General features: G+C 28.8%; 6 protein-coding genes and 1 non-coding gene across 7 annotated transcripts in view; 5 read left to right on the forward strand and 2 right to left on the reverse strand.

The window, feature by feature from the left end:
- Positions 1-13433: 13433 nt before the first annotated feature.
- Positions 13434-38367, reverse strand: LOC123298816 (cilia- and flagella-associated protein 53-like). The gene is made up of 9 exons (XM_044880913.1): positions 38197-38367; positions 25436-25668; positions 16480-16656; positions 16044-16206; positions 15514-15694; positions 14931-15109; positions 14692-14868; positions 14019-14231; positions 13434-13607 (listed from the first exon to the last, which is right to left on the reverse strand). The coding sequence occupies exons 1-9, from the start codon at positions 38308-38310 to the stop codon at positions 13434-13436; spliced, it is 1611 nt and encodes a 536-aa protein (XP_044736848.1). The 5' UTR covers positions 38311-38367.
- Positions 30685-36841, forward strand: LOC123298186 (fatty acyl-CoA reductase 1-like). The gene is made up of 10 exons (XM_044880116.1): positions 30685-30815; positions 30888-31198; positions 31976-32224; positions 32653-32804; positions 32973-33082; positions 33825-34035; positions 34658-34888; positions 35797-35935; positions 36000-36127; positions 36745-36841. Exons 2-10 carry the CDS (start codon positions 30962-30964, stop codon positions 36833-36835), a joined length of 1548 nt encoding a protein of 515 aa, XP_044736051.1. The 5' UTR covers positions 30685-30815; positions 30888-30961; the 3' UTR covers positions 36836-36841.
- A 1660-nt stretch (positions 38368-40027) lies between the features above and the next one.
- LOC123298817 (zinc transporter ZIP3-like) lies at positions 40028-41137 on the forward strand. Its single transcript, XM_044880914.1, has one exon. The coding sequence runs from the start codon at positions 40028-40030 to the stop codon at positions 41135-41137; it is 1110 nt and encodes a 369-aa protein (XP_044736849.1).
- Positions 41138-43894: 2757 nt separating this feature from the next.
- Positions 43895-44668, forward strand: LOC123299198. The gene is made up of 3 exons (XM_044881494.1): positions 43895-43919; positions 44007-44114; positions 44413-44668. The coding sequence occupies exons 1-3, from the start codon at positions 43914-43916 to the stop codon at positions 44587-44589; spliced, it is 291 nt and encodes a 96-aa protein (XP_044737429.1). The 5' UTR covers positions 43895-43913; the 3' UTR covers positions 44590-44668.
- Positions 44669-49958: 5290 nt separating this feature from the next.
- Positions 49959-55195, forward strand: LOC123299196 (peptidyl-alpha-hydroxyglycine alpha-amidating lyase 2-like). Its single transcript, XM_044881491.1, has 7 exons — positions 49959-50267; positions 50342-50496; positions 50753-50951; positions 51754-51955; positions 52333-52542; positions 52615-52727; positions 54356-55195. Exons 1-7 carry the CDS (start codon positions 50112-50114, stop codon positions 54458-54460), a joined length of 1140 nt encoding a protein of 379 aa, XP_044737426.1. The 5' UTR covers positions 49959-50111; the 3' UTR covers positions 54461-55195.
- Positions 50532-50604, reverse strand: Trnak-cuu. The gene has a single exon. It is a non-coding gene; the product is annotated as a tRNA-Lys (tRNA).
- Positions 55196-144019: 88824 nt separating the features above from the next.
- The window catches only part of LOC123299197 (growth arrest-specific protein 1-like), a 6838-nt gene continuing 6678 nt past the window's right edge, over positions 144020-144179 (forward strand). The window contains exon 1 of the mRNA XM_044881493.1: positions 144020-144042. The gene's annotated coding sequence lies outside the window, so the exon portion shown is untranslated. The remainder of the gene's footprint in view (positions 144043-144179) is intronic.

Below are 144179 nucleotides of genomic sequence, written 5' to 3' on the forward strand. Positions count from 1 at the left end.
GATAGACTATCTGCCCCGAAAAATGTGATCCTAATTTCTTGATGATTTAATCGAATTCGAACATTTTAGGGAATATTTTTTATTGCAAATTTTAAAAATAATGTTTCTTTTACGTAAAAACAAACAACTTTAGTGTGAATTGTATTTTCACAATCTTAATATATAGGGTCTCTTTTTTTTTTTAAATTGAATTATGCTTGAAAAATAAGTTTAATCGATGAAAATGTTAACGATAAATACGGGTATTGAATTCAATCTAAGTTTTCTGGTTAAATTAAAACCCTCTAATTCATAACTTTTAGACATTAGACGAACACTTTTTGCAAACATTTTTTGTAAACCGAATAGTTTAGACAGTAATTAATAGCAAAAATACCCTATAAGACCCTATAAGAAACTATACATATCATAGCTTTTTGTGCGATTCTTCATTCAATTTGAACATTTGGTTTGTAGAAATACGCCAGTAACTCTAACTAAAATTTCAAAAGTGTAAAGCTGCTTTTTTCGTTTGTTAATTACAATATAAAAAAAATTTAATTACAAATACAATTTAGTAATTACAATGCTAAACTAATGTGATTCTTTAAAACATTGGGAAAACTAAAATCATCTGATATAAGTAAGCATAAACCATATGATACAAATATTTTGTCGCCAAACAGCTATTGTTTTAATAGTCTCATACTGATTTTCATATGAAAAATTTAATTATTTGTTTAAATAAACAATAATAATAAAATTAACAAATCATTTTCTATCACTTTCAACAAAAAACCAGTTTAAACTTGTATCTAGTATTTTTCTTATTTTAATTAAAACGTAAACAGCTTTGCTTTTTATATTCAGCATTTTTCAGAAGACTCCCAAATACTTTAATGTGTTTGTAAATAAAACTTTTTACGAAAATATTGAACCTATTATAAAACAAAATAAACTAAAAATCCTGGAATTAACTGCGGATGAGTTTATTACAATGATGGAGGAGGTTGATTTCAAAAATAATATGTTTCTGGTGTTGGTGCAGGAAAATTATTAATGTTTATATAATGGACAAGCTGAACAAAGTAAACCGTCCTTTATAACACTTTTTAATTTTATACATAGAATCAAGAAATTATTTAAAGCCCTAAAATTGGGACCAACATCAATGAAAATTTTATGATATACTTCTTTATATCTACGACCATGGACAAAAATTTCAATATTTTAATGATAATATAAGTAATAAAAGTTAACTCCGCTAAAACATATCCCTGAAAAAATTTGAAAATAATAAAAATACTTGCAAGTTACTTTAGAAATGACAATATTTATTAATACAAAAATATTCAATCCACACTTTTAAACAAAAATTAAACTATCGATAAATGTAGCAAAAGTGTCAAATAGTTAAATAAATATTGTGCCTTAAAGGTCAAATGGCAAAATTTTAGCCTGTTTAAGATAATAATAACTTTGTTTTAGACGATAATATATAACACTGAAATTACTTTTTGGAAGTAGATATTATACAGAGAATCATTAAAACATTTCCACGGAAATTGATAATTTTTTCTAGACTTAGCATACTTTAAAAACTTATGAAACTCAACTTTTTATCAGGAAAAGTATGCTAAGGTCAAAGCTTGGAACAAGTTTATTTTGGAATTGGAAACATTTTCTAATAAGATTATGATTTTGATTAATTTGTGTGTTAAATTGATAGTTGTTAAGAATTCAGTTATATTAAAGAAACGAATATCTATTTTTATACATGTAGGGAAAGATAAAGTACTTAGATTACAATGCATGCAAAACTATTCTCTAGTTGCTCGGTAGATGTTGCTTTTTCCTACATCTAATTATAAATAAATTCGATATATCCGAAAAACTAATGGCCATTACAAAATTTTATGTTATATTTATAAACCTGCATGCTTTGAGATATTTATTAGAAAAGTTTAGAAATTCAAAGTGGCTTATAAAAATGTGCATATAAAAAATAAAATAAATTACACGCTTTTGAAAAGCGGATTTTTATCGATCAAAATAAAGTAGTAAAAAACCAAAGATGCACTTATTTTTACGGAAAATAAAATAAAATCTTTTTTGAAGTCGATTAATAAAATGATTAACATTATCAATAATTAAATATTATTTTAATATTTAAGTGGAATTTCTAAAATAATTCAAGAATACACAAGAGATTCCTCTTATCAGCAGATGTGTTTTTACAAGCACGAACATATCAAATTGATATCACACGTATTTTGACTAGATTAAGTTATTCAAGTGTTTGATGATTTTTCTACTTTTGTTATATTATAAATCAAAAAGGAAGATGTTTTGTAATTTCCAAAATTAAACAAATATTTTTTATAAATAATGCAATGAAATTATAATTAACGGATGTACGTTTTCTTTTGCAAGCCAAGGATCACCTTATTTGACCGTTTATTAGAAAAAAAGCTGCCAAAATTTTTTTATCTAGATTTTCTTAACGGTATTGTCTTATAAAAACTATTTTCTCTTTATAGTTATTCTAAAATTATACGTATCTATTTGATTTTACAAACAGTAATTGTAAGTGTAAATTTCCATACTTGGCTGTGTTTAATCCATAGATTGATTAGATAGTTATCGATTAAAAATATAACTTTTTTTTTCGAAAAATTTTTCCGAAAACCGTACAGTTTAGATAAAAACGGTCTGAACAGTTTTACCTAAAATTGTTTTTCGTCTGGATCTAAGCACTCTTTGAAAAATTATTTTATAAAGTTTGGTTTTCTATTATGACTATTTTAGTTCAAATTGAATAAAGAAACACGCAAAAAGCTAAGATATGTAGTTTCTTATAGAGTCTTATTGGCAATTTTTGCTATCAATTACTATTTAAACTATTTGGTTTACAAAAAAATTTTTCAATCAAAAATTGTTTACCTTTTTATAAAGAACGACTTTCAAATTTAAAGTGTTCGGCTAATGTTTGCCAGTTGTTAATTAGAGTGAAGTTTTAACCGAAATGGAAAACTTTTGGATTGAATTCGATACCCGTATAAAATGTGTACCCTGTTGTCATTGAAATATTCTAAAGGTTGCCTGTTCACCATATTTTTCCACATTATATATTTCAAAACGTAAAACTCTTTGAAAACTAAAAAATGAGTTAAGACGATAAATTTGTTAAGAATGAGAATGTAAAGAAATTCTGCACTGCATGTCTACAGTAGGTATAATCAAAGGAAAAGTAATCATTAAAATCTCAATGAACAAGACAAGACCTTGTTGTTCATTAGATACATGGATCAGTCAATGAGTCAGTAAGTCAGTGAATGAAGTAGAAGTTTGCTTTTATTTACAGAATGAAGCAGAGAAATTGAATCATAAAACAATCATAAGGACTTTCATATAAATATTATAAGTTCCTAAAACAGTCGAAGCTCCAATAAAGAAAGCGCATCTTAGTCTACGTAGTTGGATTTAACACTTATTGTATTGTTTAGATAATCACTGCAGTTGAAAAGGCAATACAATAACAATTAATTAAAAAAAAAAGGAATTGTTACTATTTGAATTGAATACTGTTTCAATAAAAAAACATAATTTATAAAAGTTTTGATCGTGGCTGGGTTTCGATTTGACGTCCTTAAGTAGACTCTGATTAAAACAATTATTTTCGTGGCTGGGTTTCGATTTGACGACCTTCGGACTTTGATGTGCTAATCTTCAAGCACATTGGACGATTAGAAGTATTATAATATAGGTTTAAATGTTACTTGACAAAAATGACGGATTTGCATACAAACTTGCATCCCATATTTCATCCTGTTAGGGGATAAATTGCGAAAAATCCTTTCTTAAATGACACCTACAGTATAAAAAAAAATATCATCTCAAAATTTTAAACTACTACCAGTACACTAGTGGTTTAGGATGGGCGTTATTATGTCAGTCATGTTATAATAAAAAAACCAAGAGTTAACTGTCAGTTAAATTTTCAAGTATTTTCGAGCATTGCTAACCTTATGACATAAAAACACTCGAATTGCTATGGATCTAAATTTTTACCGCGTGATAACTTAAGATATAACTTGAACTATTCGGAAATTTTTTAAGAATACACTTCATAGCTTTAGTATTTGCCTCCTGACTCATCCTGTACAGAGATTAAAGTTCTAATAAACTAATATTATTATTATTCAATATTGTTTGAATAATTGTGATTATTAATTTCCCGTTAGTAACAAAATTAAGTAACATTTGAACTTATTTTTTAAATAATAGATAATTATGTCAGTTAATTTATAATTATTTTTTATGTAAATTTATTTATTTTTAATATATTTGGGATTCATTTTTAAGTTAAACTGTAGAATATTTGTATATCAAGATTTTTCAAAACAAACTGATAAATTTATTAATCATCTCTTTTAAACACACTTAGTTAAGGCAATGGCATTAATCAAACTAATAAATAACTAACATTCACGTTATAGCATTCAATTTCCTTACATTCATTTAACCTCCGTTTTGGTCCCTATTTAATGGATTTTTTTAACTTTTAGTGTGGAACCCTACTTTAAAAATAAAATAGGTACAGGCCTTGTTACTTGCTGATAATGTTGCATTCTATAGCTGAAAGAATTTTTAAAATCGGCTACGCAATGAACTCGGTTTGTATATTTATATTCGTACAAACTTTCATCTCTTACTTCACCTTTTTAGGGGATGAATTTCAAAATATCCTTTCTTAAATGACGCCTACAGTAAAAAATCAATATCTTCTCGAGATTTCAAACTTTTATCATTAGCGATTTTGCTGAGCGTTGATTTATCAGTCGGGATGCGGCCTTTTTCCTGCGACTAGAAAGGCAAATTTCAGTGTTTTTTTATTTTTTTTATTTGAGATTAGTTTGCTATAATTACATTTGCCCAACAGTCAAATTTAAGTGTGTTTAAAAGTGAAATAAAAATATGAGTAAGTACATGTTAGTTTAGTTTGGGATTATTTTGCAATTTATGATACAAATTTTGATGATTTTTTGTCAAACATTCGCTTTTTATGCGTCCTATCACGTCCTATCACTAATCCAGATCAAATCCCAGGTCATTTTTCAGATGACTATTCCGTTCGGTCATGGTCAATATAAAGTGAAAAGTACATACTTTTCCTAAATGGTCCTAATTGTATTCATTTCAACTTTCATTTATACACTCAATAATAGAGTAGCCATAAGAATTGGTAATTAATGTAGAAAAAACCCCAATATACCGAGAAGCTACTGTATATTGAATAAATAATATCTGAGTACTATATTTGTAGAAATTATTTATATTTCACTTTAAGATTTAAATGACCCACTTTATTTCACTCTTTTCTTCCAATCAAAATGCTCCATTACACATATGCCAAGCACATTTCATTTTGACACACTTGTGCCAGACGCTTGCTTAGATCACGATTCTTGTAAATATATCGTACCGCCACCCGTTCAATGTTTAGGGGCACATATTATCTATTGCATTTTAAGACTATTCTATGAATTAGACGTAAGCGTCGTGTGTACGTAATCATTTTTTACCATTACTATATTTATTTTTATTTAAATTCAAATTTCTCCTGCATATATTTAAAATTAGAACATCGAATCATTTTATTTCTGAAATCATAAATTTAAAAAAAAGTATGCAATGTTTAAATCATATATCTTCTGGCGTATAATCTGTTGCACACAAATTTAGTTGCAGGTGGGTTAATGATTTAATATTTAAACAAAAATTGACTATTTTAAAAATTTATAAAAATTTATGGCTTAAATAAAAGTATTTTATTGAATTGAATAAATTTCATTAAAAATTCCATAAAAATTATAATTTTAAAGTTATTGCACCTAAAGACAATGGTTTAAGGAGATGCACGTGTTTTTGATACAAAAATGTGTAAAATTATGTTAATTTATTTTTCTTGAATATAGTGAGTAGCTGATTTAATTTATGAAATATTTGAATATTTTCATTCAATCTATAAACTATTAATTTTGGAGATCACCTGTGGTTGATTACGTTATGAATGAAGAGAATCATTGGATAAATCGTGCCAATTTTGTAATTATGCAATTCACTTTTTGAATCTTTAAGCAAAATTTTATTTTTGTTTTGATTTTTTTTTCATTTTTATTTTTTATATGTAAAATTTTTATTTGTATATAGAATAAAAAAACTTTGAAAATCAGCTATGTATTGAAAATGACCTTTACAAGCAAGACCAAGAACTTTTATTCAGTAAACTATTTTATTCACTAGTTTGAAGCTAGTTAACATTTTGGAGCCATCTCCCTAAATTTTCAGAATTGATTTAGACTTAGTCCAACTTCAAATAAGTATTAAGCTTTTTATTTAAAATTGCCTTGGTGCTCGTACATCCTTCAGGAGAAAGCAAACTGCAGTGATTATGATAAATATTTTCTTCAAATCGGTCATATAACAATTGAAAAATTCTAAATTTTCTATTTCTTCTCACCTTTAATTACAGCTAATCATCAGCAATCTCGGAAACGGCTCCAACGATTTTCATGAAAATTAATATGCAGGAAGTTTTTGGGGCGAAAAATCGATCTAGCTAGGTTAAATTTTGTATTTTATCCGTGTTTTCAGAAAAAACTGAAACAAACTGCAAAATATGACTCTTTCTGACATCTATTGGTGTTTATTGTAGTTAACGAAATAATGCAGATTAGCGGGACATTCAAATTGGTATTTGTGTGCAGACTTTTTAAGCGGTTCTTATATTAGTGATAAAATTTGTGTCTTTTTAACTCAAAAAAATACAAAGCTCGGTCATCCGGGTACTGTTTGAAACAACAACTTATTTCCATATTCAGAGTGAAAACAAATACTTTCTAACAGAAATCAGATCATCTGTGGCTGTGATTACCTCGTGAATGAAGATCAATTTTATTAATCGTGCCAATTTTGCAATTTACTATTTAGATCATTGAGGCAAAATTTTGTTTTTGTTTTGATTTCTTTTTTGATTCAAGAAGTTTGTTTTGATATGCAAAATTGCTTATAATCAAAAGCCATTATAATCAACCTTTAAGCCATTTTAAGTTTGTTATTGTTTTGGTTTTTTGAATCAATCAAACATCGAGTTATGTTTTTGTTTTGTTATGTAAATTTTGTTATGTAAACGTTTGCATGTTAAACAAACTATCAGTTGCCAATAGACTAAAAAGAAATCATTTTCTGATGTGGTTAATATGAAACTAAATATCATAATATCTCTAGAAACTTTAAAATAAATTCAGAAAAGTAGTATATTTTTTACTAGCTGTTACCTATCTGCTTCCAAAATTTTATATAATGAATGAATATACAACAATTTAGACTAAAACAAATTTTATCTAAAAAAAAATTTAAATGGCACCCTTAAAATGAATAATATAAAATCTCGAAAATCAAGATTCAACAAAAACACGGGTTCATCGGATTATTGGGATTGTATTGAAAACAACATTTGCATACATGTATGTAATTTTTATGTGATTGTACTCTCACAAGCGCATGGAGCGATATGAAAAGGGCGAATGAAAAGTGTACAGTAACTTAACGTTTCGGACTATCGAGTGCTCGAACTAGATAATTGAGACTCTAACAGATTAGCGTATAGGACGACTCTTCAATTTTATTAATTTCATGTATAATTCAATTATTGTTTCAAACTAGAATTCATCAAAATGTTGAAATTATGGGACCTTATGAACTTTTCGCAAACGCTTTCGCTTTTAATTTTTCTGGCATTTTTAACTCAACTTTTAAAGTTGCTGTATTTGACACCAAACATGATTAAGTACATAATTTTTTAGAATCTTAACATTTGAATTGGTTCGAATTTTTAATGGTAAATTGATCAGTTCACAAACCAATTAAAAATTATACAAAATTTATAACATTGAAAATAAAATGTATGAAATGGTGAAAAACATACACTTGAAACTAACTGCTAACTTTGTATTTAGAAAATCCAATTAAAATGGGAGATAACAAAAACTAAATATCGTAAAACAAATATTTATTTAAAAAAAAAAAAAAAAAAAAAACCTAATTCTTATCATTTCAAAGTTCATTTATCGTTCTACCCAGCCGCAAAAATAAAATTATAATAACGCCGTTAAACAGTTTTAATATGATAAAATATGATTAATTATTTATTACTCAGTTGCATTAAAATATATTTTTAAATACAGAAAATGATAAGAACATTTTGTATTTGTGGATTTGAACTTAATAGGCATATAAATCAGTCCAACCAGCTAGGGTCACGTTTCCATGCAAGCTTTTTAAAATTGCTAGAATTTTCTATATATTTTTGTACTAGATATAGTAAAAGATACAGCTTATGCGCTTATGAAAAGTTTATGTTAATATCAGTTCCAGTAGCGGACTAGACATACGGGAATTTGGGAGAATTTCCGATGGACTCAGAAATGAAAAATGGACCGGTGGACCAAAAAATGAAAAAAAGATTTTCTCTAATCCAATTAATCTAAGTATTTATTTGATTACAATCACTCTTAGTTGTTTTATCTACCAACTGTTCACTATATATTTCAAGCAACCGCCGCATGTCTATCTTATACACTTATATTCTGCTACGAAATACAAGCATGAGAATGATATTTAAAACTTTTTATTAGCGCGCAATTTGTAAATTTAGCGAATTTTAATAACAAGCTTAAATTCTTCATACAAACAGGCTGCTGGTGTATTAAAAATTGCTGTACTTAAAAAGCAAAAAAATGCTCTAATCAAATAGACTTTGTCTTGAAACATTACTTAATATAATTAAGTATAATCAATCAAATTTTATCGTATATCATACCGCTTAACGGCGTTAAAAATAAATTTATTTATTTTTTAATTTGGTGGAGGCGACATTAAATTATTATTTTAAACGATAAGAATTTTATTTAAATTTCTTTTTGTAAATAAGAAATTTATTTTATCTATAATTTTTAATTATGTATTTATTACTAAGCAAATAGATCGAAGTGTATTTTTTTAACTTTATACATTTGTAATATTAATATCAAATTTTATCATAATAAAACTGCTTAACGTCGTTAAAAATAATTTTGTTTTTGCGACTTGGTGGAAGCAACGATAAATGAACTTTGAAATGATATGAAACACGTGTTTTTATAAATATTTGCAGTTACGAAATTTTAATCTATCATTTGAAATTATTATTACTAAACATTCAATTATAAGTGAGTGAACTTTTTTTTAATCTTCCATATCATTCCAATATACATCTTGCCTGTTAGAAACGTTCGCGAGTGTGACAAAAATAACTCTAAAAATTTAATTTTTACGAATTGAATTTTTTGAGATAATAATTATGAATTTGAAATTTTGAAAAAATGCCATATCAACAATTTTCAAGTACTTTTTATGCTTGTTTTGTGAAATTATGTTATTACAAAATTTCAAAAGTTAGCGAAAAATGCTTAAGACTTTTTTATTTGCTTTAACCTAAAAAATATAAGGGTGGAAAATTATTATATATTTTATCACATTTCTGAATGCGAAAACATTGGTTTCATGTACAGAAGTACATTTCCAACGGAATGACATCAAAAACCAAATATTTTTTGGCTTACCTACTCATCTACTTCAAGTACTTTTTCTAAAGTAAGAGGTATTTAAAAAAAGAAAAACCAATAAAAATCGAAATTCTAGTTGAGACAGATTGAAATCCATCGAAATCATGTTAATAAATTGTCTTTTTACGGCTACAATTGATATACTTAATTTTAATTAAATTTTCTTCTACAGTAAAGAAAATATAATCTTACAATGTTGCAAGTAAGAAAATATTTACTTGTTAGACTTCAATTTTGAAGTAGTCAAATATACTTAAATAGTTAAATAATATATTCTTAAATTAAGTATGAAGATCGTTGACGCAAGAAATATTTACTTGTTATAAAAACAACGCCGCTTACTTCAACTCAATATATTTATTATTTGTATATAAAGAGGCAAATAAAATAATGCGGAAATTATGCAATACCAATTTTCAGAATGCATCATCATCCTAGTCCTTTATGAGAGTATTTAAAAGTCACGAACATTCGTGTCTTGTTTGTGGTTGAAAGCTTAACATTACAAATTACATAGGAATTTTAGAAATCTATAAATGTTTGATTTGTTATTGGTGGCATACCGTTTAAAAAATGATGAGAGTCTGGTTTAAAAATGTATAAACATTTATGAAATATTTTGTTTTATTGACAGCAGCATACCTTTAGAATAATTTGCATAAAAATTGTGAAGAATTTGAATGGAACAAATTTTTTTTCCTTAATTTATTGAATGAAATATTTTTGAATTATTTATAAACTTCAATTACCTCCACGAATTCTTTTGTGCATTATTATTCTTTAAGAATTTTTGAATTTTTGTTCAATATCATATGTAAGACCTCAGGTATTCATAATTATTTATTTATTATTTATATTACAATTAGTAAGAAACTGTTGTAATCAAATTAGAAAAAAACGTTAAATCTGAGGTTGTGCATTACAGAAGATGAAATCTGTCCGTCCAGACACAGTAGTGACCAATATCAAGAAGAATTTTTTTATTATTCAAAGGTGTCGGTTGAATAAAACAAAATTTTCTGTAGGAAATAAAGAACGAGGAGTTCTTACTAGACATTTCCATATGAAAAAAACTAACTAAGCATAATAATAAGTCACACAAAAATTTTTGTGTGGATATCTCCAAAAAATTTACTTTTTCAAATCCCAATTTTGGCATCAAAAATTAAAAAATTTCACTTGATGCTAAAATACCATGGTAGAAAAAGTCTAGACGAAGACATTTGCCTTGGAAAAATCGTCCTACCATAATCCCTCGAACAAGAGAAAAGTTTTTACGAAAGGTGTTCGAAAAAATGCGATATTTTGAAATATTTTCAAAATTTTTTGCTAAAAAAACTGAAGGTTTGTGAGCCTATGACTCACAGCTTCACCAAATATCAACTTTAAAATCGAAAAAGAAAAAAATTTATCAACGAATTTCAAAAGGACTACTTTTGCTCATTTTTTCAAGGTTTCTCGTCAATCAGATAAATACTTACCAGACGTCAATCGATAAATTTTTTTGAGATCTATAACTTTCTCATTTAATTTTTTTGCATTGGACGTCAATTTTTTTATAAGTTTTTTTTTTTTTACTTTTGCGAATTTTTTTGGTTTACCTAGCCATTGATTAACAACACATCATAGTAACATCATCCGTAACACGCTTATGGTCACAGACACAACAAGTGCAGTAGAAAAAAACTTTCTGCCTCTCAATGCCTACAGACTTGGACTTGAAGGAAACGAGCGGGGACCAGTCATAAACTATTGTGTAAGTATGTGGCAGCGTTTTTTTTTTCACAAATTCATTCAAACTATTTAAAAATATTGATGAATGAAAACAAAATAGAAGTTTAAATAAGGTATAATCAAAAAATACCAAAGTAATATATGATTTGCAGGCACGAGTACAAACCGTGTTGTGCATACCACATTCTAATTATAAAATATATCTTGACTGAATTTGATAAAAATCTTGAACGCATAGCCAATAGGTGAAGTATTTATTGGCATGCTACAAAAACTATCAAAATAAATGTAAAGAAGCATCGAATTTTTACACAATTATATAATATAATTTTTGAGGAATTTATCAGGCCAAGTTAGTGTGCAAAATGCATATTTCAAGTGAATTTGCATGCATATAAAATTCAGAAATATCAAAACAAGCGAATATCATTAAAAAATATCAAAGTAAAATTTCGGTAAATATCGTATTTTGACCATTTTTTCAAAAAATAACAATTTTGCATACAAATTTTTATAAAACAAATGTTTATTTACTGTGTTACCGCAAATCATAAATAGTCGTAGTGCAAATTTTCGTTACATCAAACCACAATGAAATTAGTTTACAATTTAACGAAAATATGACAAGGATTTATTACCAAAAGGTAAAAATTATCAGGAAATTGCACCCCATTTGCATTAAGTATTCTATTGTTACCTTTCTTAACGACCGAATTTTATAAAGATCATTATGGGTAAAATTTATAACTAAAGTTATTAAAAAATTATATTATGTATCCAAGTATTAAAACCTTCACATATTTCTATGATTTATTCGGAAAATGAGAAAACAAATTTAAATTTGGAAAAGGATTTCTAAAAGAAAATTTTCTTCTGGACAAACTTGCTCTCTTATGATTTTTTTTAAATGTAGTTTTTTTACATTTGCAGTTATGCGGGTAAAAAAGCAAGAAGTTTTAAAACATGAAGATGATATATTCCTATATATATATCCTCATAAGTACATCCAGCTCTTGGTTCGAAGGCGGAGGGGTGGTGGTAAAACAGGAATTGTCGGTCTAGAAAAATTCGGCCAATAGAAAAATTTTTTGCCAAAAATTTTAAGAATTTTAAACATGGCATTTTGTTTATATTTTGCCATAAAAACATACTTAGCCAACTAAACCAATGGAAAATCCACTTCCAGAGGAAGGGTCCTGCTCTGACCTGCTTTTCCTTAGTATACTCATGTATATTTTTATAAAAGAAATGCGAATCTTACCAAAAATATATAAGAATGTTTGATTTTTCGAACCAAGTATGTATTTTAAATTGAACCATTTCCAATCAAATGTTTATAAATCATCACAATCAAATAGTATTAAAAAAATACTACGCCAAAAAAATATAGTTCTCACATTTATGGTTGATAGTACACGCAAAAGCATACTCTAAAATGTAATACAAATTGCCTACAGTACCTAACATGGTAGACATTGTATAAATATATTCTTAACCAATTTAATATTTTTATTTTCCTGAAACTTCTAAACTGCTTATACTTGCTTTGATAGGGTGGTCTAATTAAATCTAGAATTTGTTTTAATTTAGTGATACACACACACACAAAATGGCACAAAATAATATAGTAACCATATTAGTTTTTGCGTTCTTATATTTAATAAACTTTTTTATTGTGATTAGATCTAATTACAATACGATAAAACTATAAAACATTGAGATAAATCAAATTTAAGTTTGTTTCAATTTTAATTATATTCACTTTAAATTCAGTGAATTATTGTATATTAATAATTGCTTCGTTGTTTCTAATTTTAGAGCTTGATAAAGAATTAAAAAGAAAAAACGTCGCTTACAATGATTTTGTAGAGTTTTATTAATTTAGCTCATTAATTCAATTAATAGTTTTGTTTTGTTTTTTTTGTTTTTTTTGCTTTAAGACAAAACAGAAACATTAGAAAACTTTTTAAATGGAATTTATTATGAAATCAATAATTGAGTAAATATAAAAAAAAGTAAAATATTTTATTTTTCTTGAATAAATGATTTTTCTTAATTAGAAGTCTTTGGACATACACACTCTTTATTTATAAATGGCACAAAAGGATGGCTACTTTTTGTCATTGGTATATTCCCAGAACGTATTTGATCTATTATACGATCAATTTCCTTTTCGGTTTCAATAGCAGATTGTTGTACTTTACGTTCTTCTTGTCTCTTACGCTCCTTAAAAACAAAAACAAATAAATTTTTGAATTTAGTCTGCTTAATATATTTTAAATCTCGTATAAGCCCACCGCTAGTAGCAAAGTTGGGCCTGTAGCAAATTCTATCAATGGGTGTGTTTTTGTTGTTGTTGTTTTTTTTTCCAGCAAACCAGCCAATGAGAGTTCTTTGGCAAAGCTGTTAGAACATATGTGTCTTTTGTTTCAATTTGAGATTATATAATTGTTACTAATAATATTAATTGGCTTTGTTAAGCAGTAAGTTTGCAAAACACCTCAACAAGTATTCCTACCAGCCAATAATGTGAGCTGATCACCACGGGAAAAAAATTTGCCATTTCATTTGATAATTTGTTTCGTAGAATCTGCGAATCGTATTCTGGAGTTAATTTGACGGACTAAAGCAAAATACCTCATTTAAAAGTTGATATTCGTGTTGTTTTTGTAAATCATTGTAATACTGTTTTTGTTCTTCAAATAATCTTGCTTTCTCTTCTTTCTCCATTGCTAGATCTATTTCATTCATTTTACGTATAGTTTCATCATACAAACGTGAATCTTCCTTTTCTTTTTCGGCTCTCTCTTGACGATCTTTTGATATTTGTTGTCGATCTGAATGCAATTGCTATAAATGAAAGTTCAAAATTGTTTCAAAATTCTATAATAATTGTTATCAAAGTTATAAAAGTTAAAAGTAAAAAAATTCAGATCATCAATGTGCATTCATTATACATTACCCATTATTGAAATGAAGAGTTCTCACTTCGAGAATAGAAAATTGAAGTTGGTTTTTAAAAATCTTGGCTAGTATGCAAGATATGAACGTTTAAAATTCTTAATTAAGCAAAGACAAGATACCCACTAGTGACGTCATACATGGTTATCGCCATAAAGATTACATATAAAACTTTGATTTGCTAAAAGGAGATGGGTAACCTTTGATTGCTTATAACTTCTTCGTTTTTTAATAAATTTTAATTTGACTTTCAAATTTTTAATATGACCGATTTGATTATACCCTATTGTCCAAAAACTACACTTTAACGGACAAAATCCAACAGATCTACCAAAATACTACAATATACCTTAGCCAGTTCTCGACGATATTCGCATAATTTTCGTTGCTGCTCTATTTTAATTTGATCTAATGCTTTGCGATCTTCTGAAACAAGCCTCTCAAATGCTTCAGCATCTCTTCTTTGTGCATCTTTAATTTGTGAATCGTAATTTTTGAACATGCCCCACTCAAATCTTAATTCCTCCTATTAATTTAAAAAAATTTTTTGTAATTAGGATTAATTAATCGTTGGGCTGAAATACTCACTTTTCTATTTGTAACTGCAGCTTTCTCAGCAGCTAAGGTCTCTTCAAGTAATTTTTGATATGCTTCATCAATTATTCGTTCTTGTTCAGCCTGTTGCTTATGAAGGGCTTTTCTTTCATTGATTTGCTCCTCAAGAAACCTACGCATTTCAGCTGCTTGTTGTTGTTTCATTCTTTTAGCTAAAATTATGGTATATTATGGTGTATTTTTAGAAGAAAAAAAATTTTAGAAGTCAATATTAAGTCCGTTAAATTATATACGGATGTATAATAATGTAGCCCATTTAATCTCAATTAAAGATATGGCCCTATCTGCAAAATTTGCGAGATCTCGTAACCGCAATTAGGTAGGTTACATAAATTCTTCAAAATTTGAGTAACTCCGGTGAAGTTTTTCTGATTTGACTATACATTGCGAAATATAAGCAGATAGGTATAGCGATGGATTTACCGGAAACTTGCACGAAATTTCGTCCAGCTAATTTCAATCAAATATGAAGTATTGTCAATCAAATATGTAACCAACTCTACGGATTTTTACCACAAGCACATCTCCTGAACTAAATAATATAATCAGTTTTTACCATTTTCTAAATCTTCCTGTAGTTGTTTTACAGCTTTTTCCGTTTCGATTCGTTCAATATATCTCGATCGATTTAATTCGTCAATAAGTACTTTACGCCCTTCAATTTGTTTGTTACGTATTTCAATATCTTCTAACTCTTTTAATTTTCGCACAGTTGCTTCATGAATTTCTTTTTGCTCCTAGAAAACACATATTTTAGTTTTTAAATTGCATTCTTTTATTTGCATGCATTTTTTTCAGATATTTTTAGCTGAGTATAACATTGTAAACAAAATTCAAGTTTCATTTTTAAACCTCTTAATTATCACATTGATTTGAAATTTCTCTAAAAATCTACATATTATAAGGTAACGAAAATCGAAAATTCGACACGGGATAGAGGTGTAAAATTTGGAGGAGGTGGTAGAAAGAACCAAGTAATTTTATATTGTATCTTAATTTTGCTAATGGTTTTGGTTTAAAAAAGCGCTTTCTCAGTTTTTTTTTTTTTTTCAAATAAAAAATTTTCAACCCAATGCTTATTCTTACCATTTCTTTAATCGTTTTCATTTTTAAATCATGCCACATATTTTCCATCTGTTGTTCACATTCTTTTCGCCTCTTATTTTCCTCTATTTGCTGTAACTGACAACGTTTGGAATCTTCCAAATTTTGATTAGCCAAAAAGCTTCGGAATGCATCAGTCTTGTCACTGTTTATGAAAAATAAAAATTTTAAGATTCCAAAGTTTTATTGAATAATACCACTTTCAACCCGTCAGTATAAACCGTTTAGTAATCTTTAGTCGCGTAATGAGAGATTTGCTTACACATTCTTATATTCAAGTAACGAAAGTACACGACCAGGCCGGAAAATTTCCGAAGTTAATATTTTTTGCTTACACCTTTACTCGCTCGGGATGAGAGAAATTTCTGGAGGACTTAAATATAAAATAAATTAACGTATAATATTGTAATTTACGTACAACATTTGTAAAAGTCTCTTTTGTTTAACAAATTCTTCAGTTTCTTTATTCCTTCTTTCTCGAACTTCAGCAACTTTTTGGCGCAAATTTTCTAACGCATTTTTATTCACTTTTTGTGCCTGTGCTATTGTTTCCAGAAAATGTTGTTTTTTTTCTTCGATGAATAACTTTTTCAACCTGTAAAAATTTGAATTGCAAATAACAAGTCATGCAAAATAGGATGGTTTGTAATGAAAATTTGTCATCAATTCCAAAAGGTTATTTGATTTGAAAAGTTTTTTATACGTTTTCCCCCAAAAAGTATGCGACTGTAACAGTGTCTCGTTTTTAGGCGCATGATCATATGAACTTTTTGTAATGTATTCATATTTTTAAAAAAATTACTAATTATATTACCCCTATTACGGCTTTATTAGGATACAAAAAAAAAAAAAAAAAAAAAAAAAGTTTAGTTTTTAGTTTATTGCTAACATAATGATAAGAATCATAATTAAATGTACAAAATCAATAAGAACCTATTCAATCATACTGGAAAAAATTCGGCCAATTTTAGGGCAACGTCTTTTCAGAAATGGCTTAAAATTAGCAAAACAAATACAACATGTATCACTACAAATAAATATAGAGGGTCAACTTCAATCCGCACTGGTGATATACACTTCGCTTAAAAGGCCCATTTTTATTTATTATAAGTTTTTGTTTATACGTATGTTTGGGGTTAATTTTTGCAACTAAATTTTAAAGAAATCATCCTCAAACGATTGAGCTGAAATTTTGCGCACACGTTTAATTTGGACGACAACTCGTGGTTAACTAAGGTACGATATGGGTATCAAATGGAAGGATTTACTAAGAAGAATACGAACTAAATATGCAAATCAGATTACAATGCATTTTTATAGTAAGCATGACCTGATTTTCCCATCGCTTCCACCATGTTTGATATACATACTTTTTTTTAGTTTTTAATAAAAAATTTTAATAAAAATTAACTGTTAAAGCACAAGTTTTTTTGTACTAAAAAGTAGAAAGTAATTATTTCTCTGAGTCACTCATACATGACTATTTATAAAAACTTGACGCACTCCGAATCATCCTTGATAGTGACTCATTGAAATAATTATTTGCTACCTTTTAGTATAATAAAAGCTTATTAATTTCTTAATTAAAGTTAAGTAACACTGTATATTAAAATACGCATTATCTTTCCTTTTGAAATAAGAAATTAAAGTTAACTGCCTGCAGACATCTACACTTATGATGGAAAAAATTGATTATGCCACCAAACTTGCCCTGATATTACGTTTTCGAGTGACTTTAAGTTACTGTACCCTAAAATTATCATGGTTAAATGATCAATAATATTGATAAACAAAATTATACGTTTTATAAAAAAAAACTTTTAATTTTAACTATTTTTCTTTGAATTGATGATATTTTTAATAATTAAGTTTAAATTATTAAATAGAGTAGACAATAAAATAAAACCTAATCACAAAGCTTAATTTTCAAAAGTAATGCTTACCTACATTCGGAAAATTGTTGTAAATTATTTGCTAATAAATAATAAAAATAATGCTAAAAAATTTATTATGATTTTTTGTAACCGATACGTTGAATCAATACCGTTTATAAAGTAATTGGAGAAAAACTCAATTTTTAATTGTTTTAGATTCTTCAATACGAGGTCAACTAGTAAAGCTTAACGAGCAACTTTATTGTAAAACTTAGGGCTAGCTTTTCATTCATAAAATTGAGGGGTAAACAAACTTCTATGTCCCTTTGTTGGGACACTTCAAAAAAGAAAATAAAAGTTATAATTAACCTTAATCCTAATTTAATTATTGTAAAGGATATTTTCCCCAATTTCTATTCTTTATTAATTATTTATAGTAATAAATTGATATCAAACACTTAATTAAGAATGTGAGAACCAAAATTCAACAAAAATGTGGCATTCATTTTAACAAGACTATTATGGTCTTATTAATTCGTGAAGAATAAAAATTTTCATGTTTTATTTACTATTTTACTATTACTATCAGGATATCAAACCTTTGTAATAGAATTCAAAAAAATTGTATCTCACTCTCACCCAAAAGACCCGACAAAGAAAGTCCGACATTTATGCTTCGGTATCAAAGCATACGCACGTAATTTTGTCCGATAACAAAGAAAAATAGTATACATCACACAGGCAGAAAGTTTGAGATCCCTGAACTGCGCGCAATGATGCCCGGGGGCGAACATGCAGTGTAGGAATCTCAAACTTTCTGCCCTTGAATTGTAATATACTATTCACATATCAGCTGGATAGGTATTTAAAAATAAAAATAGTACTCAAGTGTTTATAAAAAATGGATGCTTTGACTAACCGTTGCTTCCAGACGATTAGGGATCACATTATCCCAGAATTATACACCCCCCTCTATCTCAAAAATGGTCGATCTGCCAAATATATGATATATGAGAGGAAATGCTCCACATCGACTCTGGAGTTTATTTACTACGTAGCAGAAAGTTAGGATACATGGATTTTTTACGTCCTATATCCCAGAATATATGGGTATTTTGTGTATGATGACTGAAAGCTAGGCTAGTCTACGATTTATCGCTTGCATCGAAAATGATCTCGACACATCCATACAACATAAGAAATACCTCAAGAATGAAATTCGATAATTTTAAGGAATGAAGAGACTGCCTCTACGAATATCACACATTAGAAATTACTTTATAGCCGGCAGTGTAAGTAAGAAATTCATTTAGACGTGTAAATACGATAAGAAATCATTGTGTAGTACTCATTCAAACTCTTTTTTTTAAAGTAAATAAATAATATAATAAATTTTTGAAGGTCATATTTAGGTCACGCATATATGTATAATTAAGTATAGGTATACTAATTCGTAATACTAACATTTATAGCTACTATAAAATAAAATCAATATGGATTCAGAATTTGTCATATATTGTGTATATTATTTATATTAAGAAGTTATTACTTAATATTGCGTAATTTTAAAATTGTAAATATCAATAAGAAATATATTGGATTTGAGATTTTTACTAAGGGAAGATATATATTTGAATGTTAGCTCAGATTATAAATATTTCTACTATTTAGTTAGTGCTAAAGAAAAAACGCGAGTAAGATACCCATTGAAAACAAAAGAAACCCGCTGTGCCCGGCTAATTAAGATGTATGAACAGAGTAGTGGGGGCACAAATTAAAAAAATATATATTTCAATTTTCAATTTTGAAGGCTCATTATATTATAACTGAACAATATAAGACGAATAATTTCAACCCTAAACCTAAAATTACCTTGGCGCTCGTACTATACCTCACTATCGGTCGGAAATCTGAATTTGTATAACTATGATTTTTAACAAAATATTTTAAAAAGTTTCTGAAAGAATGTATGAAAGTTAGTCTCTCAATGGACACCAACCTTACCAATAGGGAATCAGATTAAATTTTTTTATCACTTCAGATAAGGAATTCTCACTTCATGAATAGAAAAGTTAAGTTGATTATTAAAAACTTTACTAGTATGCAAAATATGAACGTTTAATTCCTAATTAAAAAAGAAAAAGATACCTTTAGTGACGTCATATGTGCGTATCGTCATAGAGATTACACATAAAACTTTGTTTGGCTAAAAGAAGATTTCACTATCAAATTTTGTCATGGTATCAAGTCTAGTTTTACATTTTTATGGATAATATGCCCAATTTGACATCAGGATTATCCCCTATTCTGGCTGGATACTGATAATAAATAAAACCTAAGATTTATTGTGTATTATTCCTATAAAAATTTTTTGATACCATGACAATGAATAATTGTATATTTGAATTTTGATTGCTCTTCGATTTTATAATTATTCATTACGTACATAAGCACCTTCAAACTTTTCCTATATAATTAAATAATATTTAATATTAATAATAACACTTTGTATTTTTGAAGTTTTTTTTTGCGGAACAAACAAAATAATAGTTATAGATTTTATAATCAAATAAAACATTATTATTATACCTACGAAAAAAAACATTATCAGTAGTAAATAGCTGTGTGAAGCTGAAACCCCAAACGTTAATTTTGTTATAAATGTAGTTCTACAAACCAAGAAATTTTCGGCGTCTTTACGAAGTGCCAATTTTTCAAAAAGTTTATTTTAGGCTGTTTGTGTGTGTTCACTGAAGCACAGTGAAATGACTAAAATAATGGGAAAGAAATTTGCTCCACAATTAATTTATAATCTGGATTAACTTAAGAAATACTCTATTTCTTCCGGGACTCAATTCTGAAGTCGATGCAGATAGCCATTCTCAGCTTCTAACCGATTGATTTCTTTTAAATGGTCATAAACCTAAAACTTTAAAATAGTTTGACTGTTCCACCTGAACAAAGGCTAAAAGAAGTTGTATTTTTGATAATAGACTGAATTTCGCAACTGGAATATACAAAAAATTTCGAGTCGAAATCAGATTCATTTCAATTATTCCTCCCTTCGTTTGTAGAACAATCAATAATAATAATTTCTAATTCGTTTTAGTTTGAATGCCCTTCGTATTGACCAAAAATTATTTATGAGGTCGTTTTTCCAGTAAATTTTTGTCAATCAATAAATTTTTCACTAAGTTTTGCGCAAAAATTTATTTTTCTTCTAAATTTTCCGTCGATAAAACCTTAATGAAATAATATTTAGGGTTTATAATTATAAAAATCATACTAAATAATAGATGCCGGAAAAATTTACTATCAAGGACAATAGGAGTGCAAAGTTAACATATTTATTAATATTATTGTTACTATAATTTTATTTTAATTTTTACAATGTATTTCCATTGCGTAATCACTGCTTAGAAACAAAAACATCAATTTATTTTTTGCATAAATAATATTCAGAGTACATTCGTCTGACCCAAAAATTAAACCTACAATTAAAATTAAAAATCCATCCTAATACATATTATAAATGCGAAAGTAACTCTGTCTGTCTGTCTGTCTGTGTGTTACTCTTTCACGCCTATACGGCTGAACGGATTTTGATGAAATTTGGTATGGTGATAGATGATAACCTAGAAATGGTCATAGGCTATAAATAATCACGCCATCGTTCTTAGGGGGTAGGCAGTAGGCAGATAACTAAATTGAGTTAGTGATTTTTAGTCGTTTTTGTTGGGACTTTTGCTCTTTCACGTCTAAACGGCTGAACAGATTTTGATGAAATTTAGTAAGGTAATATATGGTTACCTAAAAACGGATATAAGATCAAAATAATCACGTCATCGTACTTAGGGGGTAGGAAGTAGGAAGAAACCTGAATTGAGTTAGTGATTTTTTTATGGTTTTTGCTGGGAGTTTTGCTCTATCATGCCTAAACGGCTGAACGGATTTTGATGAAATTTTGTAAAGGATATGGAATATGGGGGGAGGGGTGAAAGTGGGAATGTTGCCCAGCAAAGCGGGTAGTTCACAGCTAGTAACTTTATAAAATCGATTAAAGATGTTTTCTGATTTTACGATAGATAATAGACAGACGCTTTATAACAGACATCACCCTTCTCATTAAATTACTTCAGCCTTATATAACTTTATTTACATAACCAAGACTTCTTGAAATGGATGAACTCAAATGAATAAATCAATTCTAAAAATTAATTGGTTGAACTGCTGCAGCCAACTTTTGAGATAATCTTTGCTAATATTCATTTAGAGCTTGAAAAAAGTTGCCACAAAAAATATCCACAAAATCTTGCAAAACCAAATTTTTTGGTGCTAAAGCTTGCATAAGCTACTCTAGAGTTTTAGTTTAATGTCTTAAAATTAATTAATAATACAAAATTCTGTAAATAAGACATTTGTATCTACGAATTTAATATATTCTCATTTTATTTTGTCACTCAAGTAATTTTGCAAACGGAAGTTTCCTACGATCTGAAGAAAAGTTTCTATCGATTCAATATGAATTTGAAAATATTGCATAATCATTATACTGCAATATTCAAGGTTAACTAAATCATAAACGAATCAAACACAAATAAATCACCTTTATCTTTGATAGAAAATCCATCCACCAAACTTCACAATAAATATTTCAATCATATAAATTGATTTCAAAAATTTTTGTGATATTATAAAATGCTTTTTAACGTCCATGTATAAACCATAAGAACGTACGAGAACCCTAGAAATCCAAAACCTTTGTTGAATTTTTCATCTATTCAAGTTAATTTTCATTGACACACATTTTCCAATTTTGATTCTCTATATATCAATATAAATACTTTCGTTTGTAGTCTGGAAGGGGTGACGAAACAAATTTTGATAAAGCTTCTTTTTTTTAGCACAATATATTCGCTCCCAATTTAATTTAAAAAAATTTTAAGTAGAAAGTAATCTGCAGCGTCTATGAAAGTTCAATTTTAACGAAATTTTAGACTGAAGAAGGATGAATCCACACTATATTTAAACTTGCCATACAAATTCTACACCCACATACACTCAGCATGTATGGAGGTTATGGAATTTTTTACACCAAATTTTTATTATCTTCTGTATATTGATTGTGAAAGTCAAACTTTGCTTGCGTGTTTTGCCATCATATTTATTTTATATTATTTTTTGACAATAATAAAAACTGAATTTAAAAATAGATAAAATAATTCGAATATTTTTTTGGAAAAGAACGTGTCAATCGAATAAAATATTAAAAATAACATTTTTTTGGATAAAATTGTTTAAATTTAGGGAAATGTATATTCTATTGTGTAGATAATCAATCAAAAGCAATTTTTATTGTTGATTTTTTCAATAAAAAGTGAGAATTTTTATTCGATTTATTTTTTCTGAAAGGAAAATGTCATGTTTATTCATGTAAATAACTATTAAATCACATATCGAAAATAGCAGTATGGAAAATTATTTCTTCCTTTATAATAATTCAAAATAAAAAGTTTAAATCGATGTTTAGTTATTTCTGATAGAAATGAAAAGAATGCTATTTATATTCTGGTCATAAAACAATACCTTGGTATATGCAAAGACGAATTACATGAAAGGCAAAACTATCACGAGGTTACAAAAGAGCGCACGTGTGGAAAAATAGGCACAGAAATCTTTTATTTTATTTTTTTAAATTTTTCAAACAATTGCTATTGAATGTGATGGAATCATCAATTTTTAAATAAATAATTCATCCTTTTTAAGCTTTTACAAAATTAATAATAACACATTGCCATATGTCAACACAGAAACACAATTAAATGTTTCTAAAAGAGGCATCAAGGATTTCCATGTTCTAGCATTGATACTTTTAGTTAGATGTACAGTACAAATATGTAAATATATTATGTAGTCGCAGGAACAAAACACTAAAACGGTAAAAGCTCGAAAAAATTGAACAGTAAGTGGGACACAATTCGGTTAGTAGTGATGAAAATGATTTCAAACTTGTTACTCGGGGGATTATGGAGTAGCTGAACTCGAATATCGTCAAAGTTGGTCTCCGAGGTACATGATGTAAAGGATAAACGGTATACCCGTCGTATCCTGAAGTTTTCGGGAAATTTGTTATATAATCTGTCTAAACTAGTTACTTGGCGGTTTTTGAATTCGCTGAACACGAATATCATGAGAGAATTGTGCCCCCAAAGTACCCAAAGTACCCCGGGCACCAAGTATACCTCGGGACCAATTCTGATGCGATATTCATGTTTAGCGACTGCAAAATTCCCTGAGTTTGAAATGATTTTCATGCTCAACACATGTATATAATACCTCTCACTTAGATGCATTGCTTAACCCATGTATTCTGTCATACTAGTGATATTGGAATCCCTAGATGGTACAAAATCCGATTGTATATAAAAAATAATGATAAATGTTATTTCATAAAAAATGTACGCTTATGAAATGTTTCACTGAAATCTTGTATCATCATTAGAGATGATTCTAGGTAGATTGATTTTTGACGCATGGTACATTGTGATATTGTACAGTGGTTACACATCATGTACCATGGTTCACACCCTTCTATCGATAGTTGTTTAGTAATTAAATTCTTTAAAAAAAAATGCATACTGCTGAAAAATAACAATACTATAAACAGAGTCAATTTCCATTGTGATATTTTAATGAATAAATTAAAAAAACACAAATGCATATTTTGATTAGAGACTAAGAGCCATTGCCTGCCAGACATACGTTAAAGTATAAAGGCTGAAATTTTTTTTGAGTGTTCTCATTGGCGTAGGGAACAATTTTTGGGGGTTACAAACCTTGGCTAAGAGTGCCTTCGGTAGGTATCAAGTAATCTTATTGCGCAGTACCTGACCTCTCGCACGTTAAATTATAAAATCTGAAATTTACACAGAGTGTTAAAATGACGATTCTAAGCCAATATTAAAAGGCCAGACCTATCCGAAGGGTCTAAACTCCACCAGACGCGGTAGAAGGTCAAATGCACTGAGAGAGCATTGCTCAGGTACATGAATGCATTTAAGATTAAATAGATTAATGTGAGCAATGCTCTCTCAGTGTATTTGACCTTCTACCACGTCTAGGAGAGTGTTAGACCCTTCGGATAGGTCTGTCCTTATCAATATTGACTTAGAATGATCATTTGAACACTCTGTGTAAATTTCAGGTTTTATAACTTAACGTGAGAGAGGTCAGGTAATTCGCCCCTAGATTACCTGATACCTATCGAAAGCACCGTTAGTCAAGGTTTGTAGCCCCCCAACATTGTTCCCTACACCAGTGAGAACACGCAAAAAAATCACTCAGCTTTTATACTTTAACGTATGTCTGGCAGGCACTGGCTCTCACTCTATTACAGGAACTCCACCTTCTACAGTTTATTATTATACCACCTTCAATTATATGAATTTATTATGTATTCATAAAACAACAATTTTATAATAATTAATAACTATAACGTACTTTTCACGACGTACTGGTATTGATGCACGCATATTTTCAATTTTATTTTTGACACGTGTATGTAATTGTTTATAATAAAAACGATTTTCACTACTTTTAAAGAATGCCACATTATGTATTTCATCCTTTACATTTTTACTCATCGTTTGTTTATATTGTTCTGCATATTCAGCTTTACGTTGATTATATTGTAAAAGTCGTATTCGATAATCAGTACCAGGTTTGCGTGCAATCTGTAATAATAAAGAAAAGAAAAAAAACTTTAGTTAAAATTATTTTTGTAATTTATATTTTTTTTCTTAATATATAAATGTTGCTATGATCGATTATACATACTATTAGATTATACGATTGTATAATATAATAGTTTTTTCTATATTAAAATAATTTGCGTTCATCTTCATTGGTCTGTAAAAAATATCCACCCGGAAATAAAGTTAATATCCAGTAATATTAACTTGCAATTACGCAATTTGTTCTAAATTTAAGTCCAAAGAACCAAAACAATTATATTATTCTACTATGTTTAAAAAAGTACTTCAAAATGTTTATTTTCCTATTAAAAAGCCACAAAAAAATATATTTCGGCAAAATAAACACGTTTTCTTCCCATAAAATTGAATTAAATTCTTTTTTTTTTTTTGAGTATCGCAATTTCATTTAAACTTTTGTTCTATCTCTAACGGTTTACAGGATGGGTCTTAGGGACCCAAGACCCAATTGACCTATTTCGGTCACTTACGAACTTGACCTCACTTCTTACGTCCTGAGCACGCTGTAAAAATTTCAACTTACTATCTTTTTCGTTTTCGTGTTATCGTATATCCAGACAGACGGGCAACCGGAAATGGAATGATGAGGTGATTTTATGAACACCAATTAGTAATTAATGCAAATTATTTTTGCCTATATGATGTCACATCATGGCGGATCGTGTTTTAGGTCACGTGATATACATATTAAAAATAAAGATTTTTAATTTTAATATAATAAAACAATAGTGTGTTTTTATGACTCAATATCAGAATATTTAAGTATATCTTAATATATATATTTCTTGTGTGCGTGTGTATGTAATTGAACTCCTCCTAGACGGCTGGACCGATTTTGATGAAATTTTTTGTGTGTGTTCGTGGAGATTCGAGAATGGTTTAGATTTACAATTTGGTCCAGTACAACTGTTTTTGAGGGCTCCGTACCAAAAAAATGAAATTTCATTAAATGGTGGGAGCGCATATAAATCATATCACATTATGTATACTATGTGTACTATGTATTTTTAATAGTATTCAGGTATTGTCAATAGGCATTTATTAGAGCCATATGCGAGCGCAGCGAGCTCTACTATCAAAGGTCAGGCCAATGGTCGAAGGTCAGGCCACTCCAGTAAATAGGAGTTAAATTGGGGTTTAGCGGGATGGGTTTAGCGGATAGGCTAAACGTAGTATAGGTATTCATGAATTGGAGTTACGTTTTTACGGGACAACGTCCGTCGGGGCCGCTAGTTTCTATATAAATTTTAACTTTTATGAAATTTCATAATTTATTTTTCACTAAGGAAAGTATCCTATTATAACCCTCCGCCAAAAAAAAAAATAATTTAATATTATAGATTCTTTTTGTACATAGTATTAAATTATTATAACGGAAAGTTTTACTTTTCATATCAAAAAGTCATTGTAATAGATGGAAAATTTGTAATCAATAGATTCAATTTTGTTGATTAAGCGTTTACTTTCACCCTCATAAAAGATTTGAATTTGAACCCATTATTATTTATAGTGTAGCCTATTAACCTAATAAATACAATATAGCCTATATATCATGTATTAGAAAATATCTACTTACTTCTATGTACGTAACACCCCATGGCACGATTATTTGCACCTGCATTGTTATTTACAATTTTGCATCAAACAATGAAAAATATTCAACATAAAATTTTTCAATTTACATTTAACACGCAATCCATATTACACATCGATAATATTTTCCATGAGTGTATGTTAAATATTAGCACATGGCAAGCAATTTTTATGATATATATTTATTTAAGCTTACGTGTTCAAATGTATTAATTTCGTGCAAATTTTTAATTAATTGTTAAATTAAGAAGGTTATAAAAAGCTCTTATGCTAAAATTATTTTTTAACAAATTCAATTTTATTACGTGAATATTATTATTACGATTAAACGAGTTGGAAAATATATTGTAATCATGAAAAATTTAATTGCTATTTTTAGGACGGTTCTATACACATTTTTCAATAGCTTAAAATCATTATTTGATTGGCATGAAACTTTATAATTTTTTTTAGACTCCGCTTAAATATTAACTAGCGGAAAAAAAATTTATAAAGAAAAGCGGTTTTCCAGATAAGAATGCTTAATGTAACAATTGAATTTCAAGCATTGCAATCATACCCTTTACTCTATCGATTGGAAATTTGGATATGTCATAGGTACTCATATTTTACCTGCCCTGGATACTTTTATTTTTCGTAAATCCTGTTCACTTCACTGCAATTGTAAGGAGGTATCTGGATGAAACTTTTCCAGACAGGTGGATTGGACGGATGAGCCCGATAGCGTACCCAGGACGCTTCCCCGACTTAAATCTGTTGGATTTTTACAGAAGAGAAGACCGACTATTAACGAAGAAGACTGAAGACAGTAGATTGTGCAAACTTTCGTAGAGACGCGGAAACGAGGAATTATATACTTAGTTTATTCTATTAAGCTTGACTTGATTTTTAGTTCAAAAGACCTTGCCAATCAACGTCTGATTTAAGGCCACTATGACAAGTATCTGTTCAAATAGAACAACTATAATTTGTAATAATTTTTTCAAAACTCCTTCGTTGAAAATTTTTCAAATGTGTTGTTTAAAAAGGGACCCCCGTTATAATCTTCAATTCGCTGTTACCATAGCTTATTTCGATTTTGATAATATAAAATGATATGTTTTGGTTCCACGTCAGTAATGCAGTCTTTCTTACCATTTCAATAAACTGACAATGATATTAAATTTTGAATCGTAGTCAATGACCCTTTTTGGAAGTTGAATGTAGCATGTTCAAACACCAAGTTCAATAACAGTTAAATAAATTTTGTTTTCAATTTTTTTAAATTTAAATAATGTATATAAAATTGACATGGATGTTCAATGTTCGACGAAAATTATTATAAAAAAAATGCTTTCTGTTCCCAAATAAAATTGTTCAAATGAATTCAAAAATCTGTACGATGCGATCTACAGATTAGAAGCTATTCATCGTAAAATGGAAAAAATTCATTTTCTGGCAAGACAAAATTAATTTTCGTGCGAACTTTAATAAAGCTGTTAAATTTGGATATAAAAAATTGATGATGTACGATCGATCGCCAGGGCAATTCTAAATTAATTCTGAAAATTGTAGGGGAGGTTGTCTGATTATTAAAATAAATAAATGACTTCAAAAATAAACATATTTAACTTTGGTCTTACGGGAAAACGGTCGATGGATGATATGTATGTTTTCATAGATTTCTCCAAAACTATAGTCGGTGGAAATAAAAAAAAAAACTATTTAAATTAAAGTTAAAAACCTTAATAAATTATTGAGAGCAAAAAAATCCGTTGTGCCCGTCTAATTAAGGATGTATGAACACGGTAGTGTGAATTAAATTTAAAAAATATATTTTTTCAATTTTGATGGTTCGAATTATGTATTATATTTGCACACTGATAATCATTTATTAATTCTAATCGTCAAAAACATATCGCGGAGAATGTCGATTTTCTAACTGAGAAATATGAAATTTGACAAGCGTTCTTGAATCATCGACGTTCACAATCTGTTCTTTATAATCTTTACTTTCGAAAATGATCTTTCCACACTGCAATTAGCTACCATCATCGATAAATAAATACGAAGTGTCACTTCTACATTACAAAAAGTAGATTGCACATTATTTTGCAAAACTAGAAGGCAGGGAAAAATTCCATTCGATTCACCCTTTTATTTTTCGTACTGTTTTTCAAAAGTGGCGAGATGAATAAATTCATTAGCTAGATTCAAGTATTTGGGATCAATTAAAAATCATGATAATAATTTTGCTATTTTATCCAAATTGCAGAGGGTCCTCAATTGTTGGAGGCCCTGCAAGCCCGGTCCTAAATTCGAATTTTTATTGATTTATCTTCTTAATGAAATAACGGATATAATTCAAAATAAAGCTTGCAGACGCAATCAAAAACTTTCCGACCCACATGAAAGGGAACACTCCCCTTGCAAGAATTTTCGTAGAAAAAAGAGTTGTTAGCCTAAGCATTGTTTAACAAAGCACACACTAGGCTTAATATATTCTTTACGTCTTTAAAATGTAATCCTTGTAAATTGATTTACTGGTATAGGTATGCATTTAGTACAATTTTATCAAAAATTTTTAATTTTATTATCATAGAGTGCCAGCTTGTATCGTTAACTTTTCCACAGGTTTCGTCTAGTCTAGTAATTTCATACAAAGTATGAACGGATCACACACTTTAATGCATATTTATAACTCACACTATATGAACTTGACTTCAAATAAATTTTGGAAATAAAACAATAGACATTTTACATGTATAAGGTGTACAAAAAGTTAGCGACTTATTTAAAATTGAAATATCTTTCTACACTCGGTTAACTACATAATCCTTTGGTGCGAAATTATCGTACCGTTATAATTATTTCGTTATCGTATCGTTAACGAAATAAAGCTTCTTCAATAATTTTTTATTTAAAAGAATTTTCGATTCATATAAATTAAATTGAAATTTGACAATTTATTTTCCGATCAATTTTTCCGATTTTTCAACCATCCAACATAAAAGCTTCGAAGCTTAAGAAGTTTTTTTCGTTAACGGTACATACAGTGTGTCGCATTTAAGATGAAGATACCCTCATATTTTCGTTTTATTTTTATTTTTTAATTAATGTTTTCTTATCCGGATTTTTATATGTGTACCGCATTATTGTTACACCTTGTAATTTTTCAATATTTTTGACTTCGTCAATTGTTCAATAAATATTTAATTGTTCTACTTAATTAAGTATGTACTTAACAGCTGAATAAATTAATTTGAAAAAAAAAAAACCAACTTGTTTCAAAATAATTTTTATACTTAATGCATCAGTTTTTCACTAAAACTGGCATTACAGAGACATTATTTTCTTGCTATGAGTGTCGTGTGTACAAGTTTAAATTAAGATGGATCAAAAAGATAATATTGTAGATTTCGTTAAACCGAGTGATAATACAAATGATAATAAGAATTATAATATTATTAAAAAATCAGATGAAAAGACGAATTGTGCTACTAAAAGCAATAACATTCGTGTAAAATCGGAAGACAGTACGAATTATATTGTTAATGGCAATAATATTATTTTAAATTCAGATGATAATAAGAACTGTTTTGTTGAAGGCAATAACAATCGTGTAAAATCAAAAGATAAAAATAATTTGTTAAATGGCAAAGATAAAATTGCAAAATCGAAGATGAAGGTATTTCTAGAAAACGTAACGCTAACACAACTACCGCCTAATGCTCCATCGGTTAGTGAATTCTATGCATATCAAAATATCTTAATTACTGGTGGTACTGGTTTTATGGGAAAAGTTTTAATCGAAAAATTACTTCGGTCATGTCCAAAAATTAGTGCAATTTATTTGTTAATGCGTGCAAAAAGAGATTATACGGATGAAGACCGATTAAATAAAATCTTTAATATACCTGTAAGTTTTATTTTAAATTATTCACGTATTGCCCACGAAGCTGGAGGAACTGAGTCTAGTATATACAGGGTAGTCCAAGTTAAAATAGGAGGATATCATCAAACAGTAGATAACGTCAAAATAATGACAATTTCTCAATACGCTATAGCCCCGAGAACGTCTTTTTATAGACACAGGATTTTGAAATTTTGGAAGAAAAAGAATATTTTTGTGTATATTCCCAAAATTTCTACAATAACCCTCACAGTTTTGAATACATCTGGTGTCATGGTAGCACCTCAAAAAGCGACTTTAGCGACTCCAGTAACGTTAAGAAGTCGCTAAACAGATACAAAATCATTTCAATTTATCGATCGAACTGTCTCTCGGTTATGCAATACCTATAGTTGTCTTTCAGTGAGATAATTTCCCTTATGGCTTTCTTTAGCTCACTGCTCCGTGGAAAATATACTTCGCCTTGCTGACCTTCTCCGCTCTTAACTGTAACAATCCATTTGCGTTAATGTCACAATGCTATAATTTAGCTGACTCACTTGAATCGATGAAAGCTCATTCCAACAACTTATTTCAACCTTTTATCTGTTTCTGATTCTACTTTTTATTCATCTTACTATCTATTTGTGTATATTGTGATTCGCAACGCCAATTGGTTTGCCAATTGATAAGGAACATTATCAAAAATATTAGGAATTACGATATTTTCACTTTTACTACCAAATCACTAGATTATAGTTTGCAGTTAAAAATTTTTCAATTTACTTTATTTTTTATTTTTAGTTATTTGACAGATTAAAAACTGAAAACCCAGAAGCATTATCAAAAGTAAAAATAATAAAAGGAGATATTAGTGAAATAAAATACGGTTTAAGTGACGTTGATATGGAATTTTTGATTAATAAAATAAATATTGTATTCCATGTAGCAGCATCTGTACGTTTTGACAATCCGTTGAAGGAGGCTATATTAATTAATACACGAGGAACCAGGGAATTGTTAAGAATAGCGAAACAAATGAAAAATTTAAAGGTAATACATAAGTCTTTTGGAAAAGCTGATATATTTGTAAATTCGAAGACAATGTATTGAATTTAATTCCACTAGCCTAGATTCTATCCACGTGTTTCGCTCGACAATACTTTTATATTTTCCTTAGCCATACCCCTTCGATATCCCTCGAATTTGTACTCTAGGAAGCCTTTGGAATCCAATTTTAGGAGCTTTGATGGAAAATATCTCACTTTTCTCCTTCCTTTATTGAACTAATAATTATTAATTCTAATAATGCAAATGAGTTTTATTAAAATTACATCACTTGCGATAACCTTCCAATGTGCCCACTAATCTCATTCATATTTACTTAACATACTTCTCCTGATAAATCCCAACTATGGAGGGAAAAATCTTCCAACTAAGGATTTCTTTGAGCCAGAATTTCATTTCCTTGTATTCTGCAGGTGTTTCTCCATACATCAACTACGTATTGCAATATTGATAAAGAAACAGATGCGATTGAAGAAAAAATTTACAAAGCGACAACAGATTGGAAAACTATGATTGACGCAGCTGAAAATATGGATGAAAATACACTAAATTTTCTCGAGAAAAAGTAGGCTATAAAAAACTATCATCACATGCATAGCATAAAGTCCCCTTTTATTGTGCAGAAAAGATGAATAGCGGATGTTTTAAGTAAAAGAACTTTTAACACCCTACGGAAGAATGTTTTCTCTTTTATCAAGAAAGATTTTAAATTTTATACCTTTCATTGTTTTAGGATTTTGAATAAATATCCAAATACATACACTTTTGCGAAAAATCTTGCCGAAGAAGTTGTGGCTGAATATTGTGAAGATATACCCTCAGTTATTTTTCGCCCAACAGTAGGTATGAGCTTTAGTAATTATACAAATTTTAAACATAATCTAAAATTTTGAGTTCAGTACTATCAACAAGTATGAGGAAAATCCTTCTGACATGCGGCAGTCGGTGTCCTAAAATGACGAAAACAAACTTAAAATGAGTTTCAGCATGCGTTTAAATAACTGGATATATTAGATGGATGGATATTAATAAATCATAGTAATTTACAACAATACTATTCAAATTTATTCATAACTAGCGACCCGCCCCCGCTTCGCACGGGTGCAATGCTGATACTAAATACACTACAGAAAAACTGTGAACGTTGTATATAAAAACATAGCGGCCCGCTCTGGCTTCGCACGGGTATAAAATATATAGCCTATGTGATTAAAATCGATCCAGTAGTTTTGATTTATTCATTACTGCCCGTGGCCCGCACGCGTTAAATTTGGAGTAAAACAATCCCCCTTTCCCTATCACATTAGAAACCACATAAATAGCAGTACTTCTCCACTATTTAATGGATGTTATTATACATATAAACCTTCCTCTTGAATCACTCTATCTATTAAAAAAACCGCATCAATATCCGTTGCGTAGTTTCAAAGATTTAAGCATACAAAGGGACATAGGGACAGAGAAAGCGACTTTGTTTTATACTATGTAGTGATGCTGTATACCTTAAAATGATTTAGATATTCAACATTTCATGCCTGCATTTTCTACCCCATTGAAATAATCAATAATAAGAATTTTTTTTTAGTGGTTGCTTCACAAAAGGAGCCAATTCCTGGATGGGTGGATAATTTTAATGGTCCAATGGGCTTAGTAACGGGAGTTTTAAGTGGAGTACTACACACAGTATATATAGATACCAAGAAGAATTTAGATTGGGTTCCGGTTGACATAGCAATAAAAGGGATGATAACAGCAGCATGGTATAAAGCGTTAGAAAAATCTGATCGTAATAAATGGTAATATTTTTGTACACCAACAATCTCAAGATTCAAGAAACTAGCTTTATTTAAAAAATGAAATAGCTTTCCGTCAAATAGTTCGATATTTTAGGACTTTATAAATTTAAACAGAGCAAACAAAATTTTCGTGGCAGAGTTACTCAATTCTTGACCCAAAACCTCTACCACCACAACAATAAGCTGCAGTTGAAGTAAACAAATTGGGAAATGTTAAAAAGTATCTCTATAAATAACTAGTCGTTATTCGCTAGATAATTCCAGCAAATGCCTATTAAAAAATAAATAGCTTATTTTGAAAATCATTTTCCATGTGATAACCCTTTGCTGAGAATAGATTTATTAAGAAACCATAGCAATTCGCAACAATACTGTTCAAATGTATGAATGAACTGTCTAATGAAAAATAGCCCACTCTTTAACTGGTCTAGTCACTCTATAGCAGTCTTTTTTTAATATTTGCATAAAAAAGTTCTTAAGATAAGCCTGTTTATGCCGAAGTTCTTTGAGTGTAAGCAATATTTATTATATCCTTGTAAATCATCTGTTAACAATCACCTAATAACCCAATTCCGCTAAAATTATATGTAAGTACTAATGGTTTTGTTGATTATATTTATAGCTTAGTGACCAATTCATCAACAACCGATTTCATACAAGTTTCCAATGCAATGCTTTTTGAATATGGTGTAGCTACGAAAGGAATGGCAGATCCGTACGCACAATTATTATGGTATCCATTTTGCTTTCCTACGCCCCACAAATATTTGTTTTGGTTTTATGTTGTAATGTTTCACTTGATTCCATCGATGTTTTTCAGCGTTTTATTAAAATTCAGCAAACAGCGATTAAAGTAAGATTTTTTTTAAATCATTTATTTTTAAAAGATTCAGCACCAGAGACTTACTAGAGTGAATATACAGGGTGGTCCATTTTAATCTATAATGGCTAATAGCTCGTTTTGTAGTTATCTAATCAAAAAATAACTTGAGCAAAAATTGTAAGGTTTGTTGGGGGGACATCATGTTCTGATATTAGATTGGACCTTGTTCTTCGGGTTGCCTTAATAACCAATTTTGATTCAGAAGAATTCAAGTGGTAATAGATAGAATAACACTTAAATTAGAAAGTTAATCTTCATAAAAGAAAACTATATAATAATTATAGGTCAAAATCATGGAGACAGACAAATGCCCTCTTTTGCCCTTAACAACCTTTGACTAAAGTATTTTTCCGTAGTATGGGAAAGCCTGCAGCCATTCAATCTCTACATTTGTTTAAAAGACTAGTATATATTACGATAGAAGTAGAAAATTGGTAAAACTTAAGATATCACTTCAAATTCTTCCCTATTAGATTAATTATTATAGTTGCCAGTACCTATAAGTGACAGTTTTTATTAGTTACCATACTTTTTAAACTTTCTATATATGACTTCGTTATAACGTTATAGCATGGAACAATTTTTATTTTAGAAAATTTTCATAAATTCTGCTTTTGCAATTCCGCAGAATCTTGGATAATCTTAATACATGAACATCGTCGGGCAAAATCCATTTTTAGAGGTGTATTGCATTTTTTTTTAATAATACTCTATTAGAATTGCAAAATTTCGAGTTTCGTGAAAGAACAAATAGAGAACAGATAACAAATATTTCAGGCTCGTCACAGTACGAAATCAAAGCCAAATACGAAGTTTCAACAGTATGGTAATTACTAATCAATAAAAACGAATTTACCATGTTCGATTGCTTTATTTAGTTTATGGAAATTATACCGACGAGTATTTTATACCAACATGTGTCTTGCACCATTCACACTGAACGAGTGGCTATTTAAAAATGATAATTTCAAATCCTTAGATGCAATTTTAAAATCAGAAGATAAAGAAGAATTTTCGGTGAGTTTAAAACTTAAATACAAAATTTACGTAAATTAAAACTTATGTTATGCAAAATTTCTAGGTAAATTATTCTGAAGTTCCGACTAAAGAATACTTTGACATTGGACAAGACGGTGCAGCACGATATTTGTTAAAAGACAAGAACTTTACAAAAGAAACACTCGATAAACGATTATCCAACTTAAAAATGTAAGATAATTTAAGATATTTATTTCTTCTATTCGGTGTATGGTTGAGATAGATCGCCGGGGCTGTTGTGCAAATTATTTAATCATGTATATTGCTCAATATTTCTGCAAACGATGGTTTTTTTTTTTAGCCACAACACAGATTTGCTTAATCGTAAATAAGTGCTTAATGGTATACTGGAGCTTCACTCATGAAATGATATATATTCGAATGCAAACAACATTGATACACTACTAGAAGTGATAAAGCAAAGTTGATTCAAAATTTCATGTGTTTGTTTTATCACGATACTCTTATCGAACAATATATAATAGAAATGGCCCAAAACTACAGACTCCCCATTCCTCAGGGCCCCCAGCATTCGTAAGAATCTGTCCTCAGACTGCAAGTAAGGTGTACACACTAATTATACTCTTTTGTACATATTTTGTTCATCAGAAAATAAGTAAGGCCTGCAGGTCCTGGGATCTTGCTCTAAAATTTGGAAATATTTGTATAAAAAAACAATGTATTCCAACCATATGCTTATCTAAGTAATTACATCCCTTATCACGATCAACGATTTATATCACGATTAATATAAATGCTATAAAGATTTTAATAAACTTTTGTTTCAGTAAATTTTATATCCACATTGTGACTGTCGGAATTTTTATCATTGGTTTTTTGTTTGTTGTGAATCTATTCGCCCAATTAAAAAAATTCTGAAGTTCCAAAAAGATGAATCCAAGTTTCCAAGGAATCCAGAATATATTATTATATATTTATCTGTACGTTTATATTATGAATAAAATAGAAATTTTTCCAATTAAATGTTTTTTTTTTTAATCTCTCCGTAAAACCTATATAAGTATTTACAATCTCGAATTTAAGATATAATAAGTTAAGTCAGCCAAAATTACAGCAATACAAGATTTAAATATTGTTTGAAAGAATACTTGATTCTTTATACCTGTACAAGTGTGAATTATTAGATATACTTTCAAAATAATATATTTATACTTTTATTGAGTCAAAATTTTATTTATTCAATTAATGTTTTTTTTAAATAGTAGTCGTTATATAATGACCTCGACGTTTAAAAGCGACTTAAATAAATAAGCAATCAATCAAATTTATGTATGATTATTATTATCAGATAGGGGAAAGGAAAGCAAAAGGGCCCCCTTAAAGAAAAATCAAGTTTTAAAAAAAATTAATTCTTTTATTGAAAAAACCTTTTAACGTCTTTAAAAAGGACTTTTTTGTCATATTATATTAGTCAAACTCAAATGAAATCAAAGATTATGAAGATATTCAATAATTTACATCCACCTCGTTTTGGCAAAATGGACCTGCTATATAAAACAAAAAAAACAATGAACTATTTAAAGAAAAACATCAAAATTTAAAAATATATATATATAGAAAAAAACGAAAATCGAAGAAAGTTGCTGAGAGCTTTTTGCTTGTGAACATTGTGAACTTTTATTATCATTAGTATCGAAGCCAGTGAACGGGTGTGTTTACGAAATGCTCATAAAGAGGAAATTATGCATCGCACTCACCCATAGCTTGTGCAATATAAAATCATTCCCCATCTTCGTTTTTCTGTTAGATGAGATTTTCCTTTTTCTTTAAGGAAAACCGCATAGTTCGTTTCGTTTTGCCCGGTTCATTTTGCCATTCAAGAGGTTAGCAAGATAAATGGAAATTTGCGGTAATACCCACGATAATGTTTTGTTATTTTCTTATTTAACACTACGACAAAGAACCGTTTTTATTATTAAATTGTTTTTGGAAATTTATAAACAAATTTTTAAAATATGCCAGTTTTAGCTAACCGGAACATTTCACTCTTGCAAAAAGTTCCATTTTAATAACAAATTTCTTTTTTAATATACGAGCAAAAAATTTTGAATTTAACAATTCTCAAAGGATCGATTATTCTCAATATCTATTCTAAAATTTATTTCATTCTGTAATAAAGTGGGTTTATAACTTAATTTACCAAAATAAGTAATGCGACAAATTCAATTTACCAACACCAAATTTTTAAAACCTACATAAAATTAAATTTATTTACTTACATCTTTGCAGGAACTTTCAGGGAAAATACATCCATCTGGAGGTGGAGTACTTTGTCTACTCACTCTCCTTGATTTAATAGGCTCAGTAAGTGCTCCAATATTTAACACTGACATTATTCTTCATTAATTAAAAGACACTAATTTTGTTTTAATATAAAAATAATAAGAACATTAAATCACCATAAAATCTAAAATAAATATTTTTTTTCGTAGAATGTATAAAATTCTTTAATCGATTTGTTTATTAAAATATAAAACCATTTGTTACCATGGCTATATATTCTATTATTGTATTACTTTCCTGTATAAAATTATAGTAGAGTCGTTAAACAATAAAATGTAGAACTAATTCTTTTAGAGTAAACCGACTAGGACCTAAACTTTACCTAAACTTTAGGTTATTGTGAGCCTAAACGGCTCTTATTGATCACGACATTAACCACTTAGATTCGTAGTCTAGCAGGACCAAAGTTCAGAACGGAAGAAGGTGAATTTTATAATTTCGAAATATGTAAAGGGAAGGACTTATAAGCTGATTTTTTCGAAACTTTTCCTGTATACTTGAATATTTGTATCTCATTCCATTTGAATTTTAAATACCGACGGTTTGATATTATTATTACCTTTTGTTTTTGTTTACTTTTAATCATGTATACGATATTTATTTACATCATGGTCTCTCGATTATAATTGATGATTTTTAATATGATACATACTGCGTAAACTAAATATCGACAAATATCTTGTCTAGTAATCTTACTTAAAGAGAATTGAAAAAAATACACTCGAACCAGGACTTGAACCCGACGGTTTGATATATAGCAACCCTAAGGAAAACTTCTTTAAAGAGGTAAAACAAAGAAGTAAATTCAATTTCCAAATCTCCAACAACATTTTTTCTTAGCAATTCGTCGTATCTTTAAGAGTACTACATTTTGATACAGACATACTCTTTGTCTGCAGCAGGGGAGTAAAAAACGAAAAAAGCGGCTTTGATTCACTTTCTTTTTTCTATTTCCACTTTTTAAGCTGGAGATCATGCAATGTTATTTTCCGCTTGTATGCAGGAAATAACGATATCCAAAACATCATGATCTACTATAAGGAGTTTTAATCAGAATTTGTAGCTTGAGCTTAAAAGCTAAGGCTTCAAAATAATAGGAAGCTTAGACTGGCGTAGTTGAGGTGACGTTAATTTGCATCATAGACTATTACTTTAATTGTAAGCAAATCGGATTTCCATATTAATGTTGTATTCTCACTGGATATTACACCTGCCTTAAGATTTTCACATCTATCTCCTCGGGAATTTAATAACGTCATCGCTACAGCACAAAATTAGTACCTACTCTTGGTTGTTTTTACTGCACGTACATACATGAGCGTTACGTTCTTCTGGATGAGGTTTTTTTTTCTCTTTTAGCGACTATATTAAATTAAGAAGCATTTTTTCAAGTGTGAACACCATTGTTGTAACGCTCAAATATAACATTTTAGACAATTTGTAGAACTCGAATACAATGTACCATTGCTTTTTATTTTCAATTCATTGAAAATTACATAAAATTTTGTGTCATGCGTACAATATTTAGAAAGTTTTATCGTTAATTTTACCGCGAAATAACTTACTATTAAAAACAGTTCTTTAGTAGTTATTTAACATCTGTGCGATAATGTTTCGAACAAATTTCTATTGAAACATTCAATAATTCAATAAAACGTAACAATCACTGTTTCAATTATAAAATTACGTCAAAATTTCTCAAAAATTTCTTTGAATGTATTTTTATCGTATTTTAAAGAGATGATTACATAAAAATTATCGAAAATCATGAATTTAGTTGAAACAAAATTGTTAGTGGCATTTTTACTTGGTATCTTAAGGTTTTTGTTTGGTATTTTACCAATCAAGGTGTATTATTTGCTATTAAATTGGGGTGAAGAAGGTACCACAGAGACAATTCATGCTGAACGTCATAGAGCCGTTGAATGTATTATAGCGAGAATCCAAAGTTTTGGCGGTGGTGTACTTTTTGCAACATGTTTCTTACACATGATACCAGAAGTTCGAAAATCAGTTAATTATCTTTTAGAATATGATGAGCCAAACGATGAACACAGTGAATTTCCATTTTCCGAATTAATAATTTGTATTGGGTTTTTTATGGTCTATTTTATCGAAGAATTCACACATTGGTGTGTTCATAATGTTCGAGAGAATAAAACAGCTCCGTCATGCCATGAGCCTCCAATTAAATATTTAAATGCCGAAGAAAATAATAAAGTTGAAGAGATAAACAATCATATAAATTCAGCATCCAAAAATTCAATCCGCTCAATAAAAAGTTCTACGTACAGTGATTCATCGGATAGTAATTCAGATGATGTTATATTGAAATCAGCTCGAAGTGTTCAATCGAAATCACATTATACAGTTACAATCGAAGAGAAAGCATTGAAAACGGCGGATAAAGAAAATCAAAAAAATATTCGAGGATGCTTAGTTGTAATTGCATTATCGGTGCATTCAATATTCGAAGGTTTATCAATTGGCTTACAAAAATCAACCGGGAATATTTGGTTTATGTTTACTGCAATTTCAATACATGCCTCGACCATTTTATATTGCATCGGATTTGAAATGGCTGTTGAAGGTATTAAAATGGTAACGATTATTATAAACATGATTATATTAGCAGTTGTGAGTCCATTGGGTATTGTTGTTGGATTATTATTTACGCTCCGTTCAAATATGGATACACGTTCAAAAACAATAGCGGTGTGTTTATTAGAAGGGGTTTCTGCTGGAACAGTGTTATATATTACGTTTTTTGAAGTGTTAAATCGTGAAAAGAATCGAAGACAACATCGTATTTCACGATGTATTTGCATATTAGCTGGATTTGGTGTAATGATTTTACTACAAACGATAGATATTTAGAATGTGTTTAGAGAAAATACTATTAAATTTATAGTGCCTTAATAAATAATGTTTGATTATACAGTGCGTTAAAAAATGATTGAACGTTACTTAAATATTACTCCAAGCTTCAGTTTACACCGAAAAAGACACAAAGAGGTGCATTATGTTTATGTTGCTTATTCATGGAATTTGTTGCTGAATGTTTCTAAAAGTTTGTTGATGTTCCTCAGGCCCGTGCATAGGAATTATCCAAGGGAGGGGTTCAAACTTTTGTCGATCATGTTAAGTCATAAAGTAAATAAAAACAAGGAAATCTTTTTATTAGGTCAAAATATGATATTCAGTCAGTATTTGCAATTCGGCAAGTTAATTCTAAGAGCTGCTCAGAAAATTTTATTTCCAAAACTTTTGTCGATCTGAGATATGTTTTGAGAAAATTTTTCATTTTATTGTGAAAGTAACAAACCCAATTTGATAAAATATTGCGATTATTCACTTAATCAGTCTATATATTTGAGCGTTGAGTCTGTTATGACGCGAACCTTGATTTTCGCAGTTCGGTGTCGTATTCATCGCAGACATTATATACTCACAATTTTGAAAATTTTCCTGAACTCTTCTCCAGTATTTCCTTTTTTCAATCAAAATCTATTTCGTAGCATCAGCAGTTCAATAGCCTCGCCAAGATTCAGATTTTCTGTTTGAAGTAGTTCACTCAAAGACAAAGTTAATGAATATACCGAGCTCAAAATATGCATGGATATCTGCGTAGTCTGGTGGAAATGCGTTTCATTAATGAGTGAAACTTATGAGGAGCCATTCTCAATGCGAGGGATTTTGACCCCTAAAACCCCTCCGGTGCCAACGGGCCTGATGTTCCTTGTTGATTATTGTTGGTTATGTGAAATAATCGAATCACACTGTAATTTTCAAATCAATTTTCAAAAGTTGTTAATTTTCTTCGTTTATTGTTATTATTATTCGGATGTAAAAGGTTATTATTGCAATTAGCAAACAATATTGGGACCAGATGTTCGTTAATAAGCAAAGCCTTAGAACGAAACAATTATTTTCTAAAGCAATGGATAAAATTCAAATAAACCTAAATGTGATATTCGTTCAATGTTGTTATTAGAAAATTAGTAAAATATAAAATTAAGAATTATTTTAAGAATTTAGTACCAAAAATTGTTTAAAGAATTAAATCGACTAGTCTAGGCTTTTATAATAGTCCCGGTTCTAGTAACCGGTAATTAGGTAACTAGCTAGTCTGAATAAAAAGCTAATTAAATGCCAACTACTGTTACCTACTGATTTATTAACTGTTGACATATGCTGTTTGAAATGTCATTTCAATTATTAACATTAATAAATAGAAAAATTAATAAATACTAATTCGCGTGATTTTACTTTAAAAACAATTTACTTCGAGCTTCCGTAGTAGATATTTTTTGTAATTATCTTTCTGGAAAAGTGATTGATTTAATAAGATTGGAGCTGTTTAACAGTGTGCCGCATTTAAGATGAAGACACGCCCTCATATTTTCCTTATGGGTCGCATTTGTTAAGATGCTTAACCGAAATCTGAACTTTAAACTCAACCTACTACAAATTGACAAACAGGGATGGCTCTTAATATTTTGCCTAGCGTCACAGATATCGAAATAAATAAAGTGTTGCTTAGAATTTTTTTTTTATACCCTTATACCAATTTTCATGACAAAATTCGCATTTTTCATGTTTTTATAATTAAGAACATTAAAGAATAAATAATAATTTATTTTTTTTTGGAATAATTTTGAGTGTATACCCTACACTCAAAATTATTCCAAGTTTATTTTTAAATTTTATAACTAGTGTACTATGGAATATAAAAACTGGCGAAATTGATAATTTAATAGTGTTACGTATTGAAATATTTCAATAAACTTGTAAAAATTTATATTTAGGCCAAAATAATAAAAAAATTAAAAATGTGAATTTTGTAATGAAAATCGGTGTATGGGTATAAAAAATTATTCTAAGAAATTTTTTCTTGTAATTTTTTTTAATGAGTTTAACGTTCAGATTTCGGTTAAGTAACTTACAAAATGCGACCCATCATCCTGTACGACTTGTGCAAAATTTCAAATCGATATTCCTCAATATAACGAAAATATGCGGGTGTCTTTATCTTAAATTCGACACACACTGTATATATTGAAATTAATGGAATATTTGTTTATTAATTTATATTGCAATATTGTAGACATATTGATTTTTTATCAATTATGAAGTAGAGTGAAAAACTTTTCTAATTTATATAATTAATATAATTCTCTAATGTATTATTATAGTCCACGGTAAAGAACCCTTTTTGTTAAATGATTATTACATTGAAACTTCGTGCGTGGCTTCTTTTTGACGAGTCTACCAAACTTTGTCTGTACGACCTTTTTAAGCTATCTGTTTGAAAAAATGCAGCAAGACTTTTGTCAGACACAATGACCACTTGGTAACATAGTGGAAATGATAAAAAATATGCGAACATTCTAAAGCGAACGCGAATATTCGTTACATCACTAGAATTAATAAAGAAAATTATGTTACTAGTATGTCCACCTTCAGTTTAGGTGTGTAGTTATTTAAATGTTGTGATATAGAAAGTCTAGTGTATACACAAACCTTACAATAAACTGTTATAGAGTACACTAGTATCGATCTGTAAAATGGAAACACCTAAAATGAAATAAAACTAAAATATTTTTTTCTTATCATATTTATTATATTATTTACTTTTATAAATATAAAAAAAATGCAGGTATTTATAAATTATGTTAATTAGCAATTATTAAATTACATAAGTCAAAATATTGTATGTAAATATTGATTTTGTATATTTTTTTAGAAAATTTACATTTTTGTTTTAACAATAATGCTATTTGCATTGTTAAATGAAACACGAGTTGTAAAACGAAGCTATTCTGATAATACAATTTTAGGCTACAAAACTGAGGTAATGCAAATCTAAAAAGTGTATTTTTTTATAAATGTATTTTTGGGAGCTTACGAAATTTGGACAATACTTTACCATTTTTTGGACCTTGGAGAGCTTTTATTTTCTTTGATGGTACTCGAAAAATGTGCTATATTTGCTCAAAATAAAAAATTTACTGACGGCCGAACTATATCAAATTCACCTAAGGATTTTGGTTTAGATATCGTACTATTACCAGAAGATTGTCCAAATTTTGTTTGCCACTTTTGAGGTGGAACAATAATATTATTAAGAAAATATTGTTTCGTTTACTTAGAGAACTTGTTGGTGGAATGAAATCTGCAAAGAAGAATTTCAATCTTTGTTTCGATGTAAATGTCCAATGTGGTCATATTGCCGTAGTCCTGGTCGATATTATAATGCATTCTGTTCGATGACAGAAACCGGCTATATATGGACACAACCTGATAAAGAAGCATGGCGTATTACATAACATCGACGGGGACGTGATGCGTCCCCACCCAAATGTTAAAATTTCCAGTTTTTTTAACATAACTAAATGTTTAAAAAGTTTATTCAAATTATCGAAATTTTAAACATATTTTTCCACAAAGACAGTTCAATAGTTTATTTAATTGTGTTTTTTATATTAATAGCATTCCTACCTATCTGGCAATGTATTTATTATGCGATGTTTTTAGTATGAAAATACTAATAGTTTTCTTAAAAACTTTGTACGACAAATTGCTAAATTTACATATCGCAAATAAAATTACTATTTGCATTAGACTATGGGTACACTCAATGGGGAATTTGCTATTTCCCTTGCACGGAATACCAAATATGTAAAAAAAAATGTGCGTGGATAATATTGAGAAAATAACAAAGGACATCAGACAGTCAATCATCATAAGCAGGAGTAGACTATTTTTTATTAGACAGTTCGTTCATACATTTGAAAATTATTTTTGTAAAATACTATGATTTCTTAATATTCATCTATTTATTCAAGGCTTTTTAAAATCTAGTTCAATCCTGATATCGTAGTTCTTATTAAAAGCCACCGGTTGTCGCACAGCAAAATTATTTTCCCAATACACCACCAATATTCCACTTAAAATAAGATTTTGTATATTCGCTGTTGAGTAAATTAAAAACGATGAAACAAAATTGGAATGCAATAAATAAAAAAAATCAATTATCTAATAAATAAAATTATATGTTAATGTGATGTTGTAGCTAATCTGCCAACACCGCCAATACTATCGTGATTTAAGATTTATCAAACTTTTTTGGCACACGATAACCTTGAATTGCTTAAAATTCTAAAACTAGGCACAAAGAGTCTGTGTAAAATCAAGATCCTGAATTTTTTTTTTTACAGTTACGGGAAAATAGCACAATTAAAAATGATATAGCTACAGCGTTCAAATAATTAGTATTTACTTCAGATGCCAAATTACTCTTAAATTAACTTGTTATAAATCATAATATTATGTCCAAAACTAAATGTCCTTATCAACAATCAACATAACACTGCTTTTAACTATAAATTGCTCAAAATATATGCAACGAATATTGTGTAATAGATAGCCATAATAGAAAACTGTTTTGACATTAATGTAGCAACAGTTGCCTAAAAGATTAAACTGCATGATTTAAAATGTTTAATAAAAATAAATAAAATGGAATAGTAATTAAGTAATAATAAATTATCTCTGAAAATGTCACGTGTAAAATAATAATAAAGGTGTAAATACTGAATTATTAAAATATGTTATACAATAAAAAAAATATATATTTAAATATTTATTGTCTCTTTTATTTATTTAACACATTTTTTACTTCATGACTTTATTTCTACCACAAAATAATTTTAATTCTAATTTTTAATTTGAATACAGTAGAACTCCAATTATCCGAACTCCGACTATCCGAATCGCCGATTATCTGAATCACTTTCAGAAAAAAATTTGTCCAAAAAAAGTCTAAGTGCGCTATTATTCTTCCCCCCGCGAAGCCAGTGTTTGCGCGTGAGAGAAGATGTTGAAGTGGAAGTGGAAGAAGAACTTTCTGCTGATGTTGAAGTAGACGCTGGACCATCAGCTAGTGAAGCATTTGCCGGCCTCGAGACTGCTTTGAAGTGGATGGAGCGTCAGCCCGAGTGTGATCACTTGCAACTGCTCACCGTCAAGCGAATGCGTGACCTGGCTGCCCGAAAACGGATGAAGACCGCAAAACAGCTTACATTGACGGAGATGTTTAAAAAACAATGATTTTTATTTCTAAACTTGTACATAAGTACATTTTATTTATATGTAAAACATGTGAAAATATCATGTTTCTTTCATTTAATTCAATAAAAAAATAGTGCAATATCAAAACGAAGCTTTTTTAAAAAACTCCGATTATCCGAATATTTGATTATCCGAATGGGTTCCGGTCCCCATTAATTCGGATAATTGGAGTTCTACTGTACCTACGTTTATTTTTGAAAAGGTTAAAATGATAAAAATAATTAACTTTTTTGTTTATTTATTTTTCATGACGTAACTAAAGTAATTTTAAAACGAAAATTTACTTGTGGCAAGATAGAAAATTCTTATTTTCTGTGTATCATTGTAGATACTTTAAAAATAATTTTGCTTAAACTTTAGGAAAAATTTTGCTTAAAAGTTTAGGAAAAGCAATTTAATTTCACGACACAGACGTAATTTACACCCAAAATCACAAAACATAAGTTATTTTTCAATATTTTATAAATGAGAAAAAAAAATTAATAATAAAGAAAAATCAAATGACCTATTGTTAGAATTTTATAAGTAACGGCATTGAAAGAAATTAATAAATTAAAAAAAATATCTTAATTATAAAATAAAAATTGCTTTTTTGCGTACTTTTTGTGTCTATAAAAGCAAGGATAAATTTTAATTCAGATGATAACCTATCAAATTTTTTTTGCATAATTCGTGACCTGTGACTAGATCATCATGAATTTACTCACAAACAAAATTCTTATTTAATTAATGAATTGTCGCCTATCAATTTTTTTTTTTTTTTTTTTGAAAAATTGTTTCATAATTTAAGGCATTTGATTATCGAATGAAATAGCAAAAAAATTAAAAAAATTAGGTAGTTTTACATATTAAGTATATTATTTTATGATCATGAAGAAAATAATAGACTAGCCCGCGAAGAATTCCGTAGTGCGATACCCGTAGCTAGAAACAGGCTAAAGAAATAATATATAAGTAATAAATGTCAGCAGCAGTTTACTTTCTTTTTGTTTATAGGCAATTTTTTTACAGAAATGATATACAAATTACATACTAAACAAAATTAAATCTTATTATTATTTCTCTAGCTTGTTTTTTTCCTAAGCGGTACATTTCTAGACAATGAGTCTCTTTTTGTTATTAGTCAACATGATAAGATTTAAAATGAGGAGTAAATAATGGAAGATGTCGCGATGTGACATACAACCAGGTTAGAGAAATAATATATAAAATAACCAGTATTTAATTCTGATAACACTTGAGCCGAAGGTAAACGGTGGTTGGGTACAATAAAATTTTTGTGTTCGCACAGAAAATTAACAAATTTAAATTATTATTTTGAGGCGTCTACAATTACAATACGTACTAGCCCAAGTAGTTCTTGAAAAGGTTCGCGAATACTAGTGGGTCCTGTAGCACTTCTCTTTTAGTCTATATAGTGACTCCTATAGGGAACAATCGTAGTTTTGGCAATTTGTTGGGTGAAAGACTTAGTTGAAAAATATATCCTAAGGTCATATCCACCAGAGATTGTTAGACATTTTTCAAGAAAACCACAATCAATGTGTATAAAAAATTATTATAAAAATCCCATTTTAGAGATACATACATAAGTATCAATTGATAAAAAAGTATTTTTGTAGTAAATCAAAGCTATTTCCTCTTATTATCAATTATTTTGTCTTCCGTAATTATATATCGTCATTTTCAATGTCAAAAATTTCCCCACATGTTTGAGTTAGGTTTATTGGAAAAATTATATTATAAACAATTTTTAAAAATTTAGCTGATATCTATATTATATTGTTGAAATCAATTGGGTAATTGAATGAGCTCCGGCGATATCTCGCATGTGTCGTTGGCCTAGTACGGGAAAATGTATTTTATTGTTAAATTAACAATATGTAGGTGCATGTAGGTGTAGAGAAAAATTTTTATTGATTTTAGGCGAATCTAATTTGAAGACTGGTTCATATGACTGTTGTTATTCATCTCAGATAATTTAGCCCTCCTCTTTGAATCGTACTTTGGAATTATTTTAACTTTTGCTTAGTAGTTGAAAAAAGCCACACTGATTAAGTTCAAGGAGTGAAGTTGGAAATACAAAACTTGGGATATAATTATGTTACAAAGTACAAATTTACATTTTTAACTTTTAATTTCAAAGTTAATACTTTTCGACAAGACAATTTGTAATTAACATTTTGTCAAAGGTGAATCGATAAAAAAACTGCTTTAGACCACAAAGAGTGTGCTTTAGACCGCACGACTGAAGTAAAACTTCTTTAGAACTTTCTTTAAACTTTCTCTATTAAAACAGCATATATGAAAATTATAAAATTTTAATTTTTTTTTTCTGTACTAGGTATAAATTTGGTGTAAATGCAAGTTACAAATAGAATAGAATCTTAATATATATATTTCTTGTGTGCGTGTGTATGTAATTGAACTCCTCCTAGACGGCTGGACCGATTTTGATGAAATTTTTTGTGTGAGTTCAAGGGGATTCGAGAATGGTTTAGATTCACAATTTGGTCCAGTACAACTGTTTTTGAGGGCTCCGTACCAAAAAAATTAAATTTCATTAAATGGTGGGAGCGCATATAAATCATATCACATTATGTATACTATGTGTACTATGTATTTTTAATAGTATTCAGGTATTGTCAATAGGCATTTATTAGAGCCATATGCGAGCGCAGCGAGCTCTACTATCAAAGGTCAGGCCAAAGGTCGAAGGTCAGGCCACTCCAATAAATAGGAGTTAAATTGGGGTTTAGCGGGATGGGTTTAGCGGACAGGCTAAACGTAGTATAGGTATTCATGAATTGGAGTTACGTTTTTACGGGACAACGTCCGTCGGGGCCGCTAGTATTATTTACAAGATTATTGAGTAATTAAAAAAAAAAAATGTTTAATATACATGAGCTGGTTTCGAACGCTAGTCTCCGAAGTCCAGTGTTCTGCCACTAAGCTACTGGGCCTCTGTGTAAATGTTTTATACTTTATATACTTATAGTATGACATGAAACTTGATCACACTTTTCGTAACAATTACACATTTTTGTAACAAGCTTGATCACACATTTTCGTAACATTCTGATCATACATTCTCTAGTTTACTCCCTAAGTCAAAAGCGTGCCTAAAGAAGTTTTAATTCAAAAATATGAAAATTTTCTGATTTTTAACTGTTCAACAATTTAATTTTTGAACAGTTAAATATAGTTTTTAGCCAATAAGGTTGCATATATTTTTATTGGTATTCGGTTGACTTGATTTTGACTTCAGTGCTTTTATTTGATTCTAATCTGTTTTCCCAAAACTTTCCCATCAAAATAGATATTAATTTTATAATTAATAATCAGCTGTGTATTGTGCAATTATTTCATACCATTATCAGATATTCAAGGTAAAGACTCAAAAAAAATAATAATTTCTTATTTTTAATAAAAAAATTTGTTGAAGTTGGAAATATCGATTTGAGTGATTCAAGTTACCAGAAGTTGTTAATTCAGACGCCGTCACCTCCAATGTTGATGTTTTTTATCTGTCCTACTCTATCACATGGCTGGTGATAGTCATAGACAAACCTTTCAAGTATACTACTACAGCTCTACAACGTTTACTTCTTGTGAATAACATTCTATGGGTTAGTGAAGGGAAATTATATTCAGTGTTATTACCTTTGACGTGTTTACCTGTTTTAATAATAACCACAGTATAAACAAAACAAAAAACATGGCGAATAATCAGTGTTTAATTATTGGTTTTATTTATATTTCAATAATAACATACGCTAATTGTTCACCACCATACGTGTATTCTCCATTATCCGGAATTGGTAATAGATTTAATAGAGAATTAGATAATATTATTGCACACAAATCTTTAAAGGTATGTACTATGTATCCTGTTTTATCCTTTTCAAATTAACATAGAATATTATTCATTGTGTTGATAATATTTAGCATGCTGCACACTTGCCAGGAATGCCAGCACGACCAAAAGATGTGCCAGATTGGCCTCGAAAACAATTAAATGTGGGCCAAGTGAGTGGTGTAGCAGTAAATTCCAAAAATCAACCGGTTATATTTCACAGAGCTGATCATGTATGGGATGCTGAGTAAGTTTTTAGAAGAAAAATTAAAAAAATTTATTCGCCCAACGTGGGGCTCGAACCCACGACCCTGAGATTAAGAGTCTCATGCTCTACCGACTGAGCTAGCCGGGCTTGTTGATTGTTGTTAAAAATATTACATTTTGTAAAAATGATTTTTTATTCTTGTGAAAATAAAATTTAATTTTTTTAAGTTTTTCTCCCAATTTTACAAATTAGTTGATTTTTCTTAAATATACAATTAGTTTGAATTTTTTTCCAGTGCATTTGATGGCAATGATAATTATCTACAAAGAGAAAGGGGCCCAATAACTGAAAATACAGTACTAGTTTTGGATCCAGAAACTGGTGAAATATTACATAGTTGGGGAGCAAACCTCTTTTATATGCCACATGGAATAACAATCGATTCTCATGATAATTTATGGGTAACAGATGTTGCATTACATCAAGCTTTTAAAGTAAGTTTTACATTATTTTTTATTCAAAAAACTGATTATCTAGGTTTCTTATAAGCTTTTTTGTGTGATTATTACATCTTTGAATTAACATAAAGCATAACTAATGAAAATGAATGGTTGTGAATCTAACGATTTTAAAAATACATATGTATATTGTATTACATATCTGTAGTATTTTTGCCTAGGTTAGCCAAGAAATGTACATTCATATAGACAGAGTCAAAAAACCGTATCCCAAAAATAGTTTTATTTATTAAATAAAAGTTGGACTCATTGGCAATGGTTTGAAAAAAATTTCATACGCATTTGACAAAATGAATAAAATTTGTACATACTGATACATATCTAATATATCGCCTATATAGCTGTCAGAAATAATTGAGCGAGATTTTCGAATTTATATTATCCAATTGCGGGAACAAAAACTGAACTATCATAGTGTAGTATCTTGCAAAATTCTTATCCCTCTTTTGAAGTAATAAATACATCGGAAATTTGTCGAACGAGTGCCGAACGAGAGGGTGTGGATTGTAATGGTCATTTGTCTGATGAGAATTATAATTCCGTGCTGATAACTGTTCAGTTTTTATCCGACAAAAGCAAATATAATGTAATACGAACGAAATATGACTTATTTTTCAATTTAATAATTTTGGTTTTTTATGTTATTTATGCTGGATCAGAATAAAATTTGACAATCACACTTAAGCTTATTAATAAACTCAGCTGATTTTTTTTTTGACGAATTTATTTTTAATTTACATTATAATTTTTAAGGAAATATTTTTTTTTTATTTTTAAGTTTAAATTTGGTGATTCCCAACCATTACTGGAATTTGGTTTCCCATTTACACCTGGAGACAGTTTTGAACATTTGTGCAAGCCCACATCTATAGCTGTTGCCACGACCGGTGAAATTTTCATTGCCGACGGATATTGTAATCAACGAGTTTTGAAATTTAATGCGGCTGGTGGATTATTACGAATAATTCCAAATCCACCTGGTAATATTATTAACTTATAGATTTACACCAAAAAAAAGAAATATTTTGAGCGTTTGGAAATCAACCGATTAGTATGTAATCCAAATGATAACTTATAATAAAACATTTGAGTCCTGGTTTGGGCTGAATAATCTAATTGGCTAATTGGTATTTGGTTTAATTATTTTGAGTCTTTCTTTCTCGAGGGTAGGGCAGGTGTCCCACGCTGAAACGCTTGGCGGTATCCTTGTCTCTTAGCCCCTCAAGTAGATGCCTAATAACAAATGTATTATAGGGTAGGATTTGGATTACTTTACTATTCCACTAAACTAAACAATCTAGTTTCACTATTTAATTAGTTTATTGAAAACTAATAAAATACATTACAATTTTTACAGAAAGTCTTCCATTAAGTGTTCCACATGGATTAGCACTATTTGAAAAATTAGATCGTATATGTATCGCTGATCGTGAACATAGACGTGTTGTATGCCCACGGGCTGGTCTATATGTAACCGAAGAAGATATTATGAATCGAGAAATTGATCATAGTCCTTGGGTAATTGATAAACCAGTACTGGGACGAATGTATGATATTGCTCCGATAGGTAAAGTTGATTTTTGTCGTTTGTTACTTTATTTGGTTCAAGAAAAGTTTCATACGTTACTTTCGATTTCAGGTAATTTTATTTATGGAGTTGGTGGTATGATGGAAGGAATAGATAATATTTATGGTTATACAATGGATCCAGCAACCGGCGCTGTTATTGATCGTTGGTACCCAACTAATGATGTAAGTACTATCTCGAATTGGGAATGATTTTTCAATATTACCAATTTAATAGGCCATTTAGTTTCAATTTTTTAATTTATTGAAATTCAAACACAAAAATTGCGTTTCAAAGCATTATATTCATACCATATGACTCTTCAAGACATCATTATTGGTCCTCTGAAGCCTCTATCTTAGTACTGTATAGTGAATGGATTCTATGAAAAGAGGATAGAAATCTGTGATCCATTCTATACACTTAAAATGTAACCTCATGATGACCGATGACGCTTGACGCTGGCTTTGAGCGTCAATTTAGGGTTCCACCTAGCTGAGAAAAATAAAGCTGGGTCCAGCGTCAGCCTCAAATTATAAAAAAAGAACTATGTAGTTTTAGGTGAATTTACTGTTCGTATTTTATTTATTTAATGCACGAAGTTCTTGTAAGCGACATCGAATTATGAACACAAACGTGAATTGTCAGTCAGTGGTGACATCTCGTATCGCTTAGTATAGCATTGTGAAACGCTTTAACCAAAGAGCATAGGGTAGAGGAGAAGCAGCCCATATGAGCTAATGTAAAATCGTAGTATACGAGTTTCAGCGCCTCTACCGAGTCAGGCTTTCAAACTTAATAGTTAATAGTCACCCCCGCAAAGTAGTTAAACTTAATAGTCATACCCGCAAAGGCCTACAAACTTAATAGTTGATCGCCTCAGACTCCAGATGTCACTTATAATTATACTTCTGCTTCTTGTCTATCCTATAGTCTTTGGCTTTAACTATGATCACAATGGCATTCAAACTTTAAGTACCTCTGATTCTAAGGGTCAGATGACACTACTACGTTAAAAAGTTGATTAATATTGAAAGTCTATAACTCTATTTCTCGTGATATACGTACTAAAAGCATAGAGATATAACAGATAGAGAACGTTAGCCTGTAAGTGGATGCGATATGCGAAGTGGGAGAGAAGACTGGAATTGAGATCCCTGTGTCCTTGTTTAATACATATACTTATACTTACTAAACATATTATAAGTATATATGTACATATGATTATGACAAGGACACAGGGGAACTCACTGACAGTTTTCTCTCTCGCTTTTCATATCGTATCCACTTACAGGCTTGCAGACCCATGGCGTTCTCTAACTGTATTATCTCTATGAAAAAACAAATGGTAATAATAAATAAACAACTATATCCATAATGGCTGATGAAAATTTTTATCAACAGTGGTTTTAACATAGTGACAAAAAATAATGCAATATTTTAAATTGTTGAATCCATTCGATAGTTGAATATAAATTTATTTAACCAGTTCATATCACAGTAAACGTCATTTAAATCGTTTCTGATAAGGCGTCATTTGGAATGGCGCAGCCGGTTGGGTTTACATTTCATAGCTTCAAAGCTATTCGATTCTGAAATGCATGCGACCCCTGGTATAGAAACTTTACAATTTATCCAAATTTATACTCTGATATGCATTTTAGCATAAGTAACGAATTCAAGCCAGACGTCTTGCAGCATTCTAAAAAGTCCAATCGTCTGCAGCCTTTCCAATCTTGCATTTTTATGTTTTTAAAATTTTTAATGATAAGTTGATTTAAACATACAATAATAAATGATTTTTTGTTTACAGAAATTCTACAACCCCCATGCAATGGCTGTTAGTCCAAACAGAACTGCTTTATATGTTACTGAAATAGGACCTAATCGTCTATGGAAATTTGATCTACTTAAATAATTTTTTTTTTAACTTTTGATAAATTTTCGAATACATTTATCAAAATACGTATCTCAATATCATTTTTGTCCATATCACAATATTATAAAATAAGTATTACCTACCTGAGATATATAAATGTCATAAGGTTTTGTGAATACAGAAATAATATTTCTAGAAGATCTAATAAGACGTTTTATGATATTTATATATAAATCTGAATGTTACCCAATTTTAGGAATGATGGGAGGAAGTAGACGTAACTACTTTCTATAATTCCCAATTAGTGTCGGTTAAGATAAGGCTGTGATATAGTGATGGATAATTTTGAGTGAAAGCATAAGTATTAATCGGCATAATAAAAATTGTTTAATTGAGACAAACTTATTATTGATCATTGATTAAGTTGATTGTTAATTGAAGTAGATTTCGCACTGTACAATCTTATTAACTGGTGTTAACCGGAAAATTTTATAATGAGAAACATAAACTAAATTACAGTTAAGATGTAAATGTTTCCACAACAGTGTAGATTTATCCCGTTTTATCGCTAGTTGATTTCGTACAGTGCGGCTATTACTCTAATTATTTTTAAATATATTTACACAAATAATTAATCAATGTTAATCGATAACAATGAATCAATAAAAAAATTACCATAATTCTGAATTTCAGTAAAATGTTAATGTTTAAATGTTTAAACTAAGGAGGTCCGACAAAAAATCCTTAAATATATCTAGTCAAATTTATATTTAATATTATCATATTAATAAAGAAATTTAAGTAAAAATGGTCGATGTTCTAGTAACCGATACCTAATAGCAGCTAAATTTAATATATAATTTCATTTTCCATTCACGTTATACTTCATTTTTGGAAATTGATACAAACAAATAAGAAATTCACACGCAATTTTTTTATAAAATTGGAAATTGTTAAACAATAACGTTCAACTTCGGATAAATATAAAAAAATTAATAATCTAATAAGTGAAACGGGAAAATTTCTGGTCTAGGACGAAAAATTTACTTTCTCGTACCGCTATTTGTTTCATTGCCAGGTAGCCTTTTAAATTTCAGAAAAAAGGTTTTCTGGCGTTCAGACGCTATTTGAAAATCGCTACTGTTTAAAAATTTCAGAAAAGAATATTTTAACAAAACAATTGCACAAATATAGTAAAAGAATGATAATCCATATCCAAAAGAAGTTTTGGAGTTTTAAAAGATGCGAAAAGATATTTGCCCAGAAACAAGATTAAATCAATTTCGATTATTTACCTTTATGGAAATAGAGATATAATCCTCTCTTTCTTTGTTATTTCCTTAATCACTGATTTTTCCCTGCTTCAAAACAGATAGTAGAGTTTATTCCCCGAATTTTGACATCAATTTTGCTACTATTATAAAAATGGCATTATTCGAAAAACGGTTCAAAGGCGCCAAAAAACACTCTTCTTCTAATAACAACGGTTACATAATAATCAATATGGAAGATTTTGTCGCAATCTCTTTGAAGATGTTTGGGCAAAAATGACTTCATTTCAAACTAAGCAACATAGATTTTTCGTATATTTGGACAACTCTTCTAAAATTGTGATTCACAATTTTTGTATAATCAATTCCATCCACAATAAGTATTATTTTTGATTTAATTTTATAAACAAATAAAAAATTTGAACTTTTCCCAATGTTTGCGAAGTATTCTCAAGTTTTATAAACGTTTCTTTATTAACTTATCATCGCTACGGCCTGGTTTATCGCTTATGGATATGTAAACAATATAACTAATACTTGACTGAAATTAAACTTAATATAAATTATAAATGTATCCATTTTTCGAATTTTTGTAAATTCATAAAATTATAATTGTTCTATAAAGGAATTGAAACTTGCTTATTACTTATTACTTCAATTGTATGGTGTTCGGCTGCGAATAAAGTCTTTAAAGTTTATGGTCAATTAAAGTCCTAATTAGACTGCAAGAGACTTATCAGAGGCCGAACACAGTATTAAAGTTTTTTTGTTATAAGTCAAAAAATGTATTTTACATTTTATTTTAAGAAAGGACAAATAAATTTTATGTTCGAATGTTAAATTATGTGTTAGAATATATACAGTGTACGGCTAACAAGTACAATATGGTATACAATCGAGTACCGAGTACAAACGAGTTGATTCAAAGTAACGACAGCCGCACTCTGTATAAAAGTATTATTATTGTAAGCCAGAAAAATTATTTTTGATTATTGTTAATTTATAAAAAAAAGGACAACTATATATGTTCCAATGTTTACCAACTTGTTAGATTTTTAGAAAATTTTATGTGCAAATAAAAATAATTTAAAAGAAAAAAATAAAAATTATTTTCTTTTTATGACCTTGTAATTTTAGTTTTAAGAAAATTCATTTTCTTAATTTTCTTATACAACAAGAAATCTTTTTATTAGATTCTCTAATAAAATGTACACAATTTCATGGAAAAATAATCATATCGGAAGATCGTCAGTTATTATTTTTGTTTCTTGTCCATAACTTCCGTTTAAAGAAGAATTTGGGCAATTTAAACACATTGTTGCAAAGGTTTAGGGAAATGGAGCTCTAAATAGTGAATGTTTAATAAAGGAACGAAGTAAAAGGCAGTTTAAAAAAATCTAAAAATAGGCAGTGGTTTTGAGACAACTTGTTGCAAACAAAAGTTTTATTTTTCAGTGACGGATTTTTTTTAGTTTTATTTAAATTTCAGTGACGATTTGAACAAAATCTCAAGATATAAATTTTAACGATGGTCATTTTTGACATCTATTAGGTAGGATCGATGAACATTTGAACAAAAATTTCAAAATTCCATCACCAGTATAAAAGCAATAGCTCCATTTCCTTCGAAAATTCGCTAATTACCTATCTTTATCTATATGAAGGGTTTTTATGTTTTGATTCTTATCAAAAAATACTAATGCGGCCCATTTTGGTCTGGTTTTCATAATACTTACACTTTAAAAATATGCATCTTTTAAAAAATATTAATAAATCATTTTAAAGATTATTATGACCTAAAAAGGGCAATGTGAAGAAGGATTTAATCCAACATCAGTTAAGACCTTGTCATATGGTGTAATATTTTTTAAAAACTTTGGTGCCTTTTTAATGATAGCATGTTTCTAAGTGATAAAATACATCCAAGTCAATTATCCTTCAAACACAAAAACCAACATTATTTTTAAATCTCAACAGACAGATTTAGAAGTAAAAATCATTGATATGTTACAAATAGATCCTACTAATATTATAAAAGTGAAAGTTTGTATGTTTAGATGTTTGTTACTCAGTAACGTACTGAACCGATTCTGATTGAAATTGTTAGGTAGCTTATGGGCAGACTTCTCTCAAACTGTATTCATGAAAAAAATTCTAAAATTTTTGAATCCGATTGGTAGTTTCAGAGATTAGCGCGTTTAAACGGACAAACAAGCAATCACACAAACAAACTCTTACTGTAATAGTGCAGATGTTCCAGAGAGATATTCTCAATTCTTTTTATTGTCTTTCGTTTTTAGTTCTTTAGAAACAGGAATTATGGAAACATAGAGCAATATTCACTTTTATAAAGTATAGGAGTCGTTTTTGGAAGGGAAATCTTGAAGTACATATTATTGAAAAATGTATGTCTGGAATTAAGAAAACATCTGATTTAAAAAATACCCTAACACATTTCTGAATGTAACTAGAATTGCAACGAGGCTAACGTTTGATCGGCACAGGACTAGAAGAGATTCCAAAAATAGATATCAATTTAAGTGGGAGTGCAGATAATTACATTGAACATACTTATTTATTACAAAAATGACAATTCCCAGCCCTTCCACCATTCTTAAAATCATTATTATAAAAATTTTAATCTGCTTTAATTTGTTTCTGTTTATGGTACAGTAATTCAAAACAGATGGACATTTTTTAAATTCTGCTATAAAAGTTGGAAAAGTTAGAGGTAATAAATCATCAGCAGCAAGTACTATTATTTTTCTTTACCAGATAAAAATAAGTTTAATGGAGAAGTTTTTGTCTTAAGCAACAGATGTAGAGAAGAAACTTTAATCCAGAATAAAAGTTTCTGTTAATAACATAAAAGTGAGTAATATCTCTATGATTGAGACCTCAATAAGATGAGTCTGTCTTTTCCATTGAATTATAAAATAAAAATTTTAAAAAGTTTGTAGAAGTCATTAAAATTTAGTGTATTACGAACACGGATATTTTAAAATATCAACAAAAAATAAAATTTAAGTGCCAATTTAAAGAAAAACCAGTTAAAAATAACTAATTATCTCTATATTTTTTTTTCAAAATTGATGTTTCCTTTGTTTGGACATATGGCTCACCAACCTTCTTTTTTGGATCGTAAAAAATACATTTAGATTATGTTTTTTTTTTATAACAATTGTACTTTTTACCAATACCAATACTCAACTCTTATCAGTACAAAAATACATTTTTTAATACATTTTGTTTTATAGTTTTTTTTGAAAAGTTTCTAAAGAGCTTAGAAATCTTTGGTAAAAATCTTTCCAATTAAATAATTATTCACTCAAAAAGTGATAAAAGCAAAAAACTGATGTAAAACAATTGATTTTAAAACGCAAAAAATATTTCTATAATTCTAGGTTTGTCACCCCTCCGGTTTTGGATCCTGAGATGCCGATTTTTGAGCTACTTCTTCGATTTCAGGAAAAAACTACAAATATTTCGGATTTAAATGAAAAATAAAATTTTTCTTATCAAAAATTATGGTATTTAACTTAAATAAATTATTAATAATAAATCTAGAACTACATTCCTGCGGATCTACAGCATTTTTAAGATTATGTTTCAAGATAAATTGATTTAAAATTTCATGTTTAAAAATTTTGATAAGCTCAATAATTTCAATTTTGTTTTATATTTTCCGTTTTTGGACTACAAAATATCTATACTGTGCATATGAATTTCGAAAAATATCGAAAAAACGGGTAATTTAGAGTTTTCTCATAAGAAAAACGAAAATTTTGAAATTTCCGAATTGAAAGTCACTTAAAAGCGGAGACTTCGCTATAAAGAAAGATTTTGGAGATAACAGTTCTACCTAAATCCCTCTTTAATGTACATTTATTGAGTATTATTTCGACTTTATTGAGTATTATTTTTCAAATCGGTAATATCAAAACTATCGTTTATATATCATACGATGCCCTGCGAAATTTCAAGAATTTCAATTATCTTTTATAATAAAACCATAATCAAAGCCCATGGAGTGATTGATATATCTTTAGTTTCTGCACCGTCCATTGATAGGAAATTGCTTAATTATTCACTGGTTCCGTTTCTATACTGCTTTGTTTGCTGTCAACACCGTTTTTTTCTTTTCTATTCTTCATTGAACGATATTGCATCAACAAACTGCAATGACTTCCATTATTATACACAGCAAAAAAAGACAACTGATTTTCGTCGTTAGATAAGATAACTTTGTTGTGAAAATTATCCAGGGAAAACAGAAAGAAGAGATATAGAAATAGTGGATTTTCAAATTTCTCCTAAATACGATTATTAATGTATAAATAAACTTCCAGCGAAAAATGTTAGGTGTGTAGGCGCACATCTTACGCAGACATTAAACTTGAACTAGGTTTTCAAGTTCTATGAAAAGCTCGCTCTACTGCACAACTGGTAATCGATAGATGAACTCTTTAAATTAGAAAGTTGTTATTGATTAAAGAATTAACATTTTTTGTTCAAAATAATTTTCCACAAACTGTACAGTTTGGGCAAAAACGGGCTGAAAAGTTCTACCCAAATTTGTTTTTTCATATCCAAATTTATATTTTGTATAATTGTTTCTACGAAATCTAGACACTCAACAGAGATCATTTTTGTTAAAAATTTAATGGAACGCTCAAAACGGTAGATTTTTGGTCTCAATTACATTCTAAACTTTTCGGTTTACAAAAAAAATGTTTCAAACAAAAAATGGTTTCGTATTTATAAAGAACACCTTTCTATAATTTAAAGCATTCATCTGATGTTTGTCAGTTATGAATCAGAGTGAACCTGAAAACTTAGATCGAACTTGATGCCGGTATTAGATGAGTGCGTTTGAAACTAGCATTTTACTAGTGTCCGACCGAAGCTCGATTTTTAGCCGAAGCCGAAGCCGATTAATCGGCTACCGCCACAACCTTCGGCCGAAGTCGAAGCCGAGCCGAAGCCGAAGGTTTAAAAACATGATTTTAAAACTTTAATATTAAAGTTGATCTCTCTAAGTTGATTTAGAGGTTATGATCTTGAGAAGTTGATCTAGAAGTCAATCTAAAGATGATTAAAAAAATTACCTTGAAATTTATTTCAAAATAATAACATTTAGAACAATTCGTTCAATTCCGACGTTTGCTAAGAACCTTCGGCCAAAGTTTCGGCTTCGGCCTGAATTCAGGCCGAAGCCGAATGTTTGACCGAAGGTGTTTTTTTTTGGCCGAAGGTGGCCGAAGCCGAAGCCGAAGCTTCGGTCGGACATTTTACATTTGAAGCATTTTCCTCGATTAAATTATTTATCGAGTTTCAAGCATATGTTAAATTAAAAAAGCCTGTATATGATATACTTGACTAGCTTTTATCTACTAGCACGATACAGTCCTGGCTTATCTTGTCAATCATAAAAATCTCACAAAAGCATTCCTAAGTATAAAAAAATTTCATTGTAAAATATTTAAACTCTTCTAGTTTGGGTATGTGATAGAATTTTGTTTTAAATTTCACTGTCGTAAACTAAATTACTTAATGACCTCTCTATTATACACTTGAAAAGTAAAGCCAGCCCTGATACTAAAAGAGAATACGTATACATGTTTATAAGAGAGTTATCCAATCACGATGGTAAGTTTCAATTGGGTTATTACATTTTTTTTTTTGTGGACGTGTTGCCTGAGGCAATATACAAAAGTTAACAACTTAATTTCAGAGAGAAGATTGTTAGAACGTCCGTCTTGTTCTTTTATTTTTATTTTTTTTTATTATTATTATCTATCTATGGAGAAATAAATAACTGTGGAAATAAAATAAAGCTGTGTTGCGTGTGTATATGTTGTCGGCCATGTTGCCAAATAACCCAAGTATATAAACTTAGAAAGATTGTATCTCACATGCTGTGGCCAACATTTCTATTTTATCTTATTAACGAACACAGTACGGGGTCGAAAACATACTGATACTACAAAGTGTTAAGTTTGTTTTATATAATTTACAAAGACAAAAAAGTTAGGTATTTTTTGAATATTTAATTCTACTTAGGTATAAGAAATATTTCTTTATTTCAAAAGATGTCTTTACATTTTTATTACCATAAAATCTGCATAATGGCAAGCTTTTCTACGAAAATTCAAAAAGGTTGTTGATTTTTCGTTTGGCTGTATAATTTTACTATTCTCAAAGATTATATTGTCGTTAATTTTGACTCTTCGAGTCTTATATTATCTTATTAATGATATTTAAATATTTAAAAGATAAAACGAATTTAATTTTTGAAAATTATCTCGCGACAAAGTTTGTGTCGAATTTGCAGGTAATTTAATATCTACGAGAAATAAAATAGTAAGAAACCATATTTTCATGTAACTTGGAAACATAGTGAGGGGATTTGAAGAAAGGTGAAGTAAGTTTTAATAAGATTGACTTTGATTTGATTGTATTTTGTTGAATTGAGTATCAGTAGTCAACTCAAAATTGGATAAATCCGCAATTCAGAAATTTTTGGAGTAATATGAACTCTCTGTGCTCTACCATACTTCAGACATACTCGATCATGCATCCAGTGATAATTACTCTGCTTGTTACCTTCGAAATCTGAATTTTATACCATCTCAAGTTTAATCAAGAAAATAAACTGGTACGCTTTGTCTGTTTTCACCATTTGGAAATATTACTACCTTTCATCTATAGTATTCCTTTGTTTGGCAGTTTTTCTTGGTTGGAGATTTTTTAAACTCTGAACATTGAAATAAAATATAAGACAAGAAGCAAAGTTACACACAAAAATTGGTACACAAAGGTTCTCGCTTACAGTAAAACGAAAATATCGATACTAATAAAAGTTAATTTTACTAAAATTGTCTAACAATAAATGTTAAGAAGTTTACAAAGTATTTTGGGGAGAACAAGAAGTTTACAGTTTCTATGTAAGTTTTAGTAAAATGGAAATAATTACTATGTCAAAATTTTTAAATAAATTATACTACAATTTTTCACCTGATCATATTTTCTGGAAGTTGAACTTTTACAAAAGTACTTTTTTGTGAAATTGTTACACGATAGCGCCTTTTTGGTAGCGTTTTAACTCCAGAAACCCTATTTTCTGATAATTTAAATGGTTACCGCGCAATGACGAAAAAACGAGGGTAAATTCAGTACGGAAAAATTTACTGTACGCCTCGGCCAGCAAATTCCATAGTCGTCGGGGAACGTATTGCTTTTCCTACTAAATACACAAACTACTATTTTAATGTTCTAAGCCTAAAACTTGAAATTTCTCGGTTACTATACTAAATAAATGAAAAAATTGACAATAAATAAATTAATCAGTTATTAATCTGGTCTTTGAAAGTCATATCTGCGACTTAAATTTTTTTCTTTGAAAATTGTTGCTGTGTATCTGTTGCAAATATTTACTGATTTTTATTTACGAGATTTATGTCATAGAATTATAATAACCGTCATATAATTACTATTGAAGAAGGCGACGGTAAAAATAGAAGAAGTTTTGAATATAAAATTACTTTTAATTAATTTCAATAGATTTGAATCACTCTGTAAATATTCAAAAATAATGTATTTGGTGTCTGCCTATCATACATTTTAATGTCTTCATATTCTTCTTCGAGTTTTTTTATTTTAAATACATATATATACAAAAATTCCAATTAATGTTCTTTTAATGACAATAATCGATATTAAAGAAATTAGAATCAATACAAAAAACCTGAATTATTTATGTACAAAGTATTTCTGTAAATGATCAAATTGATACATTAAAAAACAACATTATAATTTTTAAGGCTTGAGGTTGTTCGATTACTTTACAATAAATCAAAATGTAATGAACAATTTTTCAAATCGTTAAAAATAAAAAAATGTTTATTGAAGCACGTAAAAAGTACTAGTTTATGGTAAAAATGTTTGAATATCTGCATATATCAAATTGAATCATGAAAGAATAATGTTTTTTTACATCTAAAGGTTGTTCGATAAGTTCAAAATTAAAAAAATCGTCCATTCCAATTTCATTCCATATTTTTCGGAGGATACATCATATCTTTTGCACAATTTCAGAAACTTTTGATAATGGTATAAATAGGGGCACATGCAAAATAGAAATGTTTTAAAAACTAAGGCTCAGGTGATAAATTGTGAAGCAATATAGTTTTCAATCAAAAATCACTCAGCTCATTTAATTTTTCTTCCTATAATATTCGTTTCGAGCAAAGTGGGTGGAGAAGGTAATTGAAGAAATTGTGAAAATAAAAGTCGAAATTGCATAAAAAATATTTTTTGAGGATGTACGAGCACCAAGCCTAATCAATTCTGAACATTGCAGGGGCGGGGGGTTGCCCGATTGTTTAAATAAAAAAATTAGTTCAAAAGTAGACGTATTTAAACTTGGTTTTATGGTAAAACGGTGGATGGATGATGTTTTCATAGATTCCTCTAAAACTAGTCGATGGAAAATTAAAAAAAACTATTTAAATTGATGTTAAAACCTTATTTAAAAAATACATATTTTCAATTTTAATGGTGAATTATATTTTAACTTGACAATATAAGACGAAAAGTAAGAATACGATTTTTCGATATCTGGAGTAATTTTCAAAATATTGAAAATTGAAAATTTTGTTTAATTATTTAGCTTCCATGAAGTTATTTATACAATCATGAAGTTATAACAAAATTCATCATCAAAGTTGAAAATAATGTACAAATAATCTCAATCCTAAATCTTAAATTGCCTTGATGTACTATCTTTAATGGGATATACTTTAAATAAAAATGACGAATCTTGAAGGAATTTATTTCGAAATTCGTAGAATTTTATGAATCGGTTATATATCTACTACACTAACAATCTTACTAAATTGCCCGGACAATTCAAATTTCTCCACTACAAAGCGTTAATGACCGAACAACCTATGACTCTAATAAAATTTTTCTTTGTTTTATCTTTGAATTCTTATTGTAATCAGAACATAATTTTTTTTATTGATATTATACTATATATATAGTTATTAGCCAACGGCCATACCTTTTGAAAACGACCGGTACGATTGGCTTTTTTATAAAAACAGCATCATATTATTATCAAGTGTGGAACCAATTATCTATAACTTATGATGTGCCTACCTTGTGTATATTGTGGTTTCAATGTAAAAGGGAGTAAAACGAGGTAGTAATAAGAATTGGTTTTGTTTTTTTATTAACTGTATGTTATTATTATTTCAACCAATCATTGTCTGTATAAGCTATTAGAGATACCTAGATTACGTTATAATAATCCGTATAGAATAATGTATATAACATAGATACGATGATGTATCTATCATCCGATGTAGCTGTAGTATATACTGGTCGATATCGATATACAAAATAACAAGACTTTTATCTTAATTTAAAGGTTACAGGGCTGGCATTTTCTAAGAAATTTTTAGCTTTTCAATATACCGAAATAAACTAAGACTCTAGTACAAAAATTGTATGCTTAATTTGACTTTGCAGAGTGTTGAATACACTGTTGGTGTTGTACGGATAATAACATTTCCAAGTTTATTAATTAATAAAATTCAACTCATGTAGCCTAACTTATGGGGACTATCGACAGAAGTAAAACTTAAACTTAAACCTTCGACCTAGCTGTAGCCTTTGGCAGCGGAGCTCGCTAAATACCTATTCACAGTAAATGAGAATTATAAAAAATATCTCAGTAATATTCAAATAGCTGTTCACAATTCTAGATAAATATGATGGAAGTACAAACAAATACATTTGAATAGTAAAATCGAAAGTAATATATTATTTCTATGCGTTTCCACCATTTATTTTATGAGTTTTAATGTTTTGGCGCGGAGCCCTGAAAAACATTGATAGTGGACCGAATTGTGAATCTAAACCATTCTCGTATTCACTTGAACACTCACACAAAATTTCATCAAAAGTAAGCTGAAGTTAAAGCTAAAAATAAGTTGAAGAACAATATTTTACCAACACTTCCTGAACGATAATAATATTATTTTGATGATTATTTAGATATATGGAATAACTTCTCATATTCTTTGAAATATTATGAAAATTGAAAATGTTTTAAAAGTTATCAGTCACTGTCACCAGTAAATTAATATTAAAATGTATATACAAAAATAAAGAAACTTTCAAGAACTCCGAGGACCTCAGTGTAGAAACTAATATTCCCGTGTTGATTTACTTTAAAAGTAAGAATTATTATACATTTGAACTTTTTTCGCTACTTCCAAGTTGACCTAAACTTATAAACTTTTGAACTCAATTTCCAAAACCAAAAATACAAAAAATTTTAACTAAGCACATTTAAATATTATCTATATTATCTTTATAGAACTTCAGGCAATTTGTGGCCTTCTAAAAATTGTTTTATATATCACATGAGTTACAAGACGGCTCAAAATCTTCTTTTTTGAAAAATGTTTCAGAAAATACACAGAAATAGATTAAAAATTCATTGTCCTACTCTACTCATTTCCACCTCAGTCCATACGAAAATCAGTTCAAATTTTGTAAATGTCTTTTAAATGCTAAGATTAGTGGAAAAAGTGTCAGGCACCTCTTTTGGAAATCGTTCAACTTACTCTTTACAAAAATATGTGTTGAGATTTACACGTTCAATAAATGGCAAGATATGATTTTTTTCATATTGGGTTGAGGTAAAAATGAAAACTTTGATGAGGAGGATTTTGCTATTAATATTAATAACTTATATTTAGAAATAATTTTCTAGAAGTGCACAACAACCACTTTTTCGGTATCGAAATAAAAAAAGAAATGATCGATTGGTAGTCTTAAATCTTTCTTTATTAACTATGGCTTCAATCCTTCAATGCACATGTTCCTTTGAACTCTGTAAACATAGAGGTAAGTAAAATAATTGACTGTGTGATGACATGTCATCATCAGAAAACAATTTGAACAAAAACCAATAAAATGGATTTTAAAATATTTGAATAGATTTAGATAATAATAAAAATACATATAGTCCTATCCTATCGTTAAAATGGAATCCATTTATATTATTCTTTTAAACAATCACTTTTCCTAAATACTTTTGTGTCATTGATGGATAATGGATAGATTTTTAGCATTAGCACCGTTAAATTTAAATACAATAATGTTTTAAAAAGTATTTTTGTATATCTATACCTAAAAATTTTATTTTTATTTTATTTTACTTGAACAATACAATAGTTTGATTATATTATTATTTTGTGGAATACTGTATGGAATGGAAATAACAATGCTGACATAGAACAGACACCCTGTTTACCAAATTTATTTGAAAAAAAAGAAGTGAAACTTATTTATGTGGATTTATTCTCATAAAATATATATATATTTTTCTTTTTTCTAACACATTTTTTACTTCGGACATAATATATTAGGGGGCGTCCATAAATTACGTGAGGTGTTTTTTTAAATTTTCTGTCCCCCCCCTCTCCCCTTGGTGAGATGTCGTGAGGTTTTAGTCAACCCCCTCCCCCGTCCCCCAATCTCACGTGAGATTTTTCAGAATGTGGGTTTATTACGTAAACGCGTTAGATTGTTTATTGTAAAAAGAAAAAAACAATTTGGTTTGTGCTTTTATTTACGACTAGTTAAGACATATTAACGTCGAAGTATGAATGAAATAATTTTTTTCCGAACGAATTAGTGAATAATCGTAATCATATTACGTTAACGCTTAAGATTAAATTTTAAACATGTACATACAATTTGGATTAAATTCAACAAAATAGTATAATATTTTTTTGTTTCAATCAGAAAAAAAAATTGCGTGATATTTGTCGAGACCCCCCCTCTCCCCAACGTGAGATTAGATGATATTTGACTCGACCCCCTCCCCCCCTTAATCATCTCACGTAATTTATGGACGCCCCCTTAGCATGCTATGAATTATAAACTTTGCCTCTACAGTCTACACTTCGACACTCTATAACAGGAATGAGCGAGTTACTTTAAGTCGAAATCACCATTGTTATAACTTTATTGTGTGACATAAACTTTACTGTGTGTCTCTTTATCCAAGTCCGTATAGCTCATAGAGGTGGAAACGAGACGGGTATACGAATCTTCTACCTATCTGAGTTTCTCTAATAGTAATGAGAGGTAGAAAAGAAATGTTGTCTCTCTGTCTTACTCGTATTTTAGGTTGTTGCTGGTTAGGTTGTCACTGTCTTATTCTAATTTTAAGTGAGGATTGCGAGTGACTCTAAGTCACATTTGCCCATGCCTGCTCTACAGGGCCGGTTTAAGAAACCTTGATGGCCTGAGCAAATTATAAAAAAGAACGAGAGGTGTCTTGAGACACCCGGTAGGAACTATATTCCTTTCTTACCTGGGTACATTATAAATGTAGTGCTTACTTTTTTTTTACAAGATATTTTCTGAATATTTAAGGCATTAATTTTAGAAGCCAAACACTTGTTTGATTTGACATATTTCTGATTTAGTAGTCAACCCAATCTGTGCGTTCATTACGTTTAGTTTGATCAAGATATTTATTATGACATAACATAAACATTTCATTGTAGTTACTTTAAATTATCTCTTTTATCTTTAACTTCTGTAACTCTATTTTTTTAAATGATAAAACATAAAATTTTGCCAAAAAATACAAATTGACAGTTAATTAATACAAATGTTTTTGCATTTTCTCAAAATTCATGGTAAGCTTAATCGATTGAAAAAGCTTTAGTTTCTTAGGTAATCTACATGTCAGTTTTTTATTTCGTTTTTTGGTTTTACATCCCAACCAATAAACAAACCTGAATGGTAATTAAACTAAATTGGAAGTACTTATAAATAAAATGTAAGCATTACATGAAATACATTTCTATTAAAAAATATACGATATAACGAGTATCCTAGAAAGTATCTTATATGTTATGTGTCAAGATATCTTCATATTTTTAAATCAGCTGGGTGAGTCACGTTGAAAAAAAAAAAGAAGAGAGTATACCGGGGCAACCATTCAAAACCATTTTTTACTTCAGTTATTTTCTCGTAGTATTTGATTATAGTATTTCAGGAGATACAGCAAGTTAAAGTCAAAAGTGTCAAGTTTACTTTGGCGACGAACAACTAAGTAAAAAAAAAAAAGAATTTGTATCAAAAATCATTAAAACAAATGATGAACTTACGAATCTTATAGTATCCATTATTTTCCAATGTCGATCAATAACACAGTAGTTCAGAACAACCTTTTAAAATCAAAAGTGTCAATTTTGTTTTAATACAACGAATAATTGGATCAAAAAACGGAATATATAAACAGCCATTTGGATAATTTCTTTCACACAACTACCGAAAAAAATTCACAGGGGCTCGTAAAATTATGGACTTGTGATTTAAAACCTGGGCTTTGGATGGTCCTGATCATTATTACTTTCCGAAAGTTTGATGTGTTTAAATTCAAGAATCAAATTTGAAAATCTCGCGAACAAGATGCTGCCTCTTCCCTTCCCTGAATCTGAAATATCTCTTGTTAATAGAATTATTATTCACTTTTACTGAAATATATTCCTCAATATTTGTCAAGTTTTATGAACTAAAATATTCAATTCCAATTTCTTATTCTTTATACGTATTCTGATATTTTTGAGAGGATAGAAGACATCGGATATTGAAGAAAATTATATTGTATATCTATCTCCATTTGTATACGTAGTTAGAAAACAATAGTAGATATATACGTATCGTATATAAAGGAAGATGTATTTATGACCATTCGATTATCCTTGGACAGGTGTTGGGTTATCAATTCTAAAGTGATTGATGATTAGGTTGTTGTAACAACAAAATACATTCACACTCAAAAATTTTTATTTTCATCTTCTTTTACAAAGTCTGACAGATTTTATAGGCGTGGTGAGTTTGTTTCTTCTCCTATTTTTTTCGTTTTTGTTTAATGTAAAATAGAGATAATTACAAATTACAATTTATTAAATTTCTGATAGAACGTAATTTTATTCAACCCGAAAATTTAATTTATGTTTTGTGTTGTCGTAATAATATTTTAACACCATTTCAAAGAGACGTAAGTGTGTGTTTTGCCGAGAGAAATTTAGAATTTTAGGAAAATATGATAAATTTAGTAATTTTTGATTAAGTAGTATTCTTGAATATGTTTCAAGAAAATTCGTTTGAAGATCATAACCTCTTTTCTAGTTGTTTTCGGATACGGAATCCTAAACTCGAACCTGAATACATAGTTAAAAATACTCAAATTACCTTCCAAACAAACAAGAATCAAAATCGGTTAATCCATTTAGGACCTACCATACCATAGGCGGCCAAACAGATACTTTTAATTCATATCACCACTCTTTTTTAGCCGAGATTTAAAAATGTAACAAATAAAATTGAATAAAAAATTTTTTATAAATAAGAAAAGTGATGGAAAAGTAAAATATTTTGATATTTATTTATATATCAGAAAGTTATTTGTCTGACGTCTTCGCATCATATTCACTTAGACCATTATAGGTACCCAAAAATTCTCAAAAGTACACGTGAAGTTTTTTTGGAAAATAAAGTCGTAAAATTTTATGTTTCTACACAAAATATAAAAAAGGATCATTATTATTAATTAATATTCATGACTTTACACAAAACCTGTGAAGTATTTTTATGTATTTTATTATAATACGTTGTACCTTCACTCACAGTGCAAACCATAAGTTCATTCCATATGATGTGTTTATTATTATTTTATAGTCGTTATTATGGGATAAAGTGGTACAGTCTATACGAAATGTTATTTACTGGACAATCATTTCTCTGTCACTCTGTAATTAAGTATGCTACGAGTTAATTGATGTATACTATCAGGTCTGGCTAAGCGATAAAGACACAGTCGAAACGACCAAAATATACGAAACATAGAATATATTCAATATAAAGGGTACACAGATAATTAAAGATACCAAGCTATAAGAAAATAAGGAAAATGCGAGCTTCTACATTAAATTTCTATCAAAAAATTCCTTTACAGTTTTGAATGTTCCATTTATGAGATACGATATGTGTATTATCTTTTCTAACAAAATATACTCGTTTACTATTCGTAGTCGCAGAAACGCAGCACTTTCGAAAAACAGTAAAGCGGATATGAATGCGATTTTCAGCATTGGATTCGTTAAGGTGTCAGAAAATTTTAAGGCTAAAATTGATTTATAAGAGAGAAAATATGCAATTTGCATAAATAATATGCAGTTTATAATTGCTGAACACGAATATGGTGAGTGAATTGGTTTCCAAGGTGTATGATGACTAGGGTAAATGGTATCCCCGTCGTCTCTTGGAGTTTCTAGGAAATTCGTTATATAATCAGCCCAAATTCGTTAATCGTCGGTTTTTGTAGTCGCTGAAGACTAATTTTGCGTCAGAATTTGTTTCCGATGTAGCTTGGGCTCAATCAATTTGAATAGTAAAATTTTCTGACGCCCTAACGAATCGAATGCAGAAAACCGCATTCAAATCCGTCTTAATGTTCAAGTTTATCGAACTTTGATTATTTCTAGTGTTTCGTTTCCGCGACTATCGTGCACTATTCGTGAAAAAAGCGTGTTATTGTACTTTATACTTAGACATCGTATGCGTACATATACAAATACACACACAGCTGCATATTTATAAATAGTTTTTTAAGTTTATCTTTTAAACAAGACCAACAAGAACCATTTTCTTTGTTCAAAAAAATCGACATAAATTAAGGTATTTTTCAGTTCTTTTTGAACTAAATTTTAGTCAAAATAATAGATTTGTTAATTGACGAGTAAAAAATTTTGAATTTATTCTTAAAGTAGAGATTATTTTTAACATCTACTAAAAATTGTTTATTTCATTCTTTAAAAAAATGGATTTACAGAAATTTTAAAGTCCACTTTCATGACTCATATTCGCCTATATTAGAATTTCTTATGATTCATTTTAAACCTTTAAGTTATAAAATCGCATAAAAACTGTATTAAATAACAAAATGGATAAAAATCGGATTAACAAAAAAGAACATTTGAATAAATTAGAATTTATACTTGATTATGTAAAAGCCATATGGCTACAGTGTAGGAGGGAAGTTGGGCTATAAAAAACCCAAAAGAAATATATTATGTAATATGTTACATGTATGATAAACTTTTGAACTTTTTCAAGAATAGACAATTTTAGGTATATTTGAATGTACAGAACGATACATAATAAATGTAGTTGTACAGTATGATACAGCATAAATTCTGCAACGAAATTTTATTCAAATTTAATTTCAACTTTAACAATTAATTTATTTTTAATATTTTTATCATCGAAGAAAAAAAAATCTTCCCTCAAAGGATATTTGAAAAATACTATTTTTTTTTTTTAAATTTACATCTAATTTTTTGGTGTTTTATCAACATTCACTTTTAATATTATTTCACTTAGTTAATTTCGAAAATTGTTGAAACTATGGATTCTTACTGCATATTTATTACTTTGGAACTAAGCAGACGGGTATTATTTTCCGAGCTAAAAGTTGCTGTATATATATAGTCCATATACAGCTTATTTACTTTCGAAGTTTTGGGAATAATTTCTTCTGTTCAGTTACATTTTTAAGTACATATATGTCTCCTAGTTTTCCATTGTTCGTGGATTTTCATGAATTTGCAACGGTAACATAATTATTTATGGAAAAATCAATCACCATTTATGATACACAAAACGATCTCTAAACGTAGTTTTTAATGTTTTCGTAAATTCTACCAACTGTAGATTCTCACCGCATACTTGTTTCCCACAACCGGCTTGCCAGATCGGCGCCTTAATTAAATATATTTTTAAAGCTATTAATTTCTTATCTTTATCATTTCTTTAAAAGGAGGAAAAAATGAATCATGGTAATTTCGCTTCCTCATTGGTGCATGGTCTATGATATATGTTGTTAAGCCCTAGACCAAGAACAGTTGAGCATTTCATAATTTGTGCTGTAATTATTTTGGATTAGGGTTAGAAAAATCAATACACCTACTATGTTTAGGTTTGCTTTCCAAAAAGATTATCCACTTATTTATGATATGATATACATACTTAGAATCTCAACTATACCTCTGTGTTCTTTATACAAATATTTAAACAAAAACAACATTATGCACAGCTGTACTATTCTCTTTTTCTATTTTAAACCAAATTGTATAAAATAGAAACATATTCTTATTCTACCAAAAAAATAGTAACAGAATTTATTATACAATTGACCTTATAAACGCTTTAGTAATCTTTGGCTCCAAAACCTGCTGTGAAGTCCGATCGATAAAGATGTCAAGTTTTATATGTTTTGAAGGCGGAGTTTGGCCCTTTTTATATTGTATATATTTTTTTTTTGTAAGTAATATTTTTTACTCTTCTGTGTACTAAAGTACTATACATTTTTTTTTGACTAGCTGCAGCTGTTTTTATAATATTAAAAAAGTTTCTAATTTAAATTTGTTTTAATTTTGTAACAACCTAATTCTTATTTGTTGGAAAAAAGGTGAGATAGATGGTAGCCCTTTCAATTTTATAGAAGAACATTTTAAGAGAAAAAGATAAGCAAAGTACAAAAATTTTATGAAACTCCATAAAATAAATGAAACTCAATATAATTGAGAAAAATTATCAAATTCTAAATCGCATAGAGATAATACCATAGAGCGGCAAAGTCGTTGCCAAACAGTTGATTGCAATAAAGAAGAATAGATAAAGTAAGCGCATAAAGCAGTAGACAGGCAAATAAACACAGATAAATTAAGCGTGCATAGCTGTCTTTGTCTCTCTGATACTTCTCTCTTATATGCCTAGAATTTCTGCCTCTTTCTACTTCTCTCACTGCGATCAAGAATTCACTTATTGCGTTTCCTATGTCTATACCAGGCATGGGCGACTTATTTTAAGGCGTAGTCACCATTGTTATAACTTTATTGTGTGCCATAAACTTTATTGTGTGTCTCTTCCTCTAAGTCCACAATTCTCAGTTAGATATGTAGTCCTTCTACCTATCTCAGTTTCTCTAATAGTAATGAAAAAAAATGTTGTCTCTCTTTCTTACTCGTATTTTTGGTTGTCTCTGGTTAGGTTATCACTGTCTTACTCGTATTTTAGATACAAAAGTCTGAGGGATATTTCTAAGCTAATTGATTATTAGATCATTTGTAGATTTAAGCCCACGAACGTAGGAAAGTGATTTAAACCTGAGGAACGATCTTATTGTTTAACTTTTACTGAAGAATTTGTTTATCTGAATTGAAATGTTTTTAAAAAAATTTTGAATTTTCAGGCATTATTGATCTGTGACTGAAAATTTTGTTTCTAGTTTTACATAACATAGTATTTACATAATTCCGATCTCCATTTGATATTAATGTGATGTTTTGAAAGCTTCAAACATAAATTCTTATTAAAACAGTATTTATGTATTTTCTTGTCAGGGAACATCCATAAATTACGTAACACATTTTAAGGGGGGGGGGTATTTCAATTTGTTATGCATTGTTACGTTAAGGGGGGGTGTCAATCTAACATATGTTACGTAACAAAAATTTAATTATATTGCTTGGATTAAAAAATTAAAAAAAAATTTCTAATCATACTTTTATAATTATATTTAATTATTGAGATATAATTCAAATATTCGCGCCATGTACAGAAGCGCTGCTATTGGCATGATACCGCACTGCTGCTATATATACGCGCGAAGTCATTTGTTTTTCCTTGCTATAGAGATACGCAAAAATGTTCATCAACAACTGGACTTAATAATTCAACATTTGACTTTAATTTGCTTTATAAAAAATGACACCAAATATCGGGATTCTTTATCAAGATTTATTCAGAGCTTATAAAAAAGCTCATCCTACAATTTCTTCGCAGCAAGCACAACTTGAAACAAATAAAATTTGGAATGACTTTAAAAAAATTAAAAATAAAGATGAAATGAAAAACAAACAAACAGAAAACACTAAGACTAACAATACTTTATTTTGTATTCTTTTAGATTCTATGTATGATTAATAATAATGAATTTGATGACGTGGAATGGATAGATGTTGATGATATAGAGGAAGACGACAAAGAAACGACACCACTTCTTGAATTAGATAATTCAAAAATTCCTGTAATTGACTCGATAACCGACTAGTTCAAACCCAGTTGGGAAGATGATTTTGCTCAAAAAAAATGAACGTTAATTTTTCATATTACTTCTTTAATTAATAAACTAAATATGTAGCAATTGTTTTGTGCAATAAATTTAAATTTAAATAATTCAAGAACTTTTTCTGTTGAGACAAAATGATTATGTTACGTAACAAATCCTTCAGGGGTAGGGGGGTCTGGTAATTTGTTACGATCTGTTACATACCAGGGGGGGGGAGTCTAAAAAATCTTCAAAATGTGTTACGTAATTTATGGATGTCCCCTCAGAGCAGTAAAAAATTTTTTAAAAGTATTAAAATAAATTTAGTTTCATTATTTATCCACCAAAGGCATATTAATAATAATCATCTGAATTTACCACATCTTTCTTACCAATAAACCGTATATTTATTGGAATAAATAATATTAAATAAATAAAAAATTATCTTACCTATATGGGTTTATAATATTCAACAAATATTTGTATATTTGTTTAAGAATTTCTAAAACAAATAACTAATTACGGTTATTTGAAAAACTTATATGGATACACAAAATAAATTCTAACAATACTTATGGGTAATTATGTGAAATAATAATTATGTGCGTTAGTTGAAACCTGTTGAAAAATTAATGAGAAAAATTTATGTTGTTTAGATGCGTTCGTTTAGAACCATAGTGGCTTGCTAAGTTTGTTGAAGCATACTAACTACCGTATTCGATATTCCTAGGGTAGCGTTGTGATTTTGTGATGTAGTGTCAAGAATATGCATGAAGAAATAAATGTTAAATCGGAATAATAAGCGAAATAGGTGGTGAAAAACACAATGGCTTTAAGCTACCGAGGGAATGTTGACTCACCCAAACGGGCCTTCTATTTTATAAATGCACACTTTATTTAATATAAAATTGTATTTTTTTTAAATTGTACTTTAATTTTGTGTACTTCTAATTAAATATATTGAATTACAGGTGTTCAAATTATATTAAAATGTTAAAAAAGTATTATTGAGGTCCATCAGTAAAAAATGGGAGTTAAGGTTTGGTGAGAATCATTCCTGGAGAACACTATAAATAACACAGAGTACACGGGAAATAAATTTTCCTTCAGAAGTCAACATTTGATGAGAGAAACAAAGAAAATCTTGCATTTGTCGCTACGGTCGAAAAAAGAATGAATGGAGATTTTCTATTATGTCATAGATGAAAAAGGTTACATAAAATAGAATTAAGGTGATTATGTTATTATACCTTGAAACCTCTGGTCGAAAATTGACTGTAGTAAGACCAAGCGACTATAGTATCATAAGGAGGATCATAACAACATAATTACGGAGACTGTATTGTCATAAGCATGACCAAAAACTTGGGGAATGAAACATTATCTACCTTCTCTGGTCTGTCAGGAATGCGATGAGAACGACGAAACCATAAATAAACTGCTATATGTCCATATTTGTCCTTAGAAAACCAGGGCTTAAAGAAACTTTGCTAAAGGCTGTAAATATTTCAAAGTAGGGGTTCAAGAAGGGATTGAGTGTTTTTAATACTGCTGACAAAGGCCTTTAACCTAATCTAATCTATCCAATATGTTATCTAATCTATTATAGGGAGGAAGCTTTAAATACTTTTATGAAAGCTTAACCGTTCTTTTATGGGAACTGCTACCATCGGACATCCACGATGATAATAACCATGTTTATATTATTAATATTATTATTTGTATTGAACACGAAATCCATAAGATTGGATAATCAGAAATTAGTAAAAGACAAAAAAATATTTTAGAATTTTTCAGTTTAATCATCCATATATCTCATCAAATATTTTAATATGTATTCAGCATGACATCCAATAATTTCATGGAACCGTTTACTCAGATTGTTAATTTTTGGTTTTTATTTGGAATATCACCAGTAAAGTTTTCACAACATTCTCAGGAATTTGAATTATGTAGTATATTTGGTTTACAAGAATTAATTATTTTTAGTATTTGTCTGTTAATTAATTTACAATTATATTTGAATCCGTTATTTACTTTAGGAAAAAATTATCACACTTTACGATATTCTTATACAGTCGTTTTACCAATTTGTTATTTAGTGTATAACTTCTTGTATCGATCAAGAATTGTAAAATTTTTAAATGGTTTCTCAACATTACAACAAAATTTTCGAGGTAAATGTCAAATGTAGTGTAAGGAAAATTATTTATGACGCCAGTCTGTCAATATGAGAGACAGTCATAAGCCGGCTTAAATCTTAAAAAAAAAGCTGCAGTGTTATATTGAATGTCTACGCCCGAGTGTACTATATAGTGTTGTTGTAAATTACTATGGTTTCTTAATATATATTTAATTTATTCACTGCTTGTTGAAATCTAATTCAAGCCTGTTTTCGTAGATGTATTTCAAGCCGACAATTGTCGGCTGGCATAATGTTTTCCCAATCATGCCATAAAAGCTTTTTATAGAGAAATGTAACTCTTTTGGAATTTATCTTTCTTATTGTATTCTAAATTTTCCATTTCATAGCCATTTGTAGTTGGAGTTAAGTTCAATAAATATTATCCCAATAGTCCACAGCTTGGAACTAAAATTGAGTAAATATACCATTTTGGTCACCGGAAGCAATTCAATTTGTTGGATTTTATCAAATGTTTAAAATTTATTATCTTTAATATATACAATGTTAAAAATTGAATAAAATTGAAACCTGCTGCAATCTGGTTTGTCTTCAATTTATTGTACCAATAGGATGGTTTTTTTTTTAAATTTCAAATTCTAAATTTTAATACAATACAAAGTAACAAAGTACAAACGAAAATACCTATAATCGCTAATAATAAACTGAAACAGAAATGATCATGTGATAAATTGTACAGTAGTTTATTAACTGTCCAGTATAGGAAGTTATTGTAATGGGTCCGTTTTTCAAAACCAAAATTTTCAACATACCTATCTTTATTTTCTATGGTCAGGACTAGGCATTAACATTAACTTGGAGAAAAAGTATGTGTGTGATCGATATCGCGCTAACAAAAAATAATATCGACTTCGTTGGGGTGTCGATCGAAGCGTATTAATGGCAACATGATCTGAAAAGAATTTCATAACATTCGGTCGCGTTGGTCGAGTTTTTTATAATTACTATTTTTTATAGTTATTTCTGTAGACCTTAATAGTCGTATCACCTTACGGCTTGTTTTCTATAACTTTGCTTATTACGAAAATTTCAATTTTGTTTATAGATATTGATCTAGAATATCTCCAAAGTTGTAATTAATGAGGGATTTTGTGGTTTTTAGTAAAACGAAAGACTTTTCTACTTATAATTTCATTCTCTGTAACGTTTATCACTGTATTGTGCGAATGCGATCTTTTCGAGACACTATATCAGAGCTGCAAAAATTGACGGGTTTTCTATTAAGGATGATGCCACTGGTGTGATATATCCAATTTGTGTGATATAAGATATCATTAGTGTGCGAATCCAAAAAATACAATTATTCGATTTCTTGACCCGATAGATTTGGTTCGATATCATCGATACGTGTTTGTGCTAGCTTTTAAGTGCAACATTCGAGTGTTGTCTGATTATTTACTAAATCAGGTGACCAAGTAAAAATTTCTTACCAAACGGTGGATTACTGTAGACTCATACTGACGAGCCAATGAAAATTATGTAGTACACGATAAGTAGCAAGAACACTTTTTAATGGAAAATCTTTTATTGCTTGACAATTTTCTTTATTATTTCAGATTTTAAATTCCATACAACAAATACATATTTTCAGAAAATATGCCAAAGAAATATTAAAGGATTTTATTTAATATTTTCTATTTATTTACTTATTGCCATTATATATTTTTTTACAAATCCACAACATCGAAGTGAAGATATTTATGCTGGATTATCACGAATTCCTTGGGATTTATTGCAAACATTAATTATTCATCAATTTATAATATTTGTTCAATATATTCGTTTACAATATTGTGCATTGAATAGATTTATTTGGAAATTAAGTAATGACGAGAATTCTGGTAGAAATATTAGAGAAAGTAAATATGCTTCGAAGAAAGTAAATCCATTAGTTATAGTTTTTGAACCAACAAATCATATTGGTAAGTTTTTAGAATGAATTTTGATTTTTAAGGGTCATAGTTGAGAGTCTGAGCGGAAGAAAGGAAAAAAGCTCCATAAGCGCGTAAATAAGGAGGTTTCGATTTGATTGATTTGTCTCTATTTTATATGTCATGTGACGCATTTAAATTTATTTATGTGAAGAGCAAGAAAAATATAACTCACAATTATTTCATTGTTTCAGTGGAATCATTAAAAGACATTAGTAAATGTCATATAAATTTAAATGAATTCTTACATAATTTAAATTCAATTTTTAATATACCATTATTAATATTTTGTGGATCGTTAACATTTGATATATACATTACAAGTTATATTTGTTTTACAAAAAGTATTATGACAATAACAATCAGTGGTGTTTGTTTAAATATTTATAATTTATATTGTTTAGTACAAAATTGTACAAGATCATTTGAAGAGGTTTGTATAAATTGTATATATAATGTTTACTAAAAGGATAATTTTTGAATTTTCTGAGATCTAACACTTAAAATCAAATAGATATGGAATAAGTTTGAAACTAAAAGCAATATAAATCTCTTAATTTGTACATTTACGTTTGTCCGTCTGTCTGTCTGTCTGCATGTATGCGCTCGCGAAAACTCGAAATGAAAGTAGATTTGGAGCATTTTTTTAACCTGCTTAGCATGTAAAATTTATCTTTGAATTCTAATCGAGTGAGTTTGAGTTTGAAATATCTTTTCGTAAATATCATTGTTTTCTCCTGAGGGTGCAATGTAGGGAAAAACTTATGTTTTCTTTTTTTCCAAATCTATAAAATATATAGAGCTGAAAATTTATATGTAGGTTCAAATCATAAGCACTTTTACCTACTCGCTCGTTCGTACGAATTCAAAGGCATGCATTTGAATTCGTATTGGCTCAGCATTTTTACATGCTGAGCACATACACGGTAAGAAATTCAAAGCGTTTATTACAATGCTGGTATGGTTTATTGTCGTAAGGTCCATAGCTATAGTGGCAGTAAATAACAGCATAGCTATGGATCTTACGGCAATATTATATCTCTAGAGTGTTATCAGATACTTTTTGATTATCTGTGTCTATTCTATATCAGAATTGTAATAAACACTGGGCATTTCTTACCGTGCACATCTTTCCATTTGTGAGTTATAGTGCTCACGAAAATACAGATAAAAAGACGGACAAACGAGAATGGACTAATTAAATGATTTTAAGAACAACTTTTCAAAAATTTGAGTCTTATACCCTGACATATTTCCTTTTTTACTTACTTGAGACCATTCAAAATTAAGGATTAAATAAAAGTGATTAATCTTTTAGATAAAACAAAGTGGATCTTTTATACAAAAATTACGAAATGATCGGAAAATGACGTATGAAATACAATTTTGGGTATAATATAAATAAATTTTATTGTCATTAAATTTTAAATATGATTATTTGTTAAGATATTAATAATTTTTGTAGGTGGATCAATTTTCTTTACAACTTCTTCATCAAAATTTCAAATATAATGCTTGGTTATTATTTGATATAGATTTTGAAGTTATTACTGGCGTAAGTCTGTACTTTTTATAAGATCTGTAATTTATAAATAAATAATTTTTATCCACTGAAGCTAGGTTCTATAACGTTTTCATGCAAAATTCATTTCTAAAAAAAGAAAATTCATTATCTTTAGGGGGATAATTGGGGGTATAATAACTCAAGAGGAAACTGAATTCTTGAAAACTGTCAGTACATCGTATCACAGCAAATTAACGATTAGTGGTGATAAAGTGAAAACTTGCTCGGTGATTATCATCTTGGAAGATTTACAATAGTTTAGAAAAATATTTTGTAGCATTGTGTGCTTTCATTAGAATCTCAAAAGTTTCTTTGTTTTACACTTCACAACAGGAAGAATTAATTGTTTTAATCATTGACGGATAAAATATCAAATTTATTCTTGAATAGTCAAGAGAAGATTTCTTTCAGTTATTTTTAACTCCGAAAATAATGTCAATAATTTTATTATAAGCCTCGCCAATTATTACATTAGCATTAATATTAAAACTCATATTAAAGTAGTAAATCTTTATTAGTATAAAAAATATAATAAAGTAGCTTGGTACAAAAAATGTTGTACGGAGTCGACTTAGTGCAAAACTCATTTTATCATGCCCAGAGATTAGGACTGAATACAAAATGACCTTCACAAATCGAACTTGGTAACTGATTTTCTGTACAAATCTGGATATCTACAATTTCAGGCTATTATATGCACGTAACATATATAATACATATTTATTTGCGCTTCCACAATTTTTATTAAAAAAAATTTTTTTATTAAAAATTTGTTTGATGCAGACAAAATTTAATTTTGATCTTCCGGGAAGAATACTAATATAGAAATAAGTTCTAAGGCAATAGTTGAAAATGAAACAAGACCAACAATCGCATTTTGTTAAAATATATCCCCTTAAGGACCCACAATAATTTATTGTGGGTCCTTAGGGGGATATATTTTAACAAAATGCATAATACAGCCCACAGAAATGCTCATCTTAATTTGAATAAGACCAACAATGTTTTTAAAATATAACAAAGTTAACACTTTTTCTGTATTTTCATATAATTTTACTTCATATAATAAACATTTTTTTATAATAGATACTTTAGAATCTCGGGGAAATCTTTTTGTAGTTGTTACCTAAGATAAGTGAAAACAACTGTCAATTTTTGAAATTAAAAACTTTTATTTTCTTTTGCAGATGCTTCAAAATGCATTAACATTTATAATTTTTGTATACCAGTTCCAATCTTAAACTGAAAAAGTAAAAGTATTGTATTGGGTGTTTGTTTATATACATCGTACACATAAAATTGTTGACTAAAACATCATGATCTTCATAGTCTTATAGTAATTTGGCCTCACCTTTAGGTAATGTTGAATCAAGTAAGTGATACACGATAAGCTAACTCCAAATAAAGATAGTTTCTTTGATTCCGCAGTATGAATGGATGTAGGTGTCTTTCTAAAAACTTCACGATCGATTTTTAAGCCATTACTGAGACCTTTCAAATTTTCAATCAAAAGACCGCTTTGGGGACACTGTTTTGATACGATAGAAGAGATTCAAGCCGCAGCAAAGACGGAAATAAAGGCAATCCCGGAAAGTGACTACAACCAGTGTTTCGAAGATTGGAAAATCCGTTGGCATAAGTGCATTGCATTGGGAGGGGATTACTTTGAAGGGGATGAAATTGATTTGGAAGAATAAAATAAAAATTTTCAAAATAAATACAATGTCACCTTATTGTTTGGGCACAGTAGTATATATTTTAGTAGTAATCCTAAGCAGAGAATGTTTGAAGAACAGAGCTTTACGTATTAAACATTGCTTATTCATGTTTTTTAAGGTTGGTGCGTTGCTAAGAAAAACGTATCCCAACTTCCTACGATATTTAACAATATCTATAATATCCATCACTATATAATAACATACATGTAATGAATGCATGCATGCAATGTAAGTAGTTAAAAAAAATTGTGAATTTAAAATTTAAATTTAAAATAAATGAATAAATACAATTAAACCGAATAACTATATTTAAATTGTGTAAAAGATAAAATTTATATGCAAGTAATAAAATAAAAGAATGTGATACAATCAGAATCAGTTTGTACAAAATATAAATTTTTTAGTTAAATATTATACTATATACATACTCATTGAAGGTTCTGTAAAAATATATTATGTGTATTGAATAATAAAATTGATTATATTAATTTGCAATCACTAAAATCTACAATTTATTACAATTTATTCCTATTAAGTATTGGTCACATAACATTAGCATATTTACTAACGGATTATATAACACATATTATTAGATGTGTGCTCTTAAGAGCAAAGAGAAAAATTTACCAATTTTTACGAATCATTAACTGGAAAAATATGATTCTACGTCAAACATAACGAAATTTAAAGAAACTTACAATAATGAATGAAAATGGCTTAAGGAAAAAAGGACATGTATTATTCTATTTTTAACCGACTTCAAACAAAAAAGAACGAGTTTATCAATTCGACTGTTTTTTTTTATGTGTGTTACCTCAGAACTTTCGACTGGGTGAACCGATTTTGATGATTCTTTATCTATTTGAAAGGTGGTACTTCCCATGTGGCTCCATTTCATTTTGGACAAGTTCTGACAACGGCATCCATGAGAAAACCATAAAAGTCTTAAATTTGCATTAAGAGGTCGAATAACTCAATATCACGCCAACCGATTTCGATTATTCTATTTTTAGTGACAAATTAGTTAGTGTACTTCAGATTCACTATGTTAGGTTAGGTTATATTGGCTGTCCACGAAGCACACACTTAGGCTATATAGCCCATTGTGATACCATATATGTTTTACCATCTTTCCGCTGATAATTTTATTCAACAAGACATTCATGCTTCAATCTTGTTGAATAAAATTGGCCCGTCTATCTATCAGGATGTTTTCGCTAATTTTGTAAACTTTCACGGCAAGGTTCAGTATTTGTTTTTGGGAATATTTGAGACTTTTCCCCCTTCATTTTTTCGAGAGTTGAGAAGTTTGAACCAAAATATATGTAATAACCTAAAAAACAGGTAATTTATACACAGATTATATGGTTCAAATATAAATCTGTCCCTCCACAAATATCCTTTTGACAAGTGGCAAAATAGCCCAAATAATGCCGAAAAAAATATTCTTATGAAAGCCCTATTGCAATATTGACCGAAACAATCTCATTGAAACCGTTAATTAAAGAAAATATACCGGGAACTGAAATTGTAGTTCACAATTCAGATGTTCCACTTTGAATCCAAGATCTTTTAGACTGTAAATAGAATTTTATACATAATAAGGATGCACCAAGTGAAGAATTCTCACTGTACGGACAGAAAAGTGAAGTTGGTTTTCGAAAATCTTTACAAGTATGCAAAATATAAATGTTTGAAACTTCTAATTAAACAAAGAGGAAGATATGACGTCAATGCTTGGCATCGCCATAGAGATTACATATAAAACTCTGTTTTGCAAAAATGAGACAAGCAACAATTTTTGAATGCTTGTAACTTCTTCGTTTTTTTATCAATTTTAATTTAACTTTCAAATCATGTTATGCTATCAAGTCTACTTTTTATGGGTAATGTGGTAAATTCGTTATCAATTATCTACCCAATTTTGTAATATGTTTTTAAATTACTGATACGGCATACTAAGGACAGCTGTACTTACAGGTATATTTATACAAAAATAAATAAAGTTAAATTATTGTAGGTAGTGTAATGTAATCGAAATAAAAAAAAAGAAAACAACTGTAATAAAACAACCATGGTACCATTACCAACAACCAACATGATATAAGCCAACAAGAACAATGTTTGTTGGGTGGTTTTTGACAGCAAAATGTTACATATTCAAAGCACACGACGTAAATGATTTGTGAACCATATCGGTAGTTCTGCATCAATAAACTGATTATAATTCTATATCTCATATATTATTGAAATTTGTTTCATATATTATAAGAGCCATTCTATCGAAAAAAAAATAGTTGGATTCTATCCTGCAGCCATTTTGATCGTCAGAATGTATTGATATCAGTAGATTAACATTTCCTACAATATGTGCAAAAAATTAAACAAACAAATTTAATTTAAGCACATTTAAACTTTTTTTTGTTCTATCTCTTACGGTTTACAAGGTCGGTCTACGGACCCAAGAATCAGTTGACCTGTGTTGCCCATTTACGAACTCGATCACATTTTTGACGTACAAAAGACTTATTAGGTGATTTTATAAACATCTATACCAAAATTTTGTTCGTAGCATCCACTTGGGACTAAATTTAGTATTCCTTGATATATTTCATATATACATGGTATAGAAAGGTATGTATATCAAATATGGTGGAATTGATGGGAAAATCAGGTAATGCATCACATTTGTTATCCGTATTTTTTTCAGCCAACCCTTTCATTTGATCTCATTTTAGTACATAATAAATAACTAGACCACCATCTAGCATGATTTTTTGAAATAAGTACAGAGTATATTATTAAATGAGTATTTTGCGATGACCTGGCAATTTTCATTTTTCATTGATTTTATTCAAGATCTATGGCTATCATCTTCGAGCATTCTTTTGGTTACTGACAACCAGCACCCTTAACATCATTGGATAACAGGTACCCTTAACACCAGCCCTTACATAATTGGATTACAGGTATCGGAAATAAAATTCAAGCCTACTGGATGAGTTTCCGAAACCTTTAATTTAATACTTTACAACCAAAAAAATGACCTCAGATTGAAATGTGCTTTTTTTTTGTTGGCTCTTAGACGAATATACCTTACATTATAAATTATATGTTTAATGTTAATAAATTTTAATTATTTCCAAATCGGAAATCATTAAATTATTTTGAAAAATCAATAAAATATTTTGTTTAACCAATAAATATCATTTTAAATTGACTTCTACGAATTTCATTCTTATAAAGTGTGTGGTAAATTTCTAGAATTTATTAATCAAAATATATTTGGCAACTTATTCAAGGACGAATTTCATTGTTATTAATTGAGAATCTTTGTTTAATTCATTGGTTGGTTTGGGTGAGTTTATTAGTGTCTCGCGAGAATCCTAGGATCAAAACTTATACACGAATATCAAACACGTTTATCAAACAATTACAATTAGTTCAGCAGCTGTCCGTGAACATCATCTTGTCTTGCTTTTAATCAGCCACAATAAAAAAGTGTTTTTAAAATTGGTACCACTTAAACTCATCAGATTTTCACCAAAGCCTTATCTTCGTTCAGCTATAAACCATAAGATAGAATAAGACGCAAAAACGTTACATATAATTGCGTCAGTTATGTAGAACAGAAACGTGGGACTTGGTTACGTTCTAAATCGAACCTAGATCTAGAGGAGTGAAGCCGAGGTGTAATTTTTTCGTTTCTTGATTGAAGTGTGCACTCTTTCTTTTATTTGTTATGTGGTATAATGAGTTGAGATGACAAAAGTTACAAAAAGTATAATGTATGAGGGACTTTTACTTAAGAAAACAAATTTGAAACAGTTTAATATAATAATCATTTGGTTTCATAATGATTTAATTAAGAACTTGCATTACGTTATACTCGTTACATTGCGTTCTTCATTCTCCACATAATTAAGACATAAATCTATTCCTCAATTATTTTCAAATGACATGCACAGTTATATCAGAGAATGCATTCAAATAAAACGCATTAAACAAAAATGTTAATCAAATTAATTTCATATTATTATTATGCTTATGATTATGATTATTATGTATTGAGTGATATAATTTGAAGGTCAATGCACTTAAGTGTATTAATATTAGTTTTTAGATGTATTCTATCTCCTAAAACTTAGCTCTCTTAAATAAATATTTTTTTAAAGACTCCTGATTTACAAGCTATATCTTTTTTTAAGAAACCTTCTCTGTTTTAGGATCGAGTAAAATCATACTGCTAGCATTTTCTTTTCCAAATCCTCAAAAGCAAATGCTGATATATATTTATCTCAAAAGCAAATGCTGATTACCAGTTATGAAGAAGAGTGAGCTTTTCATTGAGCTTAAAAACCTACGTCAAGTTTAATGCCTCCGTAAGATCTGCGCCTGCTCACCCAACATTTTTTGCTTGAAGCATTTTTATCGATAAAACTTATTTTTCGAGTTTCAAGCATAAGTCAACTTAAAAAAGAATTCATGTATATTATTTATATAAAATGATGAGAACAGATAATCAAAGTCAGTCAGGTGTTGGAAAAGTATCTACCTTGAAAAATTCTCTAGGGGGCTCATTAATTATTTTTAACAAAAATCTTGTTATAAGTCTTGGTCTTGCGCAAATTAGTCTTGCCCTTGCAGAGCTAGATCTCAGTCTTGTAGAGATGGATTTTGGTCTTGATCTTAATTCATATAGATAAGGTTATGGTATTGGTCTCTTCGAAGTGGTACTAGATTGTCCTTGGTCATGAAAAATTTGCAAGATAAGACCAAGACTACAAGACCGAGACTAATTTTGAGCGTCACTAGTTAAGAGAGATCCATAGCTAAATTACTTAAAAAAAAATTTCGGAATAAGTTTTAAAAAATTAGACAAATGATTTTACATGCGTACTTGGTCCTAGAAAAGATTCACGCTATGGTTAAAAATTGTTAACAGATATCATAGTAATAGAATTCTTAACATCGATTTGGCGGGCTAAATATTTGGAGTTTAATATTATTAGGTTCAATTTAAGATTATTATATCTAATCAAGTAATATTTCTATACTTACATCGCTCTCTAATGAAAACATTAAAAATGTACCATACAAAATTATGTTGTATTGAGTTGAAAGAGATATTCGTTTTTAAATAGTTATGTGTCTACCATTATTAAATCTACCATACCTCCTACATTGATTTCCTATTTATAACGAATATTATCTAATGAGTGGAACCGGTAATGGATAATTATGTAACAATATTAGTCCATTGGTGTATTCGTTGTTACCATAAACTTACTGTTACCATAAAATTATGATAGAAAGTAAACTGAGCACTTTTTACCTTTGTATATTATTTCGGTTCATTTGACGATTGAATATGTAATTTCTTAGATATTACTATACATGAAATTCCATGTAATAAGATTGAAGAAAGTATAATGAGAGACCATATCTTGAAAATTGCTCGTTCAATCGTCAAATGAACTCGATTTTCATATTTTCTCGCTTAAAATGGATTTATATATAAACAATTTTATAGAATTCCAGTTATTATTATTCGAAAAAAAGTCTTCCCTTTGATCCCAATAATAAAAATATCACCTTCAATTTATGATTAGATAAGTAGTTTTTCAAATATACCTGAAATTTGATCCTAATGAACGATATTTCAAATGAATCATATGCGATATCTCAAAAACTTTAAGTATAATCGACAAATTAATTCAATTTTTGTATTTCTTATGTATTAACAAAAAATTAAAAGTTTATAATTTAGTGAATATCAAAACAGTTTTTTTAGATTTCAACAAAACTCGATTTATATAGCCACTTCATCTACAAAATACATCAATCAGCTTTACTTAATGATTGGGCAAGTATTTTCTCAGATATACCTAAAATTCGATCCAAAGTGCGATATTTTAGATCGAATTCACATTATACTCGATTTTTTAAAACAAATAAAATGTACGGTTTAACCCATTGAAATCTTATTAACGTAATATATTTGTTTTAATAAGACAATATTAAGACGTCGATACGATGTCTCATAATATTGCGAAGTTTCTATATTTATGAACTAAAATGACTCATATTCAGAATAGTTGCAGGTTTAGTACTTAAAGAACTCACTAAACCTAAGTCCGACGGGTATCACTAGAGTGAGCTCCGGCATCATGCTCAGACCTCGATTCTTAAAACTGCTGTAACACTTTAAAGCGTGTTTTTTACACTATAATTTATATTCTTATATGTTTTAGTCTCGCTAAGTATAAGATTGTGTAATCTTTTGATAACAAAGTCGAATAAAAAACATCTACAGATGGAGAAAGATTTTATTTTAATTCACTTTGGAATGCTGAGTGTTCATCAAACTTCGTACGATTAGTGCCAGAGACGATAAATCATTGCCTAAGACTTAATATTAAAGATGAAACTTATATCCGGTAACTATCCGGTGTCCGGCCTATCCGACCTGTTTTCACTTTCCGACCGAATATCGGATAGTATTTTAGTATCGGGCCGAATTCTGGATAGTAAAATTCAAAAAAATTCTCATTAGTTTACACAAATTTTTTTTAATAATCGTACGCCAAAAATATTTGTTTTATGAATTATTTTAGTACTCAAAATTAACAAGTGGCAAATTGTGATGAATGAATACCAATTCCGCATTTCTTGGTAAGAGACGACTCCGTTTGACTTCATATACCAGACCAAATTCTGAAAGTAGCCTTTCGCTGTAAACACTGTTGCCAGGTGCAGAAAGATAAATTCTAACAAATCTTGACAACTGTGGATGCTGATTCAAATTAACTGACCAGCAAATGTATGGGTCGTGGTTGCAATCGATTTGAGATGTCTTTAAGCTTTTCTTTACCGCGACAATCACTACTATTATCCTTTTCCACTTCATAGAAATAGTCCCAAAAAGTGTCATGAGTTTCACGTGTGAGCAGGTGAAGAAGATGGCGATCATATGTTACTGTCAGAAGAGGATTCGTTGTTCGAGTTTTTTATACACTCTATTATTATTTTCTGTCGGGCTTTTTCTTTTCAGAACTCGTAAATAGTCTGACTTGAACTATAACGCCAAGTGAAATAAAGTATAACGACGGGACCTGATATCCCGATATCGTGATATCCTAATTTACAATTTTTTAGTAAAAGCTAGGCAAATTAAAAACGATTTATCGCCTCTGATACTAATCGTACGAAAATACAATCTTTCTTTATCTGTATCTCGAACATGCGGGTATAATAAAATTATGACAATAAGCATGACATAAATCCATGTACATCTATGTTCCCTTTATTGAATTACATTATACCTAAGTATTGTTCGATTGAAATACGATATTTCATATTTTTTCGAGGCATAATAAATTCTTTCGTCAGATTGTTATGGGATTTATTATTTTCTAGTATTTATTTTATTTTTTAATATTTATTATAAAAAAATTGTAAAATAGAAATTAAGAAAAATAAAAAAAGAAAGAAATACTACAGAATAAAGATAGCTTGCATTCTTATAAAAAGCACTATATTCATATATATGTATTTTATCCATATTAATTCCTCAAGGTAATGATTTATATGTTTACAACGATACCAGCAAATCGTATCAATAACTAACTATAAGTTCAAAAGAACCGCTTGTTCTTGAACAGGTCTGTATTTAAAATTTTTAATAGTTTAAATATAGAAAAATAACAAAAATGGCGATGCTGTGTTAGAAAATTAAAACAGTGACAGGCGCTTGCAAAACAGCAAATTATTTCGGGTAGTAATGGTTAAATTTTTTCTAAAAAACTTAGATAATTATCACTATGTATTGTATTACTTCTAAAATTGTCTACCTTTAACATTAACACTTTTAGCCAATTGACATTTTACTATGATGATAAAAACTGATGTCGTTTTAAAATATTCACATTTCCCGCTTTGTTATCCAAAGTTTTATATGAATTCTACGTGGAAACATCTTACATTGAACAACCTAAGAACATAATGTAAAAGTAATATATATAATTCAATTCAACTTGTAATATGTATTAAAATATTAATAATATATTATATTCTTAAAACACACGTATATTTAACGTTGTAAGACCTTTTTGAACAACCCTGTTTAAAATGAATTCAAACAATTGACTGAGTTAATTGCTGAAATAAAATGTATAGACAGTATTTATTACGGAATTGTTTGTTTTTTTACGTCATGTAAGTAGATAGCCACACAGAACTCATATTCCCATATAATACATACTGTATAATTTGTACCTAATTTACGCTCTCAAGGGTAAACATTGATAAATAAAAATTTATCATTTATCAAAAATTTTTAAAACAAAAGTTGTTAATTTTTTTATAAAGATTAAATTAAACTTTTGTTCTATCGCTGACGGTTTGCAAGATGGGTCCAAGATGGACCCAAAACCCAGTTGACCTATGGTGCTCATTTAAGATCTCACTTTTTACGTCCTGAGCACGCTATAAAAATTGCAGCTTGATATCTCTTTTCGCTTTTTAGTTCTCTTGTTGACAAACAGGCGGGCAAACGGACAGACAGGCACACGCACAGACGAACAAACAACCGAATGTCGCATAGTTAGGTGATTTTATAAACACTTATACCAAAATTTTGTTGGTAGCATCAATATTTTTAGGTCTTACAAACTTGCGACTAAACTTAGTATACCTTGATATATTTCATATATACATGGTATAAACACACTTTATAATGGTAATAATATACACTCATTAGATTCTTATCTAACATTAAAATTTTGTTGCAAAGTCGTATTTTGTAATTCTTTTATACCAAGACTGATTTATTTTGCTTATGTAGTCCATCTTCATGCACCTATTTTCTCCACGCCTACATAATACCTTGATTGATCACAAAAGTCGATATTTTTTGCACCTGCTGCTTAAAACCAGCACGGTATGAGCCACAAATCAACTTATTCCTAGTCTGCGTCTATTAGAAATATTCTTTAAAGAAAAAAGGTAGGATGGTGAACAAAAAACATACTACATCTGTCATTGATTTAAATTAAGACATCTTATTTCAATAGAGCAGAGGTATTTAAAAAAATGTTTAGAATTAATTTTTTTTTTTTACACTGCAAGTTCAAATTCAATCATTTTTGAATAATGAGTGTTCGTTCAGTACATTTAACATTATAGAGTATTAAAATATTTTTTTTATTCATATGAAAACAAATTTTTTCTCACGTAATGTTGGTGTAATGCCTTTCAGAGAAATATTATTACTTAATTCGAATGTAAAAAAAATAAATTTATATTGTTGTTTTATTGTTGATTTTGAAGGCCAACCCATTCTAGGAATTTTATTTTGGATCAATATAATTTTTTTTTACTATTTAACAAAATGTTTGATGGCAAAAATCTGTAGAAGCGAATTTTCATTTGATTATTTAGGTAAATTTAAGGCTGTAGTGAGTTATTAGAATGCACAATGAACTTTGTGATTTCATTTCATTTAGCCCGCTCTTTTGATGGTTGGTAAAAGTAAGTTTGTTGATAAAAGAAGTAAGATTTAAACTATGATTCGAGTTTCGATAATCTAGATTTTCAATTTTTTTATTTTTCATGATTTTCGATTTTGTTTGGCTATTGATTGCCGTATTATTATTGTATTGACAAATCAATACATTTAAAAAAAAAAACGAGAGTTATGTGAGGTCTGTGAATTTTACTATCGATATTGACAAAGAAAATGAGGATGAAAATGAAAATAATATTGACGAAAATGATGTTAATGATGACGATGCTGATAATAACGATGTGATTGATGACGATTTAGGCACCTTCACCAAAACATTGCAAGAAAATAAGTTGTAATTATGAAAATAAAAATCAATATTGCTCTATTAATAGTTAATGAATCGATAGAAATCAGCGTTGAAATTGTTTGTTGAGTCTCTTACGTCAGCATTATTGAGCCACAATATCCAACGACGCGACGCTAGTGTATTAATCGATACAAGAGAGAATCGATATATCATTTTCACGACTAATTTCACATCTCCCTGAAAAATCATGATCATTTCGATTAAGGAAAGTTGTTTTAATGGATACCACAATCCAAATTCTCATACGTTTACCATTTATTTGCTGGAAAACGTATTAAGGCTATTTTAGGTTTAAATTTTGATTAATTTTGGTGTTGGTAAAAACATGTACGTAAAAATTTTCCCAAACACGATTTCTCCCGAACGAAAGAACTCAATCAATTTTCAGGATTTGTGTCAGGTCGAACTCCACTGCTGAAAAAACTGGTAAAAGCTGCATATAAAAAGGGAGAAAAACAACCGAATCACAAAAAGGTTGTAAAATTATGGATTTTTATTTCTTATTATGGCAATTTTATTCTTATGGCAAGTAAATAGTCTGGATTATAAGCGTCACACTCACCAGAACGTCCAATTTTTTTTATAAATATTTTCAAAATAATTTTTTTAAATTGATACTCATCGATCATAGAACATTAATTAACGACTAAATTATTTTCAAAAAAGTTGATTGGCCATTTCAAAGTTGTCCAATATAAAAATTTAAAATAAAAAACCAATTATAAATTCAACGACGACATGCCTGAATTATATTATTATATTTTAAAATTATTAATTTTTTATTAACTTATTAATATTTTAAATTCCGAATATTTATAGACTACAAAACAACATAGAAGACCAGCTCAAAAATAAAGATAATAATGATGAATGGCTGAATTGAATTCGGCATCTTTTTAAATGTCCAATATCTGATGATCGATCTGTATGTTCTAAGCATGTAGAGTTGTAGACACAGACATATTTAATAATAAATATGAAGTTCGATTTGATATTATTATCAATATTCAAGGTATTATTTTAAATCGTTGAATAATTTTTTATTTAATAAAAATAATATTAATATATTTATAAATAATTTATTCAATATGGGAGAGTGTCATGCCTCGCGGCGGTAAAAAGCTACATTTATTTATTTTATAATAATGTGATTCATGGTACACGACCATAATGTACCTTGAATTACTGCCTCATGGAACCTAATCCGTCCTCATCGAATATAAAAATGCCCTCTTTAACATTGTAATATGTACAGCCAGTTTTTAAAACACAATAGCCAACCGTTAAAGAAATTAGCAGTAAAAAGTAAAGTGATTTTAAATCGATTTTTTTCAGAACTAAGGAACTAAGAATTGCATCCGGATTTTAGATAAAGTTAAACGATTTTCGACTATGTTTTTAAGGAAAGTATAAGACAAAATTTGTGATATACATTCGATTCATATTTGGGAGTTTTCGCTGATTACGAATTTAAATTGAAAATTTATATAAAATTCTAAGAACTGTAAAATCCATTTTATATTGGGTAGTTTATAGCATCTTTTTAGTGGTTGTTAAGATGCACTTATGATAATTGAATTTTGAAAATTGATTTTCGTAGTTTCCAATCCACAAGGACATTGAAAAATTACTGTCAATGTAAAAAATTACTATGTTTATACCAAAATACATTTTTATGAGTTTTTAAATAATTTATAGGCATTATTGCAAATCCTTCATTTTCTTCCTTATCTAAAGTTTTTAAAATTTTCCAGCCGAAAAAGCACTTTTCTTCAAATAAATTTATCTCTATTTTACTTGCAAACAAACGCACAAAACAATCATTTCCACGATTGTTTGTCTTCTTATATAACTTTTTCTTTTATAATTGGTTTTTTTATAGACAACATTATTTGAAGGAACTGGAGAATGATCCACAGTACATTATTTTGAAGGCACAAGACTTGAATCTTGACTCTATACTTGAATATGTATACGAATATATAAATATTAATATTTTATTTCAAATATATTTAAACATAAAATATTAAATTTATATGAATTTTATTCCATAAAAAAATATCGAATAAAACTATAAGAAAATATCTATCAACAAAAAATTAAATAAATTGGAAAATAATAGCTTTGTGTTCAGCTGTGAGAATTCCTTCTGGATGGCATAGGATACATTCATCATACCAAAAGGCTCAATGTGGAAACTTTAACTTAACCTATTCTCAGTAACTTCTCCTTCAAATGGTAGAGTTTGTTAAATTATGATTGATCCAGATGTGCTGCTCAATCGTAGCAATAATTGGGCAACAACAGCAAAAGGGGACTTTCATTTCCATATATATTTTCTTTGTAGTAACTGTGATAGCGATGATGCATTGGTAGACCCAACCGTTCAGCATTTTTGGCTATAATGCTTATTGAGGCCTTTCAAAAGTCTGCATAATACTCCGTCATAATACTTCAGAAATACGTCCTTTTCAACAAATAATATTGCCCTATGTTAAGATTCATTTGGTACATTATTAGCTTTTACATTATTATTCTCCAAGATGTCTTTATGGCCCGGCACTATTATTGGATTTTTATTAAAAGACCTGACCATGACCATACTCTGGTCAAGCTGAGACCTAGCTCAGTCTGAGAAGGATGTGGTAATTAAAAAAAAGTTTCACTTGAAGGCGACCATATTACGAGCATGATTTAGCAAATTTGTAGCTTTCGATTTTCAAATATTTTCATGGACATTTTAATTCAATTTTGAAAACTTTACTCCAATTTTAATGGTAATAATCATCAAACATCTTTCAAAATATAAATGTAAGGTAACCTATTAAAAGATACTCTATAATATCTATTTATTTAATATTATTTACGTTCTTTTTCAGTTTAAATAGAGAACAATAATCAATTTTTTTAAATTTCAAATTGTACAGAAAATAAAATAGATTGGAGATCTGTTTAAAAGAATATTTGCCTGTCAGAGTTTTTGGCTATTGAAAAGTAAAAAGAAAAAAAAATCGAAAATAATACAGCTACGTGTACAAAATAATAAAGAAAACAATCTGTTCTAAAAATCTGTCAGCACGAAAAGACGATGTAAATTTATATTTTAGGACCGGTTTTTATGTTTTACAGCCTCCTTTCTTACACAAACACAAAATGTATGAAATACAAAAATGTTACACAACAGCTTTTATTAAAAAATATTAAATCGAAAGCTCGAAAAAAATTAATGTAATTAAAGTTGCTAGGCATCTTACTTAGAAACAAATTTTTTTTAGAGGAGGAGAGGGGTCAGCCTTAGACTAAAATCCTACGCTCACGTTCACAAATGTTTGGATTCTCATGCTATCTTTTCTAATTTATATTATATTTTCGTATTCCATTATGGTATCAGTTCAGTATCGGATACAAATTCATCAACCGATGTGTTTTTTACTCATCGTAACTCTAACTGGACCCCAAATTAGTGCCAATTTATTGCCATCTGTCAAAAATTTGTTCGGGTTTTTTTCTATTTATCCCCTTTTGCTTCTTTTTTAGTCTTCGTTTATCTAAGAGCTTCGTTAATATCTTGTTTAATTTTAATATTTTTTCGATTAATATTGGAAAACTGAAATTTTTAGACTAAACAAATGTGTGAAATGTAAAATTTATAGACCGTGGGACAGACAGAGTACTATCTTAAATGATCAATACATAGGATTTTGAAGAAGTAAAACTAATTTTCTTTGCTTAGTCCACTATATTATAACCTGATTATAGAGTTCCACATATTAAAGCTCGCTACAATTTATGATCAATGCATACTTGAAACTTCGTGAGGTTTCCTTTTGGCGAGTCACCAAACTTCTTTCTACGAATATTTTCAACAGTTATGCGTGATCAAATAAGCATGATAACGACATACTTAAGCTATCGGTCTGTTAAAACGCAGCACCACCGGACACTATTACCGCTTGATAACATTAATAATAATCAAACAATAAAATATTTTGTCCGGCACAGATACTGCACCGATGAACTTGGCTACCATCTCGAACATGCCGTACTACTTTTTTTCCTTTTTTTTTATGCATACATGGTTCACTTTTGCTGAATTGTTTAATAAAGTTGTAGAGAGAAGTTGGGTACAATCACCAAAAAGAAGCCACTCACAAAGTTTCAAGTTTGTGAGTGGCTTCCAAAAACCAAACACAACCAAAGCACCTTTTCCATCCCACGGTTTTTTACCTACTACAATTTTAGAATTCTACATTCTATAGTACACTATTTTTTTTCCGCTCATTAGTTTTAGGAATAGTTTTAAAGCGTTGAAAATTCAATAAACGTCAAATAATGAAAACAGGAAAGTATCAAATTGGTATATAAAATCGCATAATACTCGCTCGCATTATGTTACTTTTGCTATGTTATAATGGTTCTGGTATTATTTGGTAATTGGTATTCTACTTCGTACCTGGCCGTAACTTTACACAATATACTTGTATTTGTTACACTCAATAAAAATACTAAAAGATTATTAATAATAAAAACATATACACACATCTGCGTTTGTGTCATTTCAGAGAGATATCCTTCTTTTCTCTAATTTTTTTTAATATTATTTTTGACATCCACAACAACGTCTATTCTTTGACGTCGAGTTTTAAATTTTATTATTATCGTACATATGTAGAAATTTTATGTGTAAAGAAATTCAATGAATATATAATTTTTTAAAAACGTTTTTTAAAAAGAAAAAAGTTATTATATCTGATATTTTTTTTAAGTGTTAAAATTACTATTAGGCTGCATATAAAAATGTACAAAACAACTTAATTGTTCCAAGAAATGTTTCAAATTATAATTATCATAATCTGTTTTTTTTTCTGTTCTTTTGAGCAGGATGAAATGATTAGTGGTTAGTGTAGTAGCCAATGTCTGTTATTATAAACTAAGACCCTCTATAATTTAGGTCTGTCATTTTTTAACATTACAACTTATTTATTGAAATGACTTTCTCAATCTTTTAACAAGATTTTCAAATATCTACTGTCTGTGTTTCAATGTCTCTGCGGAATCATTCTTTTTTTTGGTGATTATGGCGGGACAGATGATGGAGTTACTAATTGATTCTGAGGATAATTTTGTGATGTTTATCTGCCTGTTTTAAAAATAGTATTGCAACAAAAGATATGCAAAGTTTGAGTGTGTATTGTAACTTTTTTTTATCAATAGCTACCTGAATTCCAAAAATACAATTAGTAGTATATTCTATAACCGGATGCAAATGATTGACATTGCCGATAATTTTTTAGCTAATCCAACTTGCAGAGAGCAAAGGTTTTTGGCTTATAAGCCATTTAAATAGGTATCGGAGAAATGTCAATTTGGGAAGGGGAAGGACTTCGCTTGGGGTAAGACACTTAATAAATGTTAAAATTTTTGAAGATATTTTCAAAAAAATTTACACGGTAAGGTATTTTTTTGATTAGCATGGCAAGCCAAAGAACCTCCTTTAGTTGTTGCATCTTCGGCAGAGAGGTATTATAAATTTGAAACTTTTTCCTTTGTAAAATAAAAAATACTGGAGATATGAGGTTTATGTGACCGCAATAAATTCACACTCTCTTTCTTGCGTTAGCTGGCATCAACTATATCGTAATCGTACATAATCTGGTCAATAAAAATTTATAACGAAACATTCGAAACATTGATTTTGTATCATTGGAATAATAAATTTTTTCCGTTGGACACGTTGATTATAATTCCAACTCTAGATATAACAACACCTTTTTTTTCTTACATGTACGTAGATAGATAAATCCACGTAAAAGTACATGATGACGGGAAGAGCGTAGTTATGTGGCGAAGAGATATAGTAAGAATGTATCTACCTACAAATATTCATATAAGTAATAATCATACCTTATGTTCTTGAATATATTATGCCCGATGGCTTCTTATATTCCAAACAGTATATAGAACATATTGTTTGAAAAAAATTTGCAAGAAAAAAATCGAAAATTCCAAAGGTCTTCTCCAAAAAGTAAAGGCGTGTTATTTTTGTTTAAATCACAGAAATAGTAGCTTAACAGCACTTGCTGTAAGAATGATTGTTTGTACTTAAAGAACATACAAATCAAAGAAACGTTAGTACACAAAAAAACGAATTAAAAATATTACTTTAAAATGTTAATTTTAAAAAACAAAAAAATAAATTTAAAGTTTGGCCTGATTAACTGTATGCATTTGGGAAATCGAATTAAATTTTGATGATCACTTGAGATGAAGAATTATCACTTCACGAATAGAAAAGTGAAGTTGGTTAATAAAAATCTTTACTAGTATGCAAGATATGAACGTTTAAAATTCTTAATTAAACAAAAAGGAGGTATCCACTAGTTACGTCATATGTGGGTATCGCCATAGAGATTACATATAAAACTTTGTTTTGCTAAACTGAGATGGGCAACCTGTGAATGCAATCTTTGATTGCTTATAGCTTCTTCATTCTTTAATCAATTTTAATTTCACTTTCAAATTTTGTCATGGTATCAAGTCTAGTTTCACATTTTTATGGGTAATATGACCAGTTCGACATTAGGATTATCCCCTATTTAACAGCTAGAAGTAACTGGCAGACAACTAGCCGTACACTAATCGGAACAACTATGTTTCGTAGATTTTACAGCACATTTTAATTCACACAACTAAAAAATGTTTGAACTAACCATACTTTTAATGGAGGTGATGATGACTAAATATTTTTTTCAGGTGAAGAAATCTCACTGCACCGATAAAAAGTGAAGTGAGTTGAAACAAAGAGGAAGAAGTAGACTAGTGACGTCAATGCACGGTATCACCATAGAAATTACATATAAAACTCTGTTTTTAAAGGAAGAGAGGGGCAACAATCTTCGAACGCTTATAAGTTCTTCGTATGATATCAAATCTACTTTTATATTTTTATGGCTAATTTGGCAAATTCTAAATCAGTCAAATACCGTATTTTGGCATCTTTTGAGTGCGTCTTCAGTTCTTTCAAGTTTCTACAACAACAAATTCTTCCGAGTATATACTTGGCTATCTAAAACACAGTTAAATGGAGATTCTCCTAAATTTAATAAAAATCTTTTGAACCATTTAACCCGTCAGCACTCGCGTCAACCGTTCGATAATTTTTCGTTTGAGGTTTGTCGTTTTTCGATAAGGGATTTTAAATTTTATAAATTTCACTTGTTTGAAAAAAGAATAGATTTGTTTTCTTTACAGAAGTTCAAATAATTTGAGTAGAAGCGTGTTAAAATAAAAGCAGCGCTTGTTTTGATTTTTCAACGGGCATTATTGTCTCTCGTAATATTATTATAATATGTATTGTACGTGGTTACATGTATATAGTGTTGTAAATAGCACGTGTATTTATGTATGCAACTTCAAAATGAATCGAGAAGATAAAGACGTTAAAATTTAAAATGTTCCATGAATAAAATAATGTTTTCAGCCAACAACCAACAACTATCATATAATATAAATGTATTAATACGAATGGAACTTGAATAAACTTTCAATGTTATATAACATGAACACTATCTTAACTTAACACTTTCTAGTTGTATGAAATGGAATGGATGGGTTTCTTTTTTGTTATCGCGGACAGATTTAGAGGAACGTACCCGTTTTATTTATTACATTTCATAATATTGTTTATTTATTACATTTCATAATATTGTATCCTTATTTTAATATAGCTAAGTTGTAAACAGAATTGCTGGAAATTGCTGCACAGAGAATTTTAATGTAGATATGAGAAAATAGTTATGAGATTTTCATCAATTATTGAGTTAATTGTTGAAATATCCTTTATAGAAAGTATATTCGAGTTTTTTTTTTTGAGATTGTTCACAACACCACTAAGTGAAGCTGCCTGAAAATTTTCAATTCTCTATGTTTTATAGTTAAGAGAAAATGGACGGACATCCTTACCCTCACGGGTAAGCAGTGATTTTTACGGAAAAATGTTTCAAACGGAAAAAAATGTTGATTTTGTATAAGGAACAGTTTTTACTTTTAAACTTTTGTTCTATCTCTAACAGTTTACAAAATGGGGTCTACGGACCCAAGGCCCAAATAGCATATGCTGCTCATTTACGACAACAAAATCACTTTTTGCCCTGAGCACGCTAACTTCAGCTTGATATCTCTTGTCATGCTGATGGACAAACGGAAACCGGGAATGGACTTCTTAGGTTATTTGTTAATTTTAGGAACACCTTGACCAAAATTTTGTTGGTAGCATCAATATATTTAAGCGTTAAAAACTTGGGACTAAACTTAGTAGACCTTGATATATTTCATATATACATGGTATAAAAATGATTTATAATAATTTTTCTCGTTTCATAATTCCTAATATTTTGAATGTTACATTATACCATATCTTACATGAACAACTCTTCTATAACACATCGACATGTATAATATATATATAAAATAAAGAAGTTTTCTTATTCCGTTCCTGTTTAGCACTTGAGTGTAATGTAATTCCATCATTGTCACATGGTGTGATATATAGATAAAGGCTACATACATTGGTTGTTAAAAAAAACTTTATTTTTTCTTTTATTTTTCATTTTCGAAAAAAAAACAGACAGCTCGCTAGTTACAAAGTCAAGTAAACGAACGATAGTTGTTGGAGGTTAAGGCATAGTATGTGCACTCCATGGGTTTATAGTGATAGCCATTTATAAAGTCGTCGTTATTTAACGCTTATAATTTAATCTGAAATACTGCTATTTTCCATGGAAAACGGTTTCATGTATTATCACAGACAAATTTTGCTTTAAACAAAGTAAAAAAATAATGGAAAAGCCTGGGATCGTTTTTATAGATATTCAAAACAAACTAATAGAAAATGAAATTTAAAAACAAGTGAAATTTAAAAAAGTTAAAAAACCCCCAACAAATTTTTCGAGTACGAAACTCTAAACTCGCATTTGAAACATTTAAGAACACTCTCCATTAAATTACCGTTTCCAAACTAGGCCGATTTGGAAGATCATCGTAAATTTTTAACTTTTTTGGTATTAAAATGAGACGTCACAAATGTAAGGCGAGTTAAATCATAATGTGGTATGAAGTGTGGTAGAGGAAGATGTTTTGAAAATCGCAAGGAGTAGTCTATAAATGACCCTATTGATAGATTTTGTTGAGCCCCAAAATAGAGCCCCATTGACGACTGACTAAGGGTCGTAGCTTAATAAATATGGCCGACTTTAGGATGCAAATTTAAAAACAATAAATGTGTTTTCTATGAGATATGATATTATTTACCTTTTTATTTTATATTTCTATTCACTTTCCATTTCAATTTGACAAAAAATTAATTGTCTTTATTTATTATTTTAGATAGAAACGCATGTATTGTCAATATCCCTTGCAACTTTATTATAGTTAGAATTTTAACCACCAGATGTCATGACCAAAGAGTTTGATTGTCAATTCAAGCAAATATATTATATTTGTCGTATACTGCATAATAAATACATGTACACTTTGTGGTAAAGATGGTATCACGTACAATAAAACATATTTATTAACGACAACATATAAAAAGTATAAGAAGAGAATAAGAATGCCAGAAAACGATCATCATTTCTTCGTGCACTTTTATTTATGATTTCCTTGCGTCATGGCCGACTGACTGGATTGAAAATAAAATCAACGGCGAAACAAGTAAACGCTGCAGGTGTTATACAATAAAATTTACTGAAATATATTTATTTTATTTATCCTTTGTAAATATACATATAAATGTGTATCAATGTTTGTAATAAAATATAACTTATACATGTTCTAGTTGCAATTCTGTTATTTTTTTCTGAAGTTGGTATAAAAAATTGTTGAAAGTAAATCAATATAAAGAATAAATTCTCATGTATCTTTCTCAAAGATCGGTGCATAATGTCCGGAAAAAAGGAGTAGAGTTGTTGTTTAATTAGCATCGGAAAATGGAAACAAAAAGAGTAAATACAAAAATGTGAGCCTCCCTGTTAAAAATACAGGGTGAGGCCGAGAAGTGTACGATTTTTAAAACATTGTAAAAATAAAATCTTTTTAAGGAAACTTTTTAAGTTTTTAAGAAAATTAATTGCGATTTTAGTTATAATACAATGATACAAAATATCTAAAAAGAAAAAAGTGATGTTTATGATAAAATATCTCAGATAAAAGTTGTTAACTTTAGTATAATGAATAATTTTTACATTTTTGTTCTATCTCTAACGGTTTACAAGATGGATACTTTTTGATTTGAACGAATGAGCACAAAATGCACCACTTTAAAATTGGCATATCTCGGTCAATTTTGATGCTAGAAAGTCGAGAAAAAAAACAAAAATGTGCAGAATGAAATCAAGTTGAACTTTTATTTGGACTTTTAATACCATGAATATATAAAATATACATAGTATATTAAGTTTAGTCCCAAGTTTTTAACGCTTAAAAATATTGATGCTACGAAAAATATTTTGGTATAGGTGTTCATAGAATCATCTAATTAGTCCATTTTCGATTGTCCGTCCATCCGTCTGTGAACACGATAACTTAAAAACTCAAAAAAAGATATCAAACTGAAATTTTTACAGCACACTTAGGTCTTGTAAACCGTTAGAGATAGAATAAAAGTTTAAATGTAAAAAATGTTCCTTATAAAAAAATAAACAACTTTTGTTTGAAACATTTTTTTATAAACACTGTTTATTCACGAGGGCACACATTAGATGCAAATTTTATAGTATATATTAATATGGGATTATCAGTTATGAATGTGTGACATGTATAGGTCTATGTATAATATGATAGAGTAATCGATACTGTCTATACATGGTATTTCAAAAATTTACTCAGTCAATTGTTTGTTTTCACTTGTTTTTGTTTCATTCATAGTTTTTTTGTTTCATTCGTTCCGGTAAGGATTCATAAGGACGTAATTTTGTCTGACTTTCTACATGGATATGCTCTAATATTTCCGGATCTTCGCTACCAACAGAATGACGTGTTGGTTTAAAATGAAGTGAATTTTATTCCTATTTATCCTTTCTGTATGTTTCCCGCCTCTGATTCTGTCACTATAGATTTATCACATAAATATTTAAAACGTAAATCATAATGTCTTTACACATTCATTATATATTCTACATAGATAATAATCATTTTTTATTATTTTGTTTATTCTTTAATAGATAAATTAAAATATTATTTTAAAAAAAAAAAACCTTCAATAAAACATTCGATTATATTCGATTCGATTATATCAAACAAGAATACTAATCATCATTTTCAATTTATTTTTAATGATACTTTTAATAATTTGCTAATGATTTGTACGTGAATTGTACATATATTACATTTAATTTAATTGTATCTCTGCAACATTTGTGTATCAATATGCAACTGATTGATTTAATCAATGTAAGTTAGTCTGTTGCCATTCCATATTGGATGTGGCGAGCAAATATTTGTGAGTAGTTATTTATTATTTAATCTAAGTGATGAAATTCGACACGTGCTGGAATTTAAACAAAACAAATCTTATTAGCAATCCAAAATTAAGTTTTTATTCGAAATAAACATAAGTATAAATGGCATACAATTAATTATATGGTCGTCTTTTGCCTAGAAATATCTAGACTTATGCATAAGGTGTGTTATAAATCCGTTTCATAATTTCTAGGGCATCATTTATAAGATTTTGAGGGGTTGCACATATATATTATTTCAAGTTAGTTTTGGTGATTCCAGAGACGTTCTTTGATTTAATTGACCTGAAATTTAGTTATATATAGTTCTATCATACCAAAGTGGCACTGAGCAAAATAGAGTGTAGATATGAGTGCACATATATATATCAGGAAATATCTCTCTACTTCAGGAAAATGTCCAAAATCCAGAACTGTTAATTACTAGGAGTGTAGGCACCACATAAAATTTTACGCCTGCGCCCTTAATATGACATTTACTTCACTTTGGTTTATAAATGACACTGCTTCTATAAACGAAACCAAAAGTCGAAAATGTGGGATTCATGATTGAAAATTAAGTCTTAAATTAGAGAATGGTTTTTTAAAGAAAAAGGGAATTGATATCACTGCAGCTCTGGGATTTCAAGTCACTTTTTAGAAATGTATTTCCACCAAAGTGTTTTCTTAGTTTCTACTGAATTAATGAATTAATAACCATCATTTTTTTTTGCATTGCAGCTATAGTTTTATCGATAATAATTGCCTTTTATCACTTTTTAAAGAACTTGAATAAACTTACTCTAAATTCGAATATCTTTATTTGAACCGCAAACATTACCCAAGCTTGTAAACTTCAGCGATCAAAATATATTAAAATTTTCAATTATTTCTATTCTACAAGATAATTGAATTTATTAAAATTGATAAGTTATTGAATTTTCTAAATAAATATATTTAACATTCACTTTGCGAGATAATTACACACATGCCAAGTCTTATTTCAATTATTTTGCGCATAGATGCACTTACTTCAAATTAAATTAACATATTTAAAAAATTCTTAACACTTGAATGGAATTATTACTTTAATCAATTTATTTATATACCCTGTGTGTTTATTTATTTATTTATATAACTTTAATGAACTTGGTACTATCTAGACCAGGGCTTCTTAAACTATGGGTCGCGACCCCATTTGGGGTCGCGTAGCAAAATTCTGGGGTCGCGAGAGGTAAAAATACAATTTAACAGAAAATGTTTTTTAACTTGTAAAATTATTGTTATAAAGATAAAATAACAATTATCGTAGATAAATGTATCATAAAATCTTCTAGTTCGGAAAGATTGTTTGTACCTGCATTTCTATTAAGAGTATTATAACAACTTGAATAACATTTACTATGAATTATGGAATGTTATTGGAATTAATAAAAAATATAAATTTATTTTTGTCAATCTCTAAAAGCCGAAATAATCCCGAGAAATAATTATCAACAAAATTTCTAGATATTATTGCTGAAGAAACAGCTTTAACACATATTATATCCCAATATCGTTCAACGATAAAAAATGTTGAAGAGGTCTTACGTCCAGCAGTTTCAAACATTCCACCAAGATTTGATTTGTTATGCAATAAAAAACAGGCACATCCATCTCATTAAATTTTTAACTTATACTTTAATTTAATACTAACCACGCAACTACTTGAATATATTCGAGAGAATTAAGACGGTCAGAATCCACTTTTATTTTTGAAACTATAATAAATACAATTTTAGAATTTTTTGTGCAATTTTTAATTTTAGATTTTTGTATGTTTCAAAACGAATTCTAAACTTATATATGTATATTGTTACCTAATAAATAAATCATCAAAAAATATTAATTTATTTTTCTCTTATATTTGTATGGGGTCGTCAAGAAACTCGCAATCATAAATGGGGTCGTGAATTACAAAAGTTTAAGAAGCCCTGATCTAGACAATAAAATCGTATGCATAATGTTGAGGATGATTTCGCTTGGAGTTCATTAACAAGCGACAAGTTGGCAAGTGTTCATTTCAGGCAAAAAAATATAGCTCAGTATGGATTAAGCGTCAGGCAAATATAGTAGTTGTGTACACACACATACTGCAATCAGCCCAGCGAACGATAGAACAGGGGTCAGATATATGCTATCGAAACGGTTATGATTGCCGTGGAATTTAAATGAATTTACTAAAGCTGAGAAGCTTGTTATGCAGGTTATATATTGCATATAAATAACAGTTATGACAGTCAGTCAGTTGATTGTTAGAACAGAACAGAGTTGGTCAATTAGCCCAAATATATGTACAATAATTAAATAAGATTAAAATCGCCTGATCAAAAAAAATATCCCAGTGTAAAAATACAAGTATATTTACAATATAAAAATTAATCGGTGAATGTGTTGCTAAGCGCAAATCTCAATAGCAGGTGAACCGATTTAGCGAATTCTTTTTTTATAATATTCCTTGAAGTACGAGAATGGTTCTTACCGAGAGAAAATTTTAAAAAATTGCCTGAAAAACTCTAAAAACAACATTTTATTTTTACTTATTCTAAATTAAGTTTATTTTTATTGTAGTACTTCATGGTTGGTACACGTCTATGGAATGGTACGTCAGTCGGAACATTGGGATGCGGGATTTTATTTTTTGACATAATGTAATTGTTGACTTATTAACTTTCTTTTTTTATCTTACTAGCTGACCCGCTGTCCCGAATAGCAGAATATATCATAAAGAATAAATAAATAATCAACTGTTAGGCGGCATGATGTTCACCGGGTCAGCTAGTACATAATATAATAATTAATTAAATTTGAATGCGTGCGTATTAAATAAATTTGATGCATAATTTACATATTACAATACTGTTGTATGTGCTGTGTTGTTGTTGTTAGTAATAAAGCTGACACTCATTTTATGTGATTATGATTTGTAATTAGCATTGACGTCATTCTGAACACATTTATTTTATATATTACAAGTTTAATTTATTTATTGTGATAATTCTAATTCATTTTAATTATTATTATGCAGCATAAAGCTAAGTAACTTTACATTTATTATTAATTCATACATCATTTATTATTTTATTTTATTATTAGTGGATGTATTTTAAGAGACACTTTAATTGGAATGTTTATTTAACAAAAATAAATTATCTCTAAAAACTATTTAGCGAAAAAATTTCCATTAACTTGATAACAACGATATACATACGATGTGCAGGTATCATGTACAGTAACATATCTGTCAAAGAGAGCGTATAAAAGCATCATGTTTTTATGAATTTGATCATAACGGACATTATACCTTAAATGGAAATAATTTTCAAGATGCATGGGAGTTAACCAAGTAGTCTAAGACGTCTAAGGTTCTAGCTAAGTCTTTGAGTTTCAACTAAGTAAGGATTCGGTTGTGAATTTGTAAAAATTTTAAATAAAAAGCTTAATTTATTTATATTTATAAGCATATTTAATATTTGTTTTATGGGAAAACGGTAGATGGATGATATGTTTTCATACATTTCTCCAAAACTAGTCGGTGGAAATTAAAAAAAAAAAGAAACTATCTAAATTAAAGTTAAAACCTTAATAAATTATTGAAAACAAAAGAAAACCCGTTGTGTCCGACTAATTAAGGATGCATGAGCACGGTAGTGGGGACACAAATTTAAAAAATATCTATTTTCAATTTTGGTGGTGAATTTGTGTTTTAACTTGACAATATAAGCAGAAAAGTAAGAATAAATTTTTTTTATCTGGAGTAATTTTCAAAATATCAAAAATAGAAAATTTTGTTTTATTTTTAAGTACTTTAGTTGATTTTTCTGTGGCAAACCACAAACCAGAATCTTAATTAAGCACCATAGGACTTGGAAGTGGCAATGTGTCTACTATTATAATATCCTTTGCATTTGTTCTCTTGAAGGATTCACCGATAGACTCGCCTTGTTGTGTCGACTTTGATTTTGCGGGAACACACTGTACAATAAAATACTTTATGCCTACTAGGAATTAAATGAAGATACATATCTTTGATGGCGCTTAATAATTATAAATTAAGACACTTCCTGATTAAAATATTATTATTCTTTTGTTTTCTTTATCAGGTAGATGCATCAAACATGCATCGTTTATGTATATATCAGAAAAGGGATAAATGCTAAACTCATAAGAATATCAGTAAATTCTAGATGGAATAAATAGCCTCCATCTACACAAATTAAAGTATGTATATGGAAGTTATGAGGTAGATTCACGCGAAATTTCATAAGATTGTATAGGTGTAGCTTATTCTGTGGTTGCGTCTATAATAGAAGTTTTTCAAAATTTACGCAAGAAGTTTTTTGGTAGAAACTGAAGATTTTTACACCGACGATACTATGGCGTTACTTATGTGTGATAATGATAGTGTGCTAGGTATTAAATGAAAGGACGTAATTGGCAAGAAATTCCGAGTGCTTGTCATATTACTCTAGTTATGATTTGAAGTCAAATTAAATTAATTTTTTGAATGATTTTTTAAGCAATTTAACAATTTAAGTTGTTAAAAATACACTTTATTTAATTTTATTGAAATTACAATTTATAATTCTCTTGAAAATACAATCTATTTTAATATGGTAAAAAAAATACTTTGGAAAATTTGTTAGATTTTTGTTTAAGCGTTTTTTTTTTTTCTTAAATCGCATACTTTACGGCTCCGTCGCGTATAAATTAAAATAAGAGAAATAATTAGCTATTCATAATTATTTTTACTTCTTAATTTTATAAATTATACTGATTGTAAAATTTATCAATGTTTGTTTTTCATATTTTAATGGCCATATATAGTGACATAGATCTTATTGAATAGTCTCTTTGTTTAACAAAATTAAAATGGATACGTGCTATATTCGGAACAAAATATAGTTCTTCAATCATAAAAGAGATGAATATGTTTTGAATTTATTTTGAATGTTTTATTGAATTATTTAGATAAATGATATTTTTAACTTTTTTATAGGGAATGGGACTAAATTTGTTTGATAACTTCGGTTGAAGAATTCTCACTTGACGTGCAGAAAAGTGAAGTTGGTTCTCAAAAATTTACTAGTATGCAAGATATGAACGCTTAAAATTCCTAATTAAACAAAGAGGAAGATACCCACTAGTGACGACATACCTGGATATCGCAATAGGGATTAGATATAAAACTTTGTTTTGCTAAAATGAAATGAGAAACCTTTAAATGCAATTTTTGATTGCTTATAACTTCTTCGTTTTTTAATCAACTTCAATTTCACTTTCCAATTTTGTCACGGTTTCAAATCTAGTTTCATGAAGTTTTCATAATTTGAGCTAATAAATAACAAGCTATCCGTATAATTCGACAACGCCTATTAATACCTGAATAAATTACAATTAACCAACAACTAAAAGTGGAATTTATAAAATTTTCGAAGAAAAAAAAACCTTATTTCAAAATTATTTAGTTAATTAAAAAAAAAAAGAAGAGATATCGTCAGTAAAAAAACATGAAACCAGGTAATCCTGGCCAAAACTAATGTCAGAACCAAAAATAATCATTAAGTATTATAGAATTATCAGAGATGGTTTACTACGGTCAGATTTCGTACTTAATACAAACTGATAAAATTAAATTATTAATATTATCTAATTCTGGTGGAAGCGGCAAGAATGTTTTTTCTTATGGTATAAAGGATATGTTTAATTCATTTATATGCGCTTCCACCATTTTGAAGATATCTTATCTGTAGGCAAACTAAAAAAAAGACTACACATTCAAATTCGTCCTGATGCCATGTCTAGTTCAATTTATGTATTAAAAAATATAAATACGTATTTCAACTTCCAAGACTGATTACACATTGGTAATTTGCTTGGCCTTAATTCAAGATGTATGTATAGTAGGGCTTCAAGCGATTCGTTAGTTGATCTCGAACAAAAGAAGAAGTTGAGATTATATTAAAAATAATTTACTTCTAGTTTTTGTTATCAGTATAATCGAGTCGAATTCGATACTGTTACGCGAACGAAAATCTATGAGATCCAAGAAATATCCTCTTGTAGGAAGGTCTGGTAAAAACGACATTAATCGTGTACGACTGACTAATATTTATGTTTTTATCATAAAACAATCATATTTTGTGAAACAGACATTAAGTGTTCAAATTATGTTATCAAATTACGAGAAGTATATTTTATATTTAGATAGATAAAACCGGAAGCAATGAAAATTTAAGGTCAAACAAACAAAAAAGATCAAAATAAAAAAGAACAAACAAATTATTTGCCACAAATAATTAAAATGCTTGAATAAATTTACAAATCTATACGCTAACTTGTTTTTTTTTTTTTTTAAATCTTGACTACTGTTTACGTATCGTATAACTTAGAGTAAATAATACAAATACACCTGACCATCCAAAAAGGTACATTGAGCACCTTTATATACTTGTCTTTCTTGTACATTTATTGTAGGTACATACTGATATCTCTTTCTGAGAATCTACCTATTCCTTATTATATTTATTATTATGAAAGTAAACTGGGTATATTTTTAAGGTCATAAAATCGAGATTTTTTGGTACTAAAAAAAAAAGTGAAACTTAGTAACTTGGTCCCTGGCAGAATAATTTTCTAACGGAATTCGAAAATAATGTAAAAATCTTCTTCTTTACGTCGTAACGGTTGTCTGTAAGTTATTTTTAAATTAAAATCATAATTTAGATGAAACAAAAAGTTGCTTAATTGATCCTAGATGGGCAACATCATTCTGTAATATTAAGAGGGTAATAGAGAGCCCTCACATTTACACTTTTGGGTTCTGAACAAACATCATACTTTCGAAGAAAAATTACGGGAAGTAAGTAAGGGAAGGGGGTCTACAGTGAAATAAAGCACACACAGACCAATAGCAAATATTTTATATACAAAATTAGAATATAAACCCTTACAGAATAAATCCTTTTCCAACATCTACAGCCAAAATTAATTTCTATAATATCGTATGATCCACATATAAACAAAAATTTCATTGCGTCCCAAAATTTTCGACATGAATCAAAGCTTAAACAAATTTCAACTATGGATACCATCATTTTCCTATGTTAAGTATTGTGAAAAATATGTACCAATTATTAGAGAACGTGCATTCACCGCAAGCAAAACTCGTTTTAGTAACGGCAAATGATATCTACATTTAAATGACAACATGGCTCATTAAATTTATGTAATTCCCGCAGAAATTTGCGTTGAAATAAGATACGAATCTTGCGATTTTTATCTGCACCACATGTTTCACCGTGCCCCAACGTTTACTACTTAAAATTTATTGGAAATATTTTCAAAGAATTTCCAAAGATTAAATAACGCTGTTTTACTTGCTGAAAACTTAATTTAATATCATTAAAAAGTACCAATGACATTATAAAAACTTATAAGATTCTAAAACTTTTTTCCCATTATAAACGACTAGCGACTACAGAAGGTCTTTATATACAAAAATGTGTTTATTTACGACATCACATTAGAAACCTCTAAAATTCTGAGTGTTTCTCTACTATATTATGCATATATTATAAACATAAACCTTCCTCTTGAATCACTCTATCTATTAAAAAATCGCCTCAAAATCCGTTACGTAGTATTAAAGATCTAAGCATTCATGCCGACCAGATTTAATAGTTTGAGGAAAGAGCCCAAAAGTTTTTAGATGGGATAAAGATTAGCAAATAGAAAAGCCAATACATATGATCATCTAGGCCCCTCTTCACTGGATAAATTTGTGTCTCTAAGAAAAGTCATAGGAAATTTAATTTATTATTCGATTGGTACAACTTCTTATGATAAGAAATTTGCAGTAGATTGAAGTTCGAGAAAATTTTAATGATATGAAGGAAATGCCTTCAGAGCACTTCACTTAAGTTTACTTCTTCCAAACAAATTTGCTTGGAAGGATAGGGGCTATCCCTAATTTTACGTGCAAATGAATTTGACAATGAAACTCCAAAATTCGACGTGACTCTGAGAAATGCCTGATAATATTGAAATTATCTGTGTCATAAACCCTGACTATATTTGCCTATACTATGTTATGTAAAACGTGCCCAGTTTACTATCTATCGTTGTTATCTACATAGAAGAAGTATACATATTATATTTATCTCTTGTATTCGTCTTCGTCCGTCGTTCATCTCTTTTTTATTTTCAAAAAAACACTCCCTCCAAACTCTTCATACTCCATTGGTTAAGGTACATAAAGAAATAGTCTTTTATAAATGCAATGAACAATAAAAAGGAAAAAAATAATAATAATAATTCTAGATTACTTCAAAAACAGCTTGATGTATAGTGGACCAAAAGAATCATGATGTTTCAATCGCTTCGAATATTCATAGATTCTAAATAATTTGTAACTAAGTTCTTTTTTTTTCAGATAAAAATATTTTTTTATTTCTTAATTAGATTTGAATGTGTTTATTATATCTTTTGTTTATTTTGGAGTGATGTTAAGATTTAGATCTGGAGCAGAATCATCTGCTTGAATGAAATTCTCATTTCAATTTTAAAGCCTAATTTACATTTGCTGAGTAAGCACAAAAAGTTCAGGTTTTTATAGATCCCGATTCATTTTCCGGGTATTTAGCTCGGAAAATGATCTAGATGTCAGTCACATCAATTATTAGAATTCCTGCAAAAAACATATGTAGCCAAATCCGATAATTCTCAATCATGTTTGCTTTGAAAAAAAAAAGATTTATTCTTTTATAAAAGCTTGTAAAACTAAAAAAAAAAGATAAATGCCGGCTCATCATATATGTCTTCCCGACACCTCCACCATTGCAATGTCTATTCCAAATACTCCATTATTGAACTAGGTAGGTAATGAGAAATTTCAGACTAGTCCATCAGAAGCTAATAAAAAAGGAACGAGTACAGAAAAGATAGCTTAAGAAGATTGTTGATAATGTATTAGTCTAAAACACAATAAGATCTCTTCGGGTGGCGTTTTCCCAACAATTATAAGATGATAATAAGATTATTTATTTTTCTTATTTGAGAATAAGATTAATTTGACGATATTAAAGGATAATCACTTGGGGATTCATCTTAGAGAACATTCGAAAGCGATCACGGCTACACCATTCTATAGCAAATAATCAGGATCTTCACAGTTCGGAAGGACACTTCATGCAGTTCTTTAATCCAAATTTCTAGCTCTAAGGTAATCCAAAAAAGCTAAGAACCCACTTAGGTACAACCAGGCTAAAATAAGCCGACTCACAAGTCTTATTAGTCGAAAATATTAACCCTTACTGATGTCAAATAGTAGAAATGTATAACTATGTGAACGGATCATTATTATTTGTTCATTTTCAAATTTCTTTCTAGATTGAAAGAATTCAAGTTATGCTCAAATAACTTTTAGTGACGATTAGCATGACATCGAGAGCTTGAATTGTGAGTTTATGAACGCTCAACACCACCCAAATTTTATTTTGTAGCTTATATCGGAAGTTCTACTCCTGAAATAAATCCCCCAATTGTATTCCTAAAAGCCATATACATTCAAAATCGCTTATAATAACATTGAAGGGACCATCAAATTTGATCTTTATAGCCGATTTTCTTACATGTGATACTTAAATTTTTATATTAAAGTAAAAGTATTTGCATATGTTCCATGTCGGTCGTTATTGCTGAATAATTTCAATGAAATTTGGTCCTTATAACCGAAATATTCGATCCAAAATAAAGTTTTTAAGATTCAAAAAAGTATTACGACGTTAGTGACCGCTATTGCCGCAATGTTGTTAAAGCCGATGTTATTATAGTCGATACATTCATATATATGTCTATGGGAGTTCGGATTTTTCATTTTCTTCGCTAAAACCGATATCGTTATAAACGATTTTGACTGTATTTGTTAAAAGAAAGACAAAGTTGAATTGAATTTGGAGTCCGTAACGAGTAATTTTATTGTTTAGTTTCAAGAACACCTATGTAGAAGATTCTTGACATACAGTAAATACCTACATTAACTTTGCACAATTAGTAGCAGCGAAATATAATAATTCTTGATTCATAAAAATGATTACAAAAATCATACACTAAACAAAAACAAAAAAAATATTTTGCTGGCTAAGTAATTTTCAAGCATTAATAAACACATTAAATTTTAATCGCACGATTTAAAAAAAATAAAAATAAATAAAGAATCCCAAAAAATTGAATACCCCATAACGAATTGTACAACTTGATCACCTTTCAGTATAATTATTGTTCAACCTTTCTAGTTGTAAGTTACCAATCCATCTACCTAAGAAGATTTCTTTAAAGTAAATGAGAAAAGATATTTAAAAAAAAAAAAATAATAATAATAAAAAGAAATAAGGAACCCTCTCTATATCAGTCAATCAACAGACAAAAATAAATAATATAATTTATCTGGATATCGAACAGAGACAGAAAGAATAATAATATCCAAAAAACTAAAATTCAAATAAGTACCTAAGAAAACAAGCCGTGGTTGATATAACCTTTGAAAGGCAGATCCTTATGATTCGCACTTAAACCTTCTATGAAGTTTAAGAACCCATTGTCGCCCTATTAGTCAGTTGGTTAAGGCGTAACCAATTCCGCCCGCGGTATGCTAAGGGTAGCGGGTTCGATTCCCGCCGTCGTAACAAAATTAATTGAATTAATAGTTGTGATGGTCTGGTGTAGTGCATGGTATATGCATGAAGGAGGTGCACTCAGCCTCTGAAATTGAGGAGCTGATAAATGAAATTATCAGCGAAAAGGTGGTAAAAAACATGGGACAGCCAATATAACCTAACCTAACCTAAGAACCCATTTTCCAGAGACAGGTTATTTATTAGGAAAAGTTGACACGTACCTACAAGAGTGCCGTTACAAAGAGGCGCGCTCGTGGAAGTTTTAACACAAACATAAAAAACTAGTTACTAAATATACTTTCACTTTAAATTTTTCTCTAACAGAATTAATATCTTCGGCAGATTTAGAGATTAAAATTATTAAGAATATAAAAAGGAAACAGAGAGAGTGCGTAGGAAAAAGCTCACAGCGGATAAATCTGCCGAAGATATTACTTCTGGTCGAGAAATGTTCAGAGTGATAGTATATTTAGTAATTATAGGCAGACTTGTTGTTGAAATTCAAAAGAGGCAAGAATTGTTCAGCAATTTTTACAGCAAATTTTCGTTTTAAGCATTTTTGATCAATTTGAACACTGAAGAAGTTCAAAATTGGACAAGTGATTAAGAAAAGTGTTCTTGATAAATGCATCGAACATCGAACGCGATTTTACAGGTTCTAAGAAAAAATAGCTTTAATCTAAAGAACTTTGACTACGAGTGCAAAATTTCTTAATCTGTGCCTGCTATCGTCGGAATATCTGTGGATAAGAAGCCCGAATAAACTGTTCCGTTTAAATGAATATACGTCTATAGGCAAATTGGGAAAACGACTTTTTGGGATTATTTTTACCACCAGCGCTTAAATTTTATGTATACTGTACAGTCTCGATAATCGAGACTCAATAAAAACAGGGGTGTTACGATTACTGGATTTGTTCATGTTTGTTGTTGATCATATTAAATGTATATAGAAACAGTACCATTAAAATATACCATTTCTAGTGATTCGACAAAAGTGTTCCGACTACGGAACGTTTACGATTATCGAGGCTCTTTATGCGATAGGCCGAGTATCAGGAAAGTTTTTTTACCAAACAATCAGAAAATATAGGATAAACTTATTTAACTTGATCCAAATCGTAGAATGCTCTGTTTATTCTTAGTAAAATCTAATAATATTTTCGCTTCACAATCACCAAATAGTGCCCTCGCAAACATGAAAGGTCAGATACCACTATGATATTTTCACAGAGTGAACACTTCAAGAATTTTCGATTTTATTTATTGAGATGGCAACGATACCTTTCTACAAGACATTTAAAAAATTAAGATGAAACACAATGAACAACAATGGACACTTTTCAAAAAGATATCTCGAAGGCAAAATGAAATAAAAAATATATCTTTAAATATAATAGAATAAGATGTAGATATATTGAAAAACAAACTTTCATAGAAAGAGATATAAAATCAGAAACCAAAATGCACCTATGTTGTTGTGGTGCATACGTTATTTTTAAAGCTATATACACACAGATAGATATGCCCGTATAGCTACGTTTTTAAGTTATAGCTATTATTATAGCATAGGTTAAACCCGCTAAGCTAAAAAGAGGGGGATTACTTAGTGTGCGTGTGCTGTCATACATCAAGCAACACAACTTAATCTTCGAAATAACAACACACATAACAACAACACAGATCCGCGTAGGATTGCGTACTAAGCGGATGGATGTTATTTGCTATAATAACTTTATATTCGCTTTATAGTTTGTAATAAATTTCAAAAATTGTTTACACATTCGGCGGGAAATTTTGTATATGATTTAAAACAATTGTATTTAAATTTTGTAAGTGAATTGAAAAGTGTTAAGTTCTTTTACATAACTGGTGTGCTCTGTTTTTTTTTTCTTTATGTATTGTGTGGTAATTTTTGATTAAAATATGTGGTTATGTGTTTAAGAGAAAATAATTTTTTTTTTTTGGATTAAAAATTCTTTTTTTTTGAGTGATTTTTTGTACATAATTTTTTTTGGTTTGATGGATGCGGTGTAATTATTTTAATATTCTGTGAAAATAACGTTTAATAAAAAAGGTAAAATTTTAATTTTTTTTTTAAACATATTTCTTTAAATTAGATATTTTAAATGCAATTCACGTTTTATATAATATTTATTTATTTATTTTTTTAAATGCACAAGAGAAGGTTATGTTCGTTCTTTTCTTAACAAATATACACCAAATATATACACACATTGTACGCAGGTGGAATATAACTTTATAATACCATACATACTTCCATACACACACCCACCTACACAAATCACCTTAAATTATACCAGTTAAGGATTAAAAAAAACTTTTTTTTATATTTTGTGTTTGTGTGTGATCGTATGTTCTTCGATGGTTACATTTTGGTTATTTGTAATTCTAAGAAGTGTACAAACAGTTTTTTTATTTATTAAAAATGGCATATGAATGTTATTATTTATTAGTTGTACACGAATGATAAAAAGTTTAAAAGAAAGCTTACTTTACTACATAACTTTACCATAATGCTTTACGCGTGTTAAAAACGTTTTTATTTTTATGGAGGAAGCGCAAGGAAATGAAAAACATCAGATTTTTTACACAACAAGAAATAGAATGCTTAAATGAAGGCTTTAAGTTGACTTATTTTAAATCACAGATTGTTGCGATGACTAAATCTAACTGTCTAAATTACCTTCATTTCTTTAAACCATCTCTAAGAATGAATTTTAGTCATAATAACATTGTGAAAAAGTTCACAACCGTCGGAAAAGTAATCTTTAGATACTTCTTTTGAAAATGAATATTCTTCCATCATTTATTCAATTCTGAAATCTGGCAATAAATATATATAAAGTCCTTTAGTGGGATCAAATGAATCAGAAAATACTTCTGAAACAATAAAGTAAAACTAAAAGTTCTAGGAAAATAAGGCACATAACTTTGCCATAATTTTTTACGAATGTTAAAAACTTTGATATTTTTATGGTGGAAGCGCAAGGAAATGAAAGTTCAATTTAAAACACATTCAAAATTCAATTCATTTATTCTTCCATGCGCCTCCACAATTTTTTATCAGCTATCAGATTTCTTACACAACAAGAAAAAGAAAGTTTAAAAGAAAGCTTTAAGTTTCCGTATTTCAAATCACAGATTGTTGCGATGGCTTAATCTAACTGTCTTAATTAACTGAATCTTATGATTGGACTTTCTTAAAAATTGCATCGGGCTACCATCGCCTGTATATTCCAGTTATGGTTTTGTTGGTATTTAACTTCTTATCCAAATATAATAATTTATTTTTGTTTATACTATTTAATGATTAAGATTAATAAATTAATTAAAAGATCAAGTGCTTTAAATGAGTGATTTATTCCATTTTGATTAAGATTAATTAAAATTTGTTTATATTTATTTTCAATCAGTGTATGTCGTCATCCGATAATTGGTAACATTTGGGAATAATTTATTTTTGATTTCTTCATATTCATTTGACGTTTCTCGGAAACGATCAAAACAATCTCGTTTTCTTAGTAAAATTTTCAAATAGTGTATATGCATTCTCATTAATGTCCTTTTAAACTTTTTTAATATCCCTTACAGTGTTAAATTTTTAGATTTGCGCTGTTAAAGTTTGCGTTGAGCTGTTAAAAGGATAATTTTCTTAAGAAAAATTTAGAAAACCAATATTCATTGGTTAAAAGAATGACAAAAATCTCTAGAAATCGGCACTCGTTTTTCCATAAAATACGTTTAAGCTGATGAAATTGAATTCATTTGTGTGTTTTTTTCTACAAGTGATTTTCTCTAAATCCTTAGGCATTAATATTTCAAAGAATGGTATGTTTTGAAAAACTTTTCTCTTAATTTTCCCAAGTTTTCACAGAATTTATAAATAAAATTCGAAATAGAAGTCTTAATCAACTCTAAAACAACTTTGTTCTTATCCACAGGTACAGGGTAGTAATTTTTAATATTCTACCAAGAAAACTATCAGGTTTAATTACCTTTATAGGTTTTTCAAATTTCAATGAAAATTTTCTTAAAGATTAGAAATAAATCATTTGTCACTGTGAACCTATTCGGAAGTTTTAAAAAGAAAATATAAGTAAAGGAAATAGATATTTTTAATACATAAAAACATTATTTCCTTCTAATGGACTTGTTAAGTATTTATCGAACGTTAATTCAAAAGAATATTTGATTGTGAATACATCTGAACTTGTTTCTCCAAAATACTCTGTGCCCAAAAAATAAGGTGACTTTGTATTTATTTTGAAAATTCTTTATTTATTCTTCCAAATCAATTTCATCCCATTCAAAGTAATCCTCTCCCGATGCAATGCAATGTCTACAGTTCCGTCTTCGCTGCAGCTTGAATCTCCTCTATCGAATCAAAAGGGTATCCCCGGAGCGGTCTTTTGAGCTTGCTGAACAGCTAGAAGTCGCATTTAAAGTACGCGACGTTTTTTCTAAATTTTGTTCTTTATGATCGTGTTAATTTATAATTTGTTAATTACAAATGATGGATGCATTTTAATGCCTTTTTTCGTTATTTTATACTGACGACTGATTATGGCTCCCGTATTGTTATTCTTTGTAAAACTGGTATATTTTTTTTGTAAATATTATTAATTAACATTTATTAAATATATTTAGTAAAGTTGAAACATTATATAAAGTTTATAAAAGGCGGTAGAAAGAAAAAAATTAAATAAATATATGTGTACAAACCATTTGAAATTGATCCGAGTGTATTTATATATTTATTTTTAAAAGAAACAATAAACATTATAAAAATTAAAACAATCGAACATTTCAAAAATAAAAATAATGTCGATTGTTTTGACGTTCTAATGAAAGTTGAGATGCCATAATGTAAGAAGAAAAAAAAATTGTTTTTTTCTGTTAAGTGTGTGTATATCGGATTGAGTACATGCATTAAATAACTACGCTTCTATAGCTGTGGATGGTAATGACCGTAGCTTCAATGGCTGTGGATCGGTGGCAAAGTTGCCAAACGGAAGAAAAAATTTGAAATCATGTTTGTAAGGCTGCTTATAACCTGATTGTTTTTTGGTATAGATGACCAAAAATTAATCGTGTGTTTCAAGATTATTACAGTTCTTTTTCTAGAATTATAAAATTTTGATATAATTATGTATGATAAAAATGGTGGAAGCGCTGAGAAAAGTAAAAACGACGTTAGCGTTGGAGGAAAAGAAGTAGAAAGAATGCAACTATAGAGATTTCGATGTATAAAAACGATTGATCACAGAGTTTGATTGACATACAGAGTTTTGTCAGTTTTCTGGAGTTTACTATGTAAGAATTTGAATGGAATAGGAATTTTTTAAAAACATTATTTTTTCCATTTTCGTCTACGGAATCTTAAACGGAGACTTTATACATAGGTACAAAGGTACCTACATTTATTTATTTTATTTTTACAGGTTGTCTAAAAAAGTGAACAACACAAAAACAAAATAGGGGCTGGAATGCAAAGGCGAAAACTCCTCTAGCATTGTTCAATTTTATGAATTAGGACTTCGTTAACATCGTTATTAATTTTAACAATTTTACGGCTAATAAAATCTAAATTTTTACAATAAATATAGTTTTAGGACATAAAATTTCCTATTATATACTATCAGATCATCGTATGGTTTAAATTTACGTTCATAATTTTAATAGTTTTTTCGAATTTAAATTTATTTACTTTGGAAAAATTTGAATTTTACATTTTATAATTTGGAACGTAAATTTCTTTGTAAATATTAAACTTATAGAAAAAATGGTTTGACAGTAAATTGTGGTAAATTTTATTTTTTATAATTTTGCATATTAAAGAAATTCCGGTTTTCTCATATTATTCGCGAAACTCTTAAATAATACAACGAACACAATTAACGAAACCCTAAATAGCTATTCGTCACCATTTTTCTGTTGTTCATAATTTTTCAGTCAGCCTGTATATTACCTATATATGAAGAACTGGTTACATGCCACATAATCCATAAAGCCTTTATTCCTCTTTTTTATATAGCAGTTTGTTATGCTAGATAAAATTATTAATATTAATAACATTAGTTAATATTTTATTTATTATAAACTTACATACAATGTGATTCGAATAGTATGATGACTCTGGTTTTGACTGAACATGTAAGGCTTAAAAAACAATAAAATTAATTAAAGAGAATTGAATAAAAAATACTCATAAATCAGTTTTTTTTTTTTTCAATTTTCTTTAATTAAGATTTACTGGGCAAGACTTATTTGTAATTAATTAATTAACGTTAGTGACATTTGACGATCCTTTCTCTACTCAGTGCAAACTCTCTTTTTTAATGTTTTGTGTTGTCAAAGGCTTCCTTTTGACGTAGACAGCAAACAACACAAGTTGTCGAAATAAAAAACTTGAAATACAGAATCGAAAATCTAGATTTTCTGTATAACTAAATTAACATTTATTATTTCTTCAAATAGCTGACAAAAAATCGAAAAATTATAATAGAAAATTCGCTTTATAATAGGCTCCCGAGTCTATAAATTCATGATTTTTTAACTCATTACAACTTCCAATATTTTGGAAATAAGAATTTCTGATGCACAGCAGCGCAGCCCAAGTGCATTTTTTTAAAAGTACAATAAATCGCCAAAATTTTTTTAATTTTTGGTCAGTTTAATTCCAAATAAATACCAAAAATGAATAATAATAAATTTCAACCAGTGTTATTTCCATTTATTAAATATTATATCTTTGTAAACTCAGAGAGAAAGAAAATAAGGTGAAGTTAATAATTATAATTATTATAATAATTTTGAATTTGCTTCTCTCATACAAGATCATTTTTCAGACCACCAAAAGTACTATAATCAAAACAAGTATCAAGAAATTAAAACCAAAAAAAGTACTATAACTCATAGAAACATTTTCTATCACTAGTCAATCGCCCTAATGGATAAATCAATCAATATCGAATCACCTTATACATGCGTATATTTTGTATATACGGTACATTAAAAGTCATAGTGAAACTATATTTGTTACAATAAAATAATAATAATTTTTTATTTAAAAAAAAAAAAAAAAAAGTTGAACTGGTAGAATTCTAGAATTTCTTCTTTACTGCCCATAAAAATCATCTATTGTTTTAATTTTTTATTTATTTTGCTCTTTATTAAATTAAATAATGTAAGTTTATATATATTTTATTTTACATTATGGATTCTATTTTAATAACTTAATTAAAAAAGAAAGTTTGTTTATGTGACTGGAAATCAATATTTCTGGGCGCTTTGTTTCATCGTTAAGTTAAGGTGCTTAGTTTGAGCCACATAATTATCACAAATATCCTTTGATATTTCTTAATGCGAAATACTAATTTGCATGTGATCGTAAGTGTTACATACTAGAAGTGTAACGCATTACAACCTATGTCCTTTACTGTTTTGTTTTTTTAAAAGTAGCAAAAATTTCTTGGCGCAAGAAATATTTTTCTTGTTTGAAGAAATGTGTGTCATTTTTTTAAATGTATAAAATGTTTTTGAGCCAACAAAACTAGTTTTTTTGTGTGTGTACAAAAAAAAACTATATTAGGCGATTCGTAATGACGTCAAAATTATTGATTTCCGTCAGAAAATTGAAGAGAGAGTTTATTGACTGTCTATATTTATTTAAAAAAATGCGCTTAATACGATAGTGACAGAACAAAATCTGTAAAACTACTGCTTCATTGTTAAAAAAATTCAAAGATGTTTGAAACTGCCGCCGCGAAGTATTATTAATGGTAATTTTAGTAAATTTGCATAATTAAATTAAATATTATTATCGTATACTTGTATTTCAATATTTTGTATAACTTTACACAATTTTAATACAAAAAAGTTGTTTAGAATTCCTACTTGATTAAAAACGCTTGCATTTAATATATTTAATATAATGTCAATTTCATAATAAAATTTTATCAATTATTATAGTAAAAACTATTATACAGGGTGGTCCCATCTTAATTTGTATTTTAAACAATGCCAAACTTTACTATTTCTGTTCATAATTTGCTTACGTAAAATAAAATTGAATGTTTGATTATTTAATGTTGTGCATGAAGCTAACGAACTCATATTTATCTAATTTTGTTCTAGCCGCAATTAAAATCAAAGCATACTTTGTTCCTTTGTATCTATTAAATTTTATCTTCGTTAGCTTTGAAATTTTTAATGCAATTGAAACAAAAATCATTTTTGAATGTACAATTTTTAGATAAGTATTGATTGATAATTTAAATTTTGATATTTATCGGTATATAAATCATGTACATTTTTAGAATTATTTGCAAAAGGCAAACATAATCACTGGCAAAAGACGTCAATGAAACATCTACACTTTATAAATTTTGATCAAAGCAAATTTTAACTTACGACGTCAATTTAAAATCGGTGAATACCTATTTTCGATGTCGAATTTTGTTCGACATTGAACAAAGACCCGTAGTGCTCACACCATAGACAAACACTTTGAAAATACAAGTTTTGCATGTATTGGAATACGTGCTCGCCACTTTGAGTATTGAAAACTAGTTATTAAAAACTTAGTAAGGAGAATCTTGTGAAATATTTTATTATAGAAAATATTTTATTAAGAAAATAATTCAAATAATTTTAAATACTCCCATAAATGTCTTTATTTTTTAAAATAATATTATTAAAAATAATGCAAGCACTGATATCCAAGATTGTCTATACATTGTTTGTCAACAGTTAACTCAGTCAATGGTTTATTTTCAAATGTTTTTTCTGTATGTTTAAGGTAGTACCAGCATGAAATCACTTTTCGACAGATTTGGCCGAATTTTTTTTCTCGGGTTTATAATAGCTTTATTTATGAATTCCTAAAATTTCATAATTTTTGACCGTTTAGATCGCGAGATATTTAAAGACAAAGTTCGCGATTTTGAGGTTCATGTCCCATTTAAAGCATGTAAAATGTCCGGTCTCTCCAACTATTTTTTATGATATTATTATATATTGAAGAAAAAGTAGAAAAAAATGTTTATACAATAAAATTCTAAAAAAAAAATTTAGAAATTAATTTTCACTTTCGAGATATTAATTTTGACGTAAATTGATCGAAATTGGGACGTTGGCATAATTATTTCCCATTTTAAACGGTCAAAATTTCTGAAACTTTGGGAATTAATAGTAAGCATTATTAAATTCTTAAATTTAATTTTTCGTTAAATTCTGTCGAAAAAAAAATTGTACCATTGCTTTAACATAGAAACTGCAAATACCATGCTGGTAATACCTTAATATAAATAATGGTTGTTAAGTTTTTAATGCTTTATTTGCAATAAGCATTATTACCTCCCGGAAATGGTACACCGTGTAGGTATGAATAAATATATTTATAAAATAAATATAATATTGATTTGATAAGAACAATAACAAGCGCTCTTTAAATAATATTACGATAAGAAATAAATGAGTAACTTCTTATTATTTAGTATCGGATATCTTTAAAATATTTTATTCATATAAATATTGAATCTTTTAAAGTTTTATTTTGATTATTTGTTTTTGTAAATTCAACGTTTGTTTGGGAAAATGATATTTTAATCTCATATTGCAAAGCAACACAGGTGCATATTTATTTACAACAACAGAAATTAAATAATTTATTTAAAAATTTTTATACAAAAATATATTAAATTTTCGTAAACATTTTGAAAGTTTTTGTTTTTTAATAATAATTTTTGTTTTTAAAATTTCTTTTGGAATTCAAAAGATAAGAGGCAGATGTTTGTGAACAAAATAACCGTTTGTACGAACTTCATGCTCCTTTAAGTTCTTAAATACGTTATTTACGCTCGCAAGTATACAGGCCTCAGAATTCTGGTTTAAAAACATAAAGAACTGCTTCTACCATGATGGTAGATGCAATGAATCTTAATAATAGCTGTTAAGTAACAACCCTTAACCATTAGAATTTTTCGGCACACTGGTACTAAAGGCTTATTATCTCTAAAGCTAAGGCCTCTAACGGTTGGTCGTTATAGACGACGAATTCTAATGAAGGTTGGTCGCTTTAATCGTTGTTTTTCTCGATGCCTTTTTAAGCGCTATGTTAATTAGAAAGAAATCTGTGTAAACATATCATCCATCTACCGTTTTCCCATATAAGACCAACGTTGAAGTCATTTATTTATCTAAATAATAGGCAAGCCACCTTCAAATTTTCAAAATTGATTAACACTTAGTCCAACTTCATATAAAGCCTTTTATTCAAAGTTGGCCTGGCGCTCGTACATCTTTAACGGGCCATAAAATGTCTCTAGTCTTCAAATGTGTTTCGAAACATTTTTTAATAATCAGGTCAAGCTTAAGTTTGTTCGGAATACAATTTTAATCGACATTTTTTTGTATCCTGACAATGAGTCATAAATTTTCATCTTGATATCTCAATCGGTTTTAGAAATAACCATAGAAATGTATACCTTCCAATTGTTAAGAATACTACTCTTTCTGAACGCTGTGTTGTTCAATACAATTTATTTGTGTGTGGGCTGATATATCCTATTTCCCTAAGGAGTTTAATAGTACACAATGTTTAAATAGTGACAATGACCGTATGCAGCAGTATGCATGAATAACATATACGGGAATGTTGTCAAGGTTGACCATATATTTTACTAATCCTTAACATTACATGGCTGCAAATATGGGGGAAATAATATTTTTTACATGTCTCAAATTTATTAGAAGTGTTCGAAATCGTAAACGACATTTAAATACTTACTACACTTATTCAGAGTCAACCTTGTTGTCTAGTTTGACACTTCACTGAAAACCTACTGAATTCTCAAACAAAAAACCTCAAACAATAAAATTTTACACAAGGGAATGGAAAAGCTAAAAATAAGATGTCAGTCATGGCCACTGTCAACGGAAGTGATAGCTTAAAACTTTGAAATAACAGGTCTTTGCCATGGCCTTCGGTTTGGCTAGAGCCTTCGGCAGTAGAGCTCGCATATAGCTGAAATAAATACTTATTCACAATACCTAAATAATAATAAATAGTACCTCAATACTATTCAAATAGCTGTTCACAATTCTAGATAAATATGGTGGGAGCGCAAATAATTACATTGAATAGTAAGATGTAATGTAATATATTATTTAAATGCGTTTCCACAATTTATTTGGTGGGTTTCAATTTTTTAGTGTGTAACTCTTATAAACATTTTTTAGTGAACCGAGTTCAAAAAGTGCTCAACATGCCAAAGGAAGTTTTCACTTCTAAAATAAAGCTGGACTGACCTAGACAACTTTCCTCAATGGTTTGAGAAGAATATTACATGAATATGTTGTTTAGTTCATTTGAATGATGTGTATGATATTCTTTTTAAAAGAAATATATCATCATTATATCTCTTTCTATTTTATATAAACGTGTATTTGTTTCGTATAATGATCTCTTTTTATTTTTATAGTAAATAAGTAAGAAGAAGTATAGGTGGTACAGTTTTATAGTTATAGACAATATTGTAATTGTAAACTATATGAGAAAGAAGCTGGTGCCATCATTAGAGTTTTACATAACCTAAACACGTTTTACGTTACGCTAATCTACATAATGCGGATTTTCTTGTAAATAGATGTGTATTATTTTAATGTGCAATTCGTGTTTGTGTAAACTTTTAAGATTTTAGTATCCTGTATCCACGAACTACCCACGTTTACGGTCACGGAAATATCTACAAATAGTCAAACATAGCTTTGCACACTTAAAGATCAAAACTAGTGTGTAAGAAATCATTCCACCCACGCAAAAATTTTTTCGGGTGAAATAATCCACCTGGAATTATGTTAAAAAAGATCATTCTATATGTAAAAGTTAGGTTAAGCACCATGGCGTCAGTTTTACACTGTACAGGTGAGAATATGAATGTCACACCCCTTGATATCTCACCCCTGTACCAGCAAATATTGTTGCGTTGCTGGATACTAACTCTGCATAAGTATTCGAAGCAAATTGCATAAATTCCGTACAGAAATAAATCACGTAGGGCTTTGAAAGTTGATGGGAGTACCGCAAAACTTACGCCATTGGTTTTTAAATTTACTTTTATATATAGGAGCATCTTTTTCTCTAGATTCCTGGTGGGTAACTTCATCCGAAAGTTTTTGGCATGTGGTTGTAGGCTGAGTGTCTTAGAATCGAAATATTGAGAAAATGGTTAATGAGTCAAGCAGTCAATATGACAGTCATAAACAAGCTTAGACACTTTATATAAAGCATTGAATCTCAACTTTGAGCTATAGAGATTTTTCACGGCTTCACAAAATAATTATGTCTTTAAATTTGGGTTTTAGTTTATATTAAATACGCGACATAAGACAGAGCAGTTAATCAAGTTAATGGAATTACTTTTTGGTCGTGTGTTATCGAAGAGTTTGCCGCTCTTCGATAACACACAAGTTGATGAATTTTCCGGAAATAAAAATTCTAAATTCTTTCACTTAAAAACAGGCTTATATGAAATACAGAACAGTGTATGGTATCATCTAACTCACACTTGTTAATATTTTTACGTTTTTAATTCACCTATAGGTTGGTAATGATATTATGTGCACGGCATGTGAGTTATTGTAATGTGATTCACTTACCATATTCAGGGAATCGAATCAAACTACTGTCAATTATATTTTTACGTTTACAGTTCAACAAATTTATCATGTTTATTGTGTATTGTTTCATTTGCAATTTATACTTATTGCTCCTGAAATAACCTGAAATGTAATAAATATTGTATTGTATATAGTTAAAACGTTCAGCGACCGTCTAGGGGTCTGCGGGTTCGAATCCTAGCAGCGGCAGTGTGACCAAATATAATTAATGTGGCGGTAAAATTGACGACACTATCGTCGTCGCTTGGATAAGATAAATTCATTTGCTGGCTTCGTGACGGCGGTAATGGAGATACTATTCAATTTTTAATGATATCGTTTATAAATTTGTATATTTTAAAAATGTTTATCCCTCAAGTATTTCATTTTATTTTTTTTGATAAACAGTCAGTAAATATTTTAAAAGTCATTAGCATAAGTTTTATTTTTGGTAATTATTATAGCCAGAGTTGTATTGTATAGGACAGCTGACACATCAATTATAATCCATCTTGTGTCTTGTTATACTGTTCTGTTCCTTACAAACTGTTCTAAAATGATTTTAAAAATATAAATAATAATTAATGACTTAATGTTCTTTGTTCTGAATACCGTCAGGAAGAAGTCATTGCTTCAGTCCAGTGCAATAACGTTTTTGTTTCAAAGCATTTGAAAACTTTTCCCCGATTTCAATAGCGTATAGTCATTGCTTTAGTCCAGTGCAATTAGGTTTTTAGCTAATAACATTTTTAAATCACACCAATTTTAATTTAGTTTTTAGCCAACGTAAAAAAAATATATAATATAGGTTACAAATGAACAATCTACTAAAATATTGAGTTTGAAACCAGGATGAAGTTTTGATTTACAAAAGCCCACGTCTATCAAATATTTTTTGCAAATGCATTAAAAATTATTAGTTCTAATTTACGCGAAAATCCAAAATCCAGTTTATCTTCGTTTTGGAGGATTAATGACATTACTTTGGTGTTTAATAAAACTAATTATTTAATCAACACTCTACTGTCGAATTTATTAGAAATCCCCTTATTCGAAAATTTTATTTGGCTGCCATATAAAAATGCTGAAAGAAAGTCATTGGCAAAAATACAGTTAAATTACTCCACTATGGAAAATGTTGAAAAAAGGCTTTTGTATTGATACTACGCGTTTTTTACCGTAGCGTGTCTTCGACGCCCTTCCTGACTACAAAAAAATATAAAAGATTTTTTTTCCTAAAATCAGTGGCTACAGAGAAAAAAAGGTCCTAAATTATTAAAATTACCGTCATATAAGAGTGGTAATTAGTTTGGCTGTCTATCTACGACATCCTAGTTCCCAAACAAAGTTTAATTTCATGATTTATTATTTTTTGTAACTACATATAATCTGGATCAATTGAGAGAAACATTAAATATTAACATTTCCCTTGTATTGTATCGATTATAGAAATAATAAGGATTGTTTGGAACAAAAATATTTCTATAAAAAACATTTTTGCAATTTCCAGTTCTGTATTTTTACCGTTACTTTGGTTTTGTGGGTAGGTCGATGACAGTGCAATAAATTTTTCAACAGGCTTGTATTAATTTCAAAATATAAATATAGATATCAAAAAAACAATATAAATTAATGATCTAATCATACTTTGTTTGACTTAAATAATAATAAAAATAACTTTCTCTATACGTTTTAAAATTGATAATTGATTTGATCATTTAAAAACTATTAAGTTGTAGATTAGAAAGTTCTCTGATCTACTCAGGAGGTGGGCATTAAATTAAAAAATTTACTTTTTATACTTGGACTGAGTATAGGTAAAGGTAAGAATGATTTGTAAACTTAACTCTACAAAAGATTGAATGTCAATTGCGTATAATAAATGTCAAGATAATATTTTTATTTATTAATAAATTTATTTTTTGTATACCAACAAACACCTACGCACGATTTAATGATAAATGTTTGATAAAATAATATAAAATTGCATTTGATTTAACGTATTTATTTTACTGTGCCCAAAAAATTAGGTGACATTGTATTTATTTTGAAAATTCTTTATTTATTTTCCAACCTTCGAAACACTGGTTGTAGTCACTTTCCGGGATTGCCTTTCCTATATCGTATCAAAACGATGTCCCCGGGGCGGTTTTTTGAGCTTGAAGCCCGGAAGTCGCACGGCGCCAGATCAGGTGAATACGATGGTTGCGGAACGATATGGGTTGAGTTTTTGACGAAATGATCACGAATTATGAGTGCAGTATGCGATGGTGCATTATCGAGGTGTAAAAACCATGAATTGTCTTTCCACAATTCCACCAATATATTAAAATGCGATTTTCTTAAAATGAATTATAAATGAGTTTAATAGTTTATTATTAATGTTTGCTCAAAGCACAATTAATGATTCAGTACTGCAGGAAGCTTTTGTAAATAATTATAAAGAATAAATCCTTATTTTGAATGGTTTAAGGATGTACGAGCGCCAGGGTAATTTTGGATAAAAGGCTTGATTTTTTTATAAGAATTTGGACTAAGTCCACTTATCGAAAATTAAAAAATTTTGTTTAATTATTAAGCTTTCGATATGTCGAAAAAATTGTATTTTTATTTTCCGTTTACATTGAGGAAGTTATACCAAAGTTCATCATTAAAGTCGAAAATAAGGTACAAATAATTTCAACCACAAGTCTAAACTTGTCTTGGCGCTCGTACTACCTTAATAAAAACATTTATTTATACATTGTCGCTCTAAAGAGAATATTACTTACCTAGTACCTAGATTCATTAGCAAGTATTACGAGAATCATAGATACAATTTGAAATTACAATTTTAACACTCTATAAATAGTAATCATAAAATTATATTATACAGTGTGTCTTTCAATATTTTGAAAGATAAAAAAAAAAAAACAAATAAGTGAAAGGCAAAGATCCTTACCAACTTCAAACAATTTTGATTTAAAAAAAGAAAATTTAAAAAGAATGATAAAAACTGATAGCACTAGGTCTGAATTTTATTTTTGGTTAGTATCTATCATCACTAGTAACCATCAAGAGTACTTAACCGAAAATTTAGTAATTTAAAATATTTAACCTATCATTGTTTCTTCTTTTTTTTTAATTATTTTTAAATTTTAGTTGAATAAGTTTCAAAATTTTAAATTTTTTTTCTACTAAATTTGGATTTCTCGTCAAATTATTTTAAATTTATTAATTATTACGGGACGAGCAGACCCATCACCCATTATTTTATAGACACGATTATAGTTACCGAAAAACTTCCCGTGCCCTTTAAATTATCCTTTTTATACCATGCATATATGTATAATATGCAAGGTGTACTAAGTTTAGTCCCAAGTTTGTAACGCTTAAAAATATTGATGCCACGCACAAAATTTTGTTATAGGTGTTCATAGAATCACCTAATTAGTCCATTTCCGATTGTCCGTCCGTCCGTCTGTGGACACGATAACTCAAAAACGAAAGAAGATATCGAGCTGAAATTTTTACAGCGTACCCAGGACGTAAAAAGTGAGGTCGAGTTCGTAAATGAGCATCATAGGTTAATTGGGTCTTGGGTCCGTAGGATCCATCTTGTAAACCGTTAGAGATAGAAAAGTTTATATGTAAAATGTCCCTTATCAAAAAAAAAAACTACTTTTGCTTGAAACATTTTTTCGTAAACATCACTGTTTACCCGTGAGGGCGCCAATTAGGCAGAAATTTTATAGTATGTACCATACTTGAATATCAGTTATATATGTGTCACATGTATGTATGTGTTATGTGATAAAGAAATCAACACTGACTATGCATGGTTTTCAAAAATTTATTCAGTCAATTGTCTGTTTTCACTTGTTTTTCGTTAAGTCTATCTTCATGAGGATATTTTTCAACAACGATTCCTTTTTGCAGGAAATTTGCATACTGTCAACCTAACAGGACACACTGTATTTACTGCAATTAAATAAATAAAACTAGAAACGAATAATAAAATCTAGTAATGTCAATGCACTTTTATTTATAAATTTAATTTTTTTTATAAAATAAAAAAATATATAACTCTTTTCACTTTTCCTCTTTTTCATTTAAAAATAACAGGTTGTTCACTTTGACATGACAAATTAAGTCACTTATATTGAAATGATTTAAAGTATGGTATGTCCTTTAAATAGGACCGTAAATAACATCCGTTTGTTTATAGTTCAAAAAAAAAAAACATTAAAATCTTGTGTTTTCTGTTCCGTTTTATTGTTTATGTTGTAAATATGTTGTATTCATTTTATTTTCATGTTATATTTAATAAATATAGTATATGTTTTAGATTTAAGAGAATTTAATGATTTAGAATAGTGCATAGTACACATAAACTTTAGAAATACAGTGATGATTTACTTCAATTCAAAACAATTTCCAACATTAAAAATTGTAGTCCGCGGAACAACATCTTTTTTGTTAAATGGTCATCAATACATGCTTGAAACTGCGAGAGTAGCTTCCTTTTGCAAGTCTACCAAACTTTATCTCAACGACTTTTTGCAAACAAAACGCAGCAGGGAATTTTTCAGCACTATGGCAAACAATTCAACAAAAAGCAAAATTACTTATGTACTGCATGTTCAAGTTGGTAGGTAGACAAGCTCATCGATGCAATATTTTTGTCAGAAAAAAGACTACTTAATTGTTAGTATTAATGCTATCAAGTGGCCATAGAGTTCGACAAACTCCCTCTTGCTTTTTTTTAATTCTGAAAGCTCAAAGATGATGTTATCATACTAATTTGAAAATGCACCTCTTTCGAGAAAAAAATCGTAGAGAGAAAGTTTGATAAACTCGCCAAAAGAAAGCCGCCCACGAAGCTTCCAGTACTTTTGCGTTAGTCATTGATTAAAAAGTATGTTGTTTCGCAGACTTTTACTTCAGAAAAATTCATTAATACATTTCTTAGTTATTTCTTTCTGAACTACTATTTGGATGTCAGTATCAATGACACCCGGAGAGAAAGTATTTATGTTACCCTAGTTTTAAATTTTAAAAAAATTGTATTATTTCACAAATTGAGCTTCAAAATCTAAAATCTATTCAGCTGATTAAAGATTATCAGATGCTTTTTCTAAGTAGCTTCTTATCAGCGTCACCACCATTTTGATTTTGTCTTATGTTATTTCGAATTCCATGATCAAATAATATTTTTCTGAAATCTTTTCAATAAAATCACACAAATCGGTATATATTTTTCAGTAATGTCTACAAACAAGTGAAACCAAGATTTATTCGAATAAAGAACCCTTCTGTTTTGAAGTCGGTAAAAAATATTTAAATCAGTTCATTTTATTTTATTGGTTATTTGACTACCCGCATATAATATGTTTACTTAATTTAAATTCATTAAGAATAAGTTAATATCCGTGTTAGGGGCCATACATTCCGTAACATGTTAAGGCTGGGAGGGGATCAACGAAATGTGGCATTATGTGACAAGGGGTGGAGGTGGTGTCAAAAGTTTTGTGACGTCACATGTTAAAATTGAAAATATAAACGCAAAATTCAAATGTTATTATTAAAAAAATTACTAACCCATAAAAAAGTTATTCTTATACAAATTAGTGGGGGGAGCTTTAAAAATGTGACCAACTGTGACAAGGGGGGGGGGTTAAAAAACCGCAATCTTTTTTCCATGAGATTCGTTGGAAAGTTATGAAGATTGTTGAGAATTTGTTAGATATTTAAAGGCATTGTCTCGAAAGCAAGCTCAAGTTCAGTAAGTGCAGGATAAGTGAAAATTCAAAAACTGCAATCTCTTTTTGGCTTATAGCGGTTTTTCGCTAAAACAAGTTTCTCGCTTATGCAGACACACGTGTGTTTTTTTCACTTGTAAAGGCTAGTTAGTTCCACGAAATTAAAGAATGGGTCATAAATGGCAGATATTAAATTTGACTCTCGTTTATAAATGTACATCAAATAGTAATCTCAGTTGAAGAAAGGTTCACGAGAAATAAACACGACTTTTTCTTATAGAAGTTCCTGTTTCTCACTTACTTATAGAGGTTTTAAAGCGGTAAAATAAGGAGTCCTGGCAATTACTCTCTCTTCTATAGTTTTCTCTCTTATCCGGACCTCACTCAACCCAAGGTTTGACTGTATTGGACTTTAATTATTTTCAATTTTATTGGCCAATTCATCTGCCTTATCAAATGTAAATATAGCTTGCCAGTGAAAATTATATTTATTGGTTATCTGCTTCGAACTTATAAAACCGCAACTGTTCAAAGACACACACACAAAATATATTTTTAACTCACTTCATATAATGTGTCGTTATTTGTAATTATTATTTGTTTATCTAAAAACGAAATGCGTCTCATCACATTGTGAGACAACAACCAATGTACGGAAATAACTTTCAAATGTCTAATAATATTTTTTGTCAAATAATGTACCTACCTAGTGATCGTACATTTTTATATTCCAGCAGAATAAATTTTAAATTACATCTGTTTCATAACAGTATGAGTGTAGTCATATGATTCACTTCTTTCGAAATTTACTCCGTTAGAATTCTAGCACAGAATTTATGAGCTAGGAACTTCATTTGTGATAACAAATTGCCAGATCCTGATTTGAACTCCCAAAGCCTATAATTAAATAATAGAAAACTTTAGAAAAGAGACATTTTTCACGCTTACAACTCTATAACTTAGACTGCCTCTTGTCCTAAACAGCTAATGAATAGCAACCACCCAATAAAATAAATCCCTGTAAAACTGAGGCTTTTAAAAATGAACCCTTTGATTCACAATATTCTTTGGTAATAAACGTAAGTTGTAGCAAATATCGCGTATTAAGTAAGGTGAATTAACACCGTGAAATCTGGAGTGAAACCTTATCTATAGTCGCTGCATAAAACAAAATTGGAAAGTGATACAGCTATGAGAAAAAGTTTCGCAACTAACCCTCAAATTACTTCCAAAAGGTTCAAGAAAAAAGTCTGAAATTTATTGGAGTTCAAGGTAATTATAATGCATTTATAGCAGTGTTTACATGAAACAATCCGTAGTATGATCGCCTAGAAATGCATAAATTTTCGACTCTTGAATGTCTTTGAAAGTACTTTTAAGGTTACCAAACTTTTTCCCATCACTGTATATGAATGGAATAATTCCTAGTTAATTTATTTTATTTATTAAAACAATAAATTTTAATAAACGACAATTTAAAGCTAATAATATCAAAACATACTTTAAATCAGAAAAGCACGTGTTCGTTTATCATTTGGAGGACTGAGGAGATGCACTGAATGATGTTTAGCGACAATCATCAGTTGAATAAGTAAAGCACACATATTTTAGAAACGATTAATTTAATATTATTTATTAAGAGAAAAAAACTGTACGCGGCAACACATTATGCCAGATGTCTGTAATTTATCCCCATGTGAATTTTATAAATTAACATACATATTTATAAATAAAACAAAATAAAAACAAAATTTACTTTTTTAATTATTGAAGTACTTGCTTATCAGACGATCCTCATGAATTCCTATTTGTTCTGATTTCGGCAGTAAATGCATGGTATTTTAATTTCGTATTGTATGGGATAAATTTCGTGAATGCTATTCTATTTTTGATACAGTTTCTATTTAAAAGAAAAATTTACTTCAAAAATAGATATTATTTGTAACACATTAATTTACAAATAAAAGGAGTTTAAGAAAATGATAACAAATATAAATTTAACAATCTTTTTACTTAACTTCTGTGGTATTTTAAGATATTACGAGGGCCAAGTCAAGTTGTGGTTGAAACTATTTGTAACTTATTTTCAACTTTGATGGATGAATTTTGTTATAACTCCATAAATGAAGACAAAGAATAAGAATAAAATTCAAACGCTTTCGCTTTGAACCTGATATTAACAATTTGCCTAAGATAATCATTTGATCAGAATTGTAATTCGTTTAAGCACGATACAATAATTAAGAACGGATGCGGCTTTGCGGTGATTATAATACATGAATACATCTTTAAATCTGGTTCAAGAAATTTTAACGTATGGCATCATATATAAAAGTAATTTAATGTCGAAGAACTAATAAAAAAATCATTGGCGCCAATTACAAATTAAAATAAATATTTATATATTAAAAAGTTTATATCAAAACCGTTTTTAACTACATTGTCTGTCAGTATATACCAGCACCATGGTTGTAACTTCAGTTTTAAATTTATTCAACAAAAAATTTGTTTATATAAAATAAAAATATTATTATATTTTATATTAAATAAACATATTTAATTATTGTTTTCTAGTTGAAGAAAGTACTTCTACCGAATAATAATACTTAGATGATCATTGTTCACAGTCAAGTTTTCAACTGCATATCTTTTGTAGTTTTTCAGAAAATGGACAACAAACTTTTGTACTAATTTGTAATGTTCTAATGTTCTCAAAATTGTTCAATTTATCATTTTTTTAATCATCCATAGTATTTTCGATAAAGACTAATATTGATAAAAACCAATACATTTTATTGAAAAAAATTTGTCTTGAATTGGTTCGCCTTTGAAATTTTCAAAAATATTGTCGCCCTAGACCCGGGCCTCACGGGTATAAGCTTAAATCCAGCACTGCTACGAAGGCGTACACAAATGCGTACACACAGAGATCAATCTAAAATTGGTGTTCATACATTATCCTGACCAAGAAACGTAATTATATATTATATTGTAAATTTCAACTTGGATTTCCAAACAAAACTATAACTTCCCTAGACGAGGAAGTTAATAAGTTCATTAAACCGTCGACCGATCCGATCTTGGTAACGTAATCCACAGCAAACAGTTCTTTTTTCCTTTCCACAAATTTGCTTACTTGATAGGTCGTGAAATTATTATAGCTATGATTTAATCAATTTTGACTAGAATCGTGGATTATTTTCATTTCTATTTATATTTACTAAGAAAAGTATCCAAGACCGACAGGGAAAAAGGATTTCAGTGGAAAATGGGTTGATATGAAGATCTGATTTTCTAAAGACTATTTTCTGCATTTTAGACATGTTTGAAATTGTTTGAGCGAATACCATGGAGCCCCGCAAAGATAGAATTAAGGGCTAAAAATGTAATAAGCCCCATCTGAGGCAGAAGCAAGAAGATGGGGCTCACGAATATATTATTTATTCCAAATGTTTCTTTTATTGAAAAAAATTCATCGCTTTCGTCATTGAATGCACTTGAATAATCTGTATCGTTTTACCTCCTGTGATAGTTATGTCACTGCTCTTGACACATGCGGTAAAAATCCTTTTATTAATATTTAAAAGAAATAATTTATTTATTTTTAATTATAAATAAGGTCCAAGTTTAATCACAAAATGCATTTTAAACGCCTAAAGCTTCTTAATTAGTGCAGCACATACATCATCTAATCCAAAACAGCTTTACAATTTACCACATGCAATGATTATTTACTAAAATTTATTATTTATTGCCTAAAACCACACGAAAATAAAGTTCATACGAACTAAACAATTTATAGGTTGTCGCTTTTATAAAATACTAATTTAAATTATATAAAAAACCTTTAGGAAAAAATATAATTAATGAATTAATTAATTAAGCTAAATTTATCCATAATGATTTATTTACATTTTAAATTAGTATTTTTGGTCATTAAAATCGTTAAAAATATTAAAATCCGGAAATCATATAATCACCAATCAACAAACAGTACCTATTTTATAGATTCAAATTAATTTATTATTTTTTGATGCGTGTGTATTAGATAACAATATTGGGCTTTCTGTATTTGAGTACGTTCTTTAATGATTGTTCTTTTTAATGTAGAATATACCAGTTGTGCACAATTTAAGCTAAGGTTAAACTATAAAAAATCTGATGTATAATAGCGCACAATATGAGAAATTCTTATTATAGCGCAAATAAATGCACTGCGTATGATATATTATGATGCGAAGTGTATTTGTGTCTCCATAAGTAAAATAAGAATATAAATTTTCGATATCTCTCTTCGTTTTCGAAATATCGATAGCTAAATAATTAAACAAAATTTTCAATTTTGAATATGTTGAAAATTACTCCAGATATCGAAAAATTTTATTCTTACTTTCTCTTTTATTGTCAAGTTAAATCAAAATGGGTCCATCGTTCATCAGAATTTGTCCATCCGTTTAGGAGGAGTTCAATTACAAACACACGCGATGACAATGACACAATTTCCATGATTTTTGTTCACCCAAAAAGTGCTCAACGTACCAAAAGTTTTGAAGTTTTCACTTCAAAAAGACATTTTAAACTTAAAGACATTTTGTCAAAAGTTTTGTAATATTAGGTTAGGTTATATTGGCTGTTCACGAAGGCAAACTTAGGATATAGAGCCGACAAGAGCCCATTGTGATACCATATATATGTTTTACCACCTTTCCGCTGATAATTTCATTTATCAGCTCCTCAATTTCAGGCGCTGAGTGCATCACCTCCTTCATGCATATACCATGCACTACACAAGCTTATCACAACTATTTACTAAATTAATTTTGTTGCGACGGCGGGAATCGAACTCATACGCCCGTTACGCCTTAACCAACTGAGTTAATAGGGCGACTTTGTAATATTACTAATAATGAATTTAAATAATAATATTTAAATTTAAAATAGTAATAATAGTTAAATTTTAAATATTATTTGAGTAAAATCGCGAAATGAAATTTATGAATAGGCTGTGATTCAAAACATTATAAACTGTAAACACACGGTACAAACAAATTTAAGAGTATTTATATTGGCCATTAAAATTAGATAATAGGTTTCTTTAAATTAATAAAATATGAGTATTTTCATATCCGCAAACAAAACTATTTTTGTGACATGGGTGGCCTGTTGATCTATAAACTTTTATTATATTGAGTTCAGTATATCTTATGCATTTAATACTTTTATCATCTCATATGAGCACATTTTCTTCAGGATAATTTTTCTATAGGTCAATCGAAAAGTAAAAGCTCTAACTCATAAAAAAGAATAGAAGTAATAAATTCAGTAGTAAAATTTAATTATTAATAAATTAAATTTTAGAGCGATCTTGATATTAATGTTACTATTATCATTCAATAACGCCATTTGTTTCGCGACATTTATTAAGAACTAGAGTGATACCCAACCGCTTCGCTGGGTTTAAAAGTAAAGATTGATAAAGGTTGCTCTCGCTTATCCCCTTTCTATAACACTCGAAATAATGGCAAGGATTGTTTTGCACAGGTAAAATATATGTATGGTTTTCAATTTTTTTAAATGTATAATAGTAACTATTCATTGAGTATATCAGAGAAGATGGCCGTGAAATATATTATATTGAGTATTTTAACAGAAATCTGTAATTTATGGTAATGTCAAATGACTACTTTTACAGAAATGTGTAATTTATGGTAATGTCAAATTAAAATAATTAAAAAAAATTTTTTTATTTTTGATTTATATATCTTTATAAATTATATCTCATGTGTTATTCTGAAATATGAGCTATATTGCTGTACAGATTCATTAAAAACCATTCGCTAGTTTTCGCGAGAAAAAGTAACAGACAAACAAACAAACATGCTTACTTTCGCATTTATAATATATAGAGATTATTCTATACTAAAATTTGGATTAAATTATTGAACAAATGCCATTAAATTCTTATATAATTGGTATATTAATAATTGATTTGGCACAGTATTTTTGAATCACATGTATTTTAAAATTACTTAAGAATAAATTATGTTTATCATAAGACTTTTATTCACCAATTTGTATTCAATTTTTTTTTTTTTTATTAAAAATAATAATTTTTGGCTCTTGTTTTGTTTTTAAAATTTAATACAATGATTTTTGTTCACGCAAAATTTATAGGCTTAATCAATCAATAGAAAAATAATTTTGATAGCGTTTGATGTCCGATCCAAATGTATAAAAAGATAATTCATGGAATTTTAAATTTGTGTGTCACGATTCTTTTATGAAGTGTACTAAAAAAAAATTCTTAATACCAACTGATATGAGGTTGTCTCAATCTCATCGCGAGATCATATATGGCGAATGGTGCCACGAATGTGAGACAACTACCGTACGGGGTTGAATGGTGAAGTTGGCACAAACGCATGAGTTGTTTGTATGAAAGTAATATACTGTCTAACAAATTTCAAATATTGTTGTTTTGAAATGCAACATAGTTTTAAACAATCTTTATTTTTATTTATTCTACCACTTATAAATATTATAGCAAAATACTGATGTGATTGTCACAACTATACCAGCAAGAGAAAAAAAGATTTATTTACCGGCTAATAGGTTTATGTAAAAAAAATTACATTTCTTCAAGTAGGATTTCAAATTGGATTAAATTACAAGATAAATTCATCTGGAAAGTCTTTCAAGTAATTAAAGTTCTGATTATTATATCCATCTTAATGAGTTAATATTTTTTCTATAATAAAAACCAAATAACTGCTCTTAAAATCACGATACGATCATTCTTTAATGAAGTTTAATGACTTCTATCCTATAAAAAGTTTTATATTAGCTCACAATTTTATTGATTTATGTAATTTCATTTTATTATACTTCTTGTCATTACAACTATTTTTGCACATTTCATAACGTGAGAAATGATTTGCATGTGAACTTCTTATCCGATACACATTCAAAACCATTTCAAAGTGTTATTATATTAAATATATAATAATTATATAGAAATATTTTTTTATAAATTTCATAATTTTATGATTATTATAAACTAAAACTTGTTTTATTAAAAAAATTAAAAAACATGTCTATGAAGATTATTAAGTAACTCTAGAAGTTGGCATCTATAAATTAATTTCAATACGCATATTATAAAAAACTTGATTTTTTATTTTTTGCTGTTAAGCATTTTGCCCTACATAAAGCTCGGACAGTTTAGGATATCCTGATCAAAAGTATATATATTTATCGATTTCAAATCTGAACAGAGAGCTTAAAAGTTCTCTGGCAAGCTTTTTTTCCATATTTTATTGGAACTATGTTCCTTATCGCACGATAACGTTCTGATTATTTTGCTTTTTGGGAGGTAAAACTAAAGAGGAAAAAAATACCGACCTTTTCCACCTAGGCCACCTCGAAAGCCAAAACTTTTCCAAGCGATTTAGCTTGCCATGAAATTTGAGAATATACAAAAATATTTTTATAATATGACAATTTGTATTTTTTGTCAAAATTTTATGTTTTTTCAGTAAAAAAAAGAATTGTGAAAATGAGTTATCAGAAGTAAAAGATAATAGAAATATTTTATAGTCAGCACCAGGAAATCTTGTGCTCTTTCATAAAAAAATATCTTGATTAAACCAAAAATTACGCACATATTGGGTTGATTACAAAATTAGAAGTATGCCTTTTTTTACTTATATTACAATAATTAACTCATACAGTAAATAGTAAAAGTAGCTATAAAATTAAATTTTTTAAAGAATAAAACAAGTATTTGACTTCTTAAGAATAAAGAAAAATATCTTGTAAATAAAACACATAGTTTCTACTGGGTGTCTCACGACTCTCGTTCTTTTCTTTTTCTTTTTCAAATTTATATATTTTATATTGCTGTATTTTTCGGCCGCCAATTCGAATTTTCTCATTTTTCGACTACAAACTTACGTTCAAAGACTATTTGCGTTGAGCTGTTTAATTGTTTATTTACATTACCCAAAGAAAAATAGGCCCTGTTAAGCAAAATTCTCCAAAAATAAAAACGTTGTTATTCAAACCCAAAACTTTAAACTGGCACTTGAACTGATTAATCGTGAATAACTTTATAGACATAAATTAATTTAAATAGATATAAATAAATATAATGATATAATTAAAAACTTAAATAATTATACATACTTAAATAAAGTAATCTTTTATAATTATTGTGTGTGTTTGTTTTATTACAATATTTACCATATATTTTTAATTAATTAATTAATTATAATTACATGAAACAAAAACAAAAAAACAATAACACATTTCTATTTACTTAAGTAAGGTATGCAGAAAAAAATGTAAATTAATGTTAATAATGTTGGTTTTTATAATACTACACATGAAAGGTTTTCCATTAAGAGTGATAGAACCCTAAACTTAAATAATTTGTAGGTGAGATGAGAGGTTAGATTAAGTGGTAGTGGTTATTCCCTACTTCTTGAACCATTTAAATCTATTTATAAAAAGCAGAAAATAATTTCTTTTTAACTTTTATTTGAAAATATGTTTAAAGTCAATTCGTCTGATGTATGATACCAACGAAATGGCAATATGGGATAATTCTGATGTCGAATTGGCCATATTACCCATAAAAATATAAAACTAGACTTGATACCATGGCAAAATATAAAAGTGAAATTAAAATTGATTAAAAAACGATAAAGTTATTAGCAATCAAAGATTGCATTCAAAGGTTGCCCATCTTCGTTTAGCAAAACAAAGTTTTATATGTAATCTCTATGGCAATACCCACGTGTGACGTCTCTAGTGGGTATATTCCTCTTTGTTTAATGAGGAATTTTAAACGTTCATATCTTGCATACTAGTAAAGATTATTAAAAACCAACTTCACTTTTCTATTCGTGAAGTGGGAATTCTTCATCTGAAGTGGTACAAAAAATTAATCCGATCCCCTATTGCAGCTTTGTGGGGCAGTCCATGTAATTAATATTGGGCAAACATTCAACATTAAATGAGTGTTCAGTTCGAACTACTTACGGTGAACTTGCTATGATTTTTTTTGGCTAATATCGTCAATATGAGTTAGCTATTCATCTCTCTTTATCTCCCATCGAAATGTCGAGCTACATTTTTTGATGTTGTTGATACATTATAAATTGTGTAAGTTTAAGTTCTACCACTCTTAATGGAAAACTCTCTTAAATACATGATCCATCACACAACTACTGTTTGCTTGTTGATTTGCTACTATTTTAATATGCATCGCTGAATATGGTATTGTTCGCCAATTACAAAGATGATGAATTACTTTTCTTAATTGTTTTAAGTTTTTGCTTATTATCGTTGGTAATAAAATGCAATTATTTTATCTTTCACATAATATCTGTACGTAAAGTTATGGACTTATGTCTTCATCATGTGTCTCTTGACAATTATTGTACGTCAAAACATGTACTGTTTTTATTTATTTCTGCCATTATGTGAAAACGATGCAGGAAAGTAAAGTGAACAAATATTTCTCGTAAATCGTACCATATACATATAAAAAATAAAAAGCTTTAGTTGACATTTTTCGAATAATATTTATGTGATATTTGGGTAAAAATTGTCAAATTTGATTTATCGGAAAATGATGAGTAAAAAACGATAGATTGGTTCGATGAAGTTCGATTATGAAGAACGAAGTTTTTTGAGCTTTTGGGCGGAAATTAATCATCCGATAAAGTAAACCTTTTTTCTGAATACCTGTTTCAGAAAACTTTATCTGCCAAAAATTGTAATGTTTTAAACTAAATTTATGATCCTTTTGTATTCACTAAACAATTTTAAAGATTATGTATTTTAGCAATAAATAATAAAGTTGCAAAAGAAATTTTTGTGTTTAAAATAAAAATCATATGTTGATATCAAGGTCATTGCCAAAAAAAAAAATAATAATAAATCGCTTGCCTAACAACGACTACTTGAAATTTATAATTCTTAAAAGCTAGTTGCCATTATCTATCCAGTTTCGATGAATTCAACAACTGTATTCCAGTTGTTTGGGTATTACCAGATTTTCCCCTAGTTAATATAAGTATGTCCTGATAAGGTGAAGGCGGTAGAAAGAAAAAAAAGTTATGAGATTCTTAATGTCGAGTTTCGCTGCTGTCTCGAACAAAATAGAAAAATAATCAGTTTTGTGAGTACTGTCCAGAGTAGGGAAAAATTTTGAGATGACAAATGATAGCTTAAGAGTCGATATATCGAAAATCGAAGTTGGGATTTCGCCTAACCATAAATCCAGCGCTGCAATTTCTTCAACAATATCGATCTTTATTGATATATCGGAACATCTTATTTTTAATATTAAAATATCGATATAAGAATTGCAAGTGGCAAAAGAGAAGAAATAAGAATCAGATTTACTTTAAAATATTTTAGAAAATTCTGACAATCGAAAATATGAAAGTCAATTTTGCTGCATCACTTCTAATAAAAAAACATTGACACAAGGTTTGCGAATGGCCAAATAAGATTAAGTTCCTAAAAAATGGAAAAAGTACTTTTGAATATGTGATCCACGCGGAAACAGATTATTCTCTTCAATATGATGATTCTCCTCATGTTTAGTAATGCGTTATGTAATTCGACACAATTCGGTCAGTAATACAACTGTACTCGAGTTGAAAGTTCTCTTCAACCTTCTCAAGTGAATTGTCTTCTGTGCTGGCGCAAAATCAACGAATGTGAATGATTTAAAACTTTGCCAACTTAAATGTTTAGCAAACTAAAGTATCGGGTCACTTTAGAATAGCCTTTACAATAATGCATTTATGAATATGAAGTAATATTAGTAGCAACACACAATACAATTAATGAATTATTTACTTTGGAGGGAGTGATAACATTATAATCATTATTATAGTCTCACTTTTTAAATGTCAAATATTTATTATTATGTGTGCTAACTGAATGTTTTGTAGCATGTGCGCTTAGTCACGTCGTACACAATATTATTTATTATATTCAGAAAAAACCTGACATGAGTTACGCGCATCATTTTCACTTATACTTTTTTTTTTGCACATAAATTAAAAGTATATATAAAATATGACTTGAGGTAGTAACTGCTTCTATTCAAGAATTGTACTTGATTTTGTTTTGTACACTAGTTTTTTAATTTTAATTAGTTTAAATAATTGTTATATATTTTTCTATACTTGTTTGGTATGTTTTGTTATATTGTTTTATTATTTTAATTGTTTGAATTTTATTGAAATTTATTGAGAGAAATAATCACTTTAGGATTCTCAAATCTTAAGTCATAAATCATCAAAAAAACAATATTTTTCAAGCATTATAAA

The sequence above is a fragment of the Chrysoperla carnea genome, chromosome 4 (genome assembly GCF_905475395.1).
Source record: "Chrysoperla carnea chromosome 4, inChrCarn1.1, whole genome shotgun sequence".
Lineage (NCBI taxonomy): Eukaryota > Metazoa > Arthropoda > Insecta > Neuroptera > Chrysopidae > Chrysoperla > Chrysoperla carnea.

Excerpts from the sequence above, each read along its gene's own strand:
- LOC123298186 (XM_044880116.1), top strand. The coding sequence starts at position 30,962 with ATGAAGGTATTTCTAGAAAACGTAACGCTAACACAACTACCGCCTAAT. Across the intron at positions 33,083-33,824 it reads TATTTTTCGCCCAACAGTAG|TGGTTGCTTCACAAAAGGAG; the intron begins GTATGAGCTTTA and ends ATTTTTTTTTAG. Across the intron at positions 34,889-35,796 it reads TTCAGCAAACAGCGATTAAA|TTTATGGAAATTATACCGAC; the intron begins GTAAGATTTTTT and ends TGCTTTATTTAG.
- LOC123298816 (XM_044880913.1), bottom strand. The coding sequence starts at position 38,310 with ATGTCAGTGTTAAATATTGGAGCACTTACTGAGCCTATTAAATCAAGG. Across the intron at positions 15,110-15,513 it reads ACAGGAAGATTTAGAAAATG|CTAAAAGAATGAAACAACAA; the intron begins GTAAAAACTGAT and ends CCATAATTTTAG. Across the intron at positions 13,608-14,018 it reads AATATCAACTTTTAAATGAG|GAGCGTAAGAGACAAGAAGA; the intron begins GTATTTTGCTTT and ends TTTGTTTTTAAG.
- LOC123298817 (XM_044880914.1), top strand. The coding sequence starts at position 40,028 with ATGAATTTAGTTGAAACAAAATTGTTAGTGGCATTTTTACTTGGTATC.
- LOC123299198 (XM_044881494.1), top strand. Across the intron at positions 44,115-44,412 it reads TTTTAGGCTACAAAACTGAG|AGAACTTGTTGGTGGAATGA; the intron begins GTAATGCAAATC and ends TCGTTTACTTAG.
- LOC123299196 (XM_044881491.1), top strand. The coding sequence starts at position 50,112 with ATGGCGAATAATCAGTGTTTAATTATTGGTTTTATTTATATTTCAATA. Across the intron at positions 51,956-52,332 it reads AATAATTCCAAATCCACCTG|AAAGTCTTCCATTAAGTGTT; the intron begins GTAATATTATTA and ends CAATTTTTACAG. Across the intron at positions 52,728-54,355 it reads GTTGGTACCCAACTAATGAT|AAATTCTACAACCCCCATGC; the intron begins GTAAGTACTATC and ends TTTTGTTTACAG.